General features: G+C 38.6%; 1 protein-coding gene across 6 annotated transcripts; it reads left to right on the top strand.

The window, feature by feature from the left end:
- Positions 1 to 44,820: 44,820 nt before the first annotated feature.
- Positions 44,821 to 143,964, top strand: R3HDM1 (R3H domain containing 1; the record flags this gene model as incomplete). 6 transcript variants are annotated; one of them, XM_080690112.1, is made up of 25 exons in its annotated part: positions 48,556 to 48,726; positions 60,100 to 60,141; positions 60,612 to 60,701; positions 66,110 to 66,224; positions 68,266 to 68,344; positions 70,974 to 71,033; positions 71,131 to 71,271; positions 76,746 to 76,854; positions 76,934 to 77,029; positions 81,697 to 81,734; positions 81,818 to 81,868; positions 81,976 to 82,202; positions 85,044 to 85,298; positions 89,214 to 89,365; positions 93,863 to 93,964; positions 96,042 to 96,341; positions 100,781 to 100,904; positions 117,950 to 118,101; positions 127,035 to 127,183; positions 128,828 to 128,931; positions 132,385 to 132,557; positions 139,196 to 139,340; positions 140,484 to 140,566; positions 141,013 to 141,097; positions 143,603 to 143,964. In XM_080690112.1, the coding sequence occupies 25 exons, from the start codon at positions 48,556 to 48,558 to the stop codon at positions 143,962 to 143,964; spliced, it is 3,405 nt and encodes a 1,134-aa protein (XP_080546238.1). The 6 variants fall into 6 exon arrangements, with proteins under 6 accessions (XP_080546241.1, XP_080546238.1, XP_080546237.1 ...); XM_080690111.1 differs by having other exon boundaries at positions 96,039 to 96,341; XM_080690114.1 differs by lacking the exon at positions 93,863 to 93,964.
- Between the last annotated feature and the right edge of the window lie 215 nt (positions 143,965 to 144,179).

The following is a 144,179-nucleotide window of genomic DNA, read 5'->3' as shown; positions in this document are numbered from 1 at the left end:
AAAAGACTATATTGACTCACTTCTATCATCTAAGTCAGTTAGGTTATAGAAAAAAATACCTGCATTTACTGGTGGTGAACAAGTGACTATGCATGCAGTATAAATTTTAGAGTTCCTTTATAGCCAGGTTACCAGCTAATTTCTAACTTACTGGTCATACTTTTTTTTTATTTTTTATTTTTATTTTTTGGTGGTACTGGGGTTCCTGGAAGCCCTTCTACCTCCGGGCTACACTCCCAGACCTATTTTATATTTTTCAAACAGGGTCTCTTACGCCAGCGCGGCTGGCTTCGAACCTGTGCGATCCTCCTGTCTCCGCCTCCCAAGCGCGGGGATTACAAGCGTGCGCCACCACGCCCGGCATGGTCATACTTTTAAGAATAAACCTAGCTGGGCGTGGTGGCGCACACTTGTAATCCCCACGCTTGGGGGTTGAGATAGGAGGATCGCACAGGTTCAAAGCCAGCCTCAGCCACTTTGAGGCTCTTAGCAACTTAATGAGACCCTGTTTCCAAATAAAATATAAAAATAGGTCTCGGAGTATAGCCCGGAGGTAGAAAGCCTCTGGGTTCCACCCCCAATACCACACACAAAAAAAGAATAAACCTGAGCACAGCATAGTATTCCCTGCCAGTCTTTCATTAAAATTCTTATCTAGCCATTGTTATAGCACTTGGTTAATGGATTCAACTAGATTGATATGTCTGTTTTCCCTTATAAGAGATCAGAAGCAAAGATTACAAGTAGCTTCCTGTTAGTGTACATGTAACTACACTAACATTAAGAACTGACAGCTGAATATCAGAGAAGAAATGGAACCATAAAAAGCATTTATCAAATAGTTTAAAAGCACAACAATTTAGAGCCATTTTGTATTGAAGTAAATTGTCCATGTACCTACTTAAAAAAAAAAAACACCAAGGTTATTATATTGCAGCCTGCTTTTTAATGAGAATAATGAAAAAAGTCATCTATAAAACTTATTTACTCACTTTGATTATGCTTATGCAAAGTAAGATATTATCAAGTAATGAAATGTGAATTAAAAATTAAATCACATTGAACTTTTGCTTATGAGCAGTGATTTATTTCAAACTCATCTTAGCCAAATTATATATAGTTATAATTTAGTCTTTCTGCATTGTGAAGTTTCAAGTCATTGCTCTTTGAGTTCAAGGGGATATAGCTTTCTGGTTTGTTTTTTGTTTTTTGTTTTTTGTTTTTCCCAGTACTGGAGATGGAACCCAGGGGCATTCTACCTCCAAACTACACCTCCAGCCCTATGTTTTATTCTTTATTTCGAAACAAGGTCTCTGAGTTGCAAAGGGCCTCACTAAGTAGCCAAGGCTGTGTTTCAGTCTCTGGAATGCTGGGATTACAAGCACGTGCCACCACTCCCGGCTTGGTTGTATTGATTTAATTATTTTATTACCATGTCAAAAAAAAAGTTAAATTGATTTGGAAATGTTTTTCATTATTGTATTCAATAAACGTCAGATTTTTACTTAGGGATTACATTGAAAACAAATGTTTATTTTCATAAAAATGATGGCTGGCTCATTGATGTTAATAATTATGACTAGATTATAAAGGAACCTGAGCTGCTCAGTCTGGTAATTGCAGAATTGAAGTTATTATGAATTGTCCATGAAAGAACTGAAAATAATTTGTTTTAATACAGAGTTTTGTGTGTTTATTTGTCTATATTAAAAGGGATTTTGCTTTTAGTGTTGTGAGATTTAACAGAAATTATGTTCCTTAATGATTATGAAAGCATACCTACATCTCCATTGGGGGTTGTTTTGGTTTATTACTGGGGATTGAATCCCAAGGGCATTTTACCTCTGAGCTACACTCCCAGCCGTATTTTATTTTTATTTTGAAAGAGGTTCTTATCAGGTTGATGAGAGTCTCACTACTTGCCAAGGCTATCTTTGAACCTACTCCAGTCCTTCTGTCTCGGCCTCCCAAATACTGTGATTACAAGTATGTACCACTATGCCAGCTTATTTTTTATTTTTAAAAACAGATCATACAGCCAGGCGTGGTGGCGCACGCTTGTAATCCCCGCACTTGGGAGGCGGAGACAGGAGGATCGCACAGGTTCGAAGCCAGCCGCGCTGGCGTAAGAGACCCTGTTTGAAAAATATAAAATAGGTCTGGGAGTATAGCCCGGAAGTAGAAGGGCTTCCAGGAACCCCAGTACCACAAAAAAAAAAAAAAAAAACAGATCATACAAAATTGATAAGGCTGCCCGAAAACCAGTCTTCCTGTCTCAGCCTCTCAAGTACTGGAATTACAGGCATACGCCACCGTGACAGGCTCCTACATCTCTCTTCTTTTTTTTTTTTTTTTTTTTTTTTTTTTTTGTTGTTGTTGTTTTGGTGTGTTTGTATGGTACTGGAGATTGAACCCAGGGCATTTTACCTCTAGGTTATACACCCCTGAGCTTTATTTATTTATTTATTTATTTGTTTGTTTTGGTCTGTGGGGGGGGGCTGCTGGGGGTGGAACCCAGGGGCTTTTCTACCTCCAGCTTATACTCCCAGACCCATTTTTTACTTTATTTGGAAACAGGGTGTCACTAAGTTGCTGAGAGCCTCACTAAGTAGCTGACGCTGGCTTCAAACCTGTGTGATCCTCCTGTCTCAGCCTCCCAAGTGCTGGGATTACAAGTGTGTGTCACCACGCCCGCTCCCCGAGCTTTATTTTGAAAAAGTTTCTCACTAAGTTTCAGAGGGCCTCACAAAAGTGGCTCAGACTGAATGCAAAACCTGCAATCCTCCTGTTTGAGCCTCCCAAATGCAGAGATTACAAACCTGTGACACCCAGCTCTTTCAACTTGATAGCTGATCTAATCCACAATTTAAATTCTTCACACTTAAGTCAGTCACTCATAGCTCTAGAGTTTCTATATGTGAGCATCTTGAGAATGGCAGTCTGGTTGCTAATGCTACCTTTTTATGGCGTAATGCCATATTTATTTAGATGAAGTATTAATTGGGAGTAGAGAAAGAAGTTGGTAGATATATGGGCACTTATAAAACCCAGATCATCACTTGGCACTACTGTTGAAGTTAGCTTTTGTGTCTAAAGGATTTGCAAACGTCCACATTCTAAAAATAAGTAATCTCTGCTGGGCGTGGTGGCACATGCTTGTAATCTCAGTACTGGGGAGGCTGAAACAGGAGGATCATGGTTTGCAGACAGCCTCAGCTACTTAGGCCCTTCCACTTAAGTGAGACTTTGTTTCAAAATAAAGAATAAAAAATAGGGGTAAGGTATAGCTCAGAGATAGACCACTCCTGGGTTCCATCCCCAGTACTGCAAAAAAATAAAATACATACATACATACATACATACATACATACAAGTAACTTCTTATAGTACTGTAAACCAGAATGTTTTTAATTGAAGTAAATATAAAGTAGAACATTTCAATAGGTAGTTTGTTGTTAGTGTTGCCCAACATGCATTCTATGAATGTTTATTGGTTACTAACTTGATTTATCTTTATATTTGAAATTGATTTTCTAAACTGGAGGAAGTTCAATGTATTTTTTTACTGAAATAAATACTTGAGCCGGGCATGGTTGTGCATGCTTGTAATCCCAGCATTCGGGAGACTGAGACCTGAGAATCGAGGTTCGTGGACAGCCTCGGCTACTACTTAGGTCCTCTGCAACTTAGGGAGACCCTATTTCAAAATAAAGAATAAAAATAGGGCAGGAGGTGTAGCTCGGAGGTCGAATGCCCCTGAGTTCCATCCCCAGACCCACCCCCCAAAAAAATGTACAGTACTTGATGCCTTTTTTTTTTTTTTTTTTTAAACTGGGTCTCTTAAGCCAGCGGGGCTGACTTCGAACCAGCGTGATCCTCACGTTTGCAACCGTGGGGATTACAAGTATGCGCCACCACTCCCAGCTTGATGCCTTTTTTATAAAGTGAGATTTGTCCTGTTAAGATTACAATATATATGTTATAGCAAAGCCAATAGCAATAATTTGTATAAATTTTCAATAGGTAGAAGTTAGCAATAATGTTTTCCAATCATCACCCTGAAAGAAGAAATAGGAAGGAAATGAGATGGATGGCAATTGCAAAATGAAGTGGTAAAAGAGCAGGAGAGTGTAGCTTATTAGGGTCCCAAAGGTAATGAGGAATTTAACTTGATGACCATGAGCAGGCATTTCAATATGAATTGAATGCTCTATGATTAGCACCTGATAAATAAACATTGTGCTCTAATCACTTCACTTTCCCTAGCACTTCAAAACAATAACTTGCTTCTACCTCAGAGCTACACCCTTAGCCCAAGTTTTTATTCACTAAGTTGTGAGGCCTCACTAAGTAGCTGAGGCTGGCCAGGAAACAAGTGATCCTTCTGTCTCAGCCTCTGCACACCACACCCAATATAAAATGTTTATTGTAATTTTTTCAAATATGTCAGTTATAGATAAACTGGATTTCACCAAGTTTTCTGTTCTGAAGGATATAATTAAGAAAATTAAATGTTTTCACAGAATGGGAGAAAATATTAGTAAATCATTTATCTAGTGAAGGACTTTATACAAAATACACAAAGAAGTTTTATTACTCGACAATAAAGAATATGAACCAATTTTAAAATGGGCAGTGATCTCAATAGACATTTGTCCAAAGAAAATAGGCATATGGCTGGGCGTAGTGGTGCACGCTCATAATCCCCACACTTGGGAGGCGGAGACAGGAGGATTGCGCAGGTTCGAGGCCAGCCGCGGTGGTTTAAGAGACCCTGTTTCCAAATAAAAATATATAAAAAATAGGTCTGGGAGTGTAGCCCAGAGGTAGAAGGGCTTCCAGGAACCCCAGTACCACCAAAAAAAGAAAATAGGCATGTGGCAGTAAAGACATGGAAAGACTCAGCATTATAACCCTTCTGGGAGATGCAAATCAAAACCATGATGAGATACCATTCAGTAGCAACTAGGATGGCTATAATCCTAAAGACAATGATATGGTGGGTCAAAGATGTGAAGGAACTGGAACCCTATTATACTGCTGGTGGGAATGTAAAATTGTTCAACCACTTGAGGCAACAGAGTTGCCATTTGACCCAGTAATCCAGTTTACAGGTATATAGGCAAGACAAATGAAAACATACGTCCACACAAAAGCTTGCACATGAATTTTTGTAACTGCATATCACAAAAGATGGAAATAAGCCAAATATCTATTAATCAAATGACAAATGGGTAGATAAAATGTGGTATATCTCTCTAATGGGATACTATTTGGCTATAGAAAAAAATGAATAATACATACTGCAGCTTGAATGAATATTAATACCATTGTGCTGCAAGAAGTTAATCTTAAAAGGCCATATATTTCATGGTTCTATTTATATGAGATGTGTGGCATAGGTAAATCTGTAGAATCAAGTTATTTTGAAGTACTAGAGTGCATGAAGTGATTAGAGCACAATGTTTATTAGATGCTGAAAATATTCTAAAATTGTTATGCAACTCTGTAAGTATAATTAAAATATCAAATTGTTTGAATGGGCAGTTACATGGTATATGAATTACACATCAAGACGCTGTCACCAAAAAAGAAAAAAATTACCATAGAGGATTTCCAGATAAAGATAGTAATGGTCATATACCTGTTGCTTTCTAATTTTTATTTAAAAAAAAAAAATACAGAACAAGCCAGGCGTGGTGGCACACGCTTCTAACCCAAGTAATTACAAGTAATTGTAGTCTGAATTACTTGGGAGGCTGAGACAAGGGGCACAGTTTTGTGGCCAGCTGCAGCTACTTAGTGAAGCCCTCCACAACTTAGATCCTGTTTTAAAATAAAGAATAAAAAATAGGGCTGGGTGTAGCTCCAGAGGTAGAATGAATGCCCTTGGGTTCAACTCTTGAGTTGTGCAAAATAAAAATCAAATAAATAAAAATACAGAACAATAAGAAGGAAATTTAAAGATTTAATACAATTTGAAAAAATTTAGACTTCAAAATATAAATAAGATGAGTGTGGTTTTGTACATACCAGTAATCTCAGTACTTGAGAGGCTGAGACAGGAAGATTGCAGATTTGAAGAGGGCCCAGCAATGTTGTGAGACTCTCAGGAACCATGTCAGTCCCTGTTTGAAAAAAATACAAAAGGCTGGGAGTATAGTTGAGAGGTAGACTGCCCCTGGGCTTAGTTCACACACACATGTGTGCCGCTCCATGTAAACTATAAAAGAACACTTATCAAATCCTGATGTGTTTTTTTCACACTCTTTTTCGTTTCTTCCTACCTCAAGACCTTGTGGCAAGCATAAGCAAAGATAAGTGGGGACAAAAGACAGAAGAAAGCCGAGTTTTAATCGAAACACTTAGAAATAGTCTGCCCTAAGTCTGAAAATTCCACTTAAAAAAACAAATTGATTAGAGTGCAACTATGTTCTATAAGGAAGGAACTTAAACATATATAAAAATAATAATTTCTAGGGGAGATAAAGGTGTATCTTTAAGGGAAAATCACCCTTTGGCAGTTGGGTAGAAATAAAGCAAAGGTGGAAATTCAGAATCCAGAGAGACAGAACTTAAAATTGCAGGATTCAAAACCAATACTCAACCTAATTATGTCCCTAATAAGTCTGAGGAAGAGTTTCAGACCCTGAACTCCACTCACAAGGGCTATCCTGTTCTTACTTGCACCTAACCTTCATTGTAAACACTTTTGACGCTTCCTTAAACGACCCATCGCTTGCCTTGCTGGGCTACTTCCAGTTGCCCTCCTCCTGGTCTCTTTTGGGTCTTGCTCAGAGCAGATGTTCTTTCTCCTTCTGATTTTGCCTTTTTTTTTTTTTTTTTTTTACCCCTTCGCCCACATCCCTTGACCCTCCAAAACATGTTCAGTACCCCACAGACTTCTGTGCATCCTTTAGTTCCCCCTTTCTGGCACTTACCACACTCGTGTAACACTTGATATTTTACTTTAGAACATCTGTAGTATAAAGAAGGATAGAGAGCAAAAGCATTTTAAAGGATAGAGACCAGTGAAAAGCCTCTTGAGGAAATCTATGCAGTAAATAATGCTTGCTTTTATTAGGATGTTGGCCATGGGAATGGAGTCCAGAGAGATTTAGAAAATAGGTTGTAAGGGCCTGGAGGACAGTTTTGTCCTTTCTGCCTTTAGCAGGGGAATTCTCCTGAATTCTTCCTTATACTCATGACTAATTCCATTTCTCACCTGTGGAATATTTCACTTCAATTGTTTTTTTTTTTTTGGTGGTACTGGGGTTCCTGGAAGCCCTTCTACCTCCGGGCTTCACTCCCAGACCTATTTTTACATTTTTATTTGGAAACAGAGTCTCCTAAGCCAGCGAGCGTGGCTGGCTTCGAACCTGCATGATCCTCCTGTCTCTGCCTCCCAAGCGCGGGGATTACAAGCGTGCGCCACCACGCCCGGCCTAAACTTCAATTGTTTTGATAATCTCATTTCTATAATTATCTGAGTCTCTGAGGCTGGAACTTTGGATACCCCTTTGGTTGTGGAATGTCAATTGAGTTGATCTAATTGGGGAATATCTGCCTTTCCACACCACTTTAGAACCTTCCCTTTATGGCATGTTGAGTTAAAAAAAAAAAAAAAAACAGTAATCTGAGAATGCTTGTTATGTTTATTAGTCTATATAATGTTTGTTTACTTGATGGGTATAGGACAGGGGTAGATTAAAAAACTGGTAATTTTTCTTCCCCATACCAATTGCCCATGCTATATTTCCTGCTGCTTCTAATGGGTATCAACAATCTCTGAATTACATAGGTATGAAAATATTTGGATTTTCATTACTTTAGCCTTCCCTTTCATTTGTAATCTGTCAAATATTGCTTTAACGTGTCTCTTCAGTGACATCATTTTTCCTTTCCACCTAATATTATACTCCCAATTCTTTGCATTTTATTTCTAGATTATAATAGGATTCTCTCAGGTAATATTCTTAATTTCTCTGCCTCATTAATCTCATCTTGGATTTACAAAAATTATATTGACTAAAGCTTAACATCAAATTATCTCAAATTGAATTTTTCCTCAAAATTAAAAGAATATATTGATTCATGGATGAAAAAGTTGTAAATTATTATCCTCTAGTTCTTGACTTACTCCTTTTTAAAATAAAAATTATAAATTAATCTTTTTTGCAGTACTGGGGAACCCAGGAGCATTCTACCTCAGACCTACATCCCTGGGCCTATTTTTTAGTCTTTGTATTCTATGAAACAGGGTCTCACTGAGTTGCAAGGGGCCTCAAGTAGCTGAGGCTGTCCTCAAACCTCCATCCTCCAGTCTCAGCCACCCAAATGCTGGGATACAAGCATGTGCCACCACGCCCAGCTTCAGCTGTTACTCTTAATTAGCTCACACTTGTAATCCTAGCACACACTTGTAATCCTAGCATTTGGGAGGCTGAGACTAGAGGATTGAGCTTCAAGGCCAGCCTCAGCTACTTAGTGAGGTCCTTTGTAACTCAGTGAGACCCTGTTTCAAAATTAAGAATAAAAAATAGGCCTGGGGGTGTATGTAGCTCAGGCTAGAATGCCCCTAGATTCCATACCTAGTACCGCAAAAAAAGAGTAAATGCTGTATAAGGTGGCTCATGCCTATATCCTCAGTACTTGGGAGTCTAAAACAGCAGGATCAGAGATTGGAAGCCAGCTTCAGCAATTTAAGCTTTTCAACAGCTGAGTGAAACTTTCAAAATAAAAAATAAAATAGGTGTCACTCAGAGGTAGAACACCCTTGGCTTCATTCTCAGTACAAAAAATAGACAAATAAATAAAAAATACAAAAGCAGCCAGGATAGTGGTGAATGCCTGTAACCCCTGTACTTGTGAGGCTAAGACAGGAGGAATGTGGGTTTGAGGCAAGCCTCAGAAATTTAGCGATACTCTGTTTCAAAATGCATAATAAAAAGGATGGGGGTGAGCCGGCATGGTGGCGCATGCTTGTAATCCCCGTGCTTGGGAGGCTTAGACAGGAGGATCACACAGGTTTGAAGCCAGCCTCAGCTACTTAATGAGGCTCTCAGCAACTTAGCGAGACCCTGTTTTCCAAATAAAATATAAAATAGGTCTGGGAGTATAGCCCGGAGGTAGAAAGCCTCTGGGTTCCACCCCCAGTACCACCAAAAAAAAAAAAAGGATGGTGGTGTAGTTCAGAGGTAGAATGCCCCTAGGTTCAATCTCCAGTGCCAAAAACAAACCAAAAAAAGGTATTTTATTTAAATCCAGGTTCACATTTTGAGTCTAAGTGACTCAAAATGTACAGAGCATTCGATCTATTTTTACATTTGTCTTTCCTAATACAGATATGTTTGGAGGGTTCTTGTCATGAGTGCTAATTAAGTTCTGTTTTCATCCTAAGTTACTACATTGCATACTACATATGACACATTTTTATAACATGCTGGTCGCTGATAAAAAAAAAAAAAGAGTAAACATTCAACTTGTGTCATCAGTAGTTATCCACTCTATACTTTTGTTGTTGGTTTGGTTGTACTGGAGATTGAACCCAGGAACATTTTGCCTCTGAGCTCCATCATCAGCCCTATTTTATATTTTATATCTTTGGGGGTTTTTTTGTTTTTTTGTTTTGTTTTGTTTTGTTTTATGGTGGTAGTGGGAATGGAACCCTTCTTCCTCTGGGCTACACTCCCAGACCTATTTTTTTTAATATATATTTTATTTAGAAATAGGGTATCTTAAGCCAGCGAGGCTGGCTTCTAACCTGTATGATCCTCCTGTCTCCACCTCCCAAGGGTGAGGATTACAAGCGTGCACCACCACACCCGGCTATATCTCAGTAAGTTTCTGAGGGCCTCACTAATTTACTGAGGCTGGCCTCGGATCTGCGATCATCCAGGCTCAGCCTCCCAAATACTGGAAGTAACAGTGTGTACCACCACCCCTAGCTTCATACATTTTTTTAGTGTAACTACACACGTGTGTATTAAACAGGCTGAAAACATTTAAGCCATAAAGTGATTAGAGGTGAAAAATCTCAGGTACAATCTATGTTAAAAAGGCTACATGGCTGGGGATGTAGCTCAGTAATAGTGTGCAAGCTTAGCATCCAGGAGACCCTGGGTTCAACCCCCAATGCCAAAATAAGAAAGAAACCAAGTGCTTTGATGTCTAAACATGTCAGTCATAAGGTGGCTGGAAACTCATGGTCACAGGACATGGTAGTGAGCAGTCTAGGAATGAACTTCTTGTTCATAAGGTGAAAGGAATCCACCCCACGTGGAGCAGAGTCCCTGCTTTGTGTTCTCCATCTTTACAACCAAACTCAGCAAGAGCCTACAGGCCAACAGGTCAGGGCAGCTTCCTGTTTAGGCCATTTCCAAGTAACGGAAAGCCAAGACTGTAGCCACAGTAGCTGGTGACTCTGCTGACTGGTTACTGTAAGGCCGTCAGGCGCCATGTCACTTCACTTTTAAGCTGAGTTCCCTGAACTACAGAGTAAGTTGTGAACTAGACTGAGTGATTCTGAGGTGCTTTCCCAGGAAACCATTCTGTTAGGGGACTTACTTCATAAGGCAAAGAAAACATCTTACTAAAGATGTGTAATGTATTAGAAATACCTTTACCAGACCAAGACTCAAGATTTTGTGCTTTTATTGTTTACTGAAATTCTTAGGAATCAGTGTTTTTATTGAGCAGCTTATTTTGACTGCAAATAAAGGGGGCCTAGGTATAACTCAGTGGTAGAGCACCTGCCTACCTTGTACAAGCTGTGAGATTCCATTCCTAGCCTTACATAAAAGAATTAAAATAGTCCACAAGAAGTCAATTTCTTACTTCTCAGGGCATTAGGAGTTAATATTTGGTAAAAACATCAGAATCCTTATGGGAATGGGAAAAACTTCTGGTTTCAAAATTCTTGACCCCCCCTCTGGGATTTCTCATGCTCACTGGCATGAGGGGGAAGAGATCTCATCACACCCAAGAAACCTACAAATTAACAAAATATAATAGTCTAATACGCTGACCATATTCAGACCACCTCCACTAATCTTTAAATATTCTTTATAATTTTAAAATCTAGAATCCAATGAAATATAGCAATTTGGATTTTTTTTTACCTCTATGCTTCTATGATTTCCCTAAATTTTTCTTTTATTGTATTGATATTTTGGAAGAGTTTAAGGTAACCATCTTGTGTGGTTCATACTTTAGACTTACTGTTTCCTCATGATTGGATTCAGATTAAATACTTTTGGATGAATATAGCATAGGTGTTTTTTTCCCCATTAGATTCGTGTTAGCCTGTCTGGTTATTGGTTATAATAATTGGTCACTTAGTTAAGATGGAGCTGCTGCTTGTAAACATATCTTTGAAATTAAATTATAAGTAACCAAAGAATATCCTGTTCAACAACAATCTTTTCATCCAAGAGGTTTTATCATCTATTTATGATCTTACTTTAATTAATGGTTATGAAATACTGATTTTGTACTACAAGACATGTTATTGTTTCCAGAATTATATTGTTAAAGTGAACATACTACCAAAACAATATACAGATTCACTGTGATCCTCATCAAGATATCAGTGACAGCTGGGCATGGTGGCACATGCTTGTAATCCCAGCATTTGGGAGGCTGTGACAGGAGGATCAAGGTTCGATGACAGCCTCTGCTACTACTTACTGAGGCCCCTTGCAACTCAGTGAGACCCTGTTTCAAAATAAAGAATAAAAATAGGGTCGGGGGTGTAGCTTGGAGGTAGAATGCCCCTGGGTTCCATCCTAAGGAAGACACATACACACACACACAAAAGCATATGTTGGAAACAGACATTTTTAACGAAGGGAAACTTGGATATCCATATGTATAAGAATGAAACTAGGTACCTATCTCTCACCCTGTACAAAAGTCAACTCAAAGTAGACCAAAGATGAAGAAGCTAGGTATGGTGGTGCATACCTGTAATCCCAGTACTTGGGAGGCTGAGACTGGAGGATTGAAGGTTTACAGCTAACTTCAGCAACTTGTGATGCCCTTTGCAACTTAGACCCTATTTCAAAATAAAGAAGTAGGGCTGGGGGTATAGCTCAGAGGTAGAATTTCTCTTGGTTCAGTCCCCAATAACCCCCCTCCAAAAAAAAAGATTATGAAAAAAAGCAGAGGGTCAAATCCTACATACAGGTATAGACATCGACTTCCTCATTAGGAACCTGTAAACTCAGGAAATAAAAACAGGAATTAATAAATTCAGCATCATCAAATTAAGAAGTTTTTGCACTGCAAAGGAAACAAAAATGTGAAGAAAGAGCCCATCGAATGGGAGAAAAGTGACTGCTCTATTTCTCTGACAGAGGATTAATATCTAGAATATATAAAGAACTCAAAAAATTTAGCACTAAACCAGGCATGGTGTTGCATTATTGTAGTCTAGTACAGTACTTGGGAGACTGAGACAGGAAGAACACAGTTTCATGGCCAGCTTCAGCTATTTAGTGAGGCCCTCTGCAACTTTGTGTGACCCTGTTTCAAAATAAAGAATGAAAAGTCAGGTGTGGTGGTGGACACTTGTAATCTCACCATTTGGGAGGCTGAGACAGGAGGATCGCAGTTCGAGGACAGCCTCAGCTACTACCTAGCGAGACCCTGTTTCAAAAATAAAAAATAGGGCTGTGGATGTAGCTCAGAGGAAGAAAGCCCCTGGGTTCCATCCCCAGTACCATTTAAAAAAAAAAAAAAAAAAAAAGAATGAAAAATAGGGCTTGGGGTAGCTTGGAGATAGAACACCCCTAGGTTCAATCCCCAGTACCATAAACAAAATAAGTAAGTAAAAATATTATCACTAAAATAACATAATCCAAACAATGCATGAACAATTGAACTACATAGATATTTCTCAGAAGAAATATAAATGGCTAACCAATTTATGAAAAATATTCAATATCTTTAGCAATCAGGAAAATGCAAAATTAAAACTGCACCAAGATTTTGTCTTCAGTTAAAATGGCAGTCATCAGGAATACAAGTAATAAGCCTGTCATGGTTGTACACCTGTAATCCCAGTAGAAAAGAAGGGGGAAGAGGAAGGACAAAGGAAAAAGAAGAGAATAGAGGGAAGAGAGGGAGAGAAACAATAGTAAATGTTTTGGGAGGAAAAAGCAAATTTTACACTGATGGTTGAATTGTAAATTAGTGCAAGCACTATGAAGATCAGTATGGAGGTTCCTCAAAATACTAGGAATGGAACACCATATATATGATCCAGCTATACCACTCCTGGTATTTATCAAAAAAAATTGAAGCCAGCATACTGTAGTGATACGTGTATACCATATTTATAGCACCACAATTCACAGTAGCCAAACTATGGACACAACCTAGGTGTGTATCGACTGATGAACAATTAAATGTGATTTTATATATGTGTGTGTGTGTGTATTATGCACAGTGGAATATTATTTGGCCATAACACCATAATTGTGTCATTAGCTGGAAAACGGATGGAACTGGAGGATGTCATGGTAGGTGAGATCAGCCCAACTCGGAAAATCAGTTAGTGCTTTTTCTCTTACGTGGAAGCTTGAGAGAAGAAAGGAAAGAAGAGCTATCTCATGAAAACAGAAGAGTAGAATAGTGTGAGGGAGTCAGGAAAGGGGGACAGGGAAGTAAATACACCTAATTATGCTGTGTGGTCACATGTATGTGTCACTCTGAACCTCACTATTGTGTATAATTACACACCAATAAAAATTTAAAATGCAAGTGACAAAATTGTTTCCATAAGATGACCCTAGGTTGGAGTAGTAACTTGCTCTCTTTACTTAGAATGTTTTAAGAAATATGTGAGAGAATTAGTTACAAATGTTGTTCTCACCTTTAAAGTTCAAGCACTATAAAAGTTTCTAAGAACTAAGACACCATAAAATTAAGAAAGTTTATCAGCAGTGTCAGTAATTCGATTTAGACAGTTAACTTTTGTTACTAGTCCTGTAATGGCCCCAGTGGGGAGTTACCTTTTTTACAGTATAACTACCCTTAAACTCTGTGTTAATAGACTCAGCAAGCTTCTGTGGATGCAGAGAAAGTTGATAAACATCCTGAGATGTACAGTATGATATTTAATTTTCAGACAGAAAAGCCGGGTATGGTGGCTCATGCTTGTAATCCCAGCGCTTGGGAGGCTGAGACAGGAGGGTCGTACAGGTTTGAAGCAAGCCTCAGCTGGTTTAAGAGACACTGTTTCCAAATAAAATATAAAATAGGTCTGGAGTGTAGCCTGGAGGTAGAAGGCCCCTGGGTTCCATTCCCAGTACCACCAAAAAAAAAAAAAGTAAATAAATAAAAATAAAAAACTTTTCAGACAAAGTTAAATCTAAGTAACTCAGGTTTCTTTTAAGGATTTGTTCTTTGAAAATGTCCTGTAACCTGGGCATAATGACACATGCTTGCAATCCAGCTTGGAGGCTGAAACAGGAGGGTCATAGGTTTGTAGCCAGCCTCCACTGCTTAGTGAGGCCCTCTGCAGTTTAGTGAGACCCTTTCAAAATAAAGAATAAAAAAAAGGGCTAGAGGTATAGCTCAGGGGTAAAATGCCCCTGAGTTCCATCCCCAGTTCTACAAAAAAACAAAACAAAACAAAACAATTTTCCCATTGTACCTTTCCTTGATAGAATGTGTAAGCACCATTGTACAACATCATCAAAAACCTTTCTAATCTGTGATCAATATTTGCAGAGTAGAGACCAAATCAGCTTTGGTAATTATTAGTTTGGCCTCCAGGAAGAATATCAAATATAACAGTCTGTCTTATTAGCAAGTTGTAGATTTTTCCTGAATTAAGGATTCATCATCACTAGAGTTTTCCACTAATAACTAAGTTTTTCCAGTTTGTAATCCCAACGCTTGGGAAGCTGAGACAGGAGGATCGCACAGGTTCAAAGCTAGCCTCAGCTACTTAGTGAGGCTCTCAGCAACTTAGTGAGACCCTGTTTCCAAATAAAGTATTAAAAAAAAATAGGTCTGGGGGTATAGCTCGTAGGTAGAAAAGCCCCTGGGTTTCACCCCCAGTACCACCAAAAAAAATTTTTTAAAGAATTAGAGGGAGTCCTCTACTCCACAGTAATAATACTATATTTTAAATTATTGTTTTATCATTTTTACTAATTCAGAATTTATCATTAGTTTACTAGACCTAGCAATTTCCAAAGCTTAAAGAGAAATTGTCATTCAGTATGTAAGCACATACTTGTTTTAGTTTTAAAACATTACTCCATTCTGCATTTTAGTTTATCCATCTGTTTTTTTTGTTGTTGTTGTTGTTTTTTGTTTTGTTTTTTTTTTGTTTTATTTTTGGTGGTACTGGGGTTCCTGGAAGCCCTTCTACCTCCGGGCTACACTCCCAGACCTCTTTTTACATGTTTTATTTGGAAACAGGGTCTCCTAAGCCAGCGCACGCAGCTGGCTTCGAACCTGCGCGATCCTCCTGTCTCTGCCTCCCAAGCGCAGGGATTACAAGCGTGCGCCACCACGCCCGGCTATCCATCTTTTTTATAACAAGTATTTAGTGGTTTTTAAGGAAAGCTGACTTGAAATTGTGTTTCTCATAAGTAGCAAAGATTTTTATCATTAATACCCATTGGTAGAAGCAGCAACTTATTATGGAAAAGCCAGAGACTGGTATTATTTTGAGGGGTTCTTGCACTACCACTGAATTTTTTATGTCTCTTAAAAATACCTTGGTGAAAGGAATGATAGGGCATATTAATGGGTTGCCCACTGGGGAAATAGGAATTTGAGAAATTTCAGGTGAGTTCTTGTGAAACCTCAGACAAATTCACTTTTACCTCGCTTATCACCTTTATTTGAACAGTCAGGGGTAGGGGTATGTGTGTGTTTATACTGGAGATAGAACTCAGGGGCATTCTGCCAATGAGCTACACTCTTAGCCTTGTTTTTTTATTTTGAAACGGGGCATTGCCAACCTGCCAAGATTGGCCTCTAACCTGTAATCCTCTGTCTCTGCCTCCTAAGTACTAGGAATACAGGCATGTACCACCAGGCTCAGTTTTATTTTTTACTAAATCTATTTATAAGGCTAAAATACAATTTATTTTTGCAAAAGCAGAAGCAGCATTTTTCAGATTATACTATAAAATATCTTTTATCTTGGTGTTTGTCAAACTGGAATAAAGAGCACTACAGTTTCTTAGACTGCACGATTATATAAACCCTACAACATTAACATTTTAGTAATGGGGAAAAGTAGTATGTCTGACTACTGGTGAGCACATTTTTCTTCAAATAGTGCAGTGTTCAACAAGATCCTCACAACATTTCTGCATGCTTGTGGAGTGTTTGATCTTTGTTCGACAAAATAGGAAAGTGAGCCACAAGAAAATCAAGAAGACACACTTGTCTGATTATTCAGTGTTTACCCAAGGGGCACAAGTAGTTGTCTGTTTTGTTCACTTTATTTTGTTTGTCTTCCATTAGTTAGTGAACTGGCTTTGGTTTGTTTAATTTCTTTTAAGTTGCCACTTGGAATCTGACAGGAGGCAGAATTGTTCTCTGATCATAGCTGTATCACTGTCTCCATCTGTTGGTGTGAAGAAGTAATGCTCTTAGCCAGAGTAAGCAAGCTATTTTAACTTTAAATTCAGAAACAAGGAATTGTGCTCTTAATGCATTTTCTTTCTTTGTGACAAGTAAAATCAGCTTGAAGATGCAAAACTGTCATAGGATGTCAGCTTTTATAGAAAGATTGTCTTTTTGTGTGTATGTGTGCACGTGTGTGTGATACTGAAGATTGAACTTGGGCATTCTAACTCTACATTACACTTCCTGCACTATTTTTATGTTTTATTTTGAAACATGGTCTTACTAACTTGTGGAGGGCCTCAGGAGATTGCTGAGGCTGGCCCGAATATGTGATCCTGTTTGGTTTCTCAGCTTCTCAAGGACTGGGATTGAAAGCATATACCACCACACTGGCTTTTTTTTTTTTTTTTTAAGGCTTTTAGTGAGTGATTTGAAACATGCCCAAATTATTTTAAAAATGATATAGCAACAATGCCTACATTCCTTATGTTTTGTTCATTAGGGAATTATAAAAAAATATATGACTACCTCAACTTTCTGTATCAGAGTGAGATCAGGCATCATTGGGCAACAGTATTTTAATAGCGAGAAATCTCAAAAATCCTGACAATCTTTGCACATTCACAGTTTCATGGGCTTTTGCATCATTGCTTCTGAATTGCTAATGAAGAGCTCAATATAGCTTCTGATGCATTTCAGATATTCTGGGTGGTGACTGGCTAGAGTGTTACTGACATCACAACACACAGCTGTTGACTTTCTATTGTCTCTGAGTCTCCAGCAAGTGCTTTAGACTGTGCTAGCAGCACTCCCAATGCCTGACTAGTCAGCTGGATGTGTGTGTGTGGTGCAGAGCTCTGTAGAGAAGCAATGCATCGCATCAGTTTACAGATACTATGGAAAGTACATCTTCGTTCACTCTGTATGATGAAGCAAATACCAGTGCAATGAAGGTATGTGACTCTTAACTCATTTGCTAAATGTGTATAAAATATAATCAGATATTTGAAGACTTATTCATGTTCCTTCAGTATAAGTTTTATTAGAGATATGTGTGATAAAATCCTTACCATTTCTAAAATGAAAGCCTTTTAAAAATGGTTTTATTAGTTTTCCAAAGATACATATGTTTAGGTTGATAGAATATAGAATAATCATTCTCAGCTGTAACACCAATTTTTTCTCTACCCTCACATTTTAATTTTTTGAACCTTGCTCATAGAATAACTTTTACCTCTGTGCTACTTGGATATAGCAAAACAAATTGTCAATTGGAAAAATTACTACTTTCAGATGCATCTTAAAATCAGCATGTTGTGTGGCTTTTTCGGTGTTTAAATTTTTATTGTGAAACAAATACAGTGTAAATGAAACTGTCGTTTTGAAAATTAAGAAACTAAGATATTGAACTTTTAAAACTAATTTTAATTTTTATACCCTTTTCTGAGGAAGAGGTGGGATAATTTTATAAGTGCATCTAACAAAGCCAAACCTAGATCTGTTATTTCTATGATTGTCATAATTAAATATCACATTGCAAAAGAGACCAAGTGCTTATCAAACTATGCGATTTTGAGGCATATATGATTTCTAATTATAGTAAGATAACTTTGACATTGAGCTTATTTTATGATTCTTCAAAACCAGAATCTCATAGGTAATAATGAATAATAAGAGAATATTCATTAGTGTGTAACTGAATTGTTTGTAAGGTTTTTTTAGAGCTTTGCCTGTTGTTACCTGCAATTGGCTGAAATTTTAACAGGATTTTGAATTGCTATATTTTCAAACAACCTACCACCCTACCATGAACAACTATTTAGTTCTTAAGAAATACCTCACTTCCTTTTAGAGGAGACATGAAGAACATCACTGAATGCCCTTTCCTTAACACACGATCTACTGCTCTTCTTTCTTTTATCTCCTTCTGATTTCCAACTGTATGAATGATAAGGGTCACGAAAATATTGATAATTATTATTAAATGAGGGCCTTTGATCAGGTGCATTTTCAACCTAATGCCAGGAGAATTTTACATCATTTTTTTTTAAGCTTCCGATTTTAAGTTTTCATTGAGAATTTCAAAAGACAAGAAAAAGCAGCTCATGCTCTCGATTCTTGCTGGCACCTGCTCCCACCCACGCTTGTCTCTACCTTCCTTCCTTTTCATTTCAATTCTCTCCTACACGTTTTTTGTGTGCGGCTCTCTTCTGGTTCTTGCTTCCTTGCCTGTTCACTTTCCCCTCTGAATTTCTGAGTATTTATCTCTTCTCTCCCCCACCTCCGCCCCCAACCCGTTCATCTCCCTACTTGGTGTCTGAGGATCTCTTTCCCTCTGATTCAATCCATCTTAATTTCTCTCTTCTTTCTCTCTCCCCACCACTGCCCCCTTCTTTTTCTCTCCCTTCCTCTCTCTCTTTTTGTATCCTGCCTTTTCCCTTTCTGCTAGTCACTGTCCATCTTTCCCTCTCCCTTTGTCACTGTGTGCCTGTCTTCCTTTTTCTTTCTGCCCCCTTAGTCCCTCCTCCTCTGACTCTCAGCCTCTTACTCTGCTCTGCTTCTCGCCTTACCTCTCTGCCCCTAATTGTGGGTCTCCCAGATCCCTCCTTCCCTGCTTGCTGACATTTCTGGTCAGTCTCTCTTGGTTTCCTCTCTCCTATTCTTCCTCTTCCTCTTCCTCCCTCCTTTTCTCCCCTCCCTTCTTACCCTCTCCCCAAACCTCTCCCCTCTCCCTTTAATTCTCTTCTCTTCATCTACTCCCATGCCTCCCATGCTACTCTACCCCCAGATCTTTCTTTCTTGTCCAAACTTCTCTCTCACACATATGCTCTCTAAATTCTCTCTCATGTATAGGTTTTCAATTTTCATTGGAACCTAGATTAGTACCAGACCTTTTGTTGTTGCTATTGTTGTTGTTGTTAACTGATAGCAATTACTGGTTGCATTTTAATTTATGGCAAACCCTATGCTTTCTATAGGAGACTGTTAGGTAAAGAATTAAATGCTGTATGCTAAATAGAAAGATTTTATCCTTAGCCCATTTTTTAATTTTTTATTTAATTTTTTATCTAAATAAAATGGAGATGGATTTAATTCCACTGGAGATGGAACCCAGAGGCATTCTACCTCCGAGCTGCACCTCCAGCTCTATTTTTTATTCTTTATTTTGAAACCAGGTCTCACTGAGTTGCAAAGGGGCTCAATAAGTAGCTGAGGCTGTTTGCAAACCGTGATACTCCAGTCTTAGCTTCCCAAATGCTGGGATTACATGCATGTGCCACCATGCCTGGCATCCATTTTTTTAATTTTAAGAAACTTATGCTTCAGATTTTTTAATTAGAAAGAAGTTAACACACATTTAAATTATTATTCAATACATTTTGTTTGTCTTCCCAAGATATCCATATTAGGCCATTTTGTGGAATTTTTTCTTAGATGATTTTTCTATTTATTTTTCAGAGTTTTTTAAAGCATTTTAATATGTTTTACTTTCAGGATACATAGTGTCACACTTCATAATTGTATTGCAGATTATAGATAGACTTGTAAGTTGTTTGGGGGGGCCTAGTTAGTCTCTTTATACAATTTTAATTTTCTAAATGTGTTACAGTAGAAGCCGAGCGTGGTGGTGCACGCTTGTAATCCCAGCATTTGAGAAGCTGAGACTGGAGGATCCACGTTTGCAAACAGCCTCAGCTACTTCGTGAGACTTTTCGCAACTCAGTGAGACCCTATTTCAAAATAAAGAATAAAAAATAGGGCTGGGGGTGTAACTCAGAGGTACGATGCCCCTGGGTTCCATCCCCAGTACCGCAAAATATATAAATAAATGTGTTACAGTGGATGTATACTAGGACTTTCTGCTTTTGTTTTTAGCTCTTATTATAAGTTCGGAGAAGTTGCAGAAATAATGTAGTGGTTTGTGTTTTTGTTTGTTTGTTTGTGGGTCTGGGATGGAATCCAGGGGCATTTGACATCCAAGCTATACCCCCTGCCCTATTTTTTATTCTTTATTTTGAAGCAGGGTCTCAGGAGCTTTAACATTTTTAATATGTTTTACACATGAATTTATATCTGGGTATTTGAAGAACAAAAGTTTTTACATTTGCCTGTTTATATAATCACAGACCTCAAAACTGTCATTAAATTATCCTGTTTTTTAAAGCAAATTGAGACAACAGTTTGATGAAAGTGTAGTATATATTGATACTAACTACTGTGACTTTGTGATAATTAATATGGTGCTCTCATGGTTCAAAACTAAATTTAAAAATAATGAGTTTTATATATATAAGTGGTATTCAAGAAGCAGAGATATATAAGATGAAAATCTTTTCCGTACTCATTTAAATGCTATTTCCACATATAGTCCTCATCTTTTTAAACCACTTCCTCAGGTGATACATGCTTGTAATTTGAGTACTTGGGAGGCTTAGACAAGAGGATCATAGGTTCAAGGATAGCCTCAGCAACCTCAAGAGGCCCTGTGCAACTTAGTGAAACCTTGTTTCAAAATAAAGTATAAAATAGGGCTAGGAATGTAGTTTGAAGGTAGAATTACCCTGGTTCAATCTCTAGTACCACAAAAATAAAATATAATAAAGCACTTCTTGTTTCTGCATTCTGGTGCCTCTTCTGCTTTGGATAGGTCTTTTCTGTGCTACAATCAAATTCTTGGGAGGGGATACTGGGGATTGCACTCAGGGACATTATACCTCTAAGCTATATGCCCAGCCCTGTTTTATTTTTTATTTTGAAACAAGGTCTCACTGAATTGCTTGAGGGTCTCTCAAGTTGCTGAGGCTGACTACAAACCTGCAATCTTCACGTCTCAGACTCCCAGCTACTAGGATTACAGGCATGCACCATCATTCCCAGCTCAGTACCCTTTTTTTTTTTTTTTCTGGTGGTACTGGGGATTGAACCCAGGGTCATTCTACCTCGGAGCTATAAGCCCTTTCTTCATATTGAAACAAGGTCTCACTAAGTAGCTAATGCTGGCCATGTACTTGCAATCCTCCTGTCTCAGCCTTCCAAGTACTGAAATTAAAATTGTGCGCCACCACGCCCAACTCCAGCTCAGTACTCCTGATTATGAGAATTACAAGATAAATGCATGAATAAGACCAAAAAAAAAAAAAAAATCATTGTCTCTAAATCTTCTGACATACCTTCAGAGCTGACCAGTCCTCATTCCAATTGATATGTGATATCTTTAATACAGTTGATACAACTTGAGCATCTCTAATTATAAAATGCTCCAAAATCTGCCAACATAATAGCACTAATAGAAAATTCTCACCTGTTCTCATGTAAGAAGTCACAATCAAAACAAAAGCACACTAAAAACATCGTGTAACCACTTTCAGACTATGTATATAAGGTATCTGTAAAACATGAGTGGAAGGACTTCCGGGAAGATGGCGACCGAGAAAAGCGGGGCTTAAGAGCCCCGCTAACAACTAATCTCCATTACCACAAAATCAGCGCCTTTCATAGCCAGAAAACACCATCACCAGAGAAACAAAAAAAATCACCAGGCTCCAGAGAGAAAGCGGACTGAGAACATAGCTCAGAGCCACAGAGGAAATACACTGGCTTCACGCCCGAGGCTGCGGCAGCAGCGCCATACTGCCGGCGGCAGCGGCGACTTCACCGGACGGCTACAACAAGCCGAGGTGAGCCTCTGCGGAACAGCCAGGCGGGATTTCTCGCCGCAGGTAAAATCTAAAGCTCCCAGTGGCTGAGCTCAGCACACGCTGCAGGGATTCAGAGTGGAAATCAAAACCAAGAAGAAAAACACCAGCCCCACAGCCGAGGGGGTAGCAGCGGCACCATTATGCCACCGGCGGCAGCAACAGAGAATTCACCGAATCCAGTACAGCTACATCTGCGTACTCAAGAACAGTGAGTCAAATTGCGGGCCACAGAGGAGAAATCCCAGTACTGTACTCCCTGGGACTTGACCCAGTGGGGGAGGGGCGGTGGCAGAGATATCACACCATAGGAGAACGTGCAACCTGGCACCCCCCACAGTCTAAAGCAGCCTCTATCGACTCTAGGTCGGAGACTCTGTGATACAACCCAGTAAAGGAGTAGTGGGGTCTGAGATACTACTGACTTGCGATCCAGAACACCTTAAGTGAAGTCATAGTGACCCAAGGGAAGAACCCAGAGAAGGCACAAACTTCCGAAATCATGGGAAAGAGGAATAATACCGGAGCAATGAATGCCCACAACCCCACAACATCAGAACCCGATAAAACAGAAAATCAGAGATTTCTAGAAGATCAAATCAGGAAAATAACTGTAGAAATAATAGAGGTGCTTCAAAAAGAACTCAGAGAGAGCCAAAAAGAGATAAAGGATGCAATTAATGAAGTAAAGGCCTCAATTCAAAGCTCAAACAACCGATTAGAACACATGGAGAACAGAATCTCGCTCTTAGAAGATGATCATTCCAAAAATGAACGCATAGTTTCTAATCTAGGAAAAAATATCCGACAGCAGGAATCCGATATTGAAGAAATATGGGCCCATTTTAAGAGAGCTAACCTAAGAATAATTGGAATAGAGGAGGGAAAAGAAAGTGAAACCAAAGGGATCAACAATCTCTTCAAGGAAGTAATAGCAGAAAATTTTCCAGACATAGAGCAAGAGGTCGATACGCAGGTCCAGGAAACTTACAGAACTCCCTTTAGACAGGATCGGAGAAGAGGATCCCCACGCCACATAATTGTCAAAATGACCAATGTGGAAGCCAAGCAGAGAATCTTAAAGGCAACAAAAACAAAGGGCCAAGTGACATTCAGAGGCAAACCAATTAGAATCACTCCAGACTTCCCAAACCAAGTCATGAGAGCCAGAAGGGCATGGAGTAACATATTCCAAACTCTGAAAGAAAACAACTTCCAGCCAAAAATTTCCTACCCAGCAAAACTTTCTATCAAATTAGATGGAGAAATAAGAAGCTTCCATGACAAACAGAAACTGAAGGAATTTATGTCTTCAAAACCAGCACTAGAATAAATACTCAAAGAGATTAACTACAAAGAAGAAATAGGTAACACACACCAGAACCAGAGAAACAAGATTTTCCATCCAACAGACAACTAAGATTGGTTATCTGTGGAGATCCATTATTTATGTTAGTCTTTTACCTATCTCTAAAGGGTATTGTTTGCCTTTATTGTTGTTAATCTTTAGGATTTCTAGTTGGAATATTAATATACCTTCAGATATAGCATTTGGAAATATTTTATCCCATTCTGTTAGTATCTGTTAACTCTGTTTACATTGTCTTTGGATATACAATATTTTTTTTTTTTAGGGAGTTTGTATACTCTTCTGTTGCCTGTGCCATTGAAATCATATCCAAGAAATCACTACCAATTCCAATGTTGTGAGGTTTTATGACCCAGATTTTCTCCTAAAAGTTTATAGTCTTAAGATTTATATTTAGGTCTTTTATCTATTTTGAGTTAATATTTGTATATGGGATTAGGTAAGGGTCCAACTTTATTCTTTTTCATGTAATTATTATGTTTCAACAATATTTAGTTAAAAGATTATTATTTCCATCACCAAATGTTCGTGGAAACCTTGTCAAAAATAACTTGACAATATAGGGAAGAATTTAGCTCTAGGCTTTTATTTAACTCCAATGGTTTATATATCTGCCTTTAGAATAGTACTACACTGTTTCAATTATTGTAGCTTTATATGGTTTGAAATCAGAAAATATATATCTTCTAACTTTGTTCTATTTCAAGATCGTTTTGGGTATCTAGAGTCCATTTTCCATATTAGGATAAATTTTTTCTTCTGAAAAATAAATATATAAATATATGATAGTTTCACCTTAAAAAATCGAAAAAAAATATTCTCTGGTAAGAAAGAAAGTAAAAAGAAATATTGAAATGTTATCTTTAAGTCATCAAAAGCTTGGTATCAGACAAATGAAACTGTTATGTGAGATTATCATTTTTAATTTTGGATAAATTGCTATAATACTAGATGTCAACCACTAAGCCAAGCATGGGAGGGAGGGATGGGGAGAGAATGGGGTGTGGATCAGGTGGGGGCTGACTGGGCGATGTGTGCATGTATGTCTACAAAAGTTTGTATCCCACTATGATGTATGAATACAGTGCACCAATAAAAAAAATTAAAAAATTAAAAAATTAAAAAAAAGAAATCATGATAGAAAGAAAAAAAAAACATGAGTGGATTCCATTTGGAGACTGAATTTTCATACCAAAGTTATTTTATCATGTATGTGCAGAATAACACTTTAAAAAAAAAAAACCCAACCTGAAAACACTTCTTATCTCAAGCATATTTACTTTTTCTAAGTTCCTCCAAAGCCAGAGTTCCACAAAGGTCATTCAGTAAATATAGGAAAAAAGTATAAAGCCTAGTTTTTTCTCTACCCAGTGTCACCTGCTGACTTGACAGAGTTGTTGGGTTGTTGGGGGGGGGGGGTGTTTTTTATTTTTTATTTTTTTTTGGTGTGTGTGTGTGTGTGTATGTATGTGAGTGTGTGTTAGTTACTGGGTATTGAACCCAGAGGCATTCTACCTCCTAGATACACTCCCAGCCATCCCTGTTTTATTTTTATTTTGAAACACTGTCTCGCTAGGTTGGTGAGATTCTCACTACTTGCTGAGGCTGTCCTTGAACCTGAGATTCTTCTATTTCAGCCTGCCAAATACTGGGATTACAGGTGAGCACCACCATTCCTGGCCCAAGCAAGTTTTTATAAAATATATATTTCTGTGTTCTTTAGAAACCTATACATGAGTCCTAGTTTGCAGCTCTTATTTTATATATGTATCTTGCATAATAAAATAGCCTACATTATGTATTATATAAATTTATTGCATGTGATATGCATTATGCAAATCTGTCAGTTACATAAATGTGTTTTATTATATAATGTATCTATTCATATGTATTCTATGTATATTTTTTGTGGCTAAGTACATATATATATATATGTATATGTAACATACATATATGGGATATAAAACAAGAGATCTTAAATAGGACATATAAAGAAGCTTCTAGAGAACAGAAGCCCCTAAAATTAGCACATGTGTAGCCATCTGAAGGTATATTTGTGAGAATGCACATGTTTGCCGCATTCCTGAATGGAAAATCCTTGGGTTTAGTAAAATTTTCAAGTCTCTCATTGTCTAAAAGAAATTAAGACTTACTACTTCATACTGTTTATGAATCATTAATCTGTACTTTAACTGTTATTTAATTTTACTTTAACTTTTCTCTCATTTATTTTCAAATGCTTAGAAGGGAATGTGGGTGCCTCCTACAATAGCAGACACTGAAGTGGGCATCACATGCATTTTTTTTCAAGTAATTTGAAAATATGCAGTGACTTATTACCAAGCACATAAGACTTTTAACATGGTATCAACAGAAAATGATAACAGGACATTTTATGATCCCAGCACAAAGTAGAAAATAAACAACAAAAACAAGACTATATGAGAAATTGTAAAAGAAATTCAATAAGTACTAATATCCACTAATGCAATTTGTTTTTTGTTTGTTTGTTTGTTTTTGTTTTTTGGTGGTACTGGGGTCCCTGGAAGCCCTTCTACCTCCGGGCTACACTCCCAGACCTACTTTTACATTTTTATTTGGAAACAGGGTCTCCTAAGCCAGCGTGCGGCTGCCTTTGAACCTGCGCGATCCTCCTGTCTCTTACTCCCAAGCACGGGGATTACAAGCGTGCACCACCACGCCGGGCCACTAATGCATTTTGATATGGTAGACATAGCTAGGAAATTATGAAGGAAAGTCATCTAAAAATAAAATCTGACCGGGCGTTGTGGTGCACGCTTGTAATGCCCGCGCTTGGGAGGCGGAAACAGGAGGATCGCACAGGTTTGAAACCAGCCTCACTGGCTTAAGAGACCCTGTTTCCAAATAAAAATATTTTAAAAAATAGGTCTGAGAGTGTAGCCCGGAGGTAGAAGAGTTTCCAGGAACCCCAATACAATAAATAAATAAATAAATAAATAAATAAATAAATATCTGGAGCCGGGTGTGGTGGCATTAGCTTGTAATCCCAGTACTTGGGAGGCTGAGTCAGGAGGATCGCAGGTTCACAGCCAGCCTCAGCTGCTTAGTGAGGCACTCCACAACTTAGTGAGACCCTGTTTCAAAATAAAGAATAAAAATAAAGGTTGGTGGTGTAGCTCGGAGGTAAAATTCCACTGGGTTTCATCTCCAGTATCACAAAACTAAGTAAATATCTAGTCAGACGTGGTGTCTCATGCCTGTAATCATTACTTGGGAAGCTGAGACAGAAGAATCACATGTTGGAAGCCAGTCTCAGGAACTTAGTAATCCTTTCAGCAACTATGTGAGGCTCTGTTTCAAAAAAAAATAGAGCTGAGCATGGTGGCGCATGCTTGTAATCCCAGCATTCAGTAGGCTGAGACCGGAGGATCGCAGTTCGCGGACAGCCTCAGCTACTTAGTGAGGCCCTCTGCAACTTAGTGAGACCCTGTTTCAAAATAAAGAATAAAAAATAGGGCAGGGGGTGTAGCTTGGAGGTCAAATGCCCCTGGCTTCCATCCCCAAACCCACAAAATTCTCACCTGTTTTCATGTAATAAGTCATAGTCTGAGGGTGTAGCTCAGATAGAATGCCCCTGAGTTCAGTCCCCAGTACCAGAAATAGAAATCAAATCTGAAACATGTTAAGCCCTTTGAGTTTGTGGAGGTTGCAAAGCCATAGGAAGTTGAGCCAATTAAATTGGACATTAGATACTTAAAATAGAAGTTACATCTGCCAGCTATACATGTACGATGTATAGCGTGAACCTCTAGTGACTCTTGAAATTCTCAGCAGTGCCTATCCATGCCCAGCAGTAGCACCTTCAACTTGGAAAATTATTTGAACTTTGTTGTATACATCCTTTTATAGAGTATGAGGGGAGACAATGGCAAGTAAAAGACAACATTGTACTAACTCAAATTCTTTTGAGTTATTTTTACTTACCACAAAATGCCCTTTGACTAAAAGAAAAAATAAAACCTTTTTGAGCCTTTTTCCCCTAGCAGAATCCCTAGGTACTTCCTTGAGAGAAGCCTGTGGTCCTTTGTTAGAAAGAATGTATTTGGCAATTTAAGTGAAGGGTGGCATATAGTAGTTATAAAATAGGATAGCTGCCTGTTATAACCTAAATTAAAACCCTGTGAAGGAAAAGGATTTTTGACATCAGAAGGAAATAGATCGTTTTAGATGTACTGATCCAAATACTAGAGAATGTGAAGTTCCCCGTGTTGGTGAAATATATTAAGGCATCAAAGAACAGTAGGATGCATTAAATAAATGTTTCAGGAGCCCAACATGAGTTTTGCTAAGATTCTTTGATGATAGAGCTTTCTACCCTTAAGACCCTCAAAGGATTTTCATTGTGGTTCTAGGATAGGAATAAAATGTTAGTCATGGGTAAAAAGTCCATACAGATAAATTCAGTTATATTAGTATAGAGAAAATATAAAGTAAAATTTTGAAATAGTGAGGGGAAAGCCAGCCACATCAGAATCTAGCTAAACTACCATGAAGATTTCTTATAGGGTGCCCTAGCAGTTTCAAGTATATGTACTAGGCCTACTCATATATGCTTAATAGAAGTAGCTGAAAAAAAGAAACCAAGATTATACTCAGGATGATGTTTATATTTATAAACTATTATCATGTATGCATGTATGAACCCTAACACAGAGCACACTGTGAAAAACATAATGGGAGTAAATATGCAAAAGGTCAATAACTATAGTAACTTTATCTTTTTTTTATTATTATTATTACTGGGGATTCAACCCAGGGACATTCTACTGCCAAGCTATACACCCAACCTGATTTTTGTTTTGATTTTGAAACAAGATTTCAGTACAGTGCTGAGGATGGCCTTGAGCCTACATCCTCCTGTCATAGCCTCCCAAGTACTAGGATTATAGGCATGAACCACTATATCCAGCTGCGTGTGCCTGAGTGCGCACACACACGTGGGTTACTGAAAATTGAACCCAGGGGCATTCTACTTTCGTTTCATCCCAATTTGATTTTTAATTTTCAAACAGGGTCTCTTAGTTGCTGAGGCTGGCCATCCTGTGTCAACCTCCCAAGTACTGGGATTACAAGGGTGCGCTGGTATGCCTGATTTCTATAGTAGCTGCTGACATCAGCTAATTTAGGGTCAGGCCAGACAAGTCCAAAACTGCCATCATTTTAGAAATCAGGCCACCCTTCTGACCAGCTGGCTATAAATTTGGGGGTCTCCACGTGCTCCCTCATGTCGGATAATTTGCTAGAATGACTCGAAGAACTCAGGAGAATGTTAAATTTAGGATTACAGTTTTATTGTAGCAAAAGAAAAGTAAATCAGAAACAGCCAAAAGGGAGAGACACAAAGGGCAAGGTTTGAGAGCATTTTGACAAGGTGCCTTGTCTTCTCACCTAGGGACAGGACTCATTATCTTTCCCACACATTGATACGTGACAGTATGCACAGTATAACCTATATGAGAAATTCAGCCATATTCCAGTGTTCAGAGTTTTATTGGGACTTCCTTATGTAGGCATGGTTAATTGAATTATTTGTCCCATAGTTGGATGTACTTTCCAATCATACTTTTCTCCCTAGAAGTAAGGTAAAAGCCCCAACTTTTAATCATAGGATTAGTCTTTATGCCTAGTCCCTATCCTGAATCATCTTAACATGCACTACCTGGACGCTCATGAGTCATGTCATTAAAATAAACTTTCAAGACCTACAATGAATGTTAAAGTCACTCCAGTCACTCTAGAAATTCCAAGGATTTAGAGGCTACCTAGCAGCGACAAAGCCAGCCAAATTTTTTTATACAATATCTTATTCTCTATTGATAATATCTCTGATGTTTGTTATTAAGGAAGTAATATACTTTTATAGTTATTATTTTTGAGGTCACTCTGAGATTAAGACTGAAAAGAAGATGGTTATCTTCCTGACCAGTTCCCTCTAGTTTGTTTTGATAGCTTAACAGCATCTCTAAGTAGATGATAGAGTATTTAAAGAATGAATTACAATCAGTTCAAACTTAATATGAAAGCAAAAACCCCTATGTTCGCTCTTCTTACATGCCCACTATTATAAGCTCTTCTCCCACATCCTCTTTAAAGCTAGTTCAGTTTCCAGAAATCTAAATTGTTTGGAATGGTCTTCAGTATTTATTTCCCAAAGGTTAGTCGGATGGTAAGATCATCTTTTTATTTCAATCCTGCATTTAACATATGTAGGAAGCTCCCAGTAACGTTGAGTGTAGTATGTTTAGAAGTAAGCCAAAATTCATTTTACCCTCATTAACACCATATTAGGAGGTAATTACTTTTAGTAAATCCTTTTAGTACAGAGTTACAGTAATGGACCTGGCTTTATTTATAGGCATTGTCTCTTTGCCTTCATATGCCAATATCTAACCCCCTCAGAATCCCACCAAATTATCCCCAGGATTCTCCAAGTTCTTTCCCATGAGTTCATAAACAGCTTTTTCATGTTCTTCTAGTTTTGTCCTTCTCTGCCCACTACCATCTTTATTAGTGCTCACCATGAATTTGTTCATATCATCTTTAGTCTTCAGGTTGCCCTATCTCTTTGTTTGTTTGTTTGTTTGTTTGTTTGTTTGTTTGTTTGTTTTGCAGTACTGGGGATTGAACCCGGGGGCTTTCTACCTCCAAGTTACACCCCAGCCCTATTTTCTTGATTCTTCATTTTGAAACAGGGCCTCGCTAAGTAGCTGAGGCTGGCCCTGTTTTCTAAACTCTTCTGTGCACTAGCACCATGCCATCCTCAGAGAAGTGGGGCAAACCCTTTCCCTGCTTCTGTGCTAAATATGGTTGCCTAGGCACCATCAGCTACTTATCTTCTGCTTCTTCCCTATTCAGTTCTCAAAAGAAAATGCCTTCTTTACCTCCTGCTTTGACTCAAACTAGCATCCCTGTTGCATTAAGTTATATGTAGAAAGCTAGTCATGATGACACAGACCTATAATCCCAGTACTTGAGAGGCTGAGACAGGAGGATTGCAGGTTCAAAGCCACCTGAGTAACTTGGTGAGATCCTGTTTCAAACTAAAAAAATAGGGGTAGAGATGGAGCTTAGTGGTATAATGTTCCTAAGTTCAATTCCCAGCACCACCAAATAAATAAATAAATAACATGTAGAGGGTTGAGTACTCTAACATTCCTAACCTCCAACACACACACACACACACACACACACACACACACACACACACACACACACACACACATGGAGAGTTTGCTAGATATGAATTCCCTCCATTTCCCACCACATCCCTTAAGTTTCTAAGCACAGTGAATACTTTTTTTTTTTTTTTTTTTTTTTTTGGTAGTACTGGGGGTGGAACCCAGAGGCTTTCTACCTCCAAGCTATACTCCCAGACCTATTTTATATTTTATTTGGAAACAGGGTCTCACTAAGTAGCCGAGAGCCTCACTAAGTAGCTGAGGCTGGCTTCAAACCTGTGTGATCCTCTTGTCTCAGCCTCTCAAGCACAGGGATTATAAGCGTGTGCCACCACACCCGGCTACAGTGAATACTTTTTTTTTTTTTTTTTTTTTTTTTTTTTGGTGGTACTGGGGTTCCCGGAAGCCCCTCTACCTTCGGGCTACACTCCCAGACCTATTTTTACATTTTTTTTTAAATTTGGAAACAGGGTCTCCTAAGCCAGCGCGTGGCTGGCTTCGAACCTGCGTGATCCTCCTGTCTCTGCCTCCCAAGCGCGGGGATTACAAGCGTGCGCCACCACGCCCGGCTACAGTGAATACTTTTAAGGCTTATCCTTCCATTGGTGCTTCTGACACCATTTCTTCGTTTCTTCCCACTTCCGATTTTGATTTTCCCTCTTAAATTTCTTGAACCTACTTTTTCTGCTGGCTTCTTTGTCCTACACATTTTCTATCCTGAGGACCTCCCCTAACTTTGTATCTCCTGTTAACCTTGTCAGATACAAGTAGACATCTTTTGGGGGAAAGGAGGAGGGGTCTTCACCTCTCATTTCTAAAGGATTCAGCATTCCCTAGGCATTCTGTCCAAACTCACTTCTCTTACTCCTATGGACAGCTTCATCTCCATTAATAATTCAACAATTCACTTTATAATGGTGTTTCTCCTCCAAATAAATAACATCAGCCCTGATTATTCTTCTGAGCTACAACTCCATATATCCACTTTTCTGTTCTATATTTCTACCTGAGTGTCCTGAAGACACCTTAAACTTCCTATATACAAAACTCAATCATTCTGCCACAATATCCTCTCTTTCTCTCTTAAATTTTTCCTGTATTAGTGAAACACTATCTGTGCCTTCAGTGTCCTTTCATAACTTTCAGTTATCACACCATAATCTTCCCTGAGCACTATGGAATTGTCTTTATATTATATTAACCCATTTGTTTTCAGAAGCAGTTCAAACAGTGACTAATAAATAGCACAGGGTTGAGCCAGGTATGGTGGCACACATTTGTAATCCCAGTTTTTCGGAGGCTGAGACAGGAGGACCCAGGTTCACGGACAGCCTCAGCTACTTAATGAGACCCTTTGCAATTCAGTGAGACCCTGTTTCAAAGTAAAGAATAAAAAATAGGGTTGGGGTGCAGCTCTGAGGTAGAATGTCCCTGGATTCCATCCCCAGTACTGCCAAAAAAAAAAAAAAAAAAAAAAAGGCACACAGTTGTAGTAACACCTCTGCTTTTCACTAATCTTACAACCTTGAGCAAGCTACTTAATCTTCCTCTGCCTCAGTTCCCTCATCTGCAAAACAGAGCTAATAAGTGAACCAACATTATAGGATTTTTGAGGTTTAAATGAAAGCATTGAAAATAGCACTTGGTAAGTAATAAACTATTTAAGAGATTACTTGGGCTTTATTAATTTGGTTTTTCTTGGTCATGGGTATTGAACCCAGGGGCATTCTAACTCTGCGCAGTACCCCCAGTTCTCCCACCCTCTTTTTAAATTTTTGAAACAAAGCCTGGCTAAGTTGCTCAGGCAGATCTTGAACCTGAAATCCTCCTGTCTTAGCCTACCAAATCCTGGGTTTACAGGCCTGCCAAGGTATTCACAAAGAAATTATTAGTTTTAAAGTAATCAGTAATTACTCTGTACATTTTGTCTCCACACTAGAATAGTACCTTAGGTTCTGGAATTCTGTCTTCTTGGTTCACTACTATATCCCTAATACCTAGAATAATGCTTGTTACACAGTATCTAGTTAGATCCCCCACACCCAGTACTAGAGAGTGAAGAGTGAACGCAGGTGCATTCTACCTCTGAGCTATATCACTCAGCCCTAATAGGTTCTCACTAAGTTATGGAGGCCCTCTCCAAGTTGCTGAGGCTGGTCCTGAACCTGCTATCCTCCTTTCTCAGCCTCCCAAATACTGAGATTACAAGTATGTGCTACCATACCCAGTTTAGAAGATTTAAATGAATGTAATGTCCTTCCTCCTCTTAAGCTTTCACTTTTTAATTCTTTGGCTAAACCCTAGTCACTTGCTCTCACAACTATCAACATTTTTCTTTCTGGAACAATATTTATATTTTAAATAAAATCATTCTCAATGATTTATCTTAAAATATGTGCAAAAAGATTCAGAGAAACTGAACAATTATATATTTCCTGGAGTTCTGAGAGTTCAGTAGTAAATGATCAATAAGACCACTAATAGAAAATCAATAGTGTTCCTTTGCAAAAAGAAAAATAGTGCATAGATCTTGTCCATGTGAAAAGGATAAACTTACCTTCTGTTTTAAATGCAGTGTTAACTCTGTTTTAAATGCAGTTACTCTTAAAAGCTTTATAAACACAAATTGTCCCTCTTTCTGATACATATGAATGATACGGTAATGCAGAGAGGATCCCAAAGTTTATTTTAAATTTTGGATCTATTTTCTTTTGATGCCTTCTAGAATTTTGTGTTGTACTTGGAAAGGACTTTCTCACTCAATAATTATAAAAATATTTACTATATATCTAGTACATTCATAGTTTTACTTTGATTTAGGTTGTGATCTTTAATATTTTATTTTTACTTATTTATTTTGTGTGGGGAGTACTTAGCATGGATCCCAGGAGCCTTCTACTTCCAGACTACACCCCCAGGCTTATTTTATATTTTATTTGGAAACAGGGTTGCTGAGGCTGCCTTTGAACCTGCAGTCCTCCTGTCTCGGCTACACCCCAGCTCTATTTATTTATTTATTTATTTATTTATTTATTTATTTATTTATTTTTGGGTTAGGGTCTCACTAAGTTGGTGAAAATCTCACTACTTGCTGAGACTGTACTCAAACCTGTGATGCTCCTGTCTCAGCCTCCCAAGTACTAGGATTACAAACTTGCACCACCACAGCTTAAACAGATGTTTTTCTTTCTTTATTTCTTTTTTTATTATTTTTTGATAGTAGTGATACTGAAGATTAAACCCAGGGCTTTGCATATGCTAGACAAGTGCTCTACCACTGAACTACATCTACATTCCTTAATTTTATATTTAACTCCTTTTTTTTTTAATGTTGCCAGGTAGGTATCACCCTTTTTGTGCATATGTTACTGAAGGGTTTATTATAAATGCATGCATGTGCTGAACATGCTGGCACACACTTGTAATCCTAGTACTTGGGAAGCAGAAACAGGATTGCAGGTTTGTGGTCAGCTTCAGCAAACAGTGACACTTATCAACCTAGCAAGACCCTGTTTCAAAATAGAGCTGTGGGTGTGGCTCAGAGGTAGAAAGCCCCTGAATTCAATCCCCAGTGCCACAATAAATAAACAAACAAACATATACATGTGACATTTACATTTCTCTTATTGACTATCTGATAACACCAAAATTATATGTGATCAAGTTTCTGACCTGTCCCCAAAAAATTAGCAATTTAATGATTACAAAATAGTTTTTTCAAAGTTAGATAAAAATTTTGAATCCATTTGTCTTTCTTAGGTTGAAACATTCAAATTTCTATTTTTAAATATCAGCTACAGAGTCTGGGATATATATATATATATATATAATTTTTTTTTTTTTTTTTTTGTGGACCTGGAGTTCCTGGAAGCCCTTCTACACTCCCAGACCTATTTTATATTTTATTTGGATACAGGGTCTCTTAAGCTAGCAAGGCTGGCTTCGAACCTGGACGATTCTCCTGTCTCTGCCTCCCAAGCGCGGGGATTACAAGCGTGCGCCACCACGCCCGGCTTCGGATATAGATTTAATAGATTTTTTTTCTTTTTCTTTTCTTTTCTTTTCTCTTTTTTTTTTTTTTTTTTTTTTTGAGGGTCTGGGGGTGCAACCCAGGGACATTCGACCTCCAAGCTACACCTTCTGCCCTATTTTTTATTCTTTATTTTGAAACAGAGTTTCAATAAATTGCGGAGGGGCTCACTAAGTAGCTGAGGCTGTCCACGAACTGCATCCTCAGTCTCGGCGTCCCAAATGCTGGGATTACAAGCGTGTGCCTCCACACCTGGGGTGCCCCCCCACCACGCGCGCGCTCGCTCGCTCTCTCTCTTCTCTCTCTCCCCTCTCTTCTCTTCTCTCTTTCTCTCTCTCTCTTCCCTTAGGTATTTTTCTATTGTAGAAATTTCCCAAGTTTTTTAAGTTCATATATTCACTTAAGTATTGTGGCAGATACACAATGTGCCTTGTCTATTTTGTGGGTTCCTATGCTTGATTCCCACATTTCCACATAACCTTCAGTAATCCCAGAAGTATAGGCTTCCTGCCCACATAAAAGGGTTTTTGTTTTCATGGAAAGTAAAAGCCTGGAGCATCCTTTTTTTTTTTTTTTTTTTTTTTTTTTTTTTTTTTTGTGGGTCTGGGGATGGAAACCAGGGGGGTTCTACCTCCAAGCTACACCCTCAGTCCTATTATTCTTTATTTCTTTATTTTGAGTTGCAAAGGGCCTCACTAAGTAGCTGAGGCTGTCCGCAAACCATGATCCTCTATTCTCAGCCTCCCAAATGCTGGGATTACAAGCGTGAGCCAACACGTCCAGCTTAAAGCATCCCTTTTACCTAAAGATTTTTAGAGGAAAAACATTAAAAATTAGTGTACTTATATTTTGGAGAGGAATGCAAGGTCTGTATGAATTTTTAATGTTCACTTAGATATCTCAGAGTGAGAGCCCCTTGAGGCCATGCTTCCAAGCAACTAAGTACCCCTTCTACCCATTTATGTACACATACTCCACAGCATCTGGTGGCCATTCTTTAGTGGGCTTGTAGGATAAATACACCAAAAGGATTGAAGTATGCACAGCCCTGGCTTTGTCTGTTAGCCTACATACTTATGTAAAAGACCAGGATACAGCATATCCAAATTCAGCCAGCTGCTGGTCTAAAGTCACTGTGCCCTTGAAGGAGAATTAAAAAATTTGGAGGGCCCACTCTGGGAGAAGTTGTGGAGGGTGCTTTATATTTAAGTCAGTGAGCCTTCACAACAAATGGAAGAGCCAGCTATACTTTTTCCCACCTTGCACATTAGCAAAACTGATTTAAACTCATGTCTAATGCTCATTCACCTGATTTCTCTATGATGCCATTGCCTCTTTCTCAGGCATTATACTGGTCATTTTAATTGTGAGTCATGCATATTAGCAAGTAGTAGCCACATATATTGGTCATGTGACTGTGGACAAGTCATTTGACCTGGGAGCTAACTTGCATGCTGAATTATAATATTGGAATAGGAATATAAAACTCTAATTTGTCAGGGCCCCATAGGACCTTGAGATTCTAGGAGGGTCTTCTGAGATGTCTGCTTCACATTATGCCCTTTCTTATTCTCCCTGCAACTGTGGTGTGTGTGTGTGTGTGTGTGTTACTGAGGATTGAATCCAGAGGCATTTGACCTTCAAGCTACACCCCCAACTCGATTTTGTTTCTTATTTGTAAACAGGATCTCACTAAGTTGATGAGAGTCTCACTACTTGCTGAGGCTGTCCTCAAACCTGTGATCCTCCTATCTCAACCTCCCAAGTAGAGGGATTACAGGCGTGCACCACCATGCCTGCCTCTTTTGTGTAAGTGGATTTAAACTTTGCTTTTAAGCAATTTCAATTTTAAAGAATTTGTAATTGAATCAGTCCCTTTAAAGCCGGGCATGGTGGCACACGCTTGTAATCCCAGCATTTGGGAGGCTGAGACCACAGGATCATGGTTTGTGGACAGCCTCAGCTACTTAGTGAGGCCCTGTTTCAAAATAAAGAATAAAAAATTGGGCAGGGGGTGTATCTCGGAGGTCAAATGCCTCTGGGTTCCATCCCCAGACCCGCAAAAAAATCAAATCAAATCAAATCAGTCCCTTTACCAGAAATAATATTTGACTTCTTGGTAAGTGCTGCCATCTTGTGTCTACCATTTTATGACAGAAAAAGTTAAAATTGAGAAAAATTATATTGAAAGATGTTTTGGTGTTGATTTAAAAATCCCAGTCATTTGACTTATTGGCCATCTTGGTTCAGATTGAAATGGCATAGTATCAGTTAAAAAAACAAAAACAATGCCGGGCATAGTGACGCACGCTTGTAATCTCAGTGTTTGGGAGGCTGAGACAGGAGAATCAGACGGGTTTGAAACCAGCCTCAGTTACTGAGTGAGGCTCTCAGCAACTTAGTGAGACCCTGTTTCCAAATAAAGTATAAAATAGGTCTGGGAGTATAGCCGGGAGGTAGAAAAGCCCCTGGGTTCTACCCTCAGTACCACAAAAAAGGTAAAAATAAAAAAACAACCCTGGCTTATTGTTATTTGGGGGTTTTGTTTTATGGTACTAGGGATTGAACCCAAGTTTGTTCTACTTTTGATCTACACCCCCAGCTCTTTTTATTGCTTTTGAAACAATATCTCACAAGGTTGCTCCCAGAGTCTTGCTAATTTTTTGAGGATGTTCTCAAATCTGCAATCCTTCTGTCTCAGCATCTCAAGTACTGGGATTACAGGCATGTGCCACCATGCCTGGTAACATTTGTTTATGATACCCCTTTTTCTCTTTATTAGCCAAAGTCAACTGTAAGGAAATAAAGATATGAAAACTAATATGAAGACATCAGAGTTCTAAATGATTTTTTCTATTTTTTATTGGTGCATTATATTCATATATCATATTGGAGTAAAAAAAACTTGTGTGTACATACATGTACACATCACTGATTTAACCCCTTCCCAATTCCCACCCCATTCCCTCCCCCGTCCCTCCTTCCCTTGCTTGGCTTAGTGGTTGACTTCGATATGTTTAAATACATTGTGTGTTTTAGAGATTTTCCTCTTCCCCCCCTCCTTTCTCCTCCATTAGGTTGCTTGTTTGCTCCTCTATAGGATTTCCTTTTTAATTTAGAGTACCTCCTATGACCCATTTCTCCCTATCTCTCACATATTAGGGAAAGCATCTGCTTTCTCATTTTTTGTGACTGACTAATCTCACTTAGCATAATGTTCCATCCATTTCCCTGAAAATGATGTAATTGAGTTTTTTTTTAATGGCTGAGTAAAATTCCATTGTGTATATATCCCACAGTTTTGTAATCCATTAATCTGTTGATGGACATCTTAGCTGGTTCCATAGTTTGGCAATGGTGAATTGTGCAGCTATGAACATAGATACACATATATTAGTTTGGTAGTTTGGTTTCCTATCTTTTGGATAGATACCCAGAAGTGGTATTGCTGGATCAAATGGTAGATTTGTTCCCATTCTTCTGAGGATTCTCCATACTGTTTTCCAAAGTGGTTGCACTAATTTGCAATCCCACCAACAGTGTCTTAGAGTTCCCACTTCTCCACATCCTTGCCACCATCTGTTGTTTGTGTTTTGAATGATTGCCATTCTAGTTGCAGTTAGGTGAAATCTTGGGATAGTTTTGATTTGCATCTCTCTGATTGCCAGTCATGTTGAGCATTTTTTCATGCATTTATTGGCCATTTGAATTTCTTCTTTTATGAAGTGTCTATTTAGTTCATTTGCCCATTTTGTTATTGGATGCTTTGTTTTCTTAGTGTTGAGTTTCTTGAGTTTTCTGTATATTCTAGATATTAGTCCTCTATCAGAGGTGTAGGTGGAAAAAATCTTCTCCCATTCTGTTGGCTCTCAATTGAGGTTCTTGATAGTTTCCTTTGTTGAACAGAAGCTCTTCAGTTTCATGCAATCCCACATATTGATTCGGCTTTTAATTTGTTGTACCTTTGGGGTCTTGTTGAGAAAGTGTTTATCTGTGCCTGTGTGTTGCAGTTATCTGTGCCTGTGTGTTGGACCTATGCCCTCTTCAAAGAGCTTCAAGGTCTCTGGTGTGATTTCCAAGTCTTTGATCCATCTTGAATTGACTTTTGTACAGGGTGAGAAAGTGGGATTAATTTCCAATTTTCTGCATATGGTTAACCAGTTTTGCCAACACCATTTGTTGAACAGGTTGTCTTTTCTCCAGTGTATGTTTTTGGCCCCTTTGTCAAAAACCAATTGTCTGAAAGTGTGTGGACTTGTTTCTGGGTCTTCTATTCTGTTCCACTGGTCTATGTATCTGTTTTTTTCCCAGTACCATGCTGTTTTTATTACAATGGCTTTGTAGTATAGCTTAAAGTCAGGTATTGTGATTCCTCCTGCATGGTTTTTGTTGCTGAGGACTACCTTGGCTGTTCTGGGCTTTTTGTTATTCCAGATAAATTTAGGGACTGATTTTTCTATGTCTGTGAAGAATGATCTTGGTAGTTTAATGGGCATTGCGTTAAATCTGTAGATCACTTTTGGAAGGATGAGCATTTTAATGATATTTATTCTGCCAAACTATGAACATGGAAGATCCTTCCATTTTCTAAGATCTTCGATTTCTTTTTTCAGTCTCTTATAATTTTCTTTGTAGAGATCTTATACCTCCTTGGTCAAGTTTATTCCTAAGTATTTTATTTTTTTGTGGGAGATCCTGAGTGGAAGTGTTTTCTGAATTTCTTTTTCAGTGGATTTATGGTTGATGTACAGGAAAGCTTCTGATTTTTTAAGATTGATTTTGTATCCAGATTATCTGCTGAATTTGTTGATCAATTCTATAAGCCTTTTGGTTGAGTTTGTAAGGTTTTCTAAATATAGTATCATGTCATCTGCAAATAGTGGAAGTTTGAGTTTTTCTTTTCCTATTTGTACTCCTCTGATTTCCTTTTCTTGCCTTATTGCTCTGGCTAGAGTCTCTAGTACTATATTGAAGAGAAGTGGTGATAATGGACATCCTTGTCTCGTTCCGGTTTTTAGGGGGAATTCCTGTAGTTTGTCCGCATTTAATATGAAGTTGGCAGTGGGCTTATTGTAGATTGCCTTAATAATGTTGAGATATGTTCCTTCTATTTCAGTTCTCTGCCGTGTTTTTATCATAACTGGATAATGACTTTTATCAAATGCTTTTTCAGCGTCTGTTGAAATGATCATGTGATTTTTGTCCTTGATTCTGTTTATATGGTGAATTACATGAATTGATTTTCGTATGTTGAACCAGCCTTGCATACCTGGGATGAACCCTACCTGGTCATGGTGTATGATTTTCTTGATGTGGTTTTGAATGCATGTTGCTAGTATTTTGTTTAATAGTTTTGCATCCAAGTTCATCAGAGATACAAGCCTGTAGTTTTCCTTCCTTGAACTGTCCTCATTCGGTTTGGGTATTAGTGTGATTCAATGTATTTGGGAGAGTCCCGGTTTTTTCTATTTTGTGAAATAGTTCGAGGAGTATTGGGGTTAGCTCTTCTATAAAGCTTTTATAGAATTCACTTGGGAAACCATCTGGTCCTGGGCTTTTCTTTGATGGTAAGCTCTTTATTGCTGTTTCAATCTCTTTGATTGTTATTGGTTTGTTTAAGTGTTCTATATCTTCTTTACTCAGTTTAGGACGGTTGTATTTATCTAGGACGTTGTCAATTTCCTCCAGATTTTCCATTTTGTTGGAGTATAGTTTTTCAAAGTAGTTTTTGATAATCCTCTGGATTTCTACACTGTCAGTAGTAATTTCTCCTTTTTCATCCCTTATCTTCATAATTTGGGTTGATTTTCTCTTTTTTTTAGTTAGGTTGGCTAGTGGTTTATTTATCTTGTTAATTTTTTCAAGAAACCAGCTTTTGGTTTTGTTGATTTTCTGTATTGTGTTTTTATTCTCTATTGCGTTAATTTCTGCTCTAATTTTAATAATTTCCTATCTTCTACTGGCTTTGGGGTTCGATTATTCCTGCTTTTCAAGGGCTTTGAGGTGTGTCGTTAGGTTATTTATTTGAAGATTTTCTGTTTTTCTCACTCAGTGCTATAAATTTTCCTCTTAATACTGCCTTCAAAGTGTCCCAGGGGTTTTGATATGTTGTATCTTTATTTTCATTTGTTTCTAGAAATTTCTTGATTTCGCCTTTTACATCTTCTATGACCCATTCTTCATTCAGAAGTGTGGTGTTCAGTCTCCACATGTTTATGTTGTTTCTCTGGGTCTTCTTATAGTTGATATCTAGTTTCATTCCATTATGGTCTGAAATGACACAGGGAAGTATGTAACATTTTTAAAATCTGGTAGTGCTCATTTTGTGTCCCAGGATGTGATCTAGTTTGGAGAAGGTTCCCTGAGCAGCTGAGGAAAATATAAACTCCGCTGTAGTTGGGTGAAATATTCTATATGTGTCCAACAGGTCCATTTGGTTAATGGTATTCTTTAGTTCTGGGGCATCTTTACTGACCCTTTGTCTGAAAGATCGGTCTCGTGTTGTGAGAGGTGTGTTGAAGTCTCCCAGTATTATTGTATTGGGATTTATGTGTGACTTCATGTCACAAAGAGTTTGATTTAAGAAAGTAGCTGCCCCTATGTTTGGGGCATAGATGTTGATTATTGTTATTTCGTCTTGCTGGATCATTCCTTTTACCAGTAAAATGTGACCTTCTTTGTCTCTTCTAATAAGTTTGGTTTGAGGTCTTAACTTGTCTGATATCATAGTTGCTACTCCTGCTTGTCTTCGAGTACCATTAGTATGGATTACCTTGCTCCAGCCCTTTACCTTGAATTTGTTCCTATCTTTACTTGTAAGGTGTGTTTCTTGTAAGCAGCACATGGATGGATTCTGGTTTTTAGTCCATTTTGCCACATTATGTCTTTTTATTGGGGAGTTGAGGCTGTTTACATTCAGTGTGATTATAGAGAGATAATTTTTAATTCCTAACATGTTAAGATTTTATTTCTGTTTGAGATACTGTTTATTCCTCTTTGCTTAGTTGTCTGCTGGATGGGAAATCTTGTTTCTTTGGTTCTGGCATGTATTACCTATTACTTCTTTGCAGTGAATCTCCTTGAGTATTTTCTCTAGCACTGGTTTTGAGGACATAAATTCCTTCAGTTTCTGTTTGTCATGGAAGCTTCTTATTTCCCCATCTAATTTGATGGATAGTTTTGCTGGGTAGGAAATTTTTGGCTGGAAGTTGTTTTCTTTCAGAGTTTGGAATATGTTACTCCAAGCCCTTCTGGCTCTCATGACTTGGTTTGGGAAGTCTGGAGTGATTCTAATTGGTTTGCCTCTGAATGTCACTTGGCCCTTTGTTTTTGTTGCCTTTAAGATTCTCTGCTTGGCTTCCACATTGGTCATTTTGATAATTATGTGGCGTGGGGATCCTCTTCTCCGATCCTGTCTAAAGGGAGTTCTATAAGTTTCCTGGACCTGTGTATCGACCTCTTGCTCTATGTTTGGGAAATATTCTGCTATCACTTTCTTGAAGAGATTATTGGTCCCTTTGGTTTCACCTTCTTTTCCTTTCTCTATTCCAGTTATTCTTAGGTTAGCTCTCTTAAAATGGGCCCATATTTCTTCAGTGTCAAATTCCTGCTGCCGGATTTTTTTTTTTCTAAATTAGAGACTATGCGTTCATTTTTGGAGTGATCATCTTCTAGGAGTGATATTCTATTCTCCATGTGGTCTAATCGGTTGTTTATACTTTGAATTGAGGCCTTTACTTCAATGATTGCATCCTTTATATCTTTTTGACTCTCTGAATTCTTTTCCAAAGTCCTCTATTATTTCTACAGTTATTTTCCTGATTTGATCTTCTAGAGATCTCTGAATTTCTGTGTTATCAGGTTCTGATGTTGTGGGGTTGTGGGCATTCATTGCTCCATTGTTATTCCTCTTTCCCATGATTTCGGAAGTTTGTGCCTTCTCCGGGTTCTTCCCTGGGTCACTACAACTTCACTTAAGGTGCTCTGGATCTCGAGTCTGTGGTATCTCAATCACCTCTACTCCTTTACTGGGTTGTATCGCAAAGTCTCAGACCCAGGGAGTCAATCGAGGCTGCTTTAGACCATGGGGGTGCCAGACTGGGCATTCTCCCATGGGAAGCTGCAACTATGGTGTGATGTCTCTGCCGCTGCCAATCCCCCACTGGGTTGGACTGCAAAAATCTCCGACCCGAGGAGAGTATCTGCGCAAGTCCCTGGGAATGCAGTACTGGGATTTCTCCTCTAGGGGCCACAATTTGACTCACAGTTGTTGAATGCGCTGATGGAGCTGTAGTGGACTTGGTGAACTCGCTGCTGCTGGCAATATGGTGCCACTGCCACGCCCTCAGCCGTGGGGCTGGCCTATTTCTTCTCTGGTTTTGAGCTCCACTCTGAGTCCCTGCAGGGTGTGCTAAGCCCGGCCCCTGGGAGCTTTAGATGTTCCTTGTGCCTAAAAAAACTGCTGAATTTTGCCCGGCTGTTCTGCAGCTGCTCACCTCAGCTTGCTGTCCACCCCTCTTCTTGTCCTCGGCCATGAGGCTGGCATATCTCCTGGTTTTGAGCTCAGTTCTGAGTCCCCCTCCTCTCTGGAGCCTGGTGCTGCGAGGGAAGATGGCGCCAGTGCAACTCCGCCCCATGGCTCTGGCCTCGGCACTGCAGGCTGGTTTTTTTTTCTGGTGTCTGGTTGTTCTTCCAGCCCTCTTTTTCTCTGCCCTTTTGTATTTAGTTTTTATTTCTCTGCTGACAGTGTTTTCTGGCTATGAAAGGCACTCATTTTGTGGTAATAGAGATCAACTGTTAGCAGGACTCGTAAATGCCACTTTTCTCTGTTGCCATCTTCTTAAAAAAATCTAAATGATTTTATTTAATAATAGTTTTTTAACTTAGTATTATACATGAATAGTTCTATGAAATATGGTTGTATTACTATTAGATTTCTTTATGCTTTGACCTTATTATGGGCAATTGTTTAACCTTAAATTGTACCATTCTACTTATTGCCAGTAAAGTTGTCAGAGGAAGATGGAAGAGCCATATAGCTTTTTTAGAGTTGTTTACTTGCTGTAAGGTTTTTATTTGCACCAAATAAATATAAAATGAAACTGACTTTAAAAATATGACATGTAAGCCAGGTTTGGTGGCGCACACTTGTAATCCCACCATTTGGGAGGCTGAGACCTGAGGATCGCAGTTCATGGACAGCCTCAGCTACTTAATGAGGCCCTCTGCAACTCAGTGAGACCCAGTTTCAAAATAAAGAATAAAAAATAGGGCAGGGGGTGTAGCTCGGAGGTCAAATGCCCCTGGTTTCCATCCCCAGACCCGTAAAAAAAAAAAAAAGAAGAAGAAGACGACGACGACATGTAGAGAGTTTTGGCAATGCTTTTTCAGATGTTATTAAAAATAACATTCCGGCCGGGCGTGGTGGCGCACGCTTGTAATCCCCGTGCTTGGGAGGCGGAGACAGGAGGATCGCGCAGGTTCGAAGCCAGCCGCGCTGGCATAAGAGACCCTGTTTCAAAAATATTAAATAGGTCTGGGAGTGTAGCCCGGAGGAAGAAGGGCTTCCAGGAACCCCAGTACCACCAAAAAAAAAAAAAAAAAAAAATAGCATTCCGCACTTTATTCACATTTTCTTTTAACGGACAATATGGGTTTCTTTTAACAGACTATGGGTTTTTCTAAATATACTAAATAGCTTATTACAGGCTTTTGTTCTTTCATACTTATATAGGACTCTTGTTTAGGACAAGAAAATAAAGCTACTAACTTATTGTGCAATGTTCCATTTTTCCCTGCTTGTTTTGTTAATGATTTCTTCTTTTAATTTTAGGCCACTGAAAAGTATGATACATTTGATCCAAGACAGCCCATTTCAGTCCAGGAATCTACAGTGGTGACAAGGACATGGGACTCTTCCTGCCAGATTATAGATGGTTCAGTGCAATTGCCATCCTGGCTGACAGCTGTGAAAAGGAACCTTCGATTATTTTATTTTATTTTTGTGGAACACTGCAATCTCAGATCCTTAGAACATATCAGGTAATACTTCTTGTCCCCCAAGAAAAACACATCCTTATAGAGGTATCGATGGCAAAGAGTACTTACCTAGTATGCACAGGGCTTTAAAGAAAAAGATTTTTCCTTTATATATATGATCTTTTATATATATTAGGAACCACAGTATTTTTAGTACCTTCCTACTCTCTCCCCACTTTGCAACCTTACTATTTCCTGAATGAGCTAATTAACTTTTAGTATGAGTTTATTTAAGGAAGTCATTTTGTTTGTTTATTTTGTTTTTTTTTTTATATAAAGTTTCACTATGTTGCTCACATGCTGGCCTTATCCTAGTCTCAAATTATCCTCCTTTGCCACCTAAAGTCAACATACCGAGCCTATAAAAGACTTTTTTTTTTTTTTAGTGCTACTGGGGGTGGAACCCAGAGGCTTTCTACCCCCGGGCTATACTCCCAGACCCATTTTATATTTTATTTGGAAACAGGGTCTCACTAAGTTGCTGAGAGCCTCACTAAGTAGCTGAGGCTGGCTTCGAACCTGCGCGATCCTCCTGTCTCAGCCTCCTAAGCGCGGGGATTACAAGCGTGCACCACCACGCCCAGCTTTAAAAGACTATTTTTTAATCCAGATCATTCTACCTATAATTTCAGAATCTGTTTTTCTTTGACTTTTTCTTAACATTTCAGATGTATTTATGTATTCCTAAAATCTCTTTAAATATTTAATTGTAAAACTTTCTTTCATTAACTCTTAATTTTTCCAAATTGTTACAGCAAAGAAAATTGTGCTATTTTATTCCCATTAAGATTTTATTTCAGAGCCAGGTGTGGTGGCACAGGTTTGTAATCCCAGCATTTGGGAAACAGAGACCAGAGGATCTTGGTTTGCAGACAGCCTCAGCTACTTAGGGAGGCCATTCGCAACTCAGTGAGATACTGTTTCAAAAATAAAAAGACTAAAAAATAGGGCTGATAGTTCGGAGATACAGTGCTCTGGGTTCCATCTCTGGTACTAAAAAAAAAAAAAAAAAGATTTTTCAAAAATATAGAAAAATTAGAATTTCAGTTTAGCTTCAACTCATAAACAATCTTGTGATTGTACCATTAGCATTTTACAAAACTGCCTTGACCTGTTTCCATATTCCTCTACATATCCATTGGTTTTAAATTATTTTGTGTTTTCCAGAACAAGTTGTTTATATTAGGTTCTGCTATTTTAGATACTCTTTTTATATAGTACTGAGTATTGAACTTAGTGATATTCTACTTCCAAATTATATTACCAGCCCTACTTTTATTCTTTATTTTGAAACAGGATCTCACTAAGTTGCAGAGGACCTCACAAATTACTGAGGCTGGCCATTACCTGCGATCCTCCTGTCTTTGCCTCCCAAGGACTGAGATTACAAAGTATCACCACACCTGGCTTTATTTTTATTTTGAAGCAGGGTCTCACTATTGTTAATGAGATTCTCAGTACTTGCCTTGGCTATTCTCAAACCTGGGATCCTCCTGTCTCAGCCTCTCAAGTTACTAGTATTACAGGCTTATGCTACCACATTTTTTATAACATTTTTCACATGTCCTAAAATGGCAATCTTTATTTAGGCTTAATCTATGATACATTCCTATTTGATATCTAGTGTGAAGTTTCCAGTATTTTCTTCAACTAGTGATGTAAAATATATATACTTCTGTATTTGATTTCCTACGAACTCCATTTTCTAGAATGCCTGTAAGTATATGTTCTTTGGTCTTGAATCACGTAAGTCAAAGTCTTCAGTGCCTTACTTACATTGTTGAACCAGAGTTGTTAAGCCAGATTTACAAGGATGTTTTGTATAGAATGTTGCTTTTATTTTTTTTTTTAATTACTTCCTTTAGAAATCCAGTGTAACTTAAGGAATTTGGAACTGGGCATGATAGCTTATACTTGTAATCCAGCTACCTGAGAGGCTGAGACAGGAAAAGTACAAGTTCATGGTCAGTCTCCACAATTTAGCCAACCCCTCTATAACTTGTTTCAAAATTATGCTGGGCATGGTGGCACACACTTCTAATCCCAGTACTTGGGAGCCTGAGTCAGAAGGATTACAGGTTCACAGCCAGCCTCAGATAACTTAGGCCCTCTGCAGCTTAGACCCTGTTTCAAAATAAAGAAAAAAGAACAGGTCTGGGGGTGTAGCTCAGAGGTAGAATGCCCTTGGGTTCAATCACCAGGACCACACAAAAAAAATTTTTTTAATTAAATAGGGCTAAAGGGTATAGGTTACAAGTAAAATGCCCCTGTGTTCACTGCCCAGTAACCACACACAAGAAAGAGCAAGAGAGAATATTTTGGAATTTTAGGAATACAAATAAAAGTTATAATAGGAAAGTATTTTTCTTACAGGATAGTAGTTATAATATTCCTTTGGCTTAAGAGACCCTGCTTCCAAATATAAAAGTATTAAATAGGTCTGGGAGTGTAGCCCAGGAACCCCAGTACCACCAAAAAAAAGAAAAGGAATTCTTTGTTTGTTTGTTTGTTTGTTTGTTTGTTTGTTTGTTTGTTGTGGTACTGGGGAATCACACCCTGGGGCATTCTACCTCTAAGCTATACCCTAGAACTTTTTATTTTGAAAGAGAGTTTCACTAATTTACCCTGCTCTGGCCTTGAAATTGCAGTCCTCCTGGTCTGGCCTCCCAAGAACTGTGTTTACAGGTGTATATCACCACATCTGGCTTTACTGTCTATGCGGGGAGTGGGGAGGATTAAAATCAAGGGCTTTCTACCTCCAAGCTATACCGCCTGTCTTGTTTTTGTTGTTGTTGTTGTTGTTGTTGTTGTTGTTGTTGTTGTTGTTTAATAGTACTAGGGATTGAACCCAGAGTTATTCAAACTCCAAACTACATTGTCAGTCCCATCTTATTTTTTATTTTAAAACAGAGTCTCACTAAGTTGAAGAAGGCCTGGCTCAGGCCAGCCTCGAACCTGCCCTCCTCCTGTCTCAGCCTCCCAAATATTGGGATTACAAGCATGCACCACACCACTTTGCTCGGCTTTTACCTTTTATTCTAGTATGGATCATTCCTTACTGTTTTGGGGGGTTTTTTATTTTGTTTTGGGGATTTTTTTTCTTGTGGTACTGGGAGTAGAACCCAGGGGCATTCTACCTCCGAGCGACACCCCTAACCCTATTTTTTATTCTTTACTTTGAAACAGGGTCTCACTAAGTTGCAGAGAGCCTCACTAAGTTGTTGAGGCTGGCCACAAACCCACATCCTCTGGTCTCAGCCTCCCGAATGCTCAGATTACAAGCATGTGCCACCATGCCAGCTCCTTACTGTTTTTTAAGAAGACTCACAAGTAATAAAAGTTACCCATATCACCTCAACTCTTACAGTTCTTGCCTCATTGTATTGTCATTTTTTTAGAAACATTCACCACAACACATAGGATAGTCCTTGAAAGCAGAATTTTGCTTCTATCTATGTATATCCAACATTATTTTTGGAACATAGAAGGCAGACAGTTCAGTAACGGATGCAAAAAAAAAAAAGTTTCAAACTGAATTCAAATTTTTTATCTTTCTTTTTAAGGCTTCAAATTCCCTGTAGAATTCTAAAATAACCTTTGCTAATGAGGATGTCTGGTACTGTTACTATAAAAGATGAAACTGAAACAATGAAGGATTTGGAGGCAGAAGTGAAAGATACAACCAGAGTTGAAAATCTTATCAAAGCAGAAAACTATGGGAAGATTTTGGCAGAGAAGAATGAACATTGTATTGACAAAAGTATTGATTTACAGGTAAACAGAATTTCTTACTTGACTACATATACCTGATAATCAGTGTGTAGTTATGCTTCTTTTCATAAAAAAAACTCAATTTTCAGAATTCTAAAAGGGTAAGTTGACTCTTCGAGACATGCTTACCAGCTGTCTTTATTAATCATCTGAGTTTGCTTCCTAAGTCTTGGTCTTTTTTTATACATTTCTTTTTATTTGTATATAACCAGTGTGTTTTTGGCTTTCTGCCTTTTCATTCTACTTTTCCCCTAACTACCAGTGCTGTGAAAGTTCAAAATTTAACCTACAATCTCTTAGAGAAGAAAGAGATTGAACCTGGAGAAGATCTGTTGGCAGTAACAGGTCCTCTCTTGGATACTCCATCAACCATGACTGAGTAAAGAGGATGATGAGGGGAACTGACACTTGGTGGTTTAAAAAACAGAAAGGAATGAGCCAGACCAAAATAAAATTTATGATGACTTAGAACTAACCACTGAAAAGGCTTTTAATCAGGCATAAATTCAGTTGGTCAATAGATTCAAGATAGATAAAAATGGTTTCAAGTGTTATTTTTAGTATTCATCTCCTTTAGGTGTAATTTAAAAGTGAAGTGCTAGCAATTTTTTATTTATTTATTATTTATTTTTGTGGTGCTGGAGATGAAGCCCAGAGGCTTTCCACCTTCGGGCTACACTCCCAGACCAATTTTCTATTTTATTTGGAAACAGGGTCTCACTAAATTGCTGAGAGCCTCACTAAGTAGCTGAGGCTGGCTTTGAACCTGTGCGATCCTCCTGTCTCAGCCTCCCAAGCATGGGAAGCATGCGCCACCATGCCTGACTAAGTGCTAGCAATTTTAAAACAGTTTCCAAAAATAATATTTGTGAGTCAGAAAGTGAAACAAAGGTTAGCTGAATTAATTTTCTATTCTACAAGGGATATCCAAAGAAATGCCTTGCTGCTATTTAACTGGGTAATGACCTGTCCTGGATGGTGTAGGGCCACTTTTCTTACATGTCTTGCACCTTGATATGAATGGCTGGAAAGGTAGGTTTATCTGAACCTAGGAACACCTGCCTCTTCATGATCCCTCCAATATATCAGGTGGAAGGGAGTCAAGCTGTTTATGTGCTAATTCAGGGGTCCCAAAGAGAATGTTCCAAGAAATAAGAGAGCCAAACAAAGCTTTGAACTGGACTTGTACATCCCAGAATATTTCTTTCACTATATTTTACTGGTAAATGTCAATGAAGCCAGCCCGGAGGAAGGAGTTTTTAGCCGCCTTTCATCTTCCACAAAAACTTATCATAAAATACTATCTTTATCACTAATATTTTGGTTTGGCCTTATGAATAAATAATTCTTTTTGGAGGTGTTAGCCTTGTGAATAAGTAAGTTTTTTGGAGAAACTATTCTATCATTCTTTCTGTATCCTAAAGATTTTAAGGAGTACATACCAAATATTGTAGCTTCATTTTTTTCTAAAGATAATTAAGGAAAATCCCCTTAATTATCTTTAGAAATTTCATTTCTTTATTTAGTCAGAAACTTTGTTTATTCCCTATTTTGTGCCGGACACCGTACTAGACAATAATACCAGCTCCAACAGCTATAAAAAAACATTTAGGCCCCACTGATGAAGTCAAGTATTAATTATCTAAGAAATTAGGAGAAATCCCACATTTTTTCAGTCCTTTTTAGCAATAACACTCTTCAAAATTACAAAAAAAAGAATTGCCATACCTGTAATCAGTATACTCATTGATGACATTGTACCACTATCCTGATTGCTTCAAAGAAAATATGCTGAATTCCACGCTGGGCGTGGTGGTGCACGCTTGTAATCCCCACACTTGGGAGGCGGAGACAGGAGGATTGCGCTGGTTGAAGCCAGCCTCCCTAGCTTAAGAGACCCTGTTTCCAAATAAAAATATAAAAATAGGTCTGGGAGTGTAGCCCAAATGTAGAAGGGTAGAGAGAAAGAGGGAAAGGGAGAGGGAGAGAGAGAGAAAAAAAGAAAGAAAGAAAAAAGGAAGGAGAGGGAGAGGGGGAGGGAGGGAGGGAGGGAGGGAGAGAGAGAGAGAGAGAGAGAGAGAGAGAGAGAGAGAGAGAGAGAGAGAGAGAGAGAGAGAAAGAAACTCGGTGAGACCCTGTTTCAAAAAATAGGAGCCAGGGGTGATGGCGCACACTTTTAATCCAAGCATTCGGGAAGCTGAGGCTGGAGGATCATGGTTTGCGGACAGCCTCAGCTACATAGTGAGGCCCTCTGCAACTCAGTGAGATCTGGTTTCAAAATAAAGAATAAAAAATAGGGCAGGGGGTATAGCTTAGAGAACGAATGCCCCTGGGTTCCATCCCCAGATTCGCAAAAAAAAAAAAAAAACATAGGGCAGTGGGGTGTAGTTTGGAGGTTGAATGCCCCTGGGTTCCATCCCCAGTACCACACACACCAAATAAAAATACAAAAGGTTTTATTATTGTCACTCTTTTGGGGGTGTGAGGAATTCTGGGGGTTGAACCCAGGGGCATTCTACCTCCAAGCCATACTCCTACCCCTATTTTCTTTTTTGTTTATAAACAGGGTCTTGCTAGTTTGCTGAGAGTACACTTGAACCTGTGATCCTCCTTTCTCGGCCTCCCAAGTATGTACTAGGATTATAGGCATACACTACCACGCCCTACCTTGGTCTAATGTATACTCTAATGTATACCAGGTCATGTTTATCAACACGTGATTAACTTGGATTATTGCCATTTCCTACCATATTTATTGTGTTCCCCTTGGCAGTAAGCATAAGAACATTCTAATGACCACTAAAACATCATGGCTTAGTTGTTTGTACTACAGGAAAATTTCATTCATTGTTCAGATTTGTTGTTGTGTTTGTTTTGGTGCTAGAGATCAAACCCAGTGCCTTCTGTGTGCTAAACAAGCACTGCCCAACTGAATTGTACCCCAGCCCTATCCAGTTTTTGAAAACGTATTCTGTGCCAAGAAATACTATACAAATCACTTCATGTTAATTCACAAAATGCTCTATTCACTATTCTTCAGATATTTATTTAGAATTCACTGTAAAAAAATATGAACTCTGAGTTTTTGAGGTCCAAGATGCCTTCATTAGAGGCACCTAGTAAGGGACATACTACAGTTGATATAACTTGTGCTTAAGAGAGTTAAGTAATTGAAATTGGGAATGGAAGTAAATAAAACTAGAAAATAATTTTTCCTATCTTCATGTAAAATAATGTAAAAATCAACTGTGTAAACTTCAACAAGGAAGGGCATATTATGTTAGAGAGTCTGATTAGTATTGAGTTTACTTATTCTAACATACTAGACCTTTCTTCCTTTGGCACCTCTTAAGTTTCTGCATAAAAGTTTTATATACACACAATTCAAAACATTACTGGAACTGTTCAGACAAGTCCCCCCACACACACACACACACTACTAACAATAGAATTGCCAATCCAAATTGCATTGGTAATACTTGCTATGGAAGTAAGAGTTGATTTTTGTTAACAAATAAGCCTTGAAGCTTCTAGTATATATGAATGAATTTTCCACATAGAGTTCTTTTAAAGTAGGTGCTTAGTACACTCAGTATCTGTAGTAAGCCCTTTGGTAATCCAGATGAGAATTGGCATAGTCTGCTTTTCATTGTTGTGACCAAAATATTTGACAAGAGTATCCTGGAAGAGGAAAAATTTGCCTTGGCCCACAGTTATAGAGGTTTCAAGCCATGGTTGGCTGGCTTTATTGTTTTGGGCCTGAGATAAGGCAGGGTGTCATGGCAGAAGGGTGTGACAGAGGAAAGCTGCTCAGTCAAGGGCAGCCTGGAAGCAGATAGAGAATGAACAGATGGATGGAGGGGGAGAAAAAGTGTGTGAAAGGGTGAGAAATGGATACAGTCCCTACAGTCATGTCACAGTTGACCTACTTCTCTATTCATGCCCCACCTGCATGTAGTTTTTAACCACCTCCCAGAGGTCAAAGCCTTCATGATCCAGTCATTTCACCTGTGACCATTGCTACATTGCCTAACACATGAGTTTTGGAGAGACATGTCAGACCCAAACTATAACAAAAATCTAACATCTAGCTGGGCGTGGTGGCACACACTTGTAATCCCAGTACCTTGGAGGCTGAGACAGGAGGATCTGGATTTGCAGCCAGACTCAGCTACGTAGTGAGATACTTTGCAACTTTGGGAGACCCTGTTCCAAAATAAAGGGAAAAATGGGCTAGTAGTATAATTCAGAGGTAGAATGCCCCTGGGTTCAATTACCAGTACCACCAAAAAAAAAAAAAAGTGAATCTAACATCCTATTACAAGTGAGTTCTAATTATAAATTAGTTAACAATCATTTGTAAGTTTGTAAGTTAGTTCCAGTCATTTCACCTGTAACCATTGCTACATTACATAACATGTGAATTTGGGGGGGGGGGACATTTCAGATCCAAACTATAACAAGAATCTTGCATCTTATTGTAAGTTAATTTTAATGCATTTCTTTAAAAGGGAATGGGAAGCCAGACATGATGCCACATACATACCTGTAATCCTAGTACTTGGGAGGCTAAGACAAGAGGATTGCAGGTTTGAGGGCAGTCTTGGCAAATAGTGAAATATTCTTTCAAAATAAAGATTAAGAAATAGGGCCAGGTTGTAGCTTGTAGGTAGAATGCTCCTGGCTTCAGTACCAGAAGCGTTATAAGAAGCAAGAAAGCAATGGGAGGCGAACAAGGCTGTCAAAAATGCAGGGCACAGAGCAGTAGAGTGGGCAGCAAATTCTCAATTGGTAAATACAAAGATATTTGTTTTTTGTTTTTCTTTTGTGGTGCTGGTGATTGACCCCAAGGGCATTCTACCCCTGAGCTATACCCCCAGCTCTGTATTTTATTCTTTATTTTGAAATAGGGTCTCACTAAGTTGCAGAGTACCTCACTAAGTAGCTAAGGCTGGCTTTGAACCTGTGATTCTCCTGGAGCCTCCCAAGTACCGAGATTACAAGCGTGTGCCACCACGCCCAGCTATTCTATCCTTTAAAAACTAACATCTTTAGCCAGGCGTGGTGGTGCACACTTGTAATCCCAGCATTCAGGAGGCTGAGACTGGATGATCACAGCTCATAGACAGCCTCAGCTACTTAGTGAGGCCCTCTGCAACTCAGTGAGACCTGGTTTCAAAATAAATAAAAAATAGGACAGGGGGTGTAGCTCGGAGGTCATATGCTCCTGAGTTCCATCCCCAGACCCGCAAAAAATAAAAAAATAAAGGCTAGAATAAGAGTCTATATCTAAAATTATGAACATTATAAGGCAAGCGTTGGTGGCCCACACTTGTAATCCCCGCGCTTGGGAGGCGGAGACAGGAGGATCACGCAGATTCGAAGCCAGCTTCTCTGGTTTAAGAGACCATGTTTCCAAATAAAATATAAAATAGATCTGGGAGTGTAGCTCAGAGGTAGAAGGATTCCATTCCCAGTACCACCAAAACAAATAAAATTAGGAACATTATATTCTATTTATTTGTCAAAAACTAAAAAGCATGTATGTATATATCTAGTACATACAGCCTAATAAGTGGGAGTTGCTGTTAGTATTATTATAAATATTATAATTATAATTATTACTAATTATTTATGAGATATAACACAACTAAATGGCTTTCAAATTTGTCCCTTTATTGTCATGCAAGATAGCTTTTTTTTTAGTAATAGAATAAAAAGTAAAGCTTATTTCTTGACACAAGGTCTCTAAAATTTTAACATAAAAATTTTTGGTTTTGTTAGCCCTATTTATATGCTATACTTTATTGTCTTATATTAGTATTGAATGCATTCAGCTTTTTAAGACTTACATTTCACTTCCCATAGTACACTTTACATTTTTTAATTATTTCTAGGATTTGGTAATCTTTCAGTAACTTGGGTTACATAGCATGTATAATAGCCCTTTTAAATGTTTGGTTTTCATAGTACAGTGACATGATAAAGATATTCACCATGTGTTATAAACATAGAAATGCTTTTACATATTAGATTTATATTGGAGGATTTTCATATGTATCTCCAATGGAGTAGAGACCCTTTGTCTTCATTTAATATTCAGGGTAATCAGAGAACCTATGACATTAACTGGAAACTTAGAATTTGGAACTTTGGATTTTAACTCTATGCTCTGTGCTTCAAAGGGAAGCACATGGGAAAAACAAATAATTGCCAATTACATTTGGCTTATTAGTTTATTGATTTAAGAAGTCAACTTTAGAGCTGGAGTTGTAGTTCAGTGGTTCAGTGATGAATCATTTGCTTAGCATTTGCAAAGCCCTTGGCTCCATCTCCAGTACTTTCTCTTATTTCAATAAAAATTCAAAGCCTGGCATCTTTTGATTTTAGTGCTCCTGACCTTTAGCTAAACATTTATTCATCAAATGCTTCCACATAATTGCAATTATCTAGAGAAGTAGAATTAGTAAGCTCTTACAGATATATTTAAGAGCTTTAGTTGAACGCTTTCAACCATTGCAACTTATTTTGTTCATAGTAATTATTAATTACAAAGAAAAGTGATTCCTGTTTTGTAAATCAGATTTCCTTTATGATATTTGATTGGTGGTTATTTTTATGTTGCATATTCTATAGGCTGGGCATGGTGGTGCACGCTTGTAATCCCAGCATTTGGGAGGTAGAGACCGGAGGATTGCAGTTCAAGGATAGCCTCAGCTACTTAGTGAGACCCTGTTTCCAAATAAAGTATATTTTAAAAAATAGGTCTAGGAGTATCGCCCGAATAGAAAAGCCCCTAGAAGAGCCCCTGTGTTCCACCCCCAGTACCACAAAAAAAAAACCTGAAAAATAGGGTTGGGGGTATAGCTTGGAGGTGGAATGATCCTGGGTTCTATCCCCAGTCCTGCAAAAAAAAAAAAAAAAAAACATATTCTATAACCCAAGAAGATGACTGAATTTCTGTTTTACTCTATATTCTAGTAACTGCTAGCTTTGACAATATTATTAACAGTTTCAAACTGAGATTATTAAGAATGTTTCAGTTGGGCGGGTGGCACACTCCTTTGTAATCCCAGCATTTAGAAGGCAGAGACCGGGGGATTGCAGTTTACGGACAGCCTTAGCTACTTAGCGAGGCCCTTCACAACTCAATGAGACCTTGTTTCAAAAAATAAAAAGATTAAAACAGTACCAGAGGTGTAGCTGGGAGGTAGAATGCCCCTGGGCTCCATCCCCAGTACCACAAAAAAAAAAAAAAAAAAGGAATGTTTCATGTCATTGCACCCGTTTGTTCTAGTTTCTGTAACATACTTCAGTTTATAACAGTAAAAATTATAAATTAAAAAATTTGCCCCTAAGCTTTCTATTTTTTGGGGGGTGGGGGGGTTGGGGATGGAACCCAGGGGCATTTGACCTACGAGCTACATCCCCTGCCCTACTTTTTATTCTTTTTTTTTTTTTTTTTTTTTTTTTGAAACCAGGTCTCACTGAGTTGCAGAGGGCCTCACTAAGTAGCTGAGGCTGTCTGCAAACCGCAATCCTCCAGGTCTCAGCCTCCCTAATGCTGGGATTACAAGCGTGCGCCACCACGCCCGGCCTAAACTTTAACTTAATTACTATGGACTAGTAAAGCTGTTTAACATGCTGCTACATATTTAGTCACAGTGAAGTTCTAAAGGTGAACATGTGCTCAGAATAACAAAACCACTTTTAAAATTTTTATCAAATTGGGAGAAATCCTATTTAAAGTCAAATATGGCTGCCAAATTGATAACAAAAATGTAAAATAAAGGGTATTTAATAAAAAGACTTGTTTTCTCTGCTTTGTTGTGTGTGCATGTGTATTGCAGATTTTAAATATTTTAGTTTCTATTCAGTATTTAAAATGAAATATAAGTAACTTTTTTTTCTTTTTTGCAGTACTGGGGATGGAACCCAGGGACATTCCACCTCCAAGCTACACCCCCTGTCCTATTTTTTAGTCTTTTTATTTTTTGAAACAGGGTCTCACTGAGTTGCGAAGGGCCTCACTAAGTAGCTGAGGCTGTCCACGAACTGCCTGCCATCCTCCTCCGGTCTCTGCCACCTGAATGCTGGGATTACAAGCAGGCTCTACCACTCCCAGCTTTATAACTAACTTTATTAAATAATGTCACTTTGGCAGTTTATAGTTTACTTAAGTTGTAGTGTATTAGTGTTACTCCATAGCAAATTACCACAAACTTAGAAACTTCAATCAACACCCATTTATATCAGCTCACAGTGAACTCAGCTGGGTTTTCTACTTAGGTTTTTACAAGACCAAAATCAGAGGTGTCACCCAGATTGAGCCCTTTACTGAAGAACTGAGGAAAGAATTTGCTTTAAGGCCCATTCCAGTAGTTGGCAGACCAGTTCCTAATAGCTTTTGGTCTGAGTTCTAGGCTTCCAGGCTGGCTATCAGGCTCTCTTCGTATAGGGTTATGCGGTCCTCCGCTGGCCTCTATTTTCAAAGCCAACAACAGTGTATTCTCTAACTTTCTCTTTTGCTCTCAAATTGAAAATATTCTGCTTCTAAAGAACTTTAGCTGGGTGTGGTGGCACATGCTTGTAATCCCAGTATTAGGGAGGCTGAGACTGGAGGACCACAGGTTTGAAGTCAGCCTCAGTTACATAAAAAGACCCTCCCCAACTTAGTGAGACACTTTCAAAATAAATAAAACTGGACTGAGGGTATAACTTGGAGGTAGAAGGCCTGCCTCTGGGTTCAATCCCCAGTACAAAAACAAAATAAAAACAATAAAGCACATACTTACTTGATGGGTCCAACTCACTCTAACCTTAAATCTGTATCTTAAGATCAGGTGACATGCAGGGCGTGGCAGTGCATGCTTGTAATCCCAGCTTTTGTGAGGCTGAGACAGGAGGATCACAGCTCAGCCTCAGCTGAACTGACAGCCTCAGCTACTTAGTGAGACACTGTTTCAAAATAAAGAATAAAAATCAGAGCTGGGGGTTTAGCTCAGGGGTAAAATATCCCTGGGTTCCATCCCCAGAACCACAAAAAATAAATAAATAAAAATAAAGAATAAAATATAGGGAGTATGGTTTGGAGGTGGAATGCCTCTAGGTTCTATCCCCAGTACTGAAAAAAAAAATTAGGTGACTTGGGGCTCAGTTACTTCTGTAAAATCTCTTTGTAGAAGAACCTAGATTGGTATTTTATTAAATAATTAGAGAATGCGAATCCTTTTGGGGAACATTTTACAGTTCTTCTACCACGAGTACATGCAGTTCACAACAAAAATACTTTTTATAGGTGTGGTGTAAATGCTCTGAACTAAGACTCTGAAGTTCTTGGACTCTTTCCTTATTTAGTAACTCTCATTCTGGGCTGCATGGTCTTTGAGACTAGACCTTATACCTTCTTCGTTTCATATCCCTAATGCTGGGCACAATGTATGATGTATAACAGGAACTCAAAGCATATCAGTTAAACAAAGGCAAATTAAGATAATTTTATCTCATCTTTCTTCATCATCATCAGAAGCTTTTTGTAAATTAAAACCAAGATAGTTAATCATGTGTGAGTCCATGAGTATTCTAAAGCAATACTATAGGAACAACATACAACATCATCTTCATTTTATAGATTATAAAATAGCATTTGATGTGTACAGTAATTTATCTTCAGTCTCATGGCTACTCAGCAGAGATAGGGCACTGGTTTTCTGATGCCTGGCGCTTTCAAGTTTACAAAGCTACCTTTTTTTTCCTTTTAAATCTGCTCTTTCATTGAGTATGTTCAAGAATGCTGTGAATTAGTACATCTAGTAAGAACTTTTTACGGATAAGAGTAAACTAGAATAGTTTGACCAGGGTCACCTACTAGTAAAAGGGAAAGCCAGAAATTTAAGTCTGGCTCTCTGCATATGAATGCAACATTTACTTTGCCAGTTAATTATCTCTTAGACATTTTTAAAAGAATATTTTAAACAACTAGTACTTAAATTGCAAGGGATTAAAGCAGAACAGAAGCTAAGTCACAGATCCTTTTCCTTTCTGCTTCTCAAAATTCATTTAGTCAGTGCATTTTTCTAGTATTCATTCATTACTTTTTTTCTTTCCTGTAAGCCTTTACTCTTTGGTAGTACAGCTTTTACTTGGACATTTTTAGGTGCTGCAGAGGCAAAAATCCTTTTCTACCATATTAAAGAAGAAAGCAAATAGAGAATACAGTACCATCCTGCAGAAGTGTACTGAGGCAGCATTGCCACGTGTGCACATATACCGTGTTTTCTCCATAAGAAGCAAAAAGTCCACTTTTCTTATTTTTCCCTTTTTTTTTTTTTGTTATCTTATTTTAAATTTGTTGGTCCAGAGTAAAAAATCCTAAGAGTGGCATTCTTCTGATTTTTGGACTTAAAATAGGGAGCATGATATGAATATGCTATAGATTCTTGTTTCTGTTGGTTCTGTAAAGAAGGCTTTTATGGATGTTAAATGAAAATAGTGGGTGTTTGGGGGGGATTATTTTTCTTATGTGAAGCATTTTTGTCTCGAGTGTTAAGGACTTTTTGTTTGTTTTTTGTTTGGTACAAAACTGTCTCCCTAGTATCGAGTATAAATGATTGATAGGTGAACTCTGTACTGTTTGGGGTAGGTTTGGAGTGGGAGATTAGAAAGATATAGGAAGAACGATTGTTTAAAATCTATCCGATTCTGGATTCACAGGCATCACTGCTTGGCTGCTTTTTCAAACCAGTGCCTGGCATCACAAGATGATGGGTTCCTAGTGGGTTCCCCAGACATGTAACTGATAATCTGTCATTCATGCTAAGCATCCATATTGGAAGTCTGCCCTCTTCCCTTCATTTCTGCTCCATTGCCTTTCTCCTGACAGGACAAGGATTCTGTCGCTAATAAACTAGTGGGATACTTCATTTAGCACTGAAAAGGCTCAGTAGATGTGTGGTTGAATTTTGACTCTTTTGTCCATTTGAAACATTCTCCTTAGTAAGGTTGGAACTTTTCTGAGCTTAGCTATGTAAAATTGCTGAGTTGTTTGCAGTTTCCCCCACAACCTTGACTATAGTGCATTATACTGAAGTATATTTTATTTTGTTCTTTAATCACCTTATAAGCTCCACTGAGTTCAGTTAACACAGAAAGTATGGCTATTTGCTGACTTAAAGAAAAACTTCAACCCACAGAAGGATTTTATAGAATCTTCTGCAGGTATGCTTCTGGGAGGAATCAATATTCTTTGAAACCAACATTGATTTCCTCATTTTGCATACTTTGTGCACAGGTTTGCTGTGATTTAGGTTTATGGATTAAACACATTTTCTGTCTCAGTGTGAAATTTAATACAAATCTTTCTTGTTGCATATTCAGCGGCCCCTGCAGTCATTTGGACAGACAGGAAAAAGGTCTAAGGTATAGTAAATATTTTGGTGTGCTGGCATGCCAAGGTCCTTCCTTCATGCTTGATGAATCCTTGTTTTCATATGGCACAATATTCAGTTTAGTTTTTTCATATTTTGTGTGGAGCAGAAAGCTTTTTTTGTTTTATTTGGGGGTTTTGTCTTGCCTAGTTGCTTTTGTGCATTGCTTTTTTAACTTGGATTTTTTTTTATCTATACAGAAAATCGCTTTCTCATCATCCTTGAGTTTGGCAGTTGGAATAATTCTCATTCTTGCTATTGCTATAATTTCTAAAACAGTAATTTGCTTTCCCTCTTAACAAAGGGCTTTAGTGATGTTTAATGATATGTTTAACGTGTACATTTCATCTGCTTTTATACATGGCAGAAACTATAACGCAATTTAGGAACTCTCTGCAGGGGACTTTTGGATATGCCCTAGACTTGTGAAATGTAGTGTTAATTTTAAATACTTCTCTCTAGTCAAGCTCAAAGTTAAAGCTAGTTCGAAGCCTTGCAGTGTGTGAAGAATCTCCACCATCTCCTGCAGCAGACATATCACAAGAGAACCAGGTAAAGAGCAAAACAAATTTATTATTTGAAGACGTAGTGGAACTGGAGAAGTTTTTTCATATGGTTAAATAAAAGTTAAATGTGTCTGCGTGTGTTTATTTGTACTAAGTGAAACTGATTTGGTAATACTTGACAACAAAGATTCAGATGAAAAGTTGGAAAAACACAGCTTTAGTCTAAGGCTTAGGGCAGTTGTTTCTCTTTGGGGAAAAATTTAGGTTCAGTTAACTGGAGATTGAGTTTAAGAGAATTATAAATTATTATTGAAAAGTTACCAAATACTAAGCTGGTCCTTCCCATGAGTATAATCATGGTGAAATTTGCCCTTTTAGTTTTGAGATTTAAAATTTTTTCAAATGCTTACTGATTCTGTGTAAAGAAACTGCCTAAGACTTTTGCCTGATGTATAATATGTTACTTAACATAAATGCATGGTAAAGCCAGTTTTCATTTTACCATAGCTCTTTAATAGTTGTCTAATACTTCTAATTTCTTTTCAATTTATTCTTGTAAAATAATAGAACAAGATTCAATCAAATGATAGTAGTTTGTCTCTTTCTTTTTGATGCTATGACTTTACCTTTCTATCAGTCTTAGCTGCAAATTCATCTTTGTCTTGGTAAATTTGGTACATTTGTGCATAAATGTTTTTAGACTCTTGCAATGTTCATCAGTGTGAGAACTTGGGCTGTTAATAGTTTGTTCTACTTTATAAGAGTTCTAGCAACCTAAAATGCCCCTGTATCCCAACACATTCTATAGAATAGGGACATCATTGTGGTTATTTAAGAAGCTGAGACTGATTTTAAAAAAGAATTATGACATATTTCATATTTTTAAAAAAATATACCAATTGTATATTTGGCAATTTAAGCAAAAATTGTTATATTTTCCCTTGACTTATGTGAAGCTGACTATAAATACTATATTTATGATACGCACTGCTTTGAAGAAGCACTATACTTTGTTTCTAAGGTACAAGGAAAAGAAATTTTTTAAAAAGATTTTGTTAATGAAAAGTGTGTGTGTGTGTGTGTGTGTGTGTGTGTGTGTGTGTGTGTGTGTGTGTGTGTGTGTGATGTGCTGGGGGTTGAACCCAGGGGCATTCTGCCTCCAAACTATACCCCCTAGCCATATTTTCTTTTTTTTTTCTTTTTTTTTTTTTTTGGTGGTGGTGGTACTGGGGTTCCTGGAAGCCCTTCTACCTCCGGGCTACACTCCCAGACCTACTTTTACATTTATATTTGGAAACAGGGTCTCCTAAGCCAGCGCGCGCGGCTGGCTTTGAACCTGCACGATCCTCCTGTCTCTGCCTCCCAAGCGCAGGGATTACAAGCGTGTGCCACCATGCCCAGCTTATTCTTTATTTTGAAACAAGGTCTCACTGAGTTGCCGAGGGTGAAAAGTTCTTAAAAGTCTATTTCCTTTGACAGTAAGTGTTAAGAATATATGATTCAAAACTCATTTGCACTTTTTAAATGTAGATACAAAGGAGACAGATGTGTGTATTTATTTGATAAAATAGCTGTACTTTAGCAATAAGATAGCAGACTTTCTAGTAAAAGGCAGAAATACAGACAAAATATTTTACTACGTACTATTGTCCGGAGAACACTTTCAAATATATGGATTTCCCATGGTTGTTAAGTCTGAAGAGTTATGATATGCTTCAGAAGAAAAGAAGGGAAAACTCAGTAAAATGTTTCCATATATATTTTTTTTGGGGGGGGGTACTGGGGGGGTAGAACCCAGGGGCTTTCTACCTCTAGGCTATACTCTCAGACCTATTTTATATTTTATTTGGAAACAGGGTCTCACTACACTGCTGAGAGCCTCACTAAGTAGCTGGGGCTGGCTTTGAACCTGTGCAGTCCTCCTGTTTTAGCCTCCCAAGCACTGGGATTACAAGCATGCGTCACCACGCCCAGCTCTTAATATAAATTATTAAAAGTTCTATGTACCTGTTAAACTTAAGAATGCATCCATAGCACAACAGTAGACTGTATATTATTGTTCTTTGAAAAATTTTGTTCTTTTGTTTATTTTATATCATGGCACAATAATTCAAGGGGACTGAAGAAGTAAGAAGGGATAGGAATTTATAAGCATGTTAATGCAAGAAAAGTATTTTTTAAACTGTTAAAATCTTTTTGTCTAACATTTCCTACCATATGTGAAAAATGTTGAAGGGAAAAATGTTTATGCTACTACATAAATCTGGCCAGTAAAAATTCTTATGGGAAGCCATGGTGGCGCACACTTGTAATCCTAGCATTCAGGAAGCTGAGACCAGAGGATCGCGGTTCGCGGGCAGCCTCAGCTACTTAGTGAGGCCCTGTTTCAAAATAAAGAATAAAAAATAGTGCAGGGGGTATAACTTGGAGGTCGAATGCCCCTGGGTTCCATTCCCCAGACCCGCCCCCCAAAAAAATTCATATGGGAAAAAATTAACAAGGATATATGGTATATTAATGTGTACATTATTAATCACAGGTAACCTTTGGTAACTACAGTTCAGAAAGATGAATTGTATCATGTGGATAATTAATAAGAGGTTTATATTAGAATTTAATGTAAGCACTGGCTTGTAATCTCAGTACTTGGGAGGCTGAGATAGGATTTCAGTTTTGCGGCCAGCCTTGGCTACTTAGTATAGTGAGGCCCTTCACAATTTAGAGAGACCCTGTTTCAAAATGAAGAATAAAAAAGAGGGTTAGAGCCGGGTGTGGTGACGCACACTTGTAATCCCAGCATTCAGGAGGCTGAGACCGGAGGATCACGGTTTACAGACAGCCTCAGCTAATTAGTGAGGCCCTCTGCAACTCAGTGAGACCCAGATTCAAAATAAAGAATAAAAAATAGGGTAGGGGGTGTAGCTTGGAGGTTGAATTCCCCTGGGTTCCATCCCCAGGCCTGCAAAGAAAAAAGAAAAAAGAGAGGATTAGGGTATAGAATATTAGAGTCAGAATGCCCCTATGTTCAATTTCCAGTAACACAAGGGATTAAAAAAGGAAGACATGTAAAGAAAGAACAATAAAACAAAAAAAGTTGAGTCTGTTAAGAGATGTCTATAGGCCTGATGGTGGCAGGAGGGAAGTGGCCTCCCTGTTAGGTGTTAGGACAAGTGATACCTAAGGTTGATAGCTGCTGATAGATACTTAGCCAGGAAAGATTGTGTATAAGGACTTCAGCATTTAAAATATATCTTACTCATTCAATGCTGAAAACAAATGTTCAGCCCACTAGAATTATTTATGTAGTACTAGAGACTGAGCCCAAGGGTATTCTACCACTGAGCTACATTCTCAGCACTTTTGTTTATTTTGAAATGTGATCTTGCTAAGTTACTATGCACTTGCCTCAAACCTGTGATTTTACTGTCTAAACCTCCCAAGTACTAGGATTACAGGAATGGGCCACCTCACCTGACTAAGCCTACTAGATTATAAAATATGACTTATCATGATAAAATAGACTAATATGTATAAATATATGGCCTTGGAAGGAGAATTTAGAAATTAGAAATGCCTTCTAGGCCAAGTGTATTGGCACATATGCCTGTAATCCCAATACTTGGGTGCCTGAGAAGGGAGGATCCCAGGTTCAAGGATAACCCCAGCAAGTAGTGAGGCTCTGTTTCAAAATAAAAATAGGTCTGGAAGTGTAGCTCGGAGGTAGAATGCCCAGGTTCAATCCCTAGTACTACACACACCAAAAAAAAGCATTGCCTTTTAGTGAAGGATAAATTATATGAAATCTTTTCTCCCAACCTGAATTCCATTGGATTGAGTAACAAGAAGCTGTAAGTCAGGAAAACTCCTAAATATTCTAATTATGAAAAGTAATTCTTAGATTCACTTCTGAATATATTTCACAATGTGGAAAGAATAAGGGAAATGCCATAGGAAATGAATCCTAGCGAAAACACTGGTTGAGTTGAATGTAATGGAATTGCCAGTGTTTGGTAAGCAAGATAGAAAGGACATACAGTAGTGTTCATCGTCCAGGTGAAAATTACCAGTACATAGTATTTACTCCATATTCTGACACAAATATAAACTGAAATAGAATGAAGAAAAGAACCAAAAGGGTCTGAAAATAGCAGTTAGCAGTCCTGCTGGGGTAAAAATGTATTTGACCTATACTCTACCAAAGATTATGTTTTTAGTATTATGTGAGGAAAAAGAGAAGCTTAACAGACATTCTGCTCCCAAGTTTGAGTATTCTGAAATTTATATGCTCTTTGATTTTGACTTAGGGCCTCTACTACCCCCACCACCATCCAGGAAATCTCTGGTTGATGTTCTTTATTACACAGGAATAACACTGTAATTTAGTCCAAAAACAGGCTGCAGTTTTTATCTTTAGTAGAATTTGTCTAGAATTTATTCTAGCTTTATAACTTTGCCTGAACAAACAGAACTCAACATGATTATCTTTTCAGACTGTGCGAATTAATTTTCAAGTAATCTGTTTAAATTTTGAAATTGCATGGATATATTGTTATTAATATGCAGTTAGTCTTCCATTTTAGTCCTAAAGAATGAAATTACTTTATAATTCAACACTACATATTTGGAAGGAATATAATCTTGTTTAAAATCTTTGTAAAAAAAATTTGTGGTGATTGAAAGATGCATAAGCCTTTGGTTTTGGAAATTTTTGTATTTTATATTTGTATATGGCAGAAAAATGAAGGAAACGTGAGCTTATAATGGTACTCAAAAGTCAAAATTTTATTAATTATTGACTGGACACTCATGTATTCCTCTTGTCATGATTAATGATAATTATACTTTTGATTGACATCTCCATTGAAAAACCAGGTTAAGAAGACTTCAATTCTGATCCCCAGGGATTTTATAACTAAAAGCAACTAAATTAAAATGGGAAACATTTATTTTCTCAAAAGTAATTTTAAGCTGATGTACATTAAAATTACTTAAGTGATGCACGCTTGTAATCCCAATACTTGGGGGACTGAGACAGGAGGATCACAGGTTCGCAGTCAGCCTCAGCAATTTAATGAGGCTCTCCACAACTTAGTGAGACCCTGTTTTAAAATAAAGAGTAAACAATAGGGCTGATCACGTAGCTTAGAGGTAAAATGCCCCTGGGTTCAATCCCCAGTACCACAAACAAAAAAATAATAATAATATAATAATAATAATATTTTCAAGGTTATGTTTCAATTCAAAAAGTTTAAGTGGAAACATTTTTTAAACATTTTTACTCAAGACTGATCAAAATAATGAAATATTTTTAAGTTGTTTCCTAGTTTGAAGTATCTAACTGGGTAAAATAAAAGTCTTTTTTCTCCATATAGTTTTTTGTTACTCAGAAGATGATAATGTATGGTATTAAATGAATCACTCTTTTCATTGAATAACTGATTTTCCTTCCAACAGGAAAAAATTCAGATCCAGTTAACACAATCATTTGAAAAAGAGGAGAAGCCCTCAAAAGATGAAGCTGAAAAAGAAAAAGGCAATGATAAGTTGCCCAGAAAAATGTTATCAAGAGGTTTGCAAATTTTTTGTGTTTTAAACATAATTTTATCCTTTGTCCCAAAAGTAACTTTATATATGGTATATCTGTATTTAAAATGATGCAAGCTGGGCATGGTGGTGCATGCTTGTAATCACAGCATTCGGGAGGCTGAGATTGGAGGATCCTGGTTCGTAGACAGCCTCAGCTACTTAGTGAGACTCTCCATAACTTAGTAACACCCTGTTTCAAAATAAAAAATAAAACACAGGGCAGGGGGTGTAGCTTGGAGGTCAAATCACCCTGGGTTCCATCCCCAGATCCAAAAAGAAAAAAGAAAAGAAAAGATGCAGCCTGAGCTACTTAGTGGGGCTCTGCAACTTAGTGAGACCCTGTTTTTAAAAAAAAAAAAAAAGGTCAGGGGATATAGCCGTATAGCCCAGAGGTAGAATTTACCTGGGTCCCTTCCTTAGTACGAAGGAAGGAAGGAAGGAAGGAAGGAAGGAAGGAAGGAAGGAAGGAAGGAAGGAAGGACTGAATACATCTAATGTAACACAGTTCTAAACATCAGTCAGATGCTTTTGCCAAATATTGGAACACATACTGAGTCACTGAGGAAGATACACATCTGGATCTCTTGATGATCTGTCTTTCATATTTATACTGCAGCTGTTATAATTTGTATATTGGTTCCACTAAAAACATTATTACTCATTCTTTATGAATTGATACCATAATAATTATATTCAAAATTAATATTCATGAAAACCCAGAATGTTTATCTTTCAAAAAATATTTTGAGGATTTTTAACATCAGTTAGCAGTGTAGGCAAATAAAAATGCCGTATTAGTTTATAAATTTGATTTTGTTGACCAGTGTTAAAAACAATATAAGGGCATTATAGTTGAAAGAAAGAAACATGAATATTCAAAAAAAAATTTTTTTTTTTTTTTTTTTTTTTTTTTTTTGGCAGTACTGGGGATGGAACCCAGGGACATTCTTCTTCTGAGCTACACTCCCAGTCGTATTTTTTATTCTTTATTTTGAAACAGGGTCTCACTGAGTTGCAAAGGACCTCACTAAGTAGTAGCTAAAGCTGTCCTTGAACCGTGATCCTCCTGTCTCAACCTCATGAATGCTGGGATTACAAGCATGCGCCACCACGCCCAGCTTTCAAAAAATATTTTGAAAGCAAGCCTTTGGTAATACGCCTGATAGAATTCTAAATAAGTAAATTATTCCTTCAGTACAAAAATTTCTATCATTTACCTCCAAATTACTTCTTTTAAATAAGTGAATTAAGCTCTTTTAATTTGCTACAAAAATACTTAATTATCTAAATCATTTGAATTTTTTACATGAGGAGGCATTTTTAACATGATGATGTGGTGAGTATATAAGATCTTTAAAATTTCAGAGTAAATTAATCTGGCATATGTTAGTTATATAAATCCATCTCATGCACCTTATATGAGAGAAGAAAAATTGTAAAAAAAAAAAAAAAAAAAAAAATTCAGTACTAGGGATAGAACCCAGGGACATTTTATCTTCAAACTACACCCCCAGCCTTTTTTTTTTTTTTTTTTTTTTTCCAATACTAGGGTTGGAACCCAGGGACATTCTACCTTCAAGCTACACCCCTGGCCCTATTTTTTATTTTCTTTAAAAACAGGGTCTCACTGAGTTACAGAGGGCCTCACTAAGTAGCTAAGGCTCTCCACAAAACACGATCCTCTTGTGTCAACCTCCCAAATGCTGGGATACAAGCATGTGCCACCATGCCCAGCTATATTATTCTTTACTTTGAAACAGGGTCTCACTAAGTTGTGGAAGGCCTCTCTGAGTAGCTAAGGCTGTTCTCAAACCTGCAATCCTCCTGTGTCAGCCTTCCAAGTACTAGGATTACAAAGGTGTGTCACCACACCCAACTTGTAATAATCTTAATTTGTCATAAATTTCCTTCTCCTACTTTGCCAATTTTTTTATTGTGTAGCATCTCATTTTTTATATAATGTGTAAAAGGAAAAGAGATTTGTTTTCAAACACCTTTATATTGGTTTTTGTGTTGTTTTTTAGATTCCAGTCAAGAATACACTGATTCAACTGGCATAGATCTACATGAATTTTTAGTAAATACATTAAAAAACAATCCCAGGTAAAAATTAAACTTATAAGTTTTACATTGCTTCTAGAGTACCTTATTTCTGTTATATATGTTATTATTGAGTTAGAAGATTAGAATAAAATTACAGATATTTGAAGTATACTAGTAACATACTAGTTTCTCATGGTTGAGATGTTAGTCTGCTAGATACACATGTATAAATTATATATGTCATTACGATTTAAAAACCTATACTCGCCGGGCGTGGTGGCGCACGCTTGTAATCCCCGCGCTTGGGAGGCAGAGACAGGAGGATCGCGCAGGTTCGAAGCCAGCCGCGTGCGCTGGCTTAGGAGACCCTGTTTCCAAATATAAAATGTAAAAAGAGGTCTGGGAGTGTAGCCCGGAGGTAGAAGGGCTTCCAGGAACCCCAGTACCACCAAAAAAAATAAAAAATAAAAATATAAATAAAATAAAATAAAAACCTATACTCTTAGGTAGGAATTTTGGGAAATACAAAGCTGCCAAGATAGGCTCTAAATTGAGATTAAGAGATAGCATTAATCATGAGAAAAACAAGAAAGAAATATACCTTCCTGTAATGTACCCAGCCAAAATAAGAACCTAGTATATTCACTTACAATGAGGTTTTTAACTTTGTTAAATGCATAATTTTTAATTCCTGAGTTTATAAGCCTATGCTCCAAAGCTTGTTAAGGTTCTTATTTGTGTCAGTGCTTTAGTTGTGAAATCTTTTCTTTTGCCACTGTACTTGATGAGTAGAATGAAACATTTTGTCAGGTCCTAAACTCCTTTAAGGCCCACAGAAAGGCTATTCTTCAAACATCTCACCAACACTTCCATGGGGTAAAAGGCACGAATGTTAAAACCCTGCCTCTGCTTGTTAGCCTCTCAGTGTAGGAAGCTATTTGACTGCAGTGAAATAAAAATAGAATAGTGTCACAAGGTATGAACACATGGAAGATAACATGAACAGTGTTTTTATATAAAGTCTCACTTTTAAGTCTCCCTTATCCCATGTCCAATATTGTTTCAGAATAATCTTTGATTTCATTCAAGATTTATTGTATTCAATACTGTCTTCTGGTTTGCAGAAACCAGAAAACTTGGGATTGATGCATAGACTTTCAGGTGACCTAAACAGGGGCTACTAACTCCTCTTTAAAATTTGAGACAATTCTCCTATATAGTATTTCTTTGGCCCCTTTGCCTCATTTTCTTGTTTTATGAAATGTGGGAACCAAAACTGAATGATAGCCGGGCGTGGTGGCGCACGCTTGTAATCCCCGCGCTTGGGAGGCAGAGACAGGAGGATCGCGCAGGTTCGAAGCCAGCCGCGCGCGCTGGCTTAGGAGACCCTGTTTCCAAATATAAAAATGTAAAAAGAGGTCTGGGAGTGTAGCCCGGAGGTAGAAGGGCTTCCAGGAACCCCAGTACCACCAAAAAAAAAAAAAAAAAAAAAAAAACCTGAATGATAAGTAAAGCTACTTCTTGCTTTAAAGTTCTATGCGTTTGGTTTTTTGTCTGTTTTTCACATCCACATGAAACTTGCAGTGAGCATAGGAAAACTCTAGAGCTGTGTTCTTGATGTGTGTGAAAGTAAGATCTTTGTGAAGTGGTATCATTAATTTCTTACAACCTAAGAGTTCTAAATAGGACCCTAGTAATCTAATTAGCACGTGAAGATACTTGGAGTATTTATATGTTAGATGGATGTCTTTGGTTTGCTTTGGCTTTTATAGGAAAATTTCTCAACGCATTAAAAATGCATCATAGCAGTTTACAGAATGAATTGAAAGGTGTTCTTGAGATATTCAATAATACAGTTCACACTTACCTGCTATATTCCCAACTGTGTACTAGCCTTGGGTTCCCCTAGGAGTATTCCTGCTATTACTAGCATTACATGCTCTTTGGAGTACTATGGAATCCAGCATGATAATAAAGTTATGGGCCTAACTAAAGATAACTCTTTTTCTGCTACTTCTCAGGTTTATTGAATGAAAAAGTAAAAAATATTCTACTGTTATATACATGTATGCCTCTAACATCTTGTACTCCATTAAGATGTATGACTACAATACACCAATAAAAATATATTACCTATATTTTTATAGCACAAACTCCAATATAATGAAACTTGGCACATGCAAATGCATATAAGAATAGCTACGTATGTTAATAAGTATTAAAGTTTGGTGATGGGTATGTTACATTCTCTCTATATTAGTGTGAAAATTTCCTTAATAGAATAAAAGTTAAATGTCTTTCACTCTTAAAATATTGTTTAGAAAACATATAAGTATCCTAGCATCAAGCTTATAATAGTTCTCAATGTGTAGTTTTTAAGGAGGAAAAATAGCTATTTAAATTAATAAACTATAGCCGGGCATGGTGGCGCACACTTGTAATCCCCGTGTTTGGGAGGCAGAGACAGGAGGATCGCGCTGGAGTGCTGGTTCAAAGCCAGCCTTGCTGGCCTAAAAGACCCTGTTTCCAATTAAAAATATAAAATGGGTCTGGGAGTGTACCCTGGAGGTAGAAGGGTTTCCAGAAACCCCAGTACCACCAAAAAAAAAAAAAAAATCATAAACTATTGGTATTTATGATTATTTCAGTGTTAAGTTCTACATATAAAAGTCTTCATACTTTCTTTCAGGGACAGAATGATGCTGCTGAAATTGGAACAAGAAATTTTAGATTTCATTGGTAATAATGAGTAAGTCCTGACATTTAACAAGAAAATAAGTTGTTGTAACAATTCTTATTGCTTTGCTAAATCTTTTCTTTTTTTTTTTTTTTTTTTTCACTTTTAGATCTCCACGTAAAAAATTCCCCCCAATGACATCTTACCATAGGATGCTATTACACAGAGTAGCTGCTTACTTTGGATTAGACCACAATGTTGATCAGAGTGGGAAGTCTGTCATAGTAAACAAAACTAGCAATACAAGAATGTAAGTGTCAAGAGATATAGGTACATGTCATATGTCTGTGTACTAACACCTTCCTACGGTAACTTTCATCTGAGGTTTTTTCCCTGTGTTTTAGCAGTCCAAATAAGTTCATGATAACCTTATATGATACGACCAAAAAATACATATAGCTTTCTAGGAACAAAATGTACCAGTCTGAACTAAATAAGGAAGATCAGTGAGGCTGGAGCACATGTTTTATAAAAGTAACTCAGAGGGCATAATAGCAGTGTTTGACAACTACTATCATAATGGATTTTTTTTTTTTTTTTTTTTTTGAGGGTCTGGGGATGGAACCCAGGGGTATTCAACCTCCGAACTACACCCCGCCCTATTTTTTTATTCTTTATTTTGAAACCATGTCTCACTAAGTTGTGGAGGCCTCATTAAGTAGCTGAGGCTGTCTGCAAACCATGACCCTCCAATCTCAACCCCCTGAATGCTGGGATTACAAGCATGCGCCACCACACCTGGCTCATAATGGATTTTTAATTAATGTAATTAACATAATTATAGCCACCCTCAGGCAAATTTGTGTGGTTTTTTTTTTAATGAACAGAATTTGTCTTTGCCACCCTCACATTTAATTAATATTTTGCCACTTTACTGTTTCTTCTAAAAGCACGTTTTTGCTTCCTATCTCCAATAAATCTCAAGAAAATGGTACTGTTCATGAATATAGTGTCATCTAAGCTGGGCATGGTGGCATATACCTGTAATCCCAGTATTGGGAAGGCTGAGACCAGAGGATCAAAGGCTTAAGGCCAGGCTCAGCAAAAAAAAAAAAAAAAAAAAACATAGTCTAGGTGTGGTGATACATGCTTGTAATCCCAGTACTTACTTGGGAGACTGAGACAGAAGGATCACAGGTTTGCAGCCAGCCACAGTAACTTTGTAAAGCCCTTGGCAACTTAATAAAACTCTGTTTCCAAATAAAATAATAAAATAGAACTAGGGGTATAACTCAAAGCAATAATGCTCCAGGGTTCTGTCCCCAGTGCTAGAAAAGAAAAATAGGACTAGATAGGACTAGGGGTGTGACTCAGTGACTCAGGGGTAGAATTCCCCTAATTTCATCCCCAGTACCACACACATATAAAATAAAAATGTAAATATCGTCCATATTGTATATCCTTTTTTCGGCTGTGTATAATATACTGAGGAATTTTTGTTGTTGTTCTTTTAGTTTTTTATTTGTTTGTCTGTCTGTTTTCATGCTGAGGATTGAACCCAGGAGCTACCTTTGAGCTATGCCCTCATCCTTATTTTATTTTATTTTTTAATCTTGAAATAGGGTCTCACTAAGTAGCTACAGCTGGCCTCAAACTTGTAATCCTCCCATCTCAGCCTCCCAGGTACTGGGATAATAGGCGTGTGCCACCATGCCCAGCTGAGGAATTTTTTTTTTAGTAGTTAGGAAAAGACTTTTACTTCAGAAGTAATTGCTTTATAATGTTGGCAAAGTAGATCATTGGTGCTGATACTTTGGAGCAGAAGGGCCAGTACAGTCATTCAACTCATAACATGTACATAGCATCTATTCTGCCCCTTTGTAAGGCTTATCCTAAAGCAACTAAAGTTGATGAGTTCAGTTAAAATTTATCCTTTGGTAGTAATGAGTTGCCTAACAAAAGGATTTTCTATTATCAGTTTCTTACAAGGCAGCAGTTGGGCCTAAGGTAAAGGGCAACAGTCAACCTCAGATGCTGTAAATAATATTCTTGAGAGCTGGGTGCGGTATTGCACAGTAACTGGGGGGGCTGAGATGGGATTGTAAATTTGAGGCCAGCCTCAGCAATTTACTGAGAGTGTTTGTTTGTTTGTTTGTTTGTTTGTTTGTTTGTTTGTTTTGGAAACAGGGTCTCTTAAGCCAGCGAGGGTGGCTCCGAACCAGCGCGATCCTCCTGTCTCCGCCTCCCAAGCACGGGGATTACAAGCGTGCACCACCATGCCCGGCTGAGACTCTGTTTTAAAAATAAAAAATAAAAAGGGCTAGAAGTACCTGGGTCCACATGGTGGCTTGTGCTGGTACTTCAGAGACTGAGATAGGAGGATTATGGGTTTGAAGCCAGTGCGTGGTAACTTAGCAAGACCCTGTTTCAAAGTAAAAACTAACCAGATATGGGCCACCTAATTGGCTATCCTAGTACTTGGGAGACTGAGACAGGAGCAACTTAGCAACTCTTAAAATGTAAAAAAGAGTTCTAGGGGTATAGCCCGGAGGTAGAATCCCCAGTACCACATAAAATAAAATAGGGCTGGAGGGTGTAGCTCAGACATAGCATGTCCCTCAGTTTAATCGCTACTAGTACATCACACATACAAAATGCTCTTCAGTCTATTATTTTGCTGCCTTTCCTGAAGTTGAACTTCTCTTAGGGTCTTGTCTATGAACTCCTAAACTAGCAAAGTTGTATTTAGTTCATCTGTGTCTCTACTGTTATTTTGGCCTTTTACCCTTTACTGTCATATTGCTTGCTGGAACTAAATTGGTTTTCTTCTATTTCAAAAGTCTATAAACTAAATAGATACATTTAGTATTTTTAAATGAGTATCCTTACAAATAAAATTCATAAAAGTAGTTATCTTGGGGGAAAAGTCCTCTCTATGGATTACCTGAAAATGTGAATCTGATTTGGTTTTCATTTTCCAGTCCCTTAGTCTTAAAATATCTTTATCAGTCTTTTCCCAATTTCATATATATGGGATAAGGAGGATATTAACCATTAAGATGTGAGCTGACTAAAAATGAGTAGAACTTTTTCCTTAACCAAAGCATTTAACCAGTACCTTTCAACATTACTCAGAGCTGCTGGAAACCTAAACACATGTACATTAGCAGGCATTTGACTAACATTTTGACTGATGACTCTCTAAGGTTTTCAATATAGTGTAACTTCAGTTATTTGAATTCTCTGAATGATGTCAGAAAGCTTTAGGTTTTCTTTATCAAAGTGATCAAAAGTTTAGCTAAGCAGAGATATTTTTGATGTACCACCTACAGAAGCATGGGTTAATAATGTAATTATAACTAAACATTTCAGATCACTGAAGTTACACTGTATTCTTACTTTATATCTTCTGGGATATGAAGAAGACTATAAATCAGAAAACCTTAGAGATCTGCTCCACATTGAATAAAAACAAACTTACCTTTTCCTCATAGGGAGATTACCCGCTCCAGCCTTGAACCAGTGGTGTTGTGGATGTCAACAACCCGGTGTCCACTGGGGTGTCTCAATGGAGCGGGAAGTTGGCGATTGCAGGGCAGTAAATTCAGGAATCTATAAAAGAAAGAGGTAAGACAGTCTTAAGGTTAGCAGAAATGCCTGCCAATGCTCTTTGGTGTGGGAATCCAGCTGCTCTTAGAAAAGTTGCCAGGTCCTTGGTTAAACCACAGAGTTCACTTTTTAATAGTGATCTCTCACCCAAGTATAAACTCCTTAAATAAGAAATTGTGATTTTAAACATCTACAGAAACAGACTGATATAAGTAAATGAAGTGATTGTGTAACAATTAACATACTGCCAGAACTAAATAGGTGATCCTTCAGACCCCAAAGAAAGCAATCTTCCCACCATTTTGCTCATGAAGCTATTTGTACTCTTGTTCTTCTTTTTGTATATAGCTTTATGTGGATATCAGCTCTTTGTTTCATTTATCTAGTTTGCTTTACAGTAGAGATTTTTTTCAGCTTTCTTAGATATTTCTTTTTAAATCTGCTCTTGGAAAATTTATAGGAGTTTGTCACAGTACTTTATTAAACATTCACTAGGTTAAAACATATATTCAGCAGTGTTCATTGAGTCTTATATATAATGAAATATGTAGTCTTAGTTTGCCAAAAATGTCATTACTCGGGATTAAAAAATTTTTAGAGTATTCATGTATACTCTATGCCTATATAATGTGTATGTGTGTGTGTGTGTGTCTGTGCATACACACATGTATTTACACCATATTTTTAAGATGACTTAGAGATTCAGATATTTTATTTCATAAATTGTATTATTTTAAAAAGAAATTCCAGTTTTATAATAGAGTGACATTAACTCACAGAATGTTTATTGGATTAATTTTTTGAAGCTGAAAGTATATTTTGGTAGGTGAAATTTCATATAATTGTAATTTTCCAAAGGCCACAATCATATATCGCTCTTCTAGGTCTTAATGGAACTTGCAACATTTCTAATCAGGAAAGACCAAACTGCTATAAAATATATTGCTTAGATTTCACAGTCATTGCTTTAGGTTCCAGTGCTCCAAAAGGAACTTATCTAAGCCAGGCGTGGTGGCGCAGGCTTATTATCCCAGCATTCGGGAGGCTGAGACCAGAGGACTGCGTTCACTGACAGCCTCAGCTACTTAGGCCCTCTGCAACTTAGTGAGACCCTGTTTCAAAATAAAGAATAAAAATAGGGCAGGGAATGTGTCTCGGAGGTCAAATGCCCCTGGATTCCATCCCGAGACCCACACAAAAAAAAGAACTTATTTTTTCTAGTCTGTTTCAGTTAATGTAAAACAAAGCAATAATGTAATAACCCTGCTGTAACTAAGAATTTCTAGTAACTGAGGTATATTTTGAAGTAGTCTCTTAAGTTTTCTAATTAAGTGAACACAAAATATTTAATTACTTTCAATAGTATAATAATAATCGTGCTGTAGTATTTTCTTTGTCCAAGCATGTTTTGTATATTTAGAGGAGGCAATGTAAAGAGGATAATAGGCTTTGGCTCTGCTCTTCCAGTTGTGGCTCAGTCATATACTTTTTTGTTGTTGTTGTTGTTGTTGTACTGGGTTTCCTGGAAACCCTTCTACCTCCAGGCTACACTCCCAGACCTATTTTCATACTTTTTTATTTAGAAACAGGGTCTCTTAAGCCAGCATGGCTGGCTTCGAACCTGCCCGATCCTCCTGTCTCTGCCTCCCAAGCAGGGGATTACAAGCGTGCGCCACCACGCCCGGGCTATACTTGATCTTTGACCTTACACAGTTGCTTCAGCCATTTGAACCTCAGTTTTCTCAATAATATTTATAAAATCCAAAAACTATTGTTAAATGTTAGCTGTTTTAAGTGCTATTCCTATGTTAATTTGTTTCATCTTCAAAACAATCCTTTAAGTTAGATATACTATGATTCCCATCTTACAAATGATAAAACTGGGAAATAAAAAAGTAAAGTAACTTGTTCAAGTCCTAAAGCCACTAGAGTGGTAAAGCTTGATTTTTGAACCCAAGCAGATTCACTCTAGATCTTATGTTATATTTTCTATTACCTCTCAACCGTAACATGGGATAGTTGGTGCTTTCTCATGAGATTATTGTGAAGACTGACACAACATAAGTATCTATGAATGGCACTAATAAATGATTAACTTTTTGCACTCGTGGTTAATTTTTCTATAAATACTATGCATTATCTTTTTTAATCCTTTCTTTTATTTTGTTTTTTCAGACCTGATCAGAAATTTAATGAGCATATTAAGGATGATAGAGGTGAAGACTTTCAAAAGAGATATATCCTTAAGAGAGATAACTCTAGCTTTGACAAAGACGATAACCAGGTAATCTAGACCAAATATGGCATTTGTATAGTTGCAAGTAGTTCATTTTTCCAAGAATTAATTGTTCTCTTTTCTTCAGATGAGAATACGTTTGAAAGATGACAGAAGAAGTAAATCTATAGAAGAAAGAGAAGAAGAGTACCAGAAAGCTAGAGACCGAATATTTTCTCAAGATGTATGTACTGATTTCTATTTAGGACTTCATGTTAGAATACATTTTAGTGGCAGTGCAGTATCAATCTCCCTTCAATTTATTGGTCACACTTATTTTTAACCCTACTTGTTATATATAAGGTCACCTTTTAAAACTATTGAGACTCTTGTTCATATTAATAATTTAACAGTTCATAGAATACTACAATGCAGTAGTAATGTAAAATTTTTCAAAAGTTAGCAGGTGGAATATAGGACTCAAAGAGATTACTAGACTGAGTATAAATGGTATAATTTTTTTTCCAGATTTCTGACAGACTTGAGATCTTTACAACATTGGTAACTATCTATAAGTCATATATTCTACATCCTGTTTATTTTAGTGACCTTTCCTTGACAAATAATCAGCTTTTTCTTTTAAAAGCTAATTTGCTTATCATGGTGATGCATGCCTATAATCGTAGTATGTAGAAGGCTGAAACAGGAGAATCACAGGTTCAAGGACAGCCTCAGCAAGTAGTGAGATTCTCATCAACTTAGTGAGGCACTGTTTCTTTCTTTCTTTCTTTTTTTAATTTGGAAACAGGGTCTCTTAGGCCAGCGAGACTGGCTTCAAACCTGCGCGATCCTCCTGTCTCCACCTCCCAAGTGCGGGGATTACAAGCATGTGCCACCATGCCTGGCGAGACATTGTTTCTAAATAGGAAATAAAGTCAGACTGGGGGTGTAACTCGAAGGAAGAATACCCCCAGTTTAATCCCTAGTTCACTAACACCAACTGATTTTTTATTAGTAGTCATTTTCTTCCTTATACATGATTATATGAGACACTAAATGATTATTTAATGTATATTGGCCAGAAGAGAATCAATTTGGTTTTACCAACATTTGATAAGCACCTTTTCTTCGCAATACATAGTACTCTTCAAGGACATATGAATGTATATAATGTGGTAACACTGCCACAGATAGAAATTTTCTGTGTTAAGAAACATAGCTCAGCCGGGCGTGGTGGCGCACGCTTGTAATTCCCGCGCTTGGGAGGCTGAGACAGGAGGATCGCATGGGTTCGAAGCCAGCCTCAGCTACTTAGTGAGGCTTTCAGCAACTTAGTGAGACCCTGTTTCCAAATAAAATATATTTTAAAAAAAAAAAAAAAAGGTCTGAGAGTATAGCCTGGAGATAGAAAGCCTCTGGGTTCCACCTCCAGTACTACCAAAAAAAAAAAAAAAAGAACATAGCTCAAAGCCAGGTGTGGTGGTGCATGCTTGTAATCCCAGTACTTGGGAGGCTAAGACAGGAAAACTGCGCAGGTTCAAAGCCAGCCTCAGCTACTTAGGCTCTCAGCAACTTTAGTGAGACCCTGTTTCCAAATAAAATATAAAATAGTGTAGCCCGGTGGTAGAAAGCCCCTGGGTTCCATACCCAGTACCACAAAAAGAAAAAAAAAAGATAGAAAGAAACAGAGTTCAAATAACATTAAAATGCAAGACATCAAGTCAGACACAGCGGTAAACACCTGTCATCCAAATCCTTGGAAGGCAGAAATAGAATCGCAGGAACCACAGGTTCAAGGACAGCCTCTGCATTTTAGCAAGGCCCTCAGGAACTTAGTGAGATCCTGTTTCAAAATAAGAAATAAGGCCAGGCCTGGTGGCTTGTAATCCCAGCGCTTGGGAGGCTGACATAGGAGGATCACACAGGTTTAAAGCCAGCCTCAGCTACTTAGTGAAGCTCTTAGCAACTTAGTGAGACTCTGTTTCCAAATTAAATTTAAAATAGGTATGGGAGTATAGCCTGGAGGTAGAAAAGTCCCTAGGTTCCACCATCAGTACCACAAAAAAAAAAAAAAAAAAAAAAATAGAAGAAGAAGAAATAAGTCTGGGCGTGGTGGAGCACACTTGTAATCCCAGTATTCAGGAGCCAGAGACTTGGAGGATCATGGTTCGTAGACAGCCTCAGCTACATAGCGAGGCCCTTCGCAACTCAGTGAGACCCTGTTCCCAAAAAATAAAAATACTATCCGGGCATGGTTGTGCACACTTGTAATCCAACGCTTGGAAGGCTGAGACCAGAGGATCGCACAAGTTCGAAGCCAGCCTCAGCTACTGAGTGAGGCTCTCAGCAACATAGTGAGACCCTGTTTTCAAATAAAAAATAAAAATAGGTCTGGGAGTATAGCCCAGAGGTATAAAAGCCCCTGGGTTCCAACCCCAGTACCACAAAAACTAAAAATAAATAAAAATATTAAAAAAAAAACAGGACTAGGTGTGTAGCTCGGAGGTACAATGCCCCTGGTTCCATCCCTAGTACCTCAAAAAAAAAGAAGGAGGAGAAGGAGGAGGAAGAATAAGCCAGGCATGGTGGCACATGCTTGTAATCCCAATACTTGGGAGGCCGAGACAAGAGGATCACAGGTTCACAGCCACTCTCAGCTACTTAGTGAGATGCTCTGCAATTTAATGAGGCCCTATTTGAAAAATAAAGAATAAAAAATAGGACCGGGGTGTAGTTCCGAGATAGATTGCTCCTGGGCTTAACTCCAGTTTCATAAAAAAAAATAAAATAGGGCTGACTGTGAGTATAGCTCAGAGGCACAGTGACATCCCAATACCATAAAAAAATAGAAAAAAATATTAAGGTCATGAGAGTTTATAATACTCAACAAATCTTATTGAACATACATACTGTGCTAAGGACTGAAGAACATCTGTGGACAATGATAATAATTTATTCCCAAACAACCCTCTATGGTCAATACTATGAATGTTTTTGTTTTATAGATAAGGAGTGAGGCACTAGGAAGCTAAGCAAAATAGCCAGAGTACACATAGCTAGGAAATGGCAGTGCTGGGATTTTAGCCTAGGGCTGCTGAATGCAGAGCCTGCCCTCTATTTTTCTCTCACTATTTTATAAAATAGATGAGAGGTCTCCGTCCTTGTTAAGTAGTGAAGTAATGACAGTATGTGTGTGGCTTGTATAGACATGAAGGTACAAGAGTGGATACAGCCAAGAAGCACCACAAATTATAGAACATGGCAGAGAAGAACCACAGGTCAGAATGGGGGAGAGGATAGGAGAGTTAGCTTCTGAGAGAAGGCGCATAGGAGTGAAGAGTTCCAAGTAGAGAGTATTTGCAAAGGCCCAGAGGTAAGGAAGAACTTAACACTTGAAGAATTGAAAGATTCAGAATGGTCAGATTATAGCTGGCCCAATATAAAAAGTAAGGAAAGCTTAGATTAGAGAAATTATCAGGAACCAGATGACTTGGGCTGTGGAAGTATGTGAAGATTGTGAACTTCAGGTTTTATTGGTCAGCCAACTTTTTCTGTGCAGAGCCGTATAATATTTTAGGCCTGTTGACCCATATAGTCTTCACATCTACTCAAATCAGACCGTTTAAGTCTGATTTGAACAGCCATAGAGGATACATAAATAGTCATGGAAATGTTTCAGTGAGACGTTCTTAGCAGAAATAGGTGGCCAGCAAAAGTTTACTGACCCCCATTCAAAATCTAGGAGCCATGCAAGATGAAGTAGTGTGATTGGGGTGACATACTAGATTACTCTGGCTTCTTTTGTATGAGGTGAATGAAAAGGGCAAAAAATGATAGCTAGGAAACTATTTGGAAGGTTGTTCTATTAGTACAAAGAAAACCGGCACTGCCTGACTGGGGCGTCAGCAGAGGAGTTCCACTGTGGCCCCGAGGAAGCGCACCTGCTCCTTCACTGCCACATCAACAGCCAGAGGTCTGGTGATCAGAGACATGTCAAGTGAATGAGGCAGAGTCTGCAGACTGATTTATACCCTGAATACATGATAAAGAAAAGGGATAATTTTCTCGGAAGAGAACATTTGCATTTCACATTAATGAAGACCACAGAACAAATGGCAGTAAAAAGTAAACCTAGCATTTCTAAGCTATAAAAAATTCTAGTATTGTTTATTTGTCTAGTCTATCCTTATCACCAACTTGGAGTTTGGGGGAGGAGGTGATTTTTTTTTTTTAAGTGACTATTTTTGTTGCTTTTTTGTTTTTTCTATAATACAGGGAGTTGAACCAAGGAGCATTCTTACCTCTGAGCTATGCCCCCAGCTCTTTTTTTTTTTAACTTATTCATTTATTTATTTACTTATTTATTTATTTATTTATTTATGATAAAGGGTCTCGCTGAGTTGCAGAGGGCCTCACTGAATTGCTGAGGTTGTCCACAAACCTGAGATCCTCCTGTCTCAGCCTCCCAAGTACTGGGATTACAAGTGTGCGCCACTATGCTCAGCTTAAAATATTACTACATATGCCATGCATGGTGGAGCACGTTTGTAATCCCCGCACTTGGGAGGCTGAGACAGGAGGATCACATGGGTTCAAAGCCAGCCTTAGTTATTTAGTGAGGCTTTCAGCAACTTAGTGAGACCCTGTTTCCAAATAAAATATAAAATAGGTCTGGGAGTATAGCCCAGAGCTAGAAAAGCCCCTGTGTTCAATCCCTAGTACCACAAAAAAATTTAATAAAAAATAGGGCTGGGGATGTAGCTCAGATGTAGAATGCCCCTGGGTTAAATTTTCAGTACCACACACACAAAAAAAGTTACTACCTATGAATTTTGTTGTCATCATTCATTTACAGATGACATTATGTATTTGACAAAAGCTCGACTTTTTATATCTCTTCTTTCTTTCTAGTCCCTGTGTTCCCAAGAGAATTATATTATTGACAAGAGGTGAGGGAATTTTTAACATCTATTTTGGTAACTGTCTGACTGAAACTAATAAAAATTAAAATGTCTTATTAAAATGCCAACAGAATTCAAGACGAGGATGCTAGTAGTACCCAGCAGAGGCGCCAGATATTTAGGTATTGGAAGCATGTTTTCAATACAATATGGAATTAAAGAAATTTTTCTTGATCTTTACTTTTTTTTCTCCCTATTAGCTTTTCAGAGTTTTATTTCTACATTACAGAGTTAATAAAGATGCTTCAGGGAGATCAACAAATAGCCATCAAAGCAGCACTGAGAATGAGTTGAGGTTCTCAGAGCCACGGCCATGGAGCAGCACAGACTCAGATAGCTCCCTGCGAAACATGAAGCCCGCTGTCACCAAAGCAAGCAGCTTCAGTGGGATCTCAGTCCTGACTCGAGGTGATAGTTCTGGAAGCAGCAAAAGCATAGGCAGGCTTTCAAAAACAGGTATAAACATTGCTTAGTCCTATGCAGTCTAAGCACTAGTTTACTTAATGTTATCATATGGGTTTTTATTATCCTTAAATGCAAAATTACTACCTGCAGTGCACTGACCACCCCCTGAGTACTTAAAGGGTAATATCTTTACTGACATTAGGATTTATTCTCTGTTCTGGAGATAGGTTTACAAATACCAATTAAGAATTATTTTCTGCTATGACATAAATTTAATCAGGTAGGTTCAATGATTTGCCATCTCTCATTTGAATGTCCAGAGATGATTCAAAATTATCCATTGCTTACCCATAACTTTTAAAAGGTAGAGTATATCCAAAATGTGTAGCCAGGCATGATAATCTCAGTATTTGGGAGGCTGAGGCAGAAGGATCGAGCAGTTTCAAAGCCAGCCTCAGCTATTTAGTGACACTCTCAGCAGCTTAGCGATACCCTGTTTCCAAATAAAATATAAAATAGCCTGCTAGCCGGGCGTGTTGGCGCACGCTTGTAATCCCCGCGCCTGGGAGGCTGAGACAGGAGGATCGCACAGGTTCAAAGCCAGCCTCAGCTACTGAGTGAGGCTCTCAGCAACTTAGTGAGACTCTGTTTCCATATAGAAAATCGGTCTGGGAGTATAGCCCAGAGGTAGAAAAGTCCCTAGGTTCCACCCCTAGTACCACAAAAAAAAGGGGTGTGTGTGTGTGTGTGTGTGTGTGTGTGTGTGTGTGTGTGTGTGTGTGTGTGTGTACATACATACATAACGTACATACACACACTGCTTGGTCATCAGAAAAAAAGACTATTCTTGTATCATGAAAATAGTCATTTAGATACTTCCAGACTTAAACATTTTAAGAATATGTACTATAAACATTCCATATTATCTTCAAAAATAAAAATATGCAGACATAGTAGCACATGCCTGTAATCCCAGTACTTGGGAGGCTGAGACAGGAGGATCATAGGTTTGATAACAGCCTCAGGCAAGTGGTGAGATTCTCATCAACCTAACGAGACAGTTTCCAAATAAATAAAATCAGAGCCGGGCATGGTGGCGCACACTTCTAATCCCAGTATTTGGGAGGCTGAGACAGGAGGATCATGGTTCGCAGCCAGCCTCAGCTACTTGGTGAGGCCCTCTGCAACTCAGTGAGACCCTGTTTCAAAATAAAGAACAAAAATTGAAATAGGGTGGGGGGTGTAGCTCAGAGATAGAATGTCCCTGGGTTCCATTCCCAGTACCACAAAAAAAGAAAAAAATAGGAAAGAAAGAAAGAAAATCAAAGCTGGGCTTGGTGGCACATGCTTGTAATCCCAGTACTTGGGAGGCAGACAGGAGGATCATAGGTTTGTGGCCAGCCTCAACTACTTAGTGAGGCCCTCTGAAACTCAGTGAGACCCTGTTTCAAAATAATTAAAAAATAAGGATGGGGGTGTAGCTTGGAAGTAGACTGTCCCTGAGTTCACTCCCTAGTACTGCAAAAGGAAGAAAAGGAGGGAGGGAGGGAAGAAGAGAGAGAGAAAGGAAGAAAGAAAGAAATCAAGCTGGAGTTATAGCTCAAAGGTAGAATGCCTCTGGGTTCAATCCCCAGTATCATCAAAAGATAGATAGATACGTAGATAATAGATGAGTTAATCCTTTAACATGGAAAATTATTTTTTTGTTGTTGTTTCTAGGATAAATTCACAAAAGTTTTTGTTTATTTTTTATTTTTTTATATATTTATTTTTTGGTGGTACTGGGGTTCCTGGAAACCCTTCTACCTCCGTGCTTCACTCCCAGACCTATTTTATATTTTTATTTGGAAACAAGGTCTCTTAAGCCAGCAAGGTTGGCTTCGAACCAGCGCGATCCTCCTGCCTCTGCCTCCCAAGCACAGGGATTACAAGCTTGCGCCACCACGCCCGGCCTAAAAGTTCTTGTCAGTAGTCATTTTGTCACTTAAAATAGAAACTAACCTTCAAAAGGAAATCTGTATAGTATATCACAGTTGTTTATTTCATTCACTAAAGACTCTCTTTTCCAGAGTCCTGATTAACTATGTGCATTATCCAAGTATTTTCCTTTCATTGTCTCATTATCCATCTTTGCCATTATGCTAAAAGTCAATAACATGTCCAGTCTCTAGGTAATAGAAATTGAAATTGATTGTAGGTATGAAAGCAGTCAGAAATCAGCTATCAAATTAGCTAATTAAATTGGTAAGCAAGGAATCTTAACGCCGATGCTGATATAAGTACTTGGAATTTTTTAATTTTATCTCCGTTGATTAGAAAAAAATTAAAGTTGAGTTTACATTTATAGGAAGATGCTATGATTGTAAACCAAGAAATGAAGTACTGCAATGAAACTTGACAATTATTTTTCCTAATAGATAATCTATTATTTATTTTTTACACTACTCATAATCTTTCTGTGTTCTCATAGATAAGGGGTTTCTGAGTTAAGATGTTTTGGTCATTTGGCCGTGCTAAATTCTTTTTCCTGGGGGAAAACTATAATCTGTATATTCCCTAAGTGTTAATCTAAAAGGTAAAATGTACATACCTTTGTCCTTTTGGGAATGTAGGTTATGTGCTTTTCGTGGCTGTCTGTGGCTGGTATTACTATAAACTTGCTTAAGCTGCATGTTTTGGCTATGACTTTTCTGACAACTTTTATGTGGTCAGTTTGTTTTATAAAACTTATTTGTGTTGGGGAGGGTAAGCAAAATTGGACATTAAATTAAAAATAGCCATTGCCTTTATGTGGTAATTGCATGTTATATAGTGTGAATTTTATTGTTAAAATTTTAAAGCCTGTGTTTTTTATGGTTTAAAAAATCCATATTTTTTATTACTCCTCCCTAGGTTCTGAATCTTCTGGTAGTGTAGGGTCATCTACGGGCTCTCTTTCTCACATCCAGCAGCCTCTTCCAGGTACAGCTCTCAGCCAGTCTTCTCATGGCGCACCTGTCGTCTATCCAACTGTCAGCACTCATAGTTCTCTTTCCTTTGATGGTGGCCTAAATGGGCAAGTCGCATCTCCTAGCACTAGCTTCTTTTTGCTTCCCTTGGAAGCGGCAGGCATACCACCTGGCAGTATTCTGATCAACCCACAAACAGGTTGGTATCCAAAAAAGGTGTTTATTTCAGTTGAGATAGCAGAAATTATCTGAAAATTAAGATACTATTTAAATGTATCATCTGTATATGTGTTAGAAGCTTTTTACTTTTCATGAATATTTAGCATTTCCTGGAGAACTTTAATAAAGATACTAGAATATGTTAAAAAGATATATTTACATTAGAAGGTATTTTTCCTCTGTGACATTTATTAGGTTAAATAACAACCTATAATAAAAGGACAGTTCGTTTCCTAGAAATGAGTCAACCACCTTGGGGAGGACTTTATTTGATAACAATTTTATTCTGTGGAAAATAGTATGCATTTTATAAACAAAAACCAAGTAAGCAGCTCTTTTTTTTTTTCTTTTAATAGTCTCAGTAAATTGCTGAGGGCCTTGCTATGTTGCTGAGGCTGGTTTCCAACCTGCAATCCTCCTGTTTCAGCATCCCAACTACTGGCATGCACCACCACACCCAACTGCAGCTCTCTTAATCATATAATGAAGTGAGGAAAAAACCGTAATTAGTCACCCTTCATAATGTGGTGATTATTTTCTACTGAGAAACTAAAAGACATTACTGGAAAACAAAAATGGTTATTATGAATTACTATGAACGTCTTATTCTTTAAAGTTTAATAATAATTTATATCTGTTGAGTGTTTATTATATGCCACATGCTGCATTAGGTGCTTTAAATACTTGTAATCTCTATAACAACCCCCATTAAGTAGGTGAAATTTTCATAAAACTCAAAGAGGTAAAGAAACCACAAGTACATTGTATGAAGGGTAGCAAAAATAATTTATGTAAAGAAAACATCTTTTGCCAGGCGTGGTGGCATACACTTGTTATCCCAGCATCCAGGAGGCTGAGACCAGAGGATTGTGGTTCTCAATCCCCAGACCTGCCAAAAAAAAAATCATTTTTAAAAACCACAGAAATTCAGTCTCTACTGAAAACAACATGACCCAATTATTTGGAAAGGTAATGAAAATCTTAATCTTTGATGTCTTCAGTTTAAAAATCAAGAAATTAGCTGAAGTGCTCACATCATAATGTCAGGAGATAGGCCAGACAAATAGAGTGTCCTTGGCCCCTTTTGTTTGTAATAGAGAAAGCCATGGCTTGTAATTTATTGACTTTGAATTTTATTCACATCTTCTTTAAAAATACAGCATGGTAGTTCATACTTATATTCCCAGTATTTGGGAAGCTGAGACAGGAAGAATGAAGGTTCAAGGACAGCCTCAGCAGGTAGTGAGATTCTCATCAACCTAGAAATAAATTGTTTCAATATAAAAATTGGGCTGTGGGTGTAGCTTGAGGTAGAATGCCCCTGAATTCAGTCCCCAGTACCATAGGGGGGGGGGGGAATGATAAAGATGTCAAACATTTGTTTCTACCATAATTAGTTTAATTTTTCAGAAATTAAATTTTGTCTAATAATTATATTCTTATCCTTTATATGTATTAGATTGCCAAACCTCTTGGGTTTGGGGGAAAGATATAAGATGTTGTAATATTTTACTCTTTCCTATTGTATGTCTCTCAAAACACATAAATTGACAGGCATGGTGGCACATACTGTAATCCCAGTGGTTTAGGTAATCCTAAAATAGCAGGTATCTTAGGTAATCCCCTAAGATAGCAGGATGGCAGGTTCAAGGCCATTTTTTAACAACTTAGCAAGGCCTTATTTCAGAATAAAAGAAAAGGGCTGGAGGTATAGCTCAGAGGTAACAAGCCCCTCGTTCAGTCCCAATACCAAAAATTTAACCTTAAGTTAAATTATATCCTTAATTTCATATGAATATAAAAGTGATTTACTTGGGTTTTGAGATCGGTGTTAAAACACATCCAACTTTTTAACAGATAGTCTTTAAATTACTTTTGACCTAGCTTTCACCCAAATCTGTTTTTTTCCCCAAAATTACTAAGCAGTCAACAACCACCTAGCATGACTTGTTTTCATTTATCTATAACCATCACATAAATTATCAGAATGCTAAGTGATTAGGGTAATTTTTACTCTGGTAGGCTTTTTCTGTGCCTGATTGCAATAAATTAGTATATTCATTTCTCTTAAGTACTATTTTATTGCATGCCATAAATGTTCTCAAAAGGAAATGGTCTACCATATAAGAAAGGATGTTTTAAGAGCATTTTTTTTTTTTTTTTTTTTTGTGTGTGTGTGGTACTGGGGGTGGAACCCTGAGGCTTCTACCTCCGGGCTATACTCCCAGACCTATTTTATATTTTATTTGGAAACAGGGTCTCACTCTAAGTTGCTGAGAGCCTCACTAAGTAGCTGAGGCTGGCTTTGAACCTGTGCGATCCTCCTGTCTCAGCCTCCCAAGCGCGGGGATTATAAGCTTGCGCCACCACGCCTGGCTTTTGAGAGCATTTTAAAAAAATATTAAGTTTTTCTGTTCTTTATATTCTTCTCATTCTAAATGAGTATCATAGCAGTTTATTTCACAGTTTTCTGTAATATTTTAATAACAGTCCAGTGTATAGTAAAGTACTAATCTTTGACTTTATTTATTCCTTTTTTGAAAAAGGCTAGAATAGATCCAAATGTTAACTGTACAATTATGGGCGATTTAGCCGGCGTGGTGGCGCACGCCTGTAATCCCCGCGCTTGGGAGGCAGAGACAGGAGGATCGCGCAGGTTCGAAGCCAGCCGCACGCGCTGGCTTAGGAGACCCTGTTTCCAAATAAAAATGTAAAAGTAGGTCTGGGAGTGTAGCCTGGAGGTAGAAGGGCTTCCAGGAACAAAAAAAAAAAAAAAACTATGGGAGATTTATTTTTATGCCTATTTGTTGGTTATTTTCCTATAATAAAATTTATATCTTATAATAAGAAAAAGTTGCTTAGAACACATGCAGAGTATTATCCTCAATTTCCCCATCCTTAGTAATTAATAAGCAGTAAGAACAAAGCCTTAAACAATACTGATGTTCATTCTTGTTTTATTACTTACCAATGAATACTGGTCACTGGAATTAAAAAGAAATTATTTTAGAATGTTATTTATCATTTAAAAGAATTTATTTACAAATTTAAGAAGTTAAAAACTAAAAAGACACTGCCATCAAACTCACTATTTGAGCCCAGGTATGGTGGTGCACACCTGTAATCCCAGTATTTGGGAGGCTGAGACAAGAGGATACCAGGTTCCAGACCAACCTCAGCAACTTAGCAAGACTGTTTCAAAATCAGAAGTAAAGAGCCAGGCGTGGTGGCGCATGCTTGTAATCCCCGCACTTGGGAGGCTGAGACAGGAGGATCACACAGGTTCAAAGCCAGCCTCAGCTACTGAGTGAGGCTGTCAGCAACTTAGTGAGACCCTGTTTCCAAATAAAATATAAAATAGGTCTGGGAGCATAGCCCGGAGGTACAAAGCCTCTGGGTTCCACCCCCAGTACCACAAAAAAAAAAAAAAAAAAAAAATCAGAAGTAAAGTACTGTGGATGTATTTCGGGGTAGAATGCCCCTGGGTTCTATCCCTAGTACCAAAAAAAAAAAGAACCCCACAATTTGAACTTTGAAGCAATCAATCATTTTAATTTTCATTCTGTATTAATTAGTGAAATACATGCATTGCAGCCTGTAAATTAAATATTTTCTACTCCCTGTTAAACACTAATGAATAATTGTCCAATATCCTGAAGCCAAGCATTTTCTTTGAACTGGAATGTGTTCTAGGTTTATAGAACCACAATCTTATAACTGAATTTTCTGGTCATAATCTGTATACTTTCCCAGAAAATATTATGGCCAGACATGGTACCAAACAAAAGGAATTTTGGAATTTTAGGTAAGGGATTTATGGACATGTTTTATACATTGTTAACAGAATGACTTATTTTCTAATGTAATTTGGTTTTTTCCTTTTTTAATTTTTCAGGTCAGCCCTTCATAAACCCAGATGGGAGTCCAGTTGTGTATAATCCTCCTATGACTCAACAGCCAGTTAGAACCCAAGTGCCTGGACCTCCACAGCCACCTCTGCCACCTGCACCACCTCCACAACAAGCAGCTAATCACATGTTCTCACAGGTGCACATATCCACGGTTATATATACTAAGTTTATATGAATTTGCATATTTGGGACTAAATGTACTAATTATAATTGAGATAGCCAAGTAAGTATCTCTTAGAACTTGAATAATCCACCACCAGTGATGTCTCACTCACTTCTCACACACACAAAAAAAAGACAATATAAGGACTTTCAACTAATAAATACTGGAAACATATTGAAATAAGGAAATGCTTTTATTTCATAAACCTAACTGGTAAGTATTTTATCTTTATTTTTCAACAACAAGAAATGGACAAAAAAAGGATTTAAAACAAAACAAAGATTGTACATTGGCCCAGTAAACAAAGTGAGTTATTTTAAGAATCAACAAATCAAGCAGATAGAAACTTGGATGGCTGGACGTGGCGGCGCCCACCTGTAATCTCATTACATAGCAGGTGGAACAAGAGCAGCCTTAGCAATTTAGCAAGACTCTCAGCAACCTAGCATATCTGTTTAAAAAAAAAAAAAAATCAAAGAAGGGCTGGAGGTGTAGCTTGGAAGTAGAATGCCCCTGGGTTTCACCTTAGTACCAAAGGAAAAAGAAGTAGTAAAAACTGAGGTGACTTACCCATTCTGAAAAGTACTTTCCATCTATTCCACCTACCTGGCATGAGAGAGATACAGAGATTCTGTGAGGTAGAATTCCCAGAAGTACTCTTACTAACATTTTGAATTTCTTTAAACATTTACAGTTTACACATACATTTTCACATTCAGTTTTTTCCCCTAAAGATATGTTCTCCATCTTTGAAGAATGTGATTATACCAATATAATTACTCTTTATTGTCATTCCAACTTTTAAAGATTGTATAATAAATATATCAAACATAGTTTATACAGTTAGTTGCACCATTTTTTCTCCTGCAAGACTTTTAAATATTCCACTGGTGAGAATATGCAAGGTTAATTTCTTTTGAAAGAAATAATGGCAGCAGACTTTAACTACAGAAATAACCTTAGTTTTGCTCACAAGAGATGTTGTTTGTATTATAGGGATGAGAAACATAAGCAGTTTAATTATGTTATCAAATAATTAAAAGTCATCAAAATAATTGACCTTTACCAACTGAGACTCCTGGACAAGGCAGCTGTTCTGGGTTCTTTTTGTTTATTTGTTTGTTTGTTTTGCGGTACTGAAGATAGAACCCAGAGGCATTCTACCTCTGAACTACACCCCCAGCACTATTTTTTATTCTTTATTTTGAAACAGGGTCTCACTGAGTTGCAGGATTTTTTGTTTTTTTTATTTTTCAGGTAGTACTTAAAGACTTCAGATACTTCTAAGATTGTACAGAGAGTTTGTATATGTAGAAGAGAATGCCTAAAACTCTTCCAGAGACTTCCATAGCTGTTTTCCAAATCCATTTAGTTGTGTATTCAGACTACATAAACCTCCTTTTCTGACCTTCTCTGCCTTGGCTTTATTAAGCTTGATTCCAGAGTTTCCTTTTTGTTTTACTTAGATGTAATTGTCTTTGGAACCTATGTATTTCACCAACTCTTTGGAGGGCCAACTTTGATTTATATCATTTTTATTTAATTTCATGGAAATAGTCCAGCAGCTTCAAATTATTATAAGGATTTATCTGAGGTTATGTACTTCACATTATTATCTTTGATAACTTTATCTGATAATTATAAAGACTTAATCTGATAACAATTATAAAGACATAATCCTAAATGATGGTCTAGGTAGAGTAGTTTAGAAACATGTGCCTTAATGAGCAATAATTTGAAGTCTTAAGGCATGCATCAAAATTTATAGTTGAAGCCGGGCGTGGTGGCGCATGCTTGTAATCCCAGCATTCGGGCTTAGATGGGAGGATTGCAGTTCGCGGACAACCTCAGCTATTTCGTAAGGCATTCTACCTCAGAGCTACACCCCCAGCCCTATTTTTTATTCTTTATTTTGGAACAGGGTCTCACTGAGTTGCAAAGGGCCTCCCTAAGTAGCTGAGGCTGTCCGTGAAGTGTGATCCTCCTGTCTCAGCCTCCCAAATGCTGGGATTACAAGTGTGCTCCACCACACCTGGGTAGTTGAGAGGTTTTATGAGAAACCAGAGGCTACTATACAGATTGTTCAGCCTTTCTTTTTTCTTTGTGGTTTTACGTTAATACTAGATTTTATCTCTGGATTCTTAGTCGATCTAACTCTTTCGATTTTTTTTTTAAACCCCATGTTGATTTGGTGCTAAAAGGGCAAACTCATTATAATAATTCTTAGTTGTCCCAAGAATTTCTTCTTATTTAGAGTATTTTCTTAGTGTTATTCCATTAGTTTGTCTTGTATTTTTACATTATTTTCTTCAAATAATTGTCTGAATATTCTCCACAGCAATATTGACTAATATACCTTTTAAACAAATAAAGGTTTTCCTCAGATAAGATTACCTAGGTTCATCATCTGCTTATTTATCTGCTTTTCTTTTTTGTTTTGTTTTGTTTTTGTGGTACTGGGAGTAGAACCCAGGGGCTTTTCTACTTCCAGGGTATACTCCCAGACCTATTTTATACTTTATTTGGAAACAGAGTCTCACTAAGTTGGTGAGAGCCCACTCAGTAGTTGAGCCTGGCTTTGAACCTGTGCGATCCTCAGGTCTCAGCCTCCCAAGTGCTGGGATTATAAGCATGCACCACCATGCACGGCTTGTTTTGTTTTATATGGAATATTAAACTCAGAGGCATTTTACCTCCAAGCTACACCCCCAGCCCTATTTTTTAACTTTTCAGCTTGAAACAGGATCTCACTAAGTTGCTAAAATGTCTCAGTAAGTTTCTGGGAATGATGTTAAACTTGTGATCCTCCTGTCTCAGCTTCTCAACTACTGGGATTACAGGTGTGTACCACCACACCTGGCTGTTTATCTTATTTTCTACAGGTTATTTCTTAGTCTAAATGCCATCCATAAAATATATCACAATAGTATTTAAGCCAATATGCATAATACCCCTTTTGTGATCAAATATATAAATGGAAGATTGGAAGATTAAATCAGATATTAATGTTAGCTTATAGATAGCCAGGTATAGTCCTAATAGAAATTGAGCCTAGGGGCATTCTACTTCTGATCTACATCCTCAGCTCTATTTTTTCTTCTTTATTTTGAAACAGGATCTCACTGAGTTGCAAAGGACCTCACTAAGTAGTAGCTGAGGCTGTCTGTGAACTGTGATCCTCCTATCCCAGCCTCCCAAATGCTGGGATTACAAGTGTGCGCCACCATGCCCAATTTAGAGCACTTATTTTTGAATGCCTCCAAGAAACATATAAAAATGTTTCTTGGAACCCATGAGTATTTCATTAGTGGATAGAGATTTCTAGGAAATAGTTTCTCAGCTCCTAACATATACTTTCCTATTAAGATATGTTTAGTTACAAGTATTTATCTTCCTTATATAAATAGAGAGATGAGTATGTGTCTGCTCATATGTCTACATGTATGTATATACTATCCCTGAGGTTATTATTTTAAATGGTAATTATGATACATTTTTCTTACAAATTTGCTAAAATTTAGAAACTTTGGTTCTAAAATAGTATTTAATAGTGCTTTTTCAAATAGGGTAATTGATATATACCTATATTATATAAATTATTGCTGTCTGATAATAAGAATTAAGTTTTTGCCAGGCGTGGTAGTGCATGCTTGTAATCTCAGAATTTGGGAGGCTGAGACCGGAGGATCGTGGTTCACAGACAACCTCAGCTACTACTTAGTGAGGCCCTCTGCTACTTAGTGAGACCCTGTTAATAAAAAATAAAAAATAGGGCAGTGGGTGTAGCTCAGAGGTCGAATGCCCCGGGTTCCATCCCCAGACCCACTCATTTATAATTTAGTATTACATAGCTAAATAAGGCAACCCCTTTATGAAAACCAAGGAATCAGTATAAGCAGTTTTTCTTCTACTGACTTAACCAGGGAGATCATAGGATTTGAAATAGCTAAATTAACCAGGCATGTTGGCACATGCTTATAATACCTGTTTCAAAATAAAGAATAAAAAAATCTGAGCATTGAGGATGTTCTTACTGAATTTGTACAGTATGATTTTTCTAGAACAAATATTTTATAAAAGGAAAAAATAAGAATAAAATAAGGTTGGGGTTGTAGCTCAGAGGTAGAATGACACTGGGTTCAATCCCCAGTACCACAAAAAAGAAAAATTAAAGACCTAAAATAATGAAATGGCTAAATTACCTGTTTTCATTACTCTGTAGTAAAGAAGTATTTTTATCACAAAGAATTGTCTTTCTAATTTTGAAGTCAATTAAGGCATAAGTTGTGTTCTCAAAAGTTTTACTGTGTAGAGTTTCTTCATTTGGTATTGTTTTTGTTTCTTCTATTTTAAATGGACATTATGAATGTTGCTAAAACTATTGCCCCAAAAGTATAAATTTCCATTTTATGCTAGTCTTTAACATTTTATTCTGCCATTAACATTGTTTGCAAACCTGTTATCCTTTAGCCTGTTCGTCCTCTGCAGTCTTCTTCTCAGCCTGTTCAGTGCTCTACAGCCCCTTACCCATCCCCGCTCCTGCCAGTCTCACCCACCCAGCAATACTCCGTGGTACTATATTTCTATTGGCCTCCTGTGTTGTTTCTGTGGTTGAATGTGTGGATGGATGCTCAATAATGTAACCAATGTAATTGATCTTTTGTGATTTTCTAAACATCAGGGGTACATACGTACTAGAAAAAGTATTTTCTGGTCCATAATGGTAATAACTAATTCTCTTCCATGAAATAGTGGTTGTATTAGCTTGGTGTAGCAATCATTTAGATCCTAATCTTTTCCTTCTTTTTCATAATGAGATCATTTTCAGGCTAACTATTCTAGTCCTTAGATTTTTAGCTACTTTTATTATTGAAGTTAGTGTAGGATCTGTGCAGCTTTCATTAAAGTTCAGACTTTTCTGTCCTGTGCTCAGTACCCAGTAGACTGAGTGCCAGTCATTAGGATGAGTTGTAGCTTACAGTTACAGAGAATATTTCCAATGAAGAACTCTAGATACTTAAAATATAAAGTAATGGTACATCTTTTAGTCCAAATTATATCTCTAAGATCTCAGATTCACACTACCACATATTAACTGCATGATAACCTGAAACAATAGTATAAAGTACCTTCTCTAAAATATCTAGCATGAAGTAGGTGCTAAATAGTTACCTTCTCTTAAAATGAATTTCCTAACACCCTATGTACTCTTCTCAGTGATACTGCTATCTTTAAGATTATGTGGTTATTTTGTTTGAAACTGCATTCCAAGCCAGATTACAAACTATATCTGAAAATCATTTCCAACACTTTTTGGAAACATTTTGTTTTATTGGGGGTATTTGTGTTTTGAGTGTAGCAACATTATTTACCAGCCTTAACTTTCAATGATTTTCAAAACTCACTTCCAGTTTTAGAAAAAGAAGGAAAAAAAAACTATGTTGCCAGCATTAAGGTTGAAATATCCAGAAAATAATAGGAACAAGCCTCAAAAATGTTCTGGAAACTTTCATTGGAATAAGGAAATTACTCTTTCAAAGTGACTTTGAAAGTGGTGTATAGTTATTTTTGTAGGAATATGTTAACCATATTACTTTGTGATTACAGCTAGCTTTTTCCTTTTGGAGCCCTTCACTGAATTTGTCTGGTAGTGCTAGAGTATGTCAGAGTTACTATTTGGGAAAATTAAACCATACATATTGTCATTCCTTAAGTTCAGGTTCCCCTATTTCAGTCTTTTCTTCTCCATAACCTTAATTTATTTGCACAAATAAGCAGACTAGATAGAAACTGTAGATATATCAACTTTGATCTAGCAACTCATTTGCCACAATTTTCTAAATCAATGTTGACCTTGTAATGAAAGATGATATATTTTGCCAATCTGTGGCAACCTGGGACCCGAGGAATTTCATTTTAAAGCTCATACTATAGTTTTAGTGTTATTTTTCTAAATAAGTAAGAGCTCCTTATGTTGCCGAGTCAGAGAAACATTTGTCAGATGGCACATAAATCATAACCCCTGTCTTGGCCTGGTGCCATTGGTTGCTCACCAGAGAGAAAAGCAGCAGGAAACTGTCCTTTGGATTACATTTATCTAACATCTAACTTAAGTAACAGACTGAGAAACACTAGGAAAGAATAGAACATATGGCCAAATTATTTTTGAGAGGTTAGAGAAAAGGACTGGGCCAAATGCATAGAACCTGAATCCTGCCTTTAAGGAAAGAGGAAATAGTTTAAAGAGTAGTTACCATTTTACTCATTACCTTGTCTTTTCTAATTCTAATTCTAATAATTTTCTAATAATGCTAATTAATATAACAATGTTCAGTTTCACTTCTACATCCTAATGGACATTAAATCTTCATTTAGTCTTTTCATTTTTTTCCCTAATATTTTCTGCATGCTATCATTTCTATTATTTGTTTTATACATAATGTGTAAGAACATTTGTAATATTGCTCCCTTACTTCCTTAGAGTTCTCATATTCTTGAAGCTGCTCTTGTATTAACATTGTATCTGACATTTGACATCCATATTATATACTATTGCAACACAATTAAAAATAAGATAAAGTACTTTTTATTGATAGGTTTGGCCTATGTATACAAAGCTTACTGATTGTTACTTTTCCTTTTTTAGCAGGATAACCTTGGTTCTCAGTTTAGTCACATGAGTCTTGCCCGCCAGACATCTGCAGATGGTTCTGACCCTCACGCCACCATGTTCCAGTCCACTGTTGTTCTTCAGTCTCCACAACAGTCTGGTTATATTATGACAGCAGCACCTGCACCACATCCTCCACCTCCTCCACCACCACCTCCTCCTCCTCCTCCCCTACCATCTGGCCAGCCTGTTCCTACTGCCTGCTTTTCTGCCTCTGGTCATTCTGTCAGCCAGCCTGTGCTCCAGCAGCAGGGATATATACAGCAGCCCTCACCACAGGTGAGGACTTCTCATCTTTTCTCCCTCCTGGGAACCTCTCATTTAACATCAGATTCAACTTTAACGTCCTGATATATAAAATACCCTGGAGCTGGGCATGGTGGTGCATGCTTGTAATCCCCACGCTTGGGAGGCGGAGACAGGAGGATTGTGCAGGTTCGAAGCCAGCCACACTGGATTAAGAGACCCTGTTTCAAAAAATAAAAAAGTATAAAATAGGTCTGGGAGTGTAGCCCAGAGGTGGAAGGGCTTCCAGGAACCCCAGTACCACCAAAAAAAAAAACCTGGAAAGACTTTCTGACATGTATAGACATACTTATATTCCTCTTATTCTGGAGAGTTTTTTTTACCATGTGATAAAAAGGTAAATGCTTCAGTTGGATGGTTAAACTGTGTCACCTTGGAGTTTCCTTCTGACTCTTCAAAGGTGTATATGAAGCTGGGCATGGTGGCGCATGCATGTAATCCCAGCATTTGGGAAACTGAGACCGGAGGATCATGGTTCATGGACAGCCTCAGCTACTTAGTGAGGCCCTCCGCAACTCAATGAGACCCTGTTTCAAAATAAAGAATAGCACCGGATTACTCTTGTAATCCCCAGGCTTGGGAGGCAGAGATAGGAGATCTCACTGGTTCTTAAGAGAATCTGTTTCCAAATAAAAATATAAAATAGGTCTGGGAGTGTAGCCCAGAGGTAGAAAGGTTTCCAGGAACCCCAGTACGACCAAAAAATAAAGAAAGAAAGAATAAAAAAATAAAAAATTGGGAAAGAGGTGTAGCTCAGAGGTCAAATGCCTCTGGGTTCCATCCCCAAACTCGCCAAAAAAAAAAAAGGTGTATATGTAGGTGCGTGTGTTTTAATTGGCCTAAGTAAAGCACAATAAGTGAAGGGAACTGATTTTTTTTCTTCTATACTGTGGATAGAACTCAGGGCCATTCAACCTCTGAGCTACACCCCCAGCCCTATTTTTTATTCTTTGAGACAGGATCTCACTAAGCTGAGAAGGGCCTCACTAGGTAGCTGAGGTTGTCAGCAAACCTATGATCCTCCTGTCTCAGCCTCCCAAGTACTGGAATTACAAGCATGCACTACCATACCGGCTGAGTGAGTGAGTGAGTGAGTGAGTGTGTGTGTGTGTGTGTGTGTGTGTGTGTGTGTGTGTCTCAGCAAATTAGTGAGACCCTGTTTCCAAATGAAGAAAAAAAATCTGTAGATATTATAAACCACTAGTTGTATAATTTTTTTCTTTAAAATGTGTGTTTTGCTGGGCATGGTGGCGCACGCTTGTAATCCCCGCGCTTGGGAGGCAAAGACAAGCCAGCCACGCTTAAGAGACCCTGTTTCTGATTTTAAAATATAAAAATAGGTCTGGGAGTGTAACCCGGAGGTAGAAGGGTTTCCAGGAACCCCAGTACCACCAATAAATAAATAAATAAATAAATAAATAGTGCTTTTTGCTTGTTTGTTGCTGGCCTGGGGATGGAACCCAAGGGCATTCAACTGCCGAGCTACACCCCCTGCCCTAATTTTTATTCTTTATTTTGAAACAGGGTCTCACTAAGTTGCAGAGGGCCTCACTAAGTAGCTGCGGCTGGCTGAGAACCACAATCCTCCAGTCTCAGCCTCCCAAATACTGGGATTACAAGGGTTCATCACCACACCCAGCTAAAAAGTGATTTTTTTTTCAATAAAGAAGAATAAAGCATAATAATGAGTAAGATTTAAATTCAGTATTTACCAGTTACTTGGTGATACTTCTACGGAAAATGAAGATATTCCTTATGTACTGCATCTATTCCAGTGTTTCCTGGAATGGAAAACTATAATAAACTTGGAGGCTTATCAGTTTATTAACCAGTGCAGGAGTTTTACACCACTCCTGGCCTAACTTACTGCATACTTCAACATCACTGGATTAATTTTCTATTCTTTCTTCAACCGAGCTCAGACTAAGAGAAATTGACAACTGGTATTAATAGCTCTGTAAGGAAAAATAAGTTCATGTTCTTAGCATTTTAATTTTCCTTAGAAATATAATGAACAATGAAGAATAGAACCAATGGAACAATATATTAATATGAGAATAGATAAACTGGTTTGTTTATACAGTGAGTGTTTAGCAGTTAAATGAGCAAACAGTACATTTTTCAACAAAGGTAAGTTTTAAAAACAATGTTAGCTGGGCATGGTGTAATCCCAGTACTTAGGAGGCTGAGACAGGAGGTTCACAAGTTTGAGGACAGCCTCAGCAAATAATGAGACTTTTATCAATCTAGCCGAGACCCTGTTTTCAAATAAGAAATGAGAACAGCCAGCCTCAGCAACTTAGTGAGATCCTGCTTCAAAATCAAAAAATTGGAAGCCAGGTGTGGTTGCACACATTTGTAATCCCAGCATTTGGAAAGCTGAGACAGGAGGATCGTGCATGTTTGAAGCCAGCCTCAGTTACTTAGTGAGGCCCTTTGCAACTTAGTGAGATCTTGTTTCAAAATAAAGAATAAGCTGGGTATAGTGGCGCACACTTGTAATCCCCATGATTGGGAGGCGGAGACAGGAGGATCACGCAGGTTCAAAGCCAGCTGTGCTGGCTTAAGAGACCCTGTTTCCAAATAAAAAAGTATAAGAATAGGTCTGGGAGTGTAGCCCGGAGCTAGAAGGGTTTCAGGAACCCCAGTACCACCAAAATAAAAAATAAAGAATAAAGAATGATAAATAGGGCTGGAGGTGTTGCTTAGAGGTATAATACCCCTGGATTTTATCCCCAGTACTGAAAAAAATAAAATTAAGAAAGAAGGAAGGAAGGAAGGAAGGAAGGAAGGAAGGAAGGAAGGAAGGAAGGAAGGAAGGAAAAAGAAAAAAAAAAGATCAGGCTGGGGATTATAGCTTGGAAGTAGAAATGTCCCTGAGTTCAGTCCCCAGTACCAACAACAACAAAAAATCAGGTTGGGGTTATAACTCAAAGGTAGAATGCCTGTGTTTAGTCCCTAGTACCACAAAAAATAAGTAAAGTAATAAATATTAAAATGATATTTGTTGCAAAATAAGTTTCTCAAATCTACATAGAGTAATACGCCATAAACATAATTTTTTTATACTAGAGATTAAACCCTGGAATATTCTGCCTCCAAGATACATACTCAACCCTTTTTATTTTTTATCTTGTAACAGGGTCTTGCTAAGTTGCTGAGGGTCTTGTTCAATTGCTGAAGTTGACCTTAAACCTGTGATCCAGACGGGCATGGTGGCACACACTTGTAATCCCAGCATTCAGGAGGCTGAGACCAGAGGATCGCGGTTTCGAGGACAGCCTCAGCTACTTAATGAGTCCCTCTGCAACTTAATGAGACTCTGTTTCAAAATAAATAATACAAAATAGGGCAGGGGGTATAGCTCAGAGGTAGAATGCCCCTGGGTTCTTCCTCAGTACCGCAAAATAAATAAATAAATAAAATTTTAAAAAGTAAACCTGTGATCCTTCTGTCTAGAGCAAGTACTGGGATTACAGTCATGTGCCGTCATACCCAGCTAAATGTTTTTGGGCGGTTTTTTTTGTTTGTTTGTTTTTTTCTTGCAATACAGGGGATTAAACCCAGGGGCATTCTACCTCTGAGCCACACTCCCAGCCCTATTTTTTATTCTTTATTTTGAAACAGGGTCTCAGTAAATTGCAAAATGTCTCATTAAGTAGCTGAGGCTGACCACAAACCTGCGATCCTCCTATCTCAGCCTCTCAAGTATTGGAATTACAAGTATGGGCCACCACACCCAGCTTAAATGTTCATTTTTAAAATACTCAGCAATAAAATTTAAAAATAATTGTAGGAATGAAATACATCAACTACAGGATAATGCCTTTTTTTTTTTTTTTTTTTTTTTTTTTTTTTTTTTTTTTTTTTTTTTTTTTTGGTGGTGGTGGTACTGGGGGTAGAACCCAGAGGCTTTCTACATCCAGGCTATACTCCCAGACCCATTTTATATTTTATTTGGAAACAGGGTCTCACTAAGTTGCTGAGAGCCTACATACTTGAGGCTGGCTTCAAACCTCTGCGATCCTCCTATCTCAGCCTCCCAAGTGCTGGGATTACAAGCATGTACCACCACGCCCGGCAGGGTAATGGCTTTTCTATGAAAGGTAAAACAGAGGAACTGGACTTACCTTGTAGCTATTTCCATAGTGTTTGGCTTTGTAAGACAGGGAAAAATCTGAAACAAGCATTGTGAAAAATTAAAATCTAAGTATGATTGATCAGCATATTTGTGGGTGTCTTTTTAAAGCATATTATATGTTTGAATTTTTAACGTTCATTTGAACATTAAAACAGGTTTTAGATGGTTGGTACTAGAAAGTTATTATTTATTGCATTTGTCTCTCACAGGACAAAAAATATATATAATTTGTACATAAATTAATTTTTGTCTTCAACGCTTATGATATTAGATGCCAGCCTGTTACTGTGCTCCCGGCCATTATCACTCCAGTCAGCCTCAGTACCGCCCTGTCCCTTCCGTCCATTACAGTTCACATCTGAACCAGCCACTGCCACAGCCTGCGCAGCAGACAGGTGAGTCACATTTCTTATGTCATAAATTCTTAGCTGTAGGCATTGCTTTTCTTGTCTTATTTCAGTCTTAATATTAAGATACAGCCACACTCAAGGATTTCAAATATGTGCATATATGTGAATATGAAAGCCAGTGTGATTAAAAGAGTGGACATATCTAAGAATCCTCTATAAAATACACTGTCAGGGAAAGGAGCCACAATGGGAAGCTGCTAGCAAGCCGGGAGTGTGGTGAGCAGCTGCCCAGTCCTCACTGCCATGGGAGGGGAGCCCCTCTTTGCAACCTAACAGTCAACCTCTGTAACCTCTGGTGACAGCAGATTGAAGCAAGGCAAGATGACTTCTAAATGACTGACTAAAAGTAAAAGGTGAACAAGTTATATTTTATTGAGAACTCTAGCTGAGAGATATTTAATTTCTTAGTCCCAGAGGAATGCTTTTAAAAGAAATACTGTTCTTACACATATTTTCTGTTTTGTTTTCATTTTGTTGATTGTGGAGTGAAAAGAAACCAAATCCAACCCAATATTTGACATATGAAATATATTAAAACTCAGAATTCTTTTTTTTCTTTTCAAATTTTCTTCAAGAATTCAGTGAAAACTGTTTCTTCAGCGTAAAAAAACTATCTTTCTAACTGTAATGAACTCATTTCTCTATGCTTCCTAGATGTGTACTTCTCTCCCAGGTGTTTAATAAAGCATTTATTTATCCAGGCTTTTTTTCATAATACTAGGAATTGAAATAGAACTTAGTGTATCAGTTTCTTTAGAGCATTTCTAGCTGCTTGTCACTTTTGGAGGCTCTGCATGCAAATGTGACTCACAGAGGCACCAGCACCTCCACCAAGGCATTTGCTGCTCTTGGTACTCTGTAATATTCAGGGACCCCTCTGCCTGGCCATCTGAGAAGTGCTCTTGCTTCTCCTTGCTGGTGCAGACAGCAGTGATCACTGTGACTCTGACTTCTTTACCAGATAAGAGTTAGCCTGGCCTGCAGGAGGTTTCCATCAGTATTGTTTGCCCTGGTAGTTGTTTTGTATGTGGTGTGCAGATTGTTTCCTTTTCTGTGTTACTAGTCCTGCATTGTTTGTGTGACAGGTGTTCTTCTAAAGGATGTTGAGTACAAACATAGGCCATATTAGCCAAGTCAGAATTTGTTCTCTGTCTCAAATATGAATCCTTTTAGTTCCAGGTTTTCCTGAAGTTTAATAATATAGTCCATGTCAAATAATATAAACTGGTCCATAGTTTTAATTTCAAAACATCAAAAGTTGGGTTGTTTCTGTTACTGGGAATTGAACACAGGAGGAGAATTCTACCACTGAGCTTATATCCATTGCCCATTTTATTTTTTATTTGCAATAGGATCTCACTTAGATTGCTAAGACTGGCCTTGAACTGAATAATCCTCCTGTCACAACTTCCCAATTATAGGTGTGCCACCATGCCTAGCACAAAACTAATTTTTTATATATGGGACCATTGGTTGTAACTGCCCGTTAGCTTTATATATACATTGTTCTTTTATTCTAATAAAATTATTTTCAAGCTTTTCTTGGCTTCAAAGATTGGCTTATCTTTTATATTATTTATCTGATTTTTTTCTAAAAATATAACAGATTACAACTGATGTCATGATAATGGAAAAAAGAAATTTTCCCTTATGCCACTCATTTAGGTACCTTTTCTGTGACTAACTTAGTGCATTAGTATACATTGTGTGTGTGTGTGTGTGTGTGTGTGTGTGTGTGTGTGTGTGTGTGTGTGTGATACTAGGGTTGAAACCCATTGCCTTCTTACCTCTGGGCTGTACCCCAGCCTTATATTATTTTTTATTTGGAAACAGGATCTCACAAAGTTGCTGAGGCTATCCTTGAACCTGCTATTTTTCTGTCTCAGCCTCCAAAATACTGGAATTACAAGCATGCACCACCCTTTTTTTTTTTTTTTTTTTTTCAGTACTGGAAATAGAACCCAGGGGCATTCTACCTCTGAATAACACCCCTAACCCTATTTTATTCTTTTATTCTTTATTTTGAAACAGGGTCTCACTGAGTTGCCAAGGGTCACATTAAGTAGCTGAGGCTGTCCGCAAACCACAATCCTCCTGTCTCAGCCTCCCAAATTCTGGGATCACAAGCATGCGCCACCATGCCCAGCTAAGCAAAGATTTTTTGTTTTATATTTGTGTGAGATTTTTTCATTTTTTTCTTTTCCATGGCAAAATCTTTATTTCTTTCCTTAATCAAACTGACTATGAAATAAGAACTTTTAGCCAGGCGTGATGGTGCACACTTGTAATCCCCACTCTTGGGAGGCTGAGACAGGAGGATCACACAGGTTCAAAGCCAGCCTCAGCAACTTAGTGAGACCCTGTTTTCAAATTAATAAAATAGGACTGGGAATTTCTACCTGGAGGTAGAAAGCTCCTGGGTTCCACCACTAGTACCACAAGAAAGAAAAAGAAATAAGAACTTTTAATCACAGGTTGGAACTTATAAGCTAATACAATTGCATCTCTGCAAAAAATATTCCCACTTTTTTTGTTTTGGTTGGTTGGTTTGAGGGGGTATTGTTTGTTTTTTTATACTAGGGACTGAACACCAAGGGCATTATTCTACCTCTGAGCTATAACTCCAGCCCTTTTTATTTTGTAACAGGATCTCTCTAAATTACTCAGACTAGCCTCAAACCTGTTATCCTCCTACTCACCCTGTACTGAGATTACAGGTGTGCACTACCTTGACTGGTTAAAATATTCCAACTTAATGGAAAGTAATTTAAAATGCCTAGACAAGGGCTAATATATCTGGGTAGTAGTCAGATGTTTATTGTGATATTTTTAACTGTGGAGTTTTCCCTAATGAGAATTAATAATGTGAGGGAAGAAAACAAGTGAGTCTGACTATATCTGGATAATGCAGGTACAGAAAAGAGATTCTTGTCTTTGAATAGTTTTTAACTCCTCACACTTATTACTCAGTCATAATATAAAACTAGAGCTTGTCCTTTCAGTTATTTTATGCAGTATCTGCTTAACTTACAGCTTAAGTTAGTCTTGTCACATTTAGTTTGAAGGAAAAAAGAGAAATATTCAAAACATTTTTTTGTTTTGTTTTGTTTTTTGTGGTACTGGGGATGGAACCCAGGGTCATTCTACCTCCAAGCTACACCCCTAGCCCTATTTTTTATTCCTTATTTTTAAACAAGGTCTCAATAAGTTTTAGAGGGCCTCACTAAGTAACTGAGGCTGGCCATGAACCTGGATCCTTCTGTTTCAGCTTCCCGAATGCTGGGGTTACAAGTGTGCGCAACCAGGCCCAGCTTTAAAACATTTTTATCTAAAAGAAAAAGTCATTGTTATGCTAATAAGCATAATAGAAAAATTCCCTGTAAAGAAAAGTTCAGCAGTTCCAGTATGAGCTATTGTGTTAGTAATTATGTAAACCTTTAGTAGGAATTAGTAGGAATGTGAAATAATTAAAAATGATAGAATCTAAAGAATTTTTTATAATTAACAGATATGTTTTATGTCAAAGCTTACAGAAAAGTTGTCTATTTATACTTGTTTGATTCCTAATAAAAAGCAAAATGATGCACTGAGGAATAAGGCAGTTTTGTTTTGTTTTTTTAAGTGCAATTTCTGAGTAATTTATGTTTCATACGTAAACATAATACTTTCTGTGGTTCACTTTTGGAATTTTTTCATATATTTTCTTACATTCCATCATCCCAATCTGATTAAATGAGAAATTTACCACACCCCTCCCATTTTTGTTTTTTTTCCCAAATAGACTTACATACCCCACAAAACATCAAGAAACTTTCTTTGGCTACATAAAAAGGTGAAACTAGTGAAAACATTGGTAGGTTTGGAACAAATTTTCTTCAATGTGACATAAATATTTTAATGTTCAAATATGAGTTTAAAGAATATATGCCTTAAAGTAACAATTCTGGCTGAGTCACTTATTTCTTTTACATCAGGTAGGGTATGCACTAGAAAAAGAAAATCAAGATTTTTCTGTTATTTTTCTTTTTGGGGTAAGGAGGAGGCTGGGAAAATTTCTTAAGGATAATATACTTTGATCTTCCATGTGTGTGCCAGTAAGCCACAGTTGTATTAATTTCATTGACAATGAAGGAACCAAATTGAAACAGTATCAGCATTATTGTTGGGAAATTAATGCAGTAGTCTTCTGTTAGAAATATAAAACTATTAGCCAGGCATGATGATGGTGAATGCTTATAATCCCAATACTTGGGAGACTGAGATAGATGGATCACAGGTTCATGGCCATCCTCAGCAACTTAGGTCCTCCGCAACTTAGACTCTGTTTCAAAATAAAGAATAAAAAAAAATAGGACAGGGGCTATATCATAGAATGCCCCTGGTTTCCCTCCCCAGTACCACAAAAACTGTGTGTGTGTTTTAAAAATAGGGCTGTAGCTGAAGAGGAGGAATGTCCCTGGGTTCAAGCCTCAGTGCCTCAAAAATAAAATAAAAAAATAAAGCTACTGACTATGATCATTCAAAATAAGATTAATTCATCCCCTATTTACAGAAACACAAATTCTGGCTACATAAAGCTTTCTAAAATATGCATTGTATAATATGAAGGAAAACAAACCATAAGTCAGAATCCTGATGGCCCTTAGTCATTTTTGACTGGAATTAGTCCTGTCACTTAGTCTCTGAGTTTCCGTATACTCACTTGCAAAGTAAGATAAGTGTGTTATAATGTGTTTTGAAACCTCCATATACTCTAAAGTTTCATGATTTTGTGTGTCTGTGAGTCATTTCTGGTTCAGAGATTAAAAAACTCAATTTGCAGTAGCTTAGCAACTTACTACAAATAACTATAGTCTTTCTAGCAATTATTTCAGAAGAGCTTTTACTTGCCAGTTTCAATAGTAGTATTATCTTAACCCTTTATCATAAAATGTACACTTTGAATACTATAAGGTATTCTGCATATAAGGAGTTTGATTTAAAAAAACAATCTTTTCCTACATGTAGGAATTATAGTAAAGATTTTTAGGTATATAAAGCCCTGGGTCTTTCATAGGTAGCTGCTTTCATTCTTATGACTCCTGAAAAGTTTGTAGCTTCACCATACATGTTTAATATTTGGCAATAATTGGCCTTGTTCCTGAGCTGTTGGATTCGGGGCCGTAGCACTGTCTGAGAGGTGTACATTTCTCACAGTGAACCGGTCTCTTTTTCAGCTGCTTCCTGGCTTCTTTTTACTCAGGTTTCCACTACTTTTTCCCTTTTTTTTTTTTTTTTCTTCTTCTTCTTAATGCTATATTAAGGTATTAACATTTGTTTATATTTTCCATTCATTGTAATTGCCTTTTAATTATGCATCATACTTGGAAATAAGCATTTGAAATTAAGTGAAAACCTTGACTTAATATAGTTTACCTTTTAAAAATTTATAAAAGCTATTGCTTTAATTTCTTTTCCAAAGCAGATTTGGATAGCAGATTCTGTTTGATTTGGAGCTTATATCAAAAGTTTAATGTCTTAAGCATGTCAAGTCATTAACAAAAGTCAAATATGTCTTTTTCTCTATTGCTACACAACTTTTTAGGGACATTATTATTCATTAATGCATACCATCAGATGGACCTAAAATACCTAAATGCATTTGAAGCTTCTTAGGTCCTACCAAGGATGTAATTCAGTTTTTTCCTAAATTCTGAAATTATTGCATGCCTGTGAGAAACAAAATAATTTTGTGAAATTAAATATATTTTTAGTTTTGTAACCAGTTAATAAATTTAAAGAATATCAAAGAATTATATCTTCAGTTTTATCTTTCCACATTAATTCACAACCATATGACTCCAAATTGATTAGTGTTTGTTATCAGAAAACTATGGTAGGATCCTGATATACCACACTATAAAAGGAACAAGGTAAATAGCCTGTAAGATCTGGACATAGTGGCACTCTTATAATTCCAATACTTGGGAGGCTGAGACAGGAGAATTGCAGGTTTGCGGCCAGCCTCAGCAACTTAGTGAGGCTATCAGCAGCTTAGAGAGACCTTGTTTCCAAATAATAAAATAGGTCTGGGGGTATAACCCAGAGGTAAAAGGCCCCAGGGTTCTATCCCCAGTACCACACACACACACATACACACACACACACACACACACACACACACACACACACACACATATCTGTAAGATATGCAGAACACTGGCAGCATTGCAGGGCACAAATTCAAAAGTAACTAGGATGGAAGAATCGGGCAAAAAAGAAACCTCACTATTGGATGAGCAGAGGAATAAGCATATCTATGAGGGATTCAGCTATGTTAAAGGGAAACTATAGGAACAAGGTCCAAGTTTCTCTATTGACATCTTTAGACATAAGTGATAGAGGTTTTGTATTAGTTTTACTAGGTGGTACCCCCAGCTATCCCTGGGTTTTTTTGTTTGTTTGTTTTTATTATTCTGTGAGCATTTCTTAGTATTGTAACCAGCACAGATTCAGACATTGTGTTATACCTACAATCCACCTATTTCCCTTTTCACTTTTCCAATAATCTGCCGCCACTGAAATCTGGAGCCAAATATATCTGGTAAGTACTCACAGATTTCCTTGAGTTGTATGGACTCTTCAATACAATAGGCATTTAAATGACTGAGAGCTATAACCTCTATGTGGTTGTTTTTATTGAAATTGGGGCTTGTTTGAGGCTTTTTGTTCATTTGCTTTTTTGTCTTCATGTGTACTTTTAGGCACAAGAATAGGAGAGCGTAGGAGAAAGGATAGTGAAGGTGTGATGACACTTAAACTTCCTTCCAAATGCACGTGAGGAACTAGCCTTAATTGAACTCTCCTGTCCACCAAAATAATTCCACAAATAGAATGACCAGGATATAAGCTTGAGATTTTGATGATTTGGAAACAGCTCTTCCAAGTTGCTTTACAAAGGCTTAGTCACAAAAACACTTAAAGACCAACTATCTTCACAGTTCTTCTATACAAATTCAGTCTTGGAAATTTTTAATTATTAAGGGAACTAACCTTAGATTTATGGATATTCTGACTAGGCAATTTTATAATTATTTATATTATCTTTCTGATTATGCCTCATCTGTCATTAAGAAGGCTTTCCTTTAAGCTAGGTGTGGTGGCGCACACTTGTAATCCCAATACTTGAAGGCTGAGACAAGAATATCTCAGTTTGCGGGCAGCCCCAGCTACTTAGTGAGGCCTTCCTTAATTTAGTGAGACCCTGTTTCAAAAAAAAGAATAAAAAAAAATAGGGCTATGTGTGTAGCTTGGAAATAGAATGCCCCTGGGTTCTATCCCCAATACCACCAAAAAAAAAGGCTTTTCAGCTGGGTGTGATGGCACACGCTTATAACCCCAGTGCTTGGGAGGCTGAGACTGGAGGATCCAGGTTCCGGATAGCCTCAACTACATAGCAAGACCCTTCGCAACTTAGACCGTTTCATAATAAAGAATAGAAAACTGAGCTGGGGGTGTAGCTCAGAGGTAGAATGCCCCTGGGTTCAATCCCCAGCACCACTGGGGGGAAAAAAGATTTCCTTTATCACGAATGTTAGCTCAGGTTACCTATATAAAGTAAAACTAGCCTGCAAAAGTCTATGCAGTACTTTTCTGCCCAACACTGTACTTTTTCATGCTTCCTTCTCTACTGAAGTGAAAGTTAAAAGTAGAATATTCTTCAGAGCCCTACAGGGAATTGCCTGAGCCATCAATTTATATTATCCTACTTCTCTCTGCTTGCAGAATTTATTATGCTTCTCTATGAAAGTGCTAAAAGAAATTAGATAATATTACAAATGTTCAATTGTATAATAAAGGAGAATGATAAGGATAAAAAGCACCTGTGTTGATATATGGATGTTAATTCTGTTTGGTATCACTTACTGTTAGCATTGCTTACTTTACAAAGTAGATACTTTTCCACCTTTTTTTTTTTTTTTTTGCGGGTCTGGGGATAGAATCCAGGGGCATTTGACCTCCGAGCTACATCCCCTGCCCTATTTTTTAATTCTTCTTTTTGAAACCGGGTCTCACTGAGTTGCAGAGGGCCTCACTAAGTAGCTGAGGCTGTCCGCGAACCGCGATCCTCCAGGTCTCAGCTTCCCGAATGCTGGGATTACAAGTGTGCGCCACTACACCCGGCTCCAGCCCCATTTTTTTATTCTTTATTTTGAAATAGGTTCTCACTGAGTTGCAAAGGGCCTCACTATGTAGCTGAGTCTGACCGCGAACAGCGATCCTCCTGTCCCAGCCTCCCAAATGCTGGGATTACAAGTGTGCACCACCACATGCCCAGCTTGAAAAATACTTTTTAATGAGAAATTATAGTTGAAATTGTAGCCAAGTATATAATATACTGAATGTCAGAATACTGGAAGTACTCTTTTTTTTTTCTTTTTTTTTTTTCTTTTTTTTTTTTGCAGTACTAGGGATGGAGCCCAGGGGCACTCTACCTCCAAGCTACACTCCTAGCCCTATTGTTTATTCTTTATTTTGAAACAGGCTCTCACTGAGTTACAAATAGCCTCACTAAGTAGTAGCTGAGGCTGCCGAACTGAGATCCTCCTGTCTCAGCCTCCCAAATGCTTGGGACTACAAGCCGGGCATGGTGGCGCACGCTTGTAATCCCTGCACTTGGGAGGCTGAGACAGGAGGATCATGCAGGTTTGAAGCCAGCCTCAGCTGGTTTAAGAGACCCTGTTTCCAAATAAAATATAAAATAGGTCTGGGAGTGTAGCCCCAAGGTAGAAGGCCCTGGGTTCTATCCCCAGTACCACCAAAAAAAAAAAAAAAAATCCTGGAACTACAAGCATGCGCCACCATGCCCAGTAAAGTTCACTTTTTAAAAGCAAATTCCTAAACTTATTAATTAAATTATCAGTAGTGTCTTCGGTTTAGAGACTGAATTTAAAAAAGTACTCTTCTCATAGCATTTTTAAAAACTAATGGAATTTTTTATTCTCTAGAAATCTAGTTCTTTCTAGTTCTCAACCTTCTCCCTCTTCCAGATCATTGGATTATTTTTTTTATACTTGACAGTCTTCACACTCTACTTTTGAGTATCAGAACTATGTTCTCTCTCTTCCTTTTACCTGAAAAATTAAATAAAGGCCTTGAACCACTTATCTAAGAGGTGCCATTCCACAATGGTCCATGCTCAGTAGCCTGAAATGAACTTGTAAAACATCGAACAATTCTTGTAAATTTTATTAAGCAAATATGCATAAAGTGAGCATGCCCATAGTTTAATGATTTTTTTTTTTTCCTATACTAGGAATTGAACCCAGGGGGCATTTTACCTCCAAGCTACACCCCCAACCCAAGCCAGCCTTTTTTTTTTTTTTTTTTTAACAGGGTCTCACTAAGTTGCAGAGGGCCTCACTAAGTAACTGAGGCTGGCTGCAAACTTGTAATCCTCCTGTTTCAGCCTTCCAAGTACTGGGATTACAGCTGTGTTTGTCTTAATGATCCTTTTTTGATACTAAATTATTTTATTAATGGGTTTTTTGCATAAATAACCATAAGATTATTTTTATTGGAATAGTAAAATTAGCTATTGGAGGGATATTTGTTTTTAATGCTTTCCAGCTGACTTATTTCTAGTTTTGGTTTTGATTATAGTAAATTTCAGTGATCTTTTAATACTCTTGAATATCTTGCTCTTGAGAGAGTATACTTCAAAATTATATACATTTTATTCACTTGTTTGCTCTTTGTTAAAATTATTGGAAAAAGCGGTTGAAAATCTTAGGATTTCTGGAAGAACATCTCAGGTATATAACTAAATGGCCAGAAAATTTTCCTCCCAGAGTACCAGTCATATCGAACATCCAATATTAAGTGAAACTTATAGTTATGACAGTTCCTCAGGCCCTGATAGCTCCCTCATTGGTTGATTCAAATCTGTGTGTTTTCCTGCCTCAAAGGTAAAAATGAAGAAAAAGCTGTTCAGTGGATGGGAAAAACCATTGCTTAAGAAGTCCAGGTTATAGGTGGCAGTGTCCTACTTTACCAGTCAGGTAAAGGCTAACTCCTTAGCAAAGCAAACTGACTTTGTGGAGAAGACAGTCAACATCCGTAGAAACTCTGCTAGAGGAATCCTCTTTAGATTGGGCTGCAATAGGCAACAGTCTTTACTTAGGAACAAAAGCAGCCTCTGAAGCAAAAATGCAAAGCTAAAACCAAAGAGGAACATTGGAGTTTGACATCGAAATACTTGTTGAAAGACATAGAACTGTGGGACATGGAACCTGAGATACATTGCCATTTGAGCCTCCTCTTCCCCTTCCCAATATTTTTGTTTGTGAAATCCAATTATAATAAGACAATAGAGTGTAACTTTGAAATACATAGGTCATGCCGGGCATGGTGGCGCACGTCTGTAATCCCTGTGCTTGGGAGGCGGAGACAGGAGGATCACACAGGTTCGAAGCCAGCCATGCTGGCTTAAGAGACCCTGTTTCCAAAAATAAAAAAGTATAAAATAGGTCTAGGAGTATAGTCCGGAAGTAGAAGGGCTTCCAGAAACCCCAGTACCGCAAAAAAAAAAAAAAAGAAAAAAAAGAAATACATAGGTCACAAGTCATGCATGTTAGAAATAGTAGGCAAAACAAGTAAAGAACCACCTCTTCCAGGGAGAGGACATTATGGGCTGATTATTTAAACTTTTATACCTTATTTATTTATTTATTTATTATTTATTTTTTGCAGTGCTGGGGATTGAACTCAGGGGCCTTCTACCTCCGAGCTACACCTACAGTCCTATTATTTATTTTTTTATTTTGAAACAAGGTCTCACTAAGTTGCAGAAGGCCTCACTAAGTAGCTGAGGCTAGTGGCAAACCTGCAGTCCTCTTGTCTCAGCCTCCTAAGTACTGGGATTACAAGCATGTACCACCATGCCCTGCTTAAACCTGTTTTTCGGGTTTTTTTTTTTTGTTGTTGTTGTTCTTTTCTTTCTTTTCTTTTCTTTTTGCAGGTCCTTGGGTGGAACCCAGGGGCATTCTACCTCTAAGTTACACTCCCAGCCCTATACCAGGTATAGGCGGGCGTGGTGGCACACGCTTGTAATCCCAGCATTGGGGAGGCTGACACTGAAGAATTGCAATTCGTGGACAGCCTCAGCTACTACTAAGTGAGGCCTTCCACAACTTAGTGAGACTGTTTCAAAAAAAAAAGAATAAAAAATAGGGCTGGGGGTGTAGCTCGGAGGTAGAATGCCCCCTGGGTTCCATACCAGGTACTGCAAAAAAAAAAAAAAAAACTAGCAAGACTTTGTTTCAAAATATTAAAAGATGGCCAGGCGTGGTGGCGCACGCTTGTAATCCCCGCGCTTGGGAGGCAGAGACAGGAGGATCGCGCAGGTTCGAAGCCAGCCGCGCGTGCTGGTTAAAGAGACCCTATTTCCAAATAAAAATGTTAAAATAGGTCTAGGAGTGTAGCCCAGAGGTAGAAGGGCTTCCAGGAACTCCAGTACCACCAAAAAATATATATATATATATATTAAAAGATGGCTGGGCTTGGTGGCACATGATTGCAGTATCTGGGAAGCTGAGATGGGAGAATCAAAGGTTTGTGGCCAGCCTCAGCTATTTAGGCCCTCTGCGACTTAGCGAAATCCCATTTCAAAATAAAGAATAAAAAATAGGGCTAGAGCCAGGCATAGTGGAACACTCTTGTAATCCCAGTACTTGGGAGGCTGAGACAGGAAGATCGCAGGATCACAGCTAGCCTCAGCTACTTAGTGAAGCCTTCCGCAACTTAGACCCTGTTTCCGAATAAATAATAAAAAATGGTTCTGGGGGTGTAGCTTGGAGGTAGAAGGCCCCTGGGTTCAATCCTCAGTTCTGGAGGGAGAGAATATATATGCGCGCGCGCGCACGCACACACACACACACACACACACACACACACACACACACATTAGGCTAAGGAAGGATGGAATTTGGATGTAGAATACTTATGGGTTCAATATCCAGTATCACATATCAAAAAAAAAAAAAAAAAAGGCATGGAAGCTGAGACAGGATGATCGCGGTTCACAGCCAACTTCAGCTACCTAGTGAGGCCCTTTGCAGCTCAGTGAGAACCTGTTTCAAAATAAAAGAATGAAAAATAGGGCTGGTAAGCCAGGTGTGGTTGCACATGCTTATAATCCCAGCATTCAGGAGACTAAGACCAGAGGATTGCAGTTTGTGGACAGCCTCAGCTACTTAGTGAGGCCCTCTGCAACTTAGTGAAACCCTGTCTCAAAATAAAGAATAAAAAATTGAGCAGGTTGAGTAGCTTGTAGGTCAAATGCCCCTGGGTCCCATCCCCAGACCCCCCCCCCCAAAAAAATACAGTTGTATATTAATTGCTAGACTAAAAAGTAAGAAGTTTCTTTACCTAATCTCAAGTTTTAGATAATATATAGGAAAACCACAGGGAAAAGAGTCTTTTGTTTGTTTGCTTTGTTTTGTTTTTTTGTAGTACTGGGGTGAAACCCATGTGTCTTCTATCTCCAGGATAACAAACACCCTGCTCTATTAAAGAATTCACTATGCTATATTTTGACTCTGACATTGTTAATACATTGTTTAGCTATGAGGCAAACTTCCTATTTATACTATTAGTGGAAGCCAGTGCCAGATTTGTTTAATCTTTGGGTAGAATCCTTGTGGCTTCTAAGCAATTAAGAGATGTTATTGTCTATAGTTGCTGTCTGTCTAAGATACTACATTTTCTCTTTCTCTCTCTCGTGTGTGTGTGTGTGTGTGTGTGTGTGTGTGTGTGTGTGTGTGTCTAGGGATTGAACCTCAGGGTATTCTACCTCCAAGCTATACCCCCAGCCCTATTAATTTTGGGAGTGCTGGGGGTTTTTTTGTTTCTTGTTTTGTTTTGTTGGTGGTGGTACTGGGGATGGAACCCAGGGGCCTTTTACCTCTGGGCTACCCTCCCCGGCCTATTTTTTTATATTTTATTTGGAAACACCTGAGGCTGGCTTTGAACCTGTGCGATCCTCCTGTCTCAGCCTCCCAATCATGGGGATTACAAGCATGTGCCACCACGCCCAGCTGTTTTTGTTTTGTTTTGTTTGGAAACAGGATCTCTCTAGTTTGATGAGGCTCACTATTTTCTCAAACCTATAATCCTTCTCTCTCAGCCTCCCAAGTACTGGAATTACAAACAGCCACCACCATGCCTGGCTTTTCTCTTGCTTTAAAGATTAATGAGGATGAGCAAGCATGGTTGTATCTGCCTATCATCCTAGTACATGGGAGGCTGATTCAGGAGGGTCACAAGTTCAAAACCAGCCTCAGCATCTTAGCAAGACTCTCAGCAACCTAGCAAGACCCTGTTTCAAATAAACATTAAAAAGGGCTAGGGTGTAACTCAGAGGTAAAATGCCCCTGAATTCAGTCTCTATTACCAAAAAAAAAAAAATGAGGATGGAAATAAAAAGTGATAAAGCAAGATTTGTATTTATGGTGTTGTAGTGGATGGCGTTGATACTGATAGATTAATGAAAAGTAGTCTCACATAAATGACAATGGAGTCAACATGGCAGCTGGGGAGGCCAGGGAAGAGAGATACTTCAACTCCTACCATTCTTCCAGTAGCATCTTGCTTTTTATTTCTTTTCTTTTTTTTTTTTTTTTTTTTTTTTTTTTTTTTTTTTTCCTTCAGTATTGGGGATGGGACCCAGGGGCATTGTACCTCCAAGCTACACCTCCAGCCCTAATTTTTAGTTTTGGTTTTTGTTTTGGTTTTTGTTTTGTTTTGTTTTGTTTTTGTCCTGAGGATGGAACCCAGGGACCTCTACCTCCAGGATACTCCCCCGACCTATTTCATATTTTATTTGGAAACGGGGTCTCACTAAGTTGCTGAGAGCCTCACTCAGTAGCTGAGGCTGGCTTCGAACCTGTGCAATACTCCTATCTCAGCCTCCCAAGCACAGGGATTACAAGTGTGCACCACCGCGCCCAGCTGTATTTTTATTTTTTTGAAACAGGGCCTCACTAAGTGGCTGAGGCTGAGCATTCCTTCCGTCTCCGCCTCCAGAATGCTCCAGCCTAGCATCTTGCTTTTATTGAGGGTTATAACCAAAACTTTATAAGAAGTTATTAATCACAGAAAATAACAAAGCGATCATGGGTTGAGTCAGGGAATAACACCAAGGTACTCACAGAAGAATCAGGAAAGGAAGGAGTAAGCAAGGAAATTGTCAGGGGCTTTGCTTATCAATCAAGGTCCCTGATTAAGGATCCCATTTGGTCCTGGGAAACTTGTCTGCATGCAAACAGTTCCCACTTGAGTGGGCAGTTTGTATCCCTCCCAAGCCAGATCAAGGTGACCTCAAAGCAGATGGCTAAAAATGCTCCCAAGGTAGTATTATCAGAAAGATAATTTCTTCGGCTTTGCCTGTTGAAATTTGTATAAGCATTGTAAGAATTCAGTTCATGTTTGTAAAAACCCATTCCTGGGTTTATCATGAAGCTAAATAATAATTTATTTTTATCAGGTTTCTTTTTTCAAATAGAATTTATGGCATCATTTAGTAATTTAAATGAGTCCTGCGCTAATTTCTGTACATAAGGATCAGGAAACAAAATATAACTGACATTCACTGCTCAAATCTCATCATTATAAATTCTTATTTAAAGAAAATAGGGCTGGGGGTGTAGCTCGGAGGTAGAGTGCTCCTGGATTCCATCCCTAGTAACACACACACACACACACACACACACACACACACACACACACACACACAGAGTTTTATGAGGTTCACTTTTTTTTTTTTTTTTTTTTTTGCGGTACTGAGTTGCAGAGGGCCTCACTAAGTAGCTGAGGCTGCCTGCAAACCAAGATCCTCCTGTCTCAACCTCCCAAATGCTGGGATTACAAGCGTGCACCACCATGCCTGGCAAAGTTCACTTTTTAAAAGCAAATTTCTAAACTTATTACTTAAATTACCAGTAGCGCCTTCAGTTTAGAGACTGAAAAAAAAATTACTTAATCTCTTTAATGAACTATTTATTTGTTAAGTGACTGTAATAATATAATAAAATTACCGAATAATTCCAGTTGCCCTGTCTTTGGCACATTTCTAATATAAGGGTTCAAATCTTTTTATGATGGTGTGTGTACATGTGTATGGTTATTTTTTGTTTGTTTGTTTTTTTAAACTGGGGATTGAGCCCAGAGGCGTTCTATCTCTGCCCTATTTTATTTTTTATTTTGAAACAGGGTTTCATTAAGTTGCCTAAGGCCTTGTTAAATTGCTGAGACTGGCCTAGAACCTGCAGTCTTTTGTCTCAGCGTTCCAAGTACTGGGATTACAGGCATGCGCCAACATGCCTGTTTTTATAACTTTTTTTTTTTTTTTCAGTACTAGTGATAGAACCCAGGGGTATTCTACCTCTGAGCTACACCCTCAGCCCTATTTATTCTTTATTTTGAAACAGGGTCTCACGAAATTGTGGAGGGCCTCACTAAGTAGCTGAGGCTGGCCACAAACTGGGATCCTCCAGTCTCATCCTCCCAAATGCTGGGATTACAAGCATGCACCACCAAACCTGATAAGATTTTTTTTTTTTTTTTTTTTTTGGTGGTACTGGGGTTCCTGGAAGCCCTTCTTCCTCCGGGCTACACTCCCAGACCTATTTTATATTTTTGAAACAGGGTCTCTTACGCCAGCACGGCTGGCTTCAAACCTGCGCTATCCTCCTGTCTCCGCCTCCCAAGCGTGGGGATTACAAGCGTGCGCCACCAAGCCCGGCCTGATAAGATTTTTTTTAAGATGCAGCCACTCTAAAAAGTGGTTTCACCGTGTATCCCCGCGCTTGGAAGGCAGAGACAGGGTGGCGCAGGTTTGAAGCCAGCCTTGCTGGCTTAAGAGACCCTGTTTCCAAGTGTGTGTGTGTGTGTGTGTGTTCTGGGAGTGTAACCCAGAGGTAAAAGGGTTTCCAGGAACCCTAGTACCACCAAAAATAAATAAATAATAATATTTAAAAAGTGGTTTCCCTGCCAACAAACATACTTCTTTAGAGGTTCCAATAGGCCCAACTTCATGGTGCACAGGGCCTATGCTTACTTTAATGTTTTGCTCTTACTGAAGTCAAAATTCTGGGGGTTTTTTTTGTTTGTTTTGGTGGTACTGGGGATGAAACCCTTCTACCTCCAGGCTATATTCCCAGGCCTATTTTATATTTTTTATTTGAAAACAGGGTATCTTAAGCCAGTGAGGCTGGCTCCGAACCTGCGCAATCCTGTCTCGGCCTCCCAAGCACAGGGATCACAAGCATGCACCACCACACCTGGCACAAAATTCTTAATATTTTTTAAACAAAGAGCTCTCCATATTTTCCTTTCATAGTGTGCCCTCCAAATTATGTAGGCAGCACTGGTCCTCAGAAACTAGTTGTCATAAAAGACTATAATACAAACTGAATAATAATTGTCCTGGGTTGACAAAGTCTGTGACCCTATACATTTCTATAGAAGATTTTTTTTTTTTTTGCAGGTGTGGGGATGGAACCCAGGGGCATTTGACCTCCAAGCTGCACCCCACCCTACCCCTGCCCTAGTTTTTCTTCTTTTTTGTGTGTGTGTGGTGGGGGGGGGGGTCTGGGGATAGAACCCAGAGGCATTTGACCTATGAGCTATACCCCCTGCTCTGTGTTTTATTCTTTATTTTGAAACAGGGTCTCACTAAGTGCCTGAGGCTATCTGCAAGCCTTGATCCTCTAGTCTCAGCCTCCCGAATGTCGGGATTACTACAAATATGTGCCACCATGCGTGGCTTATAAATTTTTGTATAGATTTTCTTTAAATGTATTTTAAAGGGAAAAATGTGCTGTCTTTACTTACATAGTAAATTGTTTTAATGTTATGTCATAATAGGTTTTTGGGATTTGCAACTTAAAATTCTGTTGTTTTAGAACACAAAAGTATTTTTTTACAGAAATATTCTGTTTGATGAAACAAAATCATCTCAAAGCAGTATTTAACTTATTTTGCCATTACAGGTTACCAAGTTATCCCCAATCAGCAGCAAAACTACCAAGGAATAGTTGGAGTACAACCCCAAACTCAGAGCCTAGTTGGAGGCCAGCCCAGTAATATTGGGAATCAAATTCAAGGAGTGGTCATCCCCTATCCTTCAGTGCCATCGTATCAGGTATGTTGTCTGTCTTACCTGCTTTAAGTAGAGGTGATTTTAGATGAGTTAAATGGGTAGCTACAATTTGTCTTCTTTGTACTTTTTAATTTAGGGGGAAAGTTTCTATAATACATAACTTAATAATCTTTAACACTTAATAATCATAGTGACTTTGTTGTATTCTCATTTTATTTCTTTATTCATTTACATTAATATTAAGAATAACTGAAAGCCGGGCATGGTGGCGCACGCTTGTAATCCCAGCATTTGGGAGCCTGAGAATGGAGGATCTCTGTTCGCAGACAGCCTCAGCTACTTAGTGAGACCCTCTGCAATTCAGTGAGACTGTTTCAAATTAAAGAATAAAAAATTGGGCAGAAGGTGTAGCTGGAGGTCAAATGTTTCTGGGTTCCATCGCCAGACCTGCCAAAAAAAAAAAACAATAACTGAACTACTGAACTGCATTGATATTGGAAATAAATTTTGCTAGGCACTACCTGTTTTTCCAACTGCACAGATGTATAAACAAGTATCTTGCTCTTTTCTTGACCTGAGCATGATGGTACATGCTTGTAATCTCAGTACTTGGGAGCTGAGACAGGAAGATTACAGGTTCATGTCCAACTTCACCTACTTAGTGAGGCCCTCTGCAACTTAGGATGACCCTGTTTCAAAATAAAGAATAAAAATAGGGCTTGGTGTAGCTCAGAAGTCGAATGTCCCTTTTAACACACACACACCAATTTTAGCCAGGTGTGGTGGCACACGCTTGTAATCCCAGCATTTGGGAGGCAGAGCCTGGAGGATTGTGGTTCACGGATAGCGTCAGCTACTTAGGCCCTTCACAACTCAGTGAGACCCTATTTCAAAAATAAAAGGACTAAAAAATTAGGTCTGGGGATAGCTTGGAGTACAGTGCCCCTGGGTTCCATCCCCAGTGCCGCAAAAAAACAATTTTTTTTTTCTTCAGCCAGGTATGGTGGTACACACTTGTAATCCTAGTCTTTCAGAGGCTGAAACAGGATGACTTAAGGTTCAAAGCCAGCCTCAGCAACTTAATGAAACTGTTTTCAAATAAAAAAGTAAATAAGTCTGGGGTATAGCCTTGAGGTAGAATGCCGCTAGGTCCCATTCCAAGTGCCATGAAGGAAGGAAGGAAGGAAGGAAGGAAGGAAGGAAGGAAGGAAGGAAGGAAGGAAGGAAGGAAGGAATGAATTTCCTTTGTGAGAAGTGAAGAGGAAAAATTAGAGGTAACAAGTAGTTATTTGAAATAGTGAAATGTATAGATCACAAATCAGTGTTTAACACAATAGTTAAGTTTTTTCAGTTTCTTGTACTGGAATAAAAGTTTCCTTCCACCTCAGTCCCAAAAAGGGTGATGATAAGTCATGAATTTTAACTTAGAGTTCTAAAACAAAACAGAATGTGGTGGTGCATGCTTGTAATCCCAGTATTTGAGAGGCTGAGACAGGAGTATCACAGGTTTTATATACATAATACTAGCATAACACTTTTTTACTTTCTTTTTTTTTTTTCTTTCTTGCAGAAATAGAGATTGAATTCAGAGGCAGTCCACCTCCGAGCTTTACCCCAAGCACGTGTGTGTGTGTGTGTGTGTGTGTGTGTGTGTGTGTGTGTGTGTGCGCGTGCGTGTTGTGGGTAGAACTCCGGGTCATTCTACCTCTGAGCTACATCCCCAGCCCGATTTTTTTATTCTTTTATTTTGAAACGGTCTCACTAAGTTACCAAGGGCCTCACTTAGTATCTGAGGCTGACTGCGAACCGCGACCTTCCTATCTCAGCCTCCCAATTACTGGGATTATAAGCATATACCTCTACATCCGGCTTTTTCTTTATTTTGAAACAGGGTCTCACTAAGCTGCAGATGGCCTCACTAAATAGCTGAGACTGGCTGTGAACCTGCAATCCTCTTGTCTCAGCCTCTCAAGTAGTGGGATAGCAAGCATGCACCACCATAACCAGCGTTATAATATTACACAGTTTCAGTAATGTGTTTTACCTTTCTTTTTTGTGTGCTTATGTGAGTGTCAGGGAGTACTAGGGATTGAACCCAGGGGCACTCTACCTTTGAGGTATACCCAACCCCTTTTTATTTTTTGTTTGGAAACAGGGTCTCACTAGGTTGTTAAGGCTGTCCTTAAACTTTCAATCCTCCTGTTTCAGCCTCCCAAATACTAGGATTACAGGTGTGCACTACCACTCCTCATTTATCTTTCTTCATTTTTAGGGAACAGTTTGTAAGTAGGTTTGTTTTATTAGCCTCATGGTTTTTTTCTTCAATGAGTATCACAATAGAGGGAAAGCTGGTTATGGTGACACACACCTGTTTCCCTAGTACTTGGGAGGCTGAGACAGGAGGATCGCAAGTTCAAGACCAGCCTCAGCTATTTTGTGAGCCCTTCAGCAACTTAAGACCCTGTTCCAAAATTAAAAATAAAGCCAGGCGTGGTGTCTAAACATAACATGAAATGAAGCAATGAACTCATTAAAAGACCTAATACTAAAGTCTTCTGGGAAAATAGAGACCTTTAACTAGCTATTTAGACATAAATTAGTTAAGAACATACTCTAGGAACAGAGGATATAAGCAAAGGTGCAAGGAATTCTATATAATTTCAGAATATTCAAGTTGAGCTGGGCGTGGTGGCGCACACTTGTAATCCCCGCCCTTGGGAGGCTGAGACAGGAGGATTGCACAGGTTCGAAGCCAGCCTCAGCTACTTAGTGAGGCTCTCAGCAACTTAGTGAGACCCTGTTTCCAAATAAAGTATAAAATAAGTCTGGGAGTATAGCCCGAAGGTAGAAAAGCCCCTGGGTTCCACCCCCAGTACCACACCAAAAAAAAATAGAATATTGAACTTGAAGTTAAAATATGAAAATTGTCAAGTTATTGAGTCCTGTGTATACATCTAGTTTTGAAGTCCATGATGATACAAAGCAACTATGAAAAGAAACATCATGACACTAACTAGGTTTTACTTCTTTTTTTACAACACCTATGTTTTTACTCTCTATCGTCCTGCTTGCACCAGGCACAGGAACTGCACTGCCCCTGCTTTCTTCATAGCTGAGCATTAGACGGTTTCAGCACCAAGCCAGGAACACTGCCTTCTCAAAGATCCTGGTCTCTCTCTATCTAGCACATGGAGCATCTGTTAGATGCCCAGGGACTGTGCTGAATGCTAAAGTTTCTGTGAAATATGATCTGCTCTTGACCTGTAAGGACTCACAGCCTAGTGAGAGAAGTATCATTTAAAATTAATCACAGGCTGGGCGTGGTGAGGCATGCTTGTACTCCCAGTGTTTGAGAGACTGAGACAGGGGAATTGCATGGGTTTGAAGCCAACCTCAACTACTTGGTGAGGCTCTCAGCAACTTAGTGAGCCCCTGTTTCCAAATAAAGTATAAAATAGGTCTGAAGTCTAGTCCAGAGGTAGAAAAGCCCCTGGGTTCCACCCCAGCACAAAAAAATTAATTAATTAAATTAAATTAATCACAGCCTTGTTAGTGTAGGGGGTTTTTTGTTTTGTTTTGGATACTAGGGGTTGAACCCAGAGACATTCTACCTCTGAGCTATATCCCCAGCCTTTATTTTTTTCCTGCAGTATGGCAATTGAACCCAAAGACATTCTACTTCTGAGCTATACCCCAGCCCTATTTTTATTCTTTATTTTTGAAACAGGGACTCACTAAGTAGCTGAGGCTGGCCTCGACCTGCAATCTTTCTGTCTCACCCTCCTAAGGGATTACAAGTGTGTGCTACCAAGTCAGACTCCCCTTTTATTTATTTATTTTTTTAAATTTTGATGTAAGGTCTTGCTGAGTTGCTGAGGCTCACCTCAAACCTACATCCTATCTCAGCTTCCCTAGTACTGAGATTACAGGCATGTACCACACCCAGCTGTTACTATGGGGTTGTTTGTTTTCTTTTACGTGGTACTGGAGATTGAAGTCAGGGGCATTATTCCTCTTAGCTATACCCCAGCCCTATTTTATTTTTATTTTCAAACAGGATCTCACTAGGTTGATCAGAGTCTCACTACTTGCCGAGACTATCTTCAAACCTGTGACCCTCCTATCTCAATCTCCCAAGTACTGGGATTACAGTTATGTGCCACGACGCCCAGCTAATATAGTTTTGAAGTTTTTTTCTCTTTACATTTTTATATTTTTTAACATTTGAAATTTGAATTGTCAGTGATACATATGAATATCGAAGGTAGAATATATACCTAAGTAATTTCTTTGGCCAAGCCAATGGTATCTTGAGCAACTTCTTCTGCCATAGATAAAAGTTCCAGTTTCAGAAGCTGGTGCTAGCCGGGCATGGTGGTGCACGCTTGTAATGCCAGCATTTGGGAAGCTGAGAGTGGAGGGTCGCAGTTCGTGGACAGCCTCAGCGACTTAGTGAGGCCCTTTGCAGCTGGTGAGACCCTGTCTCAAAATAAAGAATAATGCTGGGCATGGTGGCGCACCCTTGTAATACCCTCGCTTGGGAGGTGGAGACAGGAGGATCGAGCAGGTTCCAAGCCAGCCGCGCTGGCTTAAGAGACCCTGTTTCCAAGTAAAAATATAAAATAGGTCTGGGAGTGTAGCCCGGAGGTAGAAGGGCTTCCAGAAACCCCAGTACCATCAACAAAATAAAGAAAAAAGAAGGAAGGTAGGAAGGTAGGTAGGAAGGAAGGAAGGAAGGAAGGAAGGAAGGAAGGAAGGAAGGGTGCAGGAGTTTATCTTGGAGGTAGAATGCCTTCTGGGTTCCATCGCCAGTACTGAAAAAAAAAAAAAAAAAAGGCTGGTGCTAATTCCATCATAATTTATCACATATTTTAGTTATTTTTTTGTCTTCCATTATAATGGGGGCTCCATGAGCCGGGCGTGGTGGCGCACGCTTGTAATCCCCGCGCTTGGGAGGCGGAGACAGGAGGATCGCGCAGGTTCGAAGCCAGCCGTGCTGGCGTAAGAGACCCTGTTTCAAAAATATAAAATAGGTCTGGAAGTGTAGCCCGGAGGAAGAAGGGCTTCCAGGAACCCCAGTACCACAAAAAAAAAAAAAAAAAAAAAAAAAAAAAAAAGAATGGGGGCTCCATCAGAGCACATATAGGTACCATATTATTTGCTAAATGAGTAATGAACAATGTTGCTATTTAAGTGGTATGCATCTATAGTCTGATTTTAGAATCCTCAAATTTAAACAAAATTATACCAAGTATATATATATATATATATATATATATATATATATATATATACTGGAGATTGAACCCAGAGGCATTCTATCTCCAAGCTATATCCCTAACCCAGTTTTATCTTAATTTGGAAAAAGAATTTCACTAAGTTGCTGAAAGTCTCACTAAGTGCTGAGGCTTGCTTTGAACCTGCAATCCTCCTCTCACCCTTCCAAATGCTAGGATTACAAGCATGCATCACCATCCCCTACTTGAGTTTTATTTTGAAACAGGGTCTCACTAGATTGATGAGAATGTCAGTACTTACTGAGGCTCTCCTCAAAACTGTGATCCTCCTGTATCAGCCTCCCAAGTAATTGAGTTACAGTCATGTACCTCCACACCCAGCCTGAAGTCTAATTTTAAGCGGTACTAGATTCTGAAAATATTCCAGATCTCAGATGGTTGTTTGTTTTTTTGTTTTTTGTTTTTTGGGTTTTGGTTTTTGGTTTTTTTGCAGGTCTGAGAATGGAACCTAGGGGCATTCAACCTCCAAGCTACATCTCCTGCCATATATATATATTTTTTTTTTTTTTTTTGAAACAGGGTCTCACTAAGTTGCTGAGGGCCTCACTAAGTAGCTGAGGCTGTCTGCGAACTGCAATACTCCTGTCTCAGCCTCCCAAATGCTGGGATTACAAGTGTGCACCACCATGCCCAGCTTGCGATAGTTATTATGATTTCTATAGCATACGCTTTTACAAGTTATAAATTATTTTCTAAGCCAGTTGTGATACACACTTGTAACTCCAGTACATGGAGTCTGGAACAGGAGGATCGCAGGTTCGCAGTCAATCTCAGCTACTTGGTGAGGCCCTCTGCAATTTAGACCTTGTTTCAAAATAAAGAATTTTTATAAATAGGGCTAGGGGTATAGCTCAGAGATAGAATGCCCCTGGGTTCCATCCCCAGTACTGCAAAAACATAAAAATAAAATAGGGCTGGGGGTGTCGCTCAGAAGTAGAATGCCCCTGGCTTCAATCCCCAATACTGCTAAATAAATAACAAATTTTCCCATGCTATCTCTTATAATTCTCACACCAGGTGCATGACTGTAGAAAATGTCTGACCAGCATGAATGGCAACCTGCTTTTGTTTGCTTCCTACTGTATTTGGTAGGGAAACTAGATAATGATAAACTGTCATCTAAAATATAAGCCAAAAAGTCACCTGTCCTTAGTAATGTATTCTGTGACTATATTCTCAAGCATTGTGCCTTCCTCCCCTTGGTACTTTATAATTTTTCTTTACCTAGTTACAAACTTTTTTTCTTTTTTTGTGGGTCTGGGGATAGAACCCAGGAACATTTGATCTGTGAGCTACATCCCCTCATCCCCTACCCTATTTTGTATTTTTTTTTTGGGGGGGGGGGGTACTGGGAGTGGAACCCAGAGGCTTTCTACCTCTGGGCTATACTCCCAGAACTATTTTATATTTTATTTGGAAACAGGGTCTCACTAAATTGCTGAGAGCCTCACTCAGTAGCTGAGGCTGGCTTCGAACCTGCGCGATCCTCCTGTCTCAGCCTCCCAAGCGCTGGGATTTCAAGCGTGTGCCACCACGCCCGGCTTGTATTCTTTATTTTGAAACAGGGTCTCGCTGAGTTGCAAAGGGCCTCGCTAAATAGCTGAGGCTGTCCCGGAACTGCAATCCTCTGGTCTCAGCCTTCTGAATTCTAGGATTACAAGCATGTACCGCCATGCCCATCTAGTTACAAACTTTAGCTTAAGTCATCCAGAGTAAGCCATGTCATTTTTCTCAGATCTGCCTTGCATATACATGTATCCAATTAGAAATAGTAATCTCAATGTTACACTCCTTAGTAGACTAACACACATAAAAAAAGAAATAGTAGCTGGGCATGGTGGCGCACATGTGTAATCCCAGTATTTGGGAGACTGAAATGGGAGCATTGCAGTTTGCAGGAGGCTCTTTGCAACTCAGTGAGACCATGTTTCAAAATAAAGAATAAAAAATAGGGTTGAGGTGTAGCTCGAAGGTAGAATGCTCCTGGGTTCCATTCCCAGGAAGGAAGGAAGGAAGGAAGGAAGGGCGGGCCGTTAGGTAAATCAGAACAGTAATTTTCTATTTGGGATTAATGAACCAAAGGGAAAATAAGAGATTACTCTGTACTTTGAGAAGACTAGTTGCATTTCAGAATCATTTTATATATGTAAGATTTAGAAATTAATCATTAACTTGTAAATCATGAAGGCAAGTACATAAAATAGGGAAGTGTTAAAGAACTGAGGCTTTGGAGCCAAATGGCATGGGTTGAAATCCTGACTTCCTTACCAATTATGCAACCTTGGTTAACTTAAACTTTAATTTACTTAAGAAATTTAATTTATAAATTTAATTTATAAAACAAGGTTAATGAAAATACCTCCTTAGGTTGTTAGGATGAAATAATATACACTCAGAAAAGAACCTGATACATGGCAATAAGAACTCATAAATGTTAATCATCACTGTTGCTAACATGATCATTGTCATAAGTTTTTATGTTGGCTTTACTTAACAGAATCACTGTGATCCAACTCTAGAATTATGGTACTTTTGTAAATTAGGAAGCCATGATGCCTATGTGGTTTCTATTTTAGAAATTAAATAATGAAGTTGATCATTGGAAAGCCGGGAGTGGTGGCACATGCTTGTAATCCCAGCATTTGGGAGGCTGTGACAGGAGGATCACAGTTCACAGACAGCTTCAGCTACTTAGTGAGCCCATTTGTAACTCAGTGAGACCCGTTTCAAAATAAAGAACAAAAAATAGGGCTGGAGTATAGCTCAGAGCTAGAATGCCCCTGGCTTCCATCCCCATACCAAAAAAAGAAAGTTGATAATTGAAGGACATTGTATTCTATGAGGTTTCTTGTAGATAATACAGAAAATAGAATTCAAAGGTCCAACTTTCACTGAATGCCTACAGAATCATTTATTAGATTCTGTAGTCAATCTCATATCAGAAATTATACTTCCTCCCCTATGTTGGAGATGGCATTTCCACGTTTTCAGATAAAGAGAGCGGCATCAGAATAGTTAAATCATCTGCCCAGTATCACATAGACAGTAGGTGATGGAACTGGCATCTCATGGTCCTTAAGCTTCAAAGCTCTGGCTCTGGTCCACCTGCCTTGCTGATGCTCTCCCTAAGCCTTACTTAGTTCTCCCTGGGGTCATCTGCATGTATCTCACCTTGTCAAGTAGCTTATTATAAATAACTTATTTAGCTGGGCATGGTGGCGCACGCTTGTAATTCCTGCGCTTGGGAGGCAGAGACAGGAGGATCGTGCAGGTTTGAAGCCAGCCATGCTGGCTTAAGAGACCCTGTTTCCAAATAAAAAAGTATAAAATAGGTCTGGGAGTGTAGCCCAGAGTCAGAGTGCTTCCAGGAACCCCAGTACCACCAAAAATAAAATAAAATAAATAAATAAATAATTTATTTATTTAAAGATACAGTTTATATCTTTCAAAATTTAATGCATCTGGCATATAGTACAGTTGATAGGCCCTAGCCAAAAGATTCCTGGCTAAAGGAAACATAAAATATAGTGGGGCTGTGGGGAAATAGCTGGAGTAAAGCAGCAATATGTTAGTTTATTCCTAACTGCTCGTGACTTAAGAATTTGTGAACTCTGGAAACATGAACATCTTCAAGATTAAAAAAGCCTTTTTCCTTTTAAATTGTCTTTCAAATTTTAGGTTTCACTGCCTCAAGGTTCTCAAGGAATTGCCCAAACTTATCAACAGCCTGTTATCTTCCCTAATCAGTCTAATCAAGGATCTATGTCCACAACAGGAATGCCAATTTATTATAGTGTCATTCCACCTGGTCAACAAAGTAACTTAAGGTAAGTATGACTAAAAATTAGTCCTTTATCTTCTCATTATTTACCAAGATTGTAGTCTATTGTTCTAAAGTTAACCAAAGGCAGGGCATGGCTGTGCATACCTGTATTCCCAATACTTGGGAGGCTGAGACTGGTTTGAGGACAGCCTCAGCAAGTACAGAGACTCTAATCAATCTAGCAAGACCCTGATTCTAAATAAATAAATTCGGAGCCGGGTGTGGTGGCGCACACTTGTAATTCCCGCTCTTGGGAGGCTGAGACAAGAAGACTGCATAGGTTCAAAGCCAGCCTCAGCTACTTAGTGAGGCTCTCAGCAACTTAGCAAGACCCTGTTTCCAAATAAAATATAAGATAGGTCTGGGAGTGTAGCCCGGATGTAGAAGGCCTCTGGGTTCCATCCCCCGTACCACCAATAAATTAATTAATTCGGGTAGGGAATATAGCTCGAAGGTAAAATGCATCTGGGTTCAACCTCCATTACCATGAAAAAAATAAATGAAAATATAAAGTTGACCAGAGGTCTGAAATCATTTTCTGATATAGAAAAGGTATGATAGTCTTTCTAATATTTTATAAACAAAATTATTTAAGTTAAGCATCCATATATGAACTAAAGTCAGGTCTCTCTTGTGCCTAAAAATTAGGCCAGTCTCAGCTGGGCATGGTAGCACATGCCTGGAATCCCAGTACATAGGAGGCTGATGTAGGAGGATCACAAGTTCAAGGATAACCTCAGAAAATAGTAATCTTATGTTGAATTAGGTGCCATTAGTCCATTGTTCAGAATGTTATCACAAAGCCTTTCATTTATTCTCATTGACATCCCTGTAACATTACTACAGAGGAAATTGAGTTCCTTTTTTTTATATTTTATTTTATTTGCTCTACTAGGGATTGAACCCCCAGGGGCATTCTACCTCTGAGCTATACCCCCAGCCCATTTTTTATTCTCTATTTTTGAAACAGGGCCTAAGTAGCTAAGGTTGGTCACGAACCTACAATCCTACTGTCTCAGCCTCCAGTTGAATTCTTTTTAAGAATGAAGACCTGCTGGACACAGAGATGCATGCTTGTAATGGCAGCTACTTGGGAAGCTGAGGCAGGGAGATCACAAGTTTGAGGCCAACTTGAGCAACTTAGTGAGACCTTGTCTCAAAAATAAAAAAGGAGCTAAGCATGGTGGTGCATGCTTGTAATCCTAGCCAGCATTTGGGAGGTTGAGACAGGAGGATCACAGCTCATGGACAGTCTCAGCTACTTAGTGAGGTCCTTTGCAACTCACTGAGGATGGAACCCAGGGCCATTCTGCCTCTGAGCTACACCCCCAGCCCTATTTTTATTCTTCATTTTGAACAGGGTCTCGTTAAGTTGCAAAGAGCCTCACTAAGTAGCTGAGGCTGTCCACGAACCTGTGATCCTCCTTTTAGATTCCCAAGTACTAGGATTACAAATGTAGGCCACCACACACAGCAATTTTATGCAATAATTATAATTCACAGGCAAAAGCATTAAATTGGGTTTAACTTTTACTGTGTTCCAATTTGAAAAATATTTGCATTTAAATAAATTTCTAGTACTGTTTCAGAGACACTTTAGTCATCTGCATGTAATTATGCTTTGCTTTTGTTTGATTTTTCCCCCTAGCTCTTCAGTAGGTTACTTACAACATCCAGGATCAGAACAAGTACAGTTTCCTCAGACAACTTCACCATGTAGCTCCCAGCAGCTTCAAGGCCACCAATGTGCAGGTATGCATAGATCACTGAAAAAACAGGTAATGGTTTGTTCATTTGAAAAATAGTTCCAATTAATTTCCTTAGCTGTTACTACATAAAGGTTTTCAACTAGTGATGCACCGAGATACAGTCAGGACGTTCATTTTAGAGAGCCATGCTAAATCAGACTTAGTATGGAGAGTCCACACTTTCTTTTTTTTTTTTGCGGGTCTGGGAATGGAACCCAGGGGCATTCAACCTCCGAGCTACAGCCCCTGCCCTATTTTTATTCTTTATTTTTTGAAACAGGGTCTCACTAAGTTGCGGAGGGCCTCACTAAGTAGCTGAAGCTGTCTGCGAACCGCGATCCTATGGTCCCAGCCTCCCAAATGCTGGGATTACAAGCATGCACTACCACAGCCGGCTCACACCTTCATTTTTTGCTGCTGCAATCACTCTGCTCTCCTGATTCTCCTCCTCCATTAGTGGTGATATTCTCCAAGGTTCTCCTTTCAAGCTTTTACTAGATAATCTAGCTAACACTGAGGATTCAACACTACCTTTTGTGAACATCGCCAAATCTTATTTCTGCTAAGTTCAGTTCATATAGCCTGGTTTGGTGGTACACACTGCAAAAAAATTAATATATGTATATATTAATAACTTAATCGCTTTATACTAATTGCCTTTTATCATTGCCACTTTTTATGTTGACTATGCTAGAGTTTTATTTCCTTTATTCTTAGTGAATTTTACTAAGAAATACCTTTTTTTTAGTCTGATCCATGTTAAAGAAACAGAAATCTGGAATCTCTTCATGCAGTGGATGGATTCCCAATCAAACTCCCAGCCAAACATGACTTCTCATTATTTGTATATGCTCAAGTCATATAGAACTTTGTTACTGATCTGGGTGTGGTGGCACATACCTGTAATCCCCATACTTGGGAGGCTGAGACAGGAGGATCGCGCAGGTTTGAAGCCAGCCTCAGCTACTGAGTGAGGCTCTCAGCAATTTAGTGAGACCCTGTTTCCAAATAAAATAGAAAATAGGTCTGGGAGTATAGCCCAGAGGTAGAAAGCCTCTGGGTTCCAACCCCAGTACCACAAAAAAAAAAAAGAACTTTGTTTCTGCTTTTATGCCCATTCACCATCCTTCTGTTTGCCAAAGTTTTTCTCATCTTTAAAGTTTGACTCATGAGTCTATATGAAAATGCATTCTTTCTCTCTGCTTCTATAGACTTATGCAAATCTTCATCATACCGTATAAACAATAAATGATTATCAATAGTTATCAGTAAATAACCAATGATGGCTGTATCCAGGACGTGTCACATTGCCTTTGAGACATCTCTAAGCAGAAGCAGTTAGCCCTTCTGTGGTTTGTCTGGCCAGTCAAGTGAGTTCTATATCTAAGGAACTGAAAACTACCTTTATGGTTACTGCAGTACACAATAAAGTTCTGGAGGCAAGACAGGGATTTTTCCTCACATGACTATGGTTAGCATCAGATGAAATGCATACCTAATACTAGTAGTGCTCTAGGACTTTGTACACAAGAGAAATAAATCAAAATAGGAAAATAGATATAATAGTTCAGTTATCTCTTCTGTACAGTTAGCAAAGTCTCTTTTTTTTTTTTTTTAGGTACTGGGGATGGAATCCAGGGGCATTGTACCTCTGAGCTACACTCCCAACCCTATTTTTAACTCTTTATTTTGAAACAGGGTCTCAAAATGCTGGGATTACAAGAGTGTGCCACCACACCTGACTAGCAAAATCTTTAAACACATAAATAAAAATCAGCGCTGGGCATGGTGGCTCACAGTTATAATCCTAGTACTTGGGAGGCTGAGACAGGTGGATTACAGGTAAGCAGCCTGCCTCAGCTACTTAGTAAGGCCCTCCATAACTGAGATCTTGTTTCAAAATAAAGAATAAAAAATAGGGATGGGGGTATAGCTCAGAGATACAATGCCCCTGGGTTTATCCCCAGGCCCCCCCAAAAAGTAAAATAAAAGATCAAATGAGTAAATTCCTTGGTTAGCTTTGCAAATAATTGTATTATGTTTTACATCTTTATTAATTTAGCAGCACTAATTAATTTGAAGACTTAAGGAGGTTCTCCACAACTTAGTGAGACCCTATTTCAAAATAAAAATAACATAGGAAGCTAGGCATAGTGGCACAAGGTTTTAATCTCAGCATTTGGGAGGAAGAGACAGGAGAATTGCAGCCTCAGCTACTTAGTGAGGCTCTTTGCAACTCAATGAGAACCTGTTTCCTATTAAAGGATTAAAAAAAAGGCTGGGGGTGTAGCTGAGAGGTGGAATTCCCCCTGGGTTCCACCCCCAGTGTCACAAAAAAGTGTGTGTCTTATTTTTAGAATAAGCTAGATGTAGCCGGGCATGGTGGCACACACTTGTAATCCCAGCATTTGAGAGGCTGAGATCGGAGGATCTGTGTTCGTAGCCAGCCTCAGCTACTTAGTGAGGCCCTCTGCAACTCAGTGAGACCCTGTTTCAAAATAAAGAATAAAAAATAGGGCCTGGCTGTAGGTCAGAGGTAAAATGCCCCTGGCTTCCATCCCCAATACCACACACAAAAAAAAGCAAGCTGTTGTGGCCTAAGGGATTCATTAGTGCCTTTTAAAATTCACTTAAAGAGCCAGGCATGGTGGCGCATGCTTGTAATCTCAGGCCTTGGGATGCTGAGTCAGGAGGATCACACAAGTTTGTAGGCAGCCTCAGCTACTTAGTGAAACTCTCAGCAACTTAATGAGACCCTGTTTCCAAATAAAGTAAAAAATAGGTCTGGGAGTATAGCCTGGAGGTAGAAAGCCTCTGGGTTCCACCCCCAGTACCACCAAATAAAAAAATTCACTTAAAGATGCTGGGCGTGGTGGCGTACATCTGTACTCCTGGTATCTAGGAGGCTGAGACAGGAGAATCACAGCTTCAAGGACTGCCTCAGCAATGTAGTAAGATGTTGAACAAATTAGCAAGACACTGTTTCAAAACAAACAAATAAGCTGGGCATGGTGGTGTATGCTTGTAATCCCAGTACTTGGGAGGCTGAGACAGGAGGATTGCACAGGTTCGAAGCCAGCTTCAACTACTTTGTGAGGCTCTCAGCAACTTAGTGAAACCCTGTTTCAAAATAAAATATAAAACTAGGTCTAGTGGTGTAGCCTAGAGGAAGTAGAAAGCCCCTGGGTTCCATACCCAGTAACAAAAATAAATAAATAAATAAATAAATAAATAAATAAATAAATAAATAAATAAAGGTCTGGGACTGTAGCTCAGAGGTAGAATGTCCCTAGATTCAATCCCTAGTGCCAAAAAATAAAATAAATTCACTAAAGCTTAAATTAGGCTTGCATAGCTAATAGATATTTTCAGGAATGTGAAATTATTGCTGCTATCCTGAACAGATATACTAGCTAGTTATTAATAGACTTATTGTAGTCCTTATTCAATTTTTCAGGCATGCCACCACCACCACCTGGTGGAGGGATGGTGATGATGCAGCTCAATGTACCAAACAATCCTCAATCTCGTGCTCACTCTCCCCCTCAATGGAAGCAAAATAAATATTACTGTGACCACCAGAGAGGACAGAAGTGTGTGGAATTTAACAGTGTAGACAATATTGTCCAGGTAAGATACTTTTGTCAATTATTTTAAAACTTCATTATGTTAGACCTGCCTATACCCTGATACTGTATCTGGAATCCTTTCAAGCAGATGGATACAGGTGTCTGAACTATATCCATACTTTTTTTTTTTTTTTTTTTTTTTTTTTTTGCGGGTCTGGGGATGGAACCCAGGGGCATTTGACCTCCAAGCTACAGCCCCTGCCCTGTTTTTTATACTTTATTTTGAAACCGAGTCTCAGGGTTGCGGAGGGCCTCGCTAAATAGCTGAGGCTGTCCACAAACCGCAATCCTCCGGCCTCAGCCACCTGAATGCTGGGATTACAAGCGTGCGCCACCACGCCCGGCTCAGACTTTATTTTAATAACCAAGTAGTATTTTCCAAATTCTGCATATCCAAAAACAAGTTCTTTTTGTTTTTGTTGTTGTTTGGTTTTTTTTTGAGGTACTGAGGTTAGAGGGGCATTCTACCTCAGAGCTACACCCCCAGCCCTACTTTTTTATTTTAGAAACAGGGTCTCACTGATTTGCAAAGGGCCTCACTAAGTAGTAGCTGAGGCTGTCTGCAAACCGCGATCTTCCTGTCTCGGCCTCCCAAATGCTGGGATTGCAAGAGTGCGCCATCATACCCAGCGAAAAACAAAATTTTACTTAAAAAACTAGAAGGAACCGGGGCTGTGGTTCAATAATAAATGCTCCTGGTTTCAATCTCCAGTCACACACACACACACACTCATGCACAAAGACAAGAAATAAAACTTTTTATCCATAAAGTTGAGAATATTCAGAAAGACATAATTTGCAATGCTATCAAAAGTATCAAGTTACAGAGCTGGGCGTGGTGGCACACGCTTGTAATCCCCGCGCTTAGGAGAGTGAGACAAGAGGATCACGCAAGTTTGAAGCCAGCCTCTGCTACCTAGTGAGGCTCTCAGCAACTTAATAAGACCCTGTTTCCAAATAAAATATAAAATAGGTCTGGGAGTGTAGCCCAGAGGTAGAAAGCCTCCCGGTTCCACCCAAAAAGAAAAAAAAAAAAAATCGCGTTACTTTCTTTCTTCTATGCAGTTGTTGGTAGTGTAAATTGGTACGATTCTTTTTACAATGCAATTTGGTAACATTTTTTCAAAATATGGAAGTGCAAAGCCTTTGTTTCACATATCCATTTGTGGAATTTTGTCCAGTAAAAACTGTTGAGGAAAAGGGCTGGGGGTGTAGTTCATTGTAGAGCACTAGTCTAACATGTGAAAGATCGTGGGTTTCAGCCAGGTGTGGTGGTACGCACCTGTAATTCCAATACTTGGGAGGCTGAGTCAGGTGTATCACAATTTCAAGGACAGCCTCAGGTACCTAGTGAGACCTTGTTTCAAAATAAAAAATGAAAAGTGACTGGGGTGTAACTTAGAAGTAGAGTGTTCCTGGGCTCAACCCCCAGTAACATAGGGGAAAAAAAAATAAAAAAAGATCCTGAGTTTCATCCTCAGCACTACAAAAATAAGAAATTATAAATTCTTAGAATAAACTTAGATGTAGGAGAATATTTTTTTCTTTTCCCTGTTATAACTTTGAAAAATTGGAAAACAGGCTGGGATGTAGCTCAGTGGTAAAGCCTCCTGTTGAGTACCTGCAAAGTCCTAAATTCAATCCAACACCAAAAAAAGAAAATGAAAAATTGGAAATAGTTTGACCATCAAATAAATTACCATGCCATTTAGGAAAATACCCTTAAGTATGTTTACTAAGAAGAACAAGATGTACCTACTACCCAGATGGTAATTTTTAAATGCCATTCTCCACTAAAAGGAGCCAGAGCTCCTTAGAGAAATAACTGCTGCCAGGATTGGTACAGGAAAAATAAAAAATAAGCCTAGACCATCTGGCTATGCCAGAAAGTAAGGGCCGGAAGAATGGTGGGGGTGTGAGAGATGAAGCAGGATTGGGATGGAAGGGCTGGGGCACAGGAGAATGATAGCAGTGAGTGATCACACACACAATAAAACAAGAATCCCTGATACATACCAATATGAATGGAGGACAAAGTGAAATGGTTTCTTAGAGACAAATGGGAAGGAATAAATAAAAAGTGAATCATTGAAACTAGGCATGGTGGCACTGACTGTAATCCCAGTTACTTGAGAGGATGAGGCAAGTCCAAGGCCAGCCTGGGCAATTTAGCAAACTCTTTCTCAAAATAAAACTAAAGAGTCATTACTAGAAGATAACACTAGTGGGTGAAAGAAATTTTGAGGCTTGGTTGGGGATGTAGCACACTGATAGAAGGCAAGGCCCTAAGCTCAGTCCCTAACACCAAGAAAGAAAGAGATACTAAACTAAAAAGGGGAAAGTAGTAACTTACAATGAAGAAACCTGAAAGGTACCAATTTAACCAGGTGATAGAAATAAACATCACCAGGATTGTGGTGAAAAATGATATCAAATTCCTTCTGATGTGAGAGGGGCCTAACATTACCTCCCTGGTGTTCCCTTCCTGAATGTATAAATGACTTTGTGGTGGGGGGGTACTGGAACCCAGAGGCTTTCTACCTCTGAGCTATACTCCCAGACCTATTTTATATTTTATTTGGAAACAGGGTCTCATTAAGTTGCTGAGAGCCTCATTAAGTAGCTGAGGCTGACTTCAAACCTGTGCGATCCTCCAGTTTCAGCACTGGGATTACAAACTTGAGCCACCACACCCAGCTATACTGTGACTTTTTATGAGGCTACAGCAAATAAAACCCAAATTGAGGAGCATTCTACAAAATAATCTTCTAGAAATGGATCTTCTAAGCCGGGCGTGGTGGCACATGCTTGTAATCCCAGCATTCGGGAGGCTGAGACCTAGAGGATTGTGGTTCGCGGACAGCCTCAGCTACTTAGTGAGGCCCTCTGCAACTCAGTGAGACCCGGTTTCAAAATAAAGAATAAAAAATAGGGCAGGGGGTGTAGCACAGAGGTCAAATACCCGTGGGTTCCATCCCTAGACCCGCAAAAAAAAAAAAAAAAAAAAAAAAAAAAAAAACCAACAACAAAATAAAGGATAAGAAGCTGGGCATGATGGCACATGTTTGTAATACCAGCGCCTAAGAGGCTGAGACAGGAGGATCGCACAGGTTCAAAGCAAGTCTCAGATACTGAGTGAGGCTCTCGGCAACTTAGTGAGACCCTGTTTCCAAATAAAGTATAAAATAGGTCTGGGAGTATAGCCCGGAGGTAGAAAAGCCCCTGGGTTCCACCCTCAGTACCACAAAAATTAAATAAATAAATAAATAAATAAATGATAAGCTGGGCGTGGTGGCATACATGTTTATAATCCCAGTGGTTGAGAAGCTGAGACAGTCGGATCACAGGTTAATGGACAACCCCTGCTATATAGTGAGGCCTGCAACTTTGTGAGACCTTGTAATGGGGCTAGGTTGAAGCTCAGAGGTAGAATGCTCCTGAGTTCAATTCCTAATACTACAAAAAATAAGAAAATAGAGCTGGGGGTGTAGCTCACAGATAGAATGCCCCTGGGTTCAATTCCCAGTACTGCCAAAAAAAGAAATAAAGGGATAGCCAGGCATGGTAGCACACGCTTGTAATCCCCGTGCTTCGGAGGTGGAGACAGGAGGATCGCACAGGTTCAAAGCCAGTATCGCTGGCTTAAGAGACCCTGTTTTCCAAATAAAAATGTAAAACATGTCTGTGAGTGTAGCCCAGAGGTAGAAGGGTTTCCAGGAACCCCAGTACCACCCAAAAAAAAGAAGAAGAAATTTAAAAAAAAAAAAACAGAAATAGAGGGAGAAAAAGAGGGATGGATCTTCTAAAATGTCAGTCATTAAAGAGAATAAGGGCTGAAGCTCTGTTGCAGATTCAAAAAGATTAAAGAGCCTGACAACTAAATTCATCCCAGGATTCTGAAGTTGAAGGAGAAAAAAATTCTTTTGTTTTGCTATAAAGGACATTAGTGGAATACTTTACAAAATTTGAATAAACTCTAGGTTAGATAATAGTTACGTTGTTAATCTGGTTTTGATGGTTCTACAGTGATTATATAAGAAAGTTTTTTGTTGTTGTTCTTTGTTTTGCAGTACTGGGGATTGAACCCAGGGGCATTCTACCTGCTCTCTATATCCCCAGCTCTAATCTTTATTCTTTTTTTGTGTGTGTGTGTGTGTATGTGTGTGTGTGTGTGTGTGTGTGTGTGTGTGTGTGTGTGGTACTGGGGGTGGAACTTAGGGGCTTTTCTACCTCCGGGCTATATTCCCAGACCTATTTTATACTTTATTTGGAAACAGAGTCTTACTAAGTTGCTGAGAGCCTCACTAAGTAACTGAGGCTGGCTTCGAACCTTTGTGATCCTCCTGTCTCAGCCTCTCAAGTGCTGGGATTATAATCATGCACCACCACTCCTGATTTATTCTTTATTTTTAAACAGAGTCTCACTAAGTTGTAGAGGGCCTCACTGAGTAGCTTAAGCTGGCCACAAACCTGCGATCCTTCTTTCTCAGCCTCCCAAGTACTAGGATTACAGGCATGCACCTCCATGCCCAGCAAAATGTTACTGTTTTTAATCCCCTAATTTCAGCCGGGCATAGTGATGCATGCTTGTAATCCCAGTACTTGGGAGGCTGAGAAAGGAGATTCATAGATTCCAGGACAGCCTCTACAAGTAATTAGACTCTCATCAACCTAGTGAGACTCTGTTTCAAAATAAAAATAAAATTGAGCTGGAGGTGTAGCTCAAAGGTAGTGTGGCCCTGGGTTCAAACCCCAGTACCAGAGCCAGGCATGGTGGTGCACAATTGTAATCCCTGTGCTTGGGAGGCGGAGATAGGGGGATGGCACAGGTTTGAAGCCAGACTCACTGGCTTAAAAGACTCTGTTTCCAAATAAAAATATAAAAAATAGGTGTCTGGGAGTATAGCCCGGAGGTAGAAGGGTTTCCAGGAACCCCAGTACCACCAAAAAAAAGAAAAGAAAAGAAACCCAATACCAAAAAAAATTCTTTATTCCCTAATTTTAGGATAAAGGGGTATCGTGTTCAACTCAAGTTATTGTCAGGAAAAATATATATACACCAGGCATAATGGCATACACTTGTAATCCCTTTGTGAGTAGGAGGTTGGGGCAGGAAAATCACAAGTTCTTGGCCAGCTTCAGCTACTTAATTAGGTCCTCCATAACTTAGTGAGACCCTGTTTCAAAATAAAGAATAAAAAAATAGGGAGCCTGGTGTGGTGGCGCACGCTTGTAATCCCAGTACTTGGGAGGCTGAGACAGGAGGATCACACAGGTTCAAAGCCAGCCTCAGCTACTTAGTGAGGCTCTCAGCAATTTAGTGAGACCCTGTTTCCAAATAAAATATAAAATTGGTCGGGGGCATAGCCCGGAGGTAGAGGTTCCTGGGTTCCATTCCCAGGACCATAAAATATATATAAAAGGGCTGGGGGTGTCGCTTGGAGGTAGAATACACTGGGTTGAATCCCTGGTACCACAAAAAAAGAAAAGAAATTATACACATATACACACAGTCATGTGCTATAACATTTCTGTCAGCACCATTGGTCCCACAAGATTACAAGGGAGGTATTGAGGATGTTGCTGAGTATGGAGTTAGAGCACTTCCGTAACATGCACAAGATCCTTTGTGTGCTCCCCAGCACCACCGGGGGGGCATTTACAGTGGAGCTGAAAAATTCCTATCACATGTCAGATATGATGATGCACACCTGTAATCCCAGTACTTGGGAGGCCCTTGACAATGTAGTGAGACTCTCAAAGACCTAGAGAGTCCCTCTTTGAAAAACAAAAAATAAGCCAGGCATTGGTGGCACATGCTTGTAATCCTAGCATTCAGGAGGCTGAGACAGGAGTATCACAGTTCACAGACAACCTCAGCTACTTAGTGAGGCCCTTTGCAACTCGGTGAGACCCTGTTTCAAAATAAAGAAATAAAGAATAAAAAAATAGGGTAGGGTGGGAGTGGTTGTAGCTTGGAGGTAGAATGGCCCTGGGTTCAATTCCCAGTACCAGCAGGGCGTGGTGGCGCATGCTTGTAATCCCCGAGATTGGGAGGCGGAGACAGGAGGATCACGCAGGTTCAAAGCCACCCTTGCTGGCTTAAGAGACCCTGTTTCCAAATAAAAATATAAGATAGGTTTGGGAGTGTAGCCCGGAGGTAGAAGGGTTTCCAGGAACCCCAATACCACCAAAAAAAATTCCCAGAACCAAAAAAAATAATAATAATAATAAAAGGTCTGTAGGCGTAGCTTTGAGGGCACTGAAGCAGTAGACTCACAGTTTCAAGGACAGGCTTAGCGATTTAACAAAATAAAGTATGAAGTGGAGGAAAGCTGAGAGTGTAACTCAGAGAGGTAGAATGCCTCTGGGTTCAATCCCCAGTACCACACACACAAAAAAGGAAAATGTAGTCTGCTCCCACTTTTTGTAAAAAATGGATTTATGAATACATATGCATAGAAACATTCTGTTACTCATATTTATCTGTGGAAGTTAGAAATTACAGTTCTCTAATCTTTAAATTTTTAAACAAGTGCATATATATAATCAGGAAGAATAAAAAACTTTGTCCAAAGGAAGTTTGCAAAAAGCCTTCCCCAGTTGCTGACCTGTTTTCTCATTGTTTTATGATTGCAGCATAGCCCTCAACTCAGCAGTCCCATGATTTCACCAGCGCAGTCGCCTGCACCAGCTCAGCTGTCCACCCTGAAAACTATACGTCCTTCTGGACCGCCACTTTCCATTGTGCCCCAGTTCTCTAGACCTTTTGTTCCTGGGCAGGGTAAGTGTATGTGAAACTAGTCACAGCTTCAGAAAATTTTAGTCATTCATTCCCAGTCATATAATAATTTTCCTTGATACTACTTTATGTTGTCCACAGAACTGCATTTCTACCTTTTCCCAGGCATCATGTTGATGACCATATACATTCCTAACTTTAGTGTTTTATGACTAATACTTAATTACTAATTCTTCAGTAATTATTCTTTTTTTATTTATTTTTTTTTTTCTTTTGGTGGTACTGGGGTTCCTGGAAGCCCTTCTACCTCCGGGCTACACTCCCAGACCTATTTTATATTTTTTTTGAAACAGGGTCTCTTACACCAGCGTGGCTGGCTTCGAACCTGCACGATCCTCCTGTCTCCGCCTTCCAAGCGCGGGGATTACAAGCGTGCGCCACCACGCCCGGCCTTTCAGTAATTATTCTTAATCCATTCTTTTTTAGTGGTAATATTCAGTGTTCCATATTAGTTATTAGTTCTGGTTTTTTTTGTTTTTGTGGGGTTTTTTGTTTTTTTTTTTTGTTGTTGTTGTTTTGCAGAATTGCGGGTTGAACCCATATGCATTCTGGTCTCATTATGCTGCAGAGGGCCTCACTAAGTATCTGAGGCTGGCTGCAAACTTGTGATCTTCCTGTCTCAACCTCCCATGTACTGGAATTACACTAGCATGTGCCACCATACCAGACTTATTTCTGTATTTCTGATTTCAATATTAAAGTAACATATATCAAGAGTTTATTCAAAAATGTACTCAACAAGCAGGCGTGGTGGTACACACTTGTAATCCCAGCATTCAGGAGGTGGAGACCAGAGGATTGCAGTTCACAGACAGCCTCACCTACTTAGTGAACCCCTCCACAATTTAGTGAGATCCTGTTTCAAAATAAAGAATAAAAAAATAGGGCAGGGGGTGTAGCTCAGAGGTCAAATGCCCCTGGGTTCCACCCCCAGGCCCACAAAAAAATAATAATAATAAAGGATATGTGGAAATTTTCAGTTTTTTCAAAAATATATCAGTTACCTATTTTTATTCTGCCAGACATGTTTTCCTTATTCATCTTTGTTTTGAATAATTCAGAAAACTGGGAAGTACATTATAACGGAGGAGAAAAAATTATAACAATGTTTTTGTTGAGTTTCAGGAGATGCCAGATATCCATTACTTGGCCAGCCACTGCAGTACAACCCTCCTGCTGTTCTGCATGGACACATTTCAAACCAACAGGTATGAAGGGCAGCTCCCTGTCCTCCTGGGCTTTATTACAGAACGAGAGATTCTGTAGCTAGTTGGGAGTGTTGGCGCAACCCAGGAAATCGCTGTGACTTAGCCAGCTGCTTTCATGCCTATTAGCCCTGAGAGCAGAGCAGGGGAGAAGGCAGTGGCTGCTTGGCTCAGGGTGGTTCACTAGTACTACTGGAAGATGGGGTAGCTAGGGGTTAGAGCACTTCTCCCTGTGACAGAGTCAGCAGGTAACCAGTCATAGTGAAGGACAGAGACACTATTCACAGGGCAGACACTATTCGCAGAGCAGAATTCACAGGGCCTGGGATTGAGTTATTTCTGCTGGAATACAGAACCCAAACTAAGTATGTGGAGGTGCTAAGTTTTTAAGCATTATGAACACATTTTGCATCATTATTAAAATTTCTCAACTATTTGTGGGTTTCCAGGGTCAGTCTGGCAGCAGGCATGGAAACCGAGGAAGGAGACAAGCTAAGAAAGCTGCATCTACAGACCTTGGGGCAGGAGAAGCAGGTGTGTCCCCAAGGACAACTGGATGTGTGTCTACAAACTGGTGACAGTGAAAATACACCACAACACAAAAATGGGCTTTCCTCTTTGTATAGTCCTGCAGAAAATTGTCCCAAGAAATAATATCCCAAGAAATTATGCCATCTCTGGTCTGAGATTTTTTGTTGTTGTTGTTTTTGTTGTTGTTGTTGTTTTTTGTGGTGGTACTAGGGATTGAGCCAGAACCATTCTACCTCCAAGCTATACCCCACCCCCCTTTTTATTCTTTATTTTGAAACAGGGTCTCACTAAGTAGCTGAGGCTGGCCACAACCTGAGACTCCTGCTCAGCCTCCCAAGTACTGGGACTACGAGCGTGCACCACCATGTGGGCTGGTCTAGGGTTCTTTAACATGTTCTTTTAACTGTCTCATTTCAGATGTGAGAGTATGTGCAGTAAAGTGAAGGTGGGGTTAGGAGCATGGAAGGGGCACAGGAAGAAGAGATGTCTGAGAGGAACAGGTGGAGTGAACCACCTCTGTGTTCTTTGAGAAAGGGGTGTTCTTACACCCATGTGGGAGGCAGTCTGAATGGACAAATGCATGGCCTTTCCATGGTGAAGTCCTTTCTCATTTCTAGTTTTTTTGAGGAAGTACTGGGATGGAACCCATAGGCCTTCTACTTCAACCCTGTTTTTATTTTTTATTTGGAAACAGTCTCACTAGGTTGAAAAGTCTCAGTACTTGCTGAGGTTGGCTTCAAGCCTGTGATCATTCTGTCTCAGCCTCTCAAGTACTAGGAGTACAGGCACATGCCACCATATCTGGCTTATACTTATATCAGCTTTGGGTGCTTAGAGCAAGTCTTATCCTCATTTTGCAGTGGGAACATGAAGTCCAAAAAAAGGTTTGCCGCAGCCAGGCATGGTGGTGCATGCCTGTAATCCTACTACTTAGGAGACTGGGATGAGGAATTGCAAGTTCAAGGATAGCCTCAGCAACTTAGTGAGACTCTGTTTAAAAAAAAAAAAATAGAGCCAGGCATGGTGGCGCACGCTTGTAGTTCCAGCATTTGTGAGGCCAAGACAGGAGGATTGCAGTTTTTGGACAGCCTCAGCTACTTTGTGAGGCCTTTTGCAACTCATTGAGACCCTGTTTCAAAATAAAGACTATTAAAAAAAATATATATATATAGGGCTGGGGTGTCTTTTGGAGGTAGAATGCCCGTGGGTTCCATCCCCAGGATCGCAAAAAAATAAAATAAAAATAGGGCCGGGGTAAGCTAGGTGTGGTGGCGCATGCGTGTAATCCCAGTACTTGGGAGGCTGAAGCAAGAGGATTACAGGTTCACAGCCAGCCTCTGCACCTTAGTGAGGCCATCTGCAACTTAGTGAGACTAAGTTTCAAAATAAAAGAATAAAATTGGGCTGAGGGTGTAGCCTAGAGGTACAATGTTCAACCCCTGATACCACCAAAAAAAAAAAAAAAAATAGGGCTGAGGTTGTAGCTTGGAGGAAGAATGTCCCTAGGTTCAGTTCCCAGCACCGAAAAGGAAAAAGGAAAGGAAAGAGGGGAAACGTTTTGAGATACCTGATTTAGATGAGCCACTGTTTAGCACTGCATTTATCTATGCAGCTCTCAGTGAGAACTATGAGACTGACAGTTTGGCACTGTTAACATCACACCCCTGGCCCAAGGGGTGGAAAGCAATGATTTAGAAAATGACCATAAGCCTGGTCCTGGTACATGTTTCCTGGTATCTGTGAGGCTGAGACAGAAGTATCCCAGGTTTGAAGCCAGCCTGCAGTAACTTAGCAAAATCAAGTCTCCAAAAGGGCCAGGTGGCTGGGTGTGGTGGTGCACACTTATAATCCCAGACAGTAGGATCGCACAGGTTCAAAGCCAGCTTCAGCTACTTAGTGAGGCTCTCAGCAACTTAGACCCTGTTTCCAAATAAAGTATATAAAATAGGTCTGGGAGTATAGCCCTTAGGTAGAAAAGCCCCTGGGTTCCACTCCCAGTACCAGTACCACCAAAAAAAATAAGTTTAAAAAAATAAAGAAAAGACCAGGTGTGGTGATGCATGCCTTTGATCCCAGTACTTGGGAGGCTGACAGGAAGAGGGTCACAGGTTCAAAACCAGCCTCAGCAACTTAGTAAGATCCCATTTTCAAAAAATAAAAAGTGCTGAGTGTGTAGCTCAGACATAGAATGACCCTGGGTTAAATCCCTAATACCACACACACAAAAAAAGGAGGTGGGGGGTGAGAGTGTAGCTCAGTGGCTTAGCACCCTGGGTTCAATCCCCTATACCACAAAAAAGAGGAGGAGAAGGAGGAGGAGGAGAGGAAGAAGGAAGGAGAAGAAAGATGGCCATAACAATTGTAAATTTGTGTTTCTGAGTAGTTTCAAAAAAGTCTGTTCATTTCCTGTGTCATATTTGAGTTTGCAGTACTTTTTACTTGGCTTTTTTGTTAACAGGGATATATTAATTTTATTCTTTTTTTTTTTTTTTTTTTTTTTCATTTTAGTTGTTGGGAAGGTCTTGGAAATTACTGAACTGCCAGATGGAATAACTCGCATGGAAGCTGAGAAGCTCTTTGGGGAACTCTTTAAAATTGGCGCCAAGATCCGATGGCTCCGGGACCCCCAGTCTCAACCCCATCTGCGTCGTCACCCCCTCTGCTGTGGCAGTGGGGACAGTACTGTCAACCCTGAACACTCTAAACCCAGTGACTTGGCCTCTACGTACACCGTCTTAGCCACATTCCCCTCCATTTCAGCTGCACAGAATGCATTGAAGAAACAAATTAACTCAGTTAACAAGTTTAAGCTGAGAACAAGCAAGAAGCACTATGACTTTCACATTTTGGAAAGGGCAAGTTCTCAGTAACAGAATCACCTTTGGACCCTTCACCTCTGTGATTCCCCTACCCATTCCCATCTCTGATTGGCTTGTTATTTGGAGCTTCTGTTAACATTATAGAGACTCCTAGGATGTTTGGTTATGGTGTAATAGCTCTTGAAGAAAGACCAGTGATCCAACAAAGGGGGAAAAAAGATACACATTTAACCCCACTGAATCCACACCAAAATGATACGGAGTTA

The sequence above is a fragment of the Muscardinus avellanarius genome (genome assembly GCF_963383645.1).
Source record: "Muscardinus avellanarius genome assembly, chromosome: 2".
Classification (NCBI taxonomy): domain Eukaryota; kingdom Metazoa; phylum Chordata; class Mammalia; order Rodentia; family Gliridae; genus Muscardinus; species Muscardinus avellanarius.
This window is presented reverse-complemented; position numbering and strand designations above follow the sequence as displayed.